The sequence below is a fragment of the Strongylocentrotus purpuratus genome, unplaced genomic scaffold (assembly GCF_000002235.5).
Source record: "Strongylocentrotus purpuratus isolate Spur 01 unplaced genomic scaffold, Spur_5.0 spur5_scaffold_18, whole genome shotgun sequence".
NCBI lineage: Eukaryota > Metazoa > Echinodermata > Echinoidea > Camarodonta > Strongylocentrotidae > Strongylocentrotus > Strongylocentrotus purpuratus.
Genome location: NW_022145603.1, coordinates 12,403,433 through 12,547,611, shown reverse-complemented (window position 1 = coordinate 12,547,611; position 144,179 = coordinate 12,403,433). Strand labels below are relative to the sequence as shown.

Below are 144,179 nucleotides of genomic sequence, written 5' to 3'. Positions count from 1 at the left end.
ACTAGTAATTCTGAGGTGTCTTACACACCTCTTTAAAAGGTTTCAAAGTTACCATAAATTTCTTGGTTATGATCACGTGGCTCAAGCTGATAACTAATCTAAGCTGTGAAAACGTGATATGTAGGTGTGAAAATTAGTAATTATTAAGTGTTTTAAAACACCTTTTTAAATGGTAGTCAAAGTTGCCATAAGTTCCGCGGTGATGATCTCGTGACTCAAACGGATTATTGATCTAAGCTTGTCATACGTGACTTTTAGGTGTGAAAAATTAGTCATTATTAGGTGTCTTCAAACACCTATTTAAATGGTTTCAAAGTTACCATAACTTTCTTGGTGATGATCACGTAGTTAAAACTGATTACTAATCTAAGCTGTGAATCCGTGATATTTAGGTGTGAAAAATTAGTCATTATTAGGTGTATTAAAACACCTATTTAAATGGAAGTCAAAGTTGCCATAAGTTCCGCGGTGATGATCTCGTGACTCAAACGGATTATTAATTAATTAATTAATTAATTATTACTGGCTCAGTCAGTAGAGCGTCCGCCTCACAACCGGGAGGTCGTGGGTTCGAACCCCGGCCGCGTCATACCAAAAGACGTTAAAAGATGGGAGTTGTTGCTACCCTGTTTGGCGTTCAACAATAAGGGATAGAGCAACGTCGATCTGGCGCTGCTCAGTGGCTGCCGGGCTCACGATCAATTGGGCAAAAAGAATTTCCGTTTCGGTTTAATAAAATTTGGAGTGGACTATTAGGCTATTATTATTATTATTATTATTATTATTATTATTATTATTATTATTATTATTAATCTAAGCTGGGCATACGTGACTTTTAGGTGTGAACAATTAGTCATGATTAGGTGTCTTAAAACACCTATTTAAATCGTAGTCAAAGTTGCCAGCAGTTCCGCGGTGATGATCGCGTGACTCAAACGGATTATTAATATAAGCTGGTTATTCCGTGTTTTCCATGTGTGAAAATGAGTTATTCTTGGGTGTCTTGATGGTTTCACAGTTACCATTTAAGTTCCGTGGTGATAATCCCGTGACTGTTGGCATATTTCTATGTTCACCAGTTGATAACTGACTGTTGGCATATTTTCATTGCACCAGTTGATAACTGGAGTGTGCATATTTCCAGTTGCACCAGTTGATGACTGAGCGTTGGCATATTTCGAGTTGACCCAGCTGACACCAATTCATTTGCATATTGAATATGGGGTGCGTGCAGATCTATGTTTTTTAAACAATTTATCTGAATTTACAGCATATTTCTTAATTACTGATGATTTAGTTATTTGCAATTCATTTCGAAAATACTACAAATATAAATTACCAGTTATTAGGACATTTCGCTACTTCGTATACATAGTTAAACATGAATAAGGGAAACATTAACTGTGAACTAAAATAATTTCAATAAAGTACAAGTATACGATTTTTTTTCGATTAATTCAATTATGTAAGTCTACTTATTACCAATGCCCTTACATTGGAAATACAGACGTACCAGTATTGAATTATTGTTGCTGTTCAACTGGTTGGAAGTTTTACCAAATGGTTCTAATGGCTCAGCTAGACCAGTTGAATTATAACTGACCTGGATCAACTGGATCATTTAGCCCATTTCAATTTCCAGGGTTACCGGTTGGCATTAAATGGTTCATCAACTGGACCAGTTGCAACTAGCTTTCTCTTCTGGGATGTTTGCACCCCCCCCCCCACCCAACCCCCTCTAATCCCAAACTGCTTCCGGCGCGCCTGGACGTTATAATGGAAGATCCAAGACACGATGTTCAGAAACGGGATGAGAACGTCATTATTTTGGTTCATTTATTGTGTAACATTTGCGTAATTATTGGGTTGAACGCGGGTTACAGTAACATACTTCCTCTTCGACGTAAATTTCACGTGAATGAAGAACATGATTCATCTCAAGTCAGCCTCGTAATATTCACGTGAATTTCACGCAGATATTTTGACTAAAACTATCATAACGCTTCACGTGTTTCTGTGACGCGATAATTTCGTGTATGAAGATGTAATTTCATAACCAAACAAACACGGAAGTATTAGGTTTACAAACCATGGTCTCCAAGGTAGGGATAATCACGTTATTATAATGGTGATATTGCAGTGACAATTGCGTGATTTAGTGTACGTGTGTTTTAAGTTACCTAATGCAAAAAACGTATAAACACATTTACGTAAATGTCCGGTGTTTGAAGAACGTAACTCTCCTCAAGTCGATACCTTGATATTGACGTGATTTTCACGTGATTTTGTTTATTGGGAATACATAAGAAATTATCAAAACAAGAGAAAACATAAGGAATAAGCTGGCTCTTCCAAATTTTGTTGGCGTATTATTATTCCAAATGGTCTAATGTATATATGTAGTGAAAATAATGCTTAAATATGAATAATATATGATTTATGGGTAAAAAAATGAGTGAATTTTTCAAAAAATTGAAATTATCATAGTATTCTATACACTTCACTTGACATGCGTGCAAATTTTCGCGGAGATCGGTGGTTTCACGGCCGAGATCTTGAGGGGGGCCATAATGCCCCCCCCCCCCGGCCGTACTAAGACCTCAAATAACCCAGCCTTTTTAGGGTTAACGTGTTTCTGGTCCATGTCTATGTAATGTTTTATATAAATTCAACTGGAACATACATAAAACATATATATACTTATAACTGGGTCGTCATAATATATTTCCCACTCATTTTGTTTAAAAGTACTTAGTACTTAAAGTAGAGTAGAAGAAAATTTACATTTAAAAATTTCTAGAATCCCTTAACTAAGAAATGAAATAAAAATATGACGAAATATTTGTAGCAATAGGTTTATGGGTGAACGTTTCCACTTTGGCATTTTCGTTATCCCTAATATGTGCTGGCAACAGGGTGTATTTGTACCTTCTGAGAGGGAGGGGAGGAGGTGTTCGATTACGCCTACTTAATGTGGCGACAAGAAATATGATTAATATTATCTACACTAAAATATGCAAATAATAAAATAAACTGAATACATGCATCAAAAAACAGAACAACAACGCCCAAAACATGTTCTCATTTGAGGACACCTACTTCCCTCAACCCTCTATCGCTAACCCTTGGATCACAGCATATGTCTCTAATAATTATGCCTCCTTTTTGTTGTACAGGTCTGGATGTACCAAAGCATGGTGAACCGGCCTACCCCCTCGAGAGCTACGGCAGCGGGTGGGAATCCAATCAAACCAACAATGGCAATGGACACCCGATCGGTGAGTTTGTCATATATTTTTCTTCAGATAGTCATTTACAAGTGATGAAATCCTTAAAGCCCTACTGCACTACTTATAGCTACTTGCTTGCACCCTCTATATAGCAAACAATGCCTAAGTGGTCCCACATGGTCCCCTTTTTTAATGTTAATTGAGAGCTATTTTGATGAGAAAAACACCTGACAGTGGCCTTGCAGGGAGGTCTAATCCCTTCTGGCTAAACTAGTGCAGATGGGCTTTAAGACTCGTTTAGATTTGGAACAGTAAGGCGTGGACTTTTTAAATAACGTGTAATTGAATGGCAACTGCGTCCCACACGTATTAAATGAGTTATGTGTTTTTATATGCAGAAGGAAATAATGATAGTAGGTATTTGTATTGCGTAATCTATAAAGAACTTCTATTCTGAGGCAAAAACGGAAAATATGACAAGAGTCCGACTATCAAAAAGTGCCATATTTCCTCATGTCGAGCATTGTTAAAAAGGTAGTTTTTTTTTACATACAGACATAATGAAGGCATTAAAATAATATTTAAAAAACACGCCATGGTTAAATTGCCGCTTGATACCTAAACTCATGGCTTTGTGATGCTTTTTCGACCATTATTTGTACTGGAGAGGTGTACGTAAGAGGTGAAGAGTAGGGGGTGTCGCATAAGTGAGTGGCCAGAACACTTGACTGGATGCCTGAAGGTCATGGTTCGAGACCCGACGTAGCACTAAAATTCATTTGTCAAGTTGAGAACTCTTAAGCCATGTGTTAATTGGACACGGTACCCTAGTATAGAGCTTGGTGTAATATTTGAGTGCCATGAACACCTCAGGCGTGTGGTGGATATGATTACCATACGTGTTTGAAATTTGTTAATCTATATCCTTGACAAAGGCTCGTATAATAATAATAATAATAATACATTTATATAGCGCAGTTTTATACAAAATATATTCAGCTGCGCTGGTTAAGAGCTCCTTTTTTTAATATTTTTTTTTACTAAATTCTACAAAATGAGATCTGTCAATTGAACAAATAAGTTTTTAAATTGGATTTGAAAACATTGAGAGATGAAAGTTTACTCATGTTCAGTATTATAACTATCGGTTTCTCTCACGTAATAACCCAAAACAAACAAACCGAAGAAGATGATCAAGGAAATGGAAATCCCAATGAGAAAGAAACGAAAAATGTTGACAACAATATCTTTATTTACCACTGTATATTAATTTTGTCCGAAATAGTGTACACCAACAAAATAGATACATCTTTTTGTTAAGAATGAGCACGTTAAACATGGTTCTCTATATACGTGTGTTCTTATCGTTTCAGGTCAACGACAAGAGTATACCAATGCGGCTTTTGAGGGCGCTGTTGCTATAAATAACCCAAGCTATACGGACAAGGAGAATGGCGAGAATGATCTTCCTCTCTAGAATGTTTGCATCGTGTCGGGGTGATGTGAATTGTTTACAAAAATAACCCAGCTACACCCCAACCAAGTCTTCCTAATTAGAATAAGATAATATGAATTAAACGGTGCTTATAAAGCGCTTTCAAGAGAAGTCTCTAAGGGGTATAACAAGCAAAATACAACGAAAAACAATTATAAATTATACAACATACACGAATCTCTGTAAATATAGACTTAGGGGAGGGGGGGGGGGGGGGGTGGAAAATTGTGTTATTACCACTATTATCTTTATCATCAAATGGATAGTTGAGTTATGTTTTTAGATCGCAAATGCCTTCAAAGTGCATGGTTATTGCTCTCATTCTTATCTATGACATTTCTAGTGCCCTTTTAGTCCTGAAATTGCTATGAAGGTAATTTTAGACACCCAAAATATGTGAAATTTAGCCAATACGATTATACCAATTCAGCTCCACTTAAAATAAAATATGGTGACCATTAATTAATGAATGAATGAATAATAACAATACATTGGCCGGCTGGTTGTGCGTAATATAACCAACACGAAAAATCCAACAAATAAGCCAACTTCGGCGTTGACTGAAATTCAACGTAAAAGGCGCTATTTTGTTTTTCCAACGGCTTTCGACGGCTGGTTCAAATTATTTAATATTTGTGGTGGTACACAAGTATTAGAAATCGTTATATTTATGGATATTTCAGCCGTCTCTGAACCAATTTTGATCAAACAAAGATGATTCTGTCATTTAAACTGTATGTTCTCTCAAATTTGACAGTCAGTTTTTCATTATCTAACAACAAAAAAATATTTTGTGTAGCGCCCTCTGCAACAGAACTCAACTATCCCTTTAATGATATTATTGTGATTGTTGTTATCTTTAATACCATTATTACGTTATTATCATTATCATTATCTTATTATCATTGTATTTGTTATTGTCATTGTCATTATCGCCGTCGTCGTCATCATTAATGTCATCATCATTACCATCATTGTTTGCATTATTATATCTAATGCTATAATGTTTACCTTGCAAAAATAGAACACGTACGTGTATTAATAAGCTTTTTGTACTATGATTTTGTATTTTGTATATACTTATAGATAAAAGCATGTGCCAGGGACCTGATTTGCGCCTCTTATTTCAATGCAGTATAGCGACGATATCTTTGAGGACATGTTTAAAAAAGAACTTTGAGAAGTCTTGAATGAATCGACGCCTAAAAGGTCGTGCTAATTCACGAATAATAGTAATAATAGTCATATTTTTAAGGCGCTTAATACTATTTTCTAAGCGCTAAACGTTATAATTATTGTGACCTCAGTCATTGGAGTCAATTGCTAAGCCGCACATGATAGTGTACACGCTCCACACCCCGGGAAGTATTCCTGACAGTTGCCATTTTACATGCGTCGACGCCCCCACAAATAAAAAGAAAAAAAGAAAATGCAATAAATTTTCAATAATTCATTGCACTTTCCCCCAGTCTCCAACAGGAAATATTCCTTTGTAGGGCCGTGCATTTTGGTTCAAGGTATGCCCACATAGAAGATTTGTTTATGTTGGGGGTCGGGCAAAATGCAATAAATTATTGAAAATTTATTGCATTTTTTTTTTGTGGGGGCGTCGATGTACCCTAGCGCCCGCTGCGTACAGTAATGATTCATTGGCTAAGCAATGACCTCGTTACTGTGAGCCCCCAGGATCAAAACCGTGTCGATATGCTATATTAGTGCCCTTTTATGAGGTGTTAATCCCCATTACTGTCAGTTATGACTTAAGGACGTAGGTCCCCTAGTTGATTAGCATTGTGGCACACACATGCTTTAGCAGTCACGCAAAACACACACTCCCCAATCGTCATTCAATAAAATCTGAGAATGTATACTATTATCTAGATCTATTAGGAATAAATCATTGTCAAAATCATTCAATAAATTGGGGTAAAAAATAAAATGGTTGCAAAAGGGACATAGTATCTTTAATGTCTTGGCACAGGACATTAGTGCCGATGGGACTCGAACCGTGAATCATGTTATCCACAGTCCGGTGACATATCCACTAGACCACGATACCTTAACGATATCGGTTGAACATTCTGTCCTGGGTTCATATTATTTTTTTCATTTGTCAATATTCCATTTCAGGCTATTTGAAAGAGATGATACGTTTGTAAAAATTGGTATTTTCGTTTACCAAATGTAATGATGGTTATTCATACCTTAATGTTTACGATTCGGTTCATTTGTAACATATATTTTTCGATGGGGGGGGGGGGGGGGATTATTTTAAGAATCTATTGATGGTGTTTTACATGTCGTATTAATCTGTATTCTCTTTGTTGTTTTGTCGTATTAATCTGTATTCTCTTTGTTGTTTAAGTTTAAAAACTTATCATGTTATTACAATAGCGCTGAATATTTTAGTGTATTGATTACAAACAAAATCGAAGAAGTAAAATGTAAATTAACTATTTGTGTCTGCTGCATAATGAATAAAACGTTTTCGTTATCGATCTTTCAACTCCCTTTTTTCAATTATGATTCTTTCTCACTATTGTCTTGCAACCTTCAGATTCGACATCTGCTCTTTTTCTTCTGTATTGAAACAATTTAAAAACAAAGACCATACATCTTTTCTGTAACACACACACACACAAACATGCACATCCTCTGTCTTCCCCTCTCTCAGATTGTCTGATAAAAACTGCTACAGTAAAACCTGTCTATAGCGACCACTCAAGGGAGGCACAAATGCTGGTCGTTGTAGACAGGTAGCCGCTAACACAGGTTCGACTGTATTTGTTCTATCGTTCTACTTCTTTCCCATAATCAATCTCGCACATGTTGCTCCGGTTGTCTCATTTTCGCTCGCTGGACGTATATAGCAGACGACAATCGGCGGATTAGACGACACTTGGTAGTAAATTTGTATGTGAGATTGCTTCGCTAAATATAAAATACAAGAACATTTTCCATATCTTTAAACTATCATTGATATCTGATAATTAAACAGTTAGTAAAATAAACCTACCAAACTACATAATACAATGAAATACTTGACTTAAAGTAGGGGAGTTTGATGTGGTGCACAATTGCACCCCTCTGTAAATAATCGAATAGTCCATGGCGATCATGAATATTCATGTTTTTGCTTACCTCGGCAAAATGCTTGCCTTATACTAAATGGAAAAATTACGGTGGGGGGTTGGTTGAAATGGACATAATAAACCGATCAGAACTGATCTATTATAATTCATACTTCTTATCCTTCATGTGCTTGACCTAAAACCTTACATTCGCTTTGCAAACTGAGTCCAAAGTTCGACTTGTTTTACATGTGTTATAAAGGCAATTGCGAGCTTGCAACCTATTTTGATCAAATTATGGTGGGTGAACTTTCAAAAGTCAATGAGACATGAGGGCTCCAATGAAAGAGCTAGTGATAACGTACGTCGGGTGGATGTGCTTTTCGTTTAAACAAAAAATGAAATTTTAACGATTTTGGGGGGTAAAATTCCATAGGGTAACATGTTAGGCTGCTGACTCTGACGATAGGGGGCGTTCTCAAATGAGACTAAACGGATCGAGCTATATGGTCTAATTCTTCAATGGTAAGCTGTACATGTTAGTTCACTGTACCATCTGTTCTCTATACCAGTAGTAGAGAAGGGTAGTAGTAGTAGTAGTGGGAGTTGAAGTAGCAGTGGTGGTCGTGGTGATGGTAATACTGTTAGCCATGGGACGTTTTTTTATAAAGTTCTGCCGGATACGTTACATTTATTCATTAAATGCTTGTTTTGTTTTTATTCATGACGTTTTTCGAATGAATTGGAATTAATATTGGAGAAACTGAAACAAGACAATACTACAAAAAGCAAGTATCAGAATTATTTTCACCACATGTCATAGGATTGTGTACTCGTCTCTATTGTATACTTTTCTTCCGATAGCCTTTTTTTTATCTTGGTATTTTTTTTAAATACATCTTCTTTTGAAATTTATCTTCCCATTATTGCTCAATACACCAAAAACCTTAAAACTTCATAGAGTTGCCTTTTTATAAATGAATGAAATAAGAATGAGATATTGTTAAGAAATACAGAAGAGTACGATCAAAGACGAAATAAAAAAGAGAGATTGTTTATATGAGTTAAAACAATTTAATATGAATAAGATGTGCTTCTTAATAACAGGAAAAAACGAAACTTGGCAGAAAAATGCAAGGCACGAATCCTCTAAAAAAACAAGCTTAACAGATCATTGCAAATGAGAATCACAATTAAAATTACTTATAAAAAATTATGAACTATTACGGTCAGGAAGGAGAATACGTTCATTGAAATGTCGGACAGGCCGATATTTGGGGTCGTATGTTCCATTTGATCGTACAAACGAACGGAGTGAGGAGCATGTGGGCCTTCCTTCCTTCCTTCACACTGATGTTCTATCCTTTTCATCATTTTCAATGTGTAATACTAGAATATACGAATAATTCCTCTTCTATCTTGTCTATATTTTACTTTGATAGTTCTTTTATAATTATAAACACAACGATATACTTATATATATATATATATATATATATTACGTATTTGTACAATGTGTGACCAAAACAAAGTTCTATATATTCTTGTGAATTTGGATGAATAAAAAGAATTGAATTGAATTGAATTCTTATACTATGATACAAGTATTGAAAACAGTTGGGGCTGCATGAAAATCCATACTAAATAATAATTTATAATTATTTCATCATCAATGTGTGTGTCTGTTTAAAATTGATGAATTTTGTATAAAAACCATTTAATATGAATAGGATGTGCTTCTTACACTATGATAAAATAATGAAAAAGAATGGGGTTACATGAAAATCGATAGTTGGAAACAATTAATGAATATTTAATCATATATATATATATATATATATTCGTTTATTTATTCGTAGCAACCAAAGGGTTGGATTGATATAATACATACATTTTTACCATGATTATGACCATTATTCAATTGAGTACAATGAAATTGAATTTATGTGCATTTATGAGATAAAGATACTGTGAGATTTAAAAACAAAACGGAATTTATATGAGAAAGTTATGGCAGTTTTAGATTTTTAGGGGTCAATTTTTCAAGAATTTGAGAGATTTTTGACGGAGTCGGTTTCGGATTTGAATTTTGAGTACGAAGATGGCATTTTGAAGGTCAGGTTATACATCGCAGATGAAAGAACATCTCTTAGACTATCTAGAGGAATTTGTTTGAAGTTTGTAGGATCTACGATAGTGGAGATAGGAAGGAAGAAAGGCCTTAAAATGGACCAGAAACGGAAAAAATGGCGCATGGACGGTTATGCATGAGTGATTTCGAAAATTGAGGAATGTAGTGACCTTGATGAGATGTTAAAGACTAAGCCTATGAAATTTGAATGGAAATGGACTTGAGGAAAGCCCCTAACTAGGAATAACAAGCACTATGTGGAAAACGAATGCGATTTTCTGACGAAAACACTAAGGAGACGAAGAAGAAGAATATTAATGGGGCAGAATGTGAACAAAAACAAGGCGATGACGATTTCGTCATTAACATGAGCAATGAAAATATTTGTATAACACATCATATACAAATTAATAATATGTACAAAGCGCAAAGGTAACATTTCTGCCTCTTTCATAAATACATGAATATACAGTATGTAATTCACTGCATCTTTTTCGTAGTTCAAATTCTTGTAAAATATTATTTCATGATTATTATGTATTTAAGCAAACATTTGTGAACACTTACTAAAGCAACATGTCGTAACTCCCTTTATATTAAAATGATATGAAAATAAGTAAAACTGCTTTGAGGGTGTTGTAATTTGCGTCTTTCTCAAAGGGAAAAAAGCTGAGAAGCTGTGTGTGATAAGATACAACATGTGAAATGCGGTGCTCGTTCTTTCGAAACCCCGCGATGAACCGGCCCCTTCTTATCACAAGCCTTTTTAATTTACGTCGGGCGAAGCTTCATCTCCGTCTTCTTAAGGTATCCATAATCGAGCCAGGAACGCCAGACCACACCCGCGGATTGTTTCGCCAGTGCGATTGGACCTTTCATGTAAACGCCGTTGAGGTTAGCACGAAGGCAATCATTATACCCGTCAGTGTACCACCAGGCCCCTTTCCTACGAATGGCGCAGAGTAACCATACCTCACTATAAGGATTGCGGTCCTGTGTACTGAACGGAAAATCCGCATGATACGACATACTGTCACCTGCATAAGAATGAGAAATTGACTTATTGTATTGATACTCATGATATATACTATTTCAATATACGTTCTTTCCGTACCCGACTTGACGCTGTGTGTATGTATTGAACCGTCCGTCCGTCTTTTGTAACAGATGCGTTTGGAAGCATGCATTGGTCCTCTTCTCACCCCTCCCTTCCGCACTTGCTATCCTTTTACGGGTTAAAGAAAACAAACAAACAAACAAGCAACAACCCCCCCCCCCCCCAAAAAAAAAAAAAAAAAAAAAAAACGCTCTTGTTTACCGCGTCATATCTAAGATAGCCTCTTGTCGATGGCCCTCGCGTTTTTGGAGTCCGTAAATTCTGGCGAGCGAAGCAAGTCAGAGAAACAGAGCGCCATAATAACGATTTATAGTATTACCCTATGACACTACTAACCCTAAAAAGACTGGGCTATTTTAACCTTTAAACAAATTTCATGTGAAGTCATGAAAGACACCTTTACTTCTTAATGATGGAGTGCTGGTTTATTTGTCTTTTGTATAGTTTGTAATTTGATATAAATGATGCTTACATTGTTTTAATTAATCATTCTAACTAGTACTTATATAATTTGTTATATTTATTATTTTTCAACTGACATAATCATATACACATGAAATAACTGTTAGGAGGTTTTGACATTATCCAGTGACATACACTCGGCTTAAACCTGGTCATAACAAATGATATAGGAAACTTGAAACATTTATGCCATAAACACACATAGGAACTGCAAAGGGTTGTGTTCATTGAAAATTAAGTCATATACCATTAGCATATGTCATGCATTTCCTTAGATCAGTAATCAATTAATTTTCACTTCTCACTCTCACTGAAACTTTCATTAAAATTGATTTAGTTTTTCTGTTTTCTATGTTTTTCCTTGATTTTCTTTGCATTATTCTTGATATATTGTACTGCTTTATGTAAATGAGAATGCGATAAGTTTTTCACCATGCCAAATGGGAATACTAACAGTAAATGTGAAAAATGGGTATAAAACTTAAAAGTTGCATCTAAAAACTCTGTTTGTTATATATGGAAGATTTTTTTTTAAGAAAAAAGAAGAAGAGTTTTTAGTGATACACGATCGTAAAATGTTACAAAACACCCGGACCATTGGTCCGGTGTGCGCAAATTTGGTATCACAAGATGCGCAAGACTTTACGGAAAAAGTCATGAAGTGTCATCGTACAACATTTAAAGGTAATACAAAGTTTTGGGATGGGGTCAAGAATTTGGTTCACATGAACATATTGGAAGCATATGCGGTCATACAATATTCAGTGATCATTGTTGCGGTTGAAATCGAGTCTACAGTTATGAAATTGTAAATAATAAATTCTTTATGTTATATAGCTCCCTATCAAGGTCAAGATATTAATTAAGTTATAAAACAATTTTTCTTGACTAAGATCGACAAATTAGCTATTCCCGTTTGAAAATTATATATTACAACTACATATTCTGAGATTTTCATGGTCACAACCACCATTGTACGGCCGTAGGCGCTATTTGAAATTTATCAAAATTTACCGGGAGCACCGGTAAATTTTTATATTCAATTTTTCTCGAAAGGAGAAGTGTTTTAGGGGCTAATTTTTCTTGTGCTTATAATACATCTACAGGGGCATCCAAATATATCAAAATTGTAAAGAATCACTTTCCACCTAATTTTCAAATTTCCCAAAACTGTGTATTACCTTTAAGCATTACGAAGTAATCACGAAAATAGAGGAGGGGGGGGGGGGTAAATCATCACCCAGTCGTTTTAGGCTTAACGTATAACCGTTTTACCTTATTAACCTATAACTGTATGATCGTATTACCGTAGGGCCTTTTACCGTATTACAATGAACCATATGACTGAATGACGGTATTACAGGAAATCACGTGTTACTGTATGTTAGCCTATTAGTAACATATTACCGTATTACTGTTCCGGTGTAGTTCCATATTACCGTACCTACTGGAAAATTCCGTAAATTGAAATGTGTCCAATACGGCCATCCCCACCTCCCTCTCTCTTCCTTCCTCTATTTTTTCATGTTTAAAAAAAAAACCTTTATTGATTTGATTATTTCATAATGTAGTGATACCACGAGGAACCATATTTGGATGAAATAAAATAATAAATATCGTGTACAGGACACATTGCATTGGATCCCCCTATTAGGTCCTACATACCTGCGTCTCCGGAGTAGCTGCCAAGGGCCATGGTGTAATTTGCGACCTCGTCCGCAATACTGAAATTGCTGTAGGTGGCAAAGCGTGTATGTCCTTCGAAGTCTTCGAGATCGATCCGGAGCTCGTAGGTCTTCTGACGGGATAGACGGTGGATGTTGTCGTTACCTAGCCAGTGCTCGAAGGAAACGTTTCCAAAGCCGTGTTTGTAGTTGGACCAGAAAAGAAAGAAGTCAACAGAACCATCCTGTCTACGCTGGAAGACCTACACAGATAGAGAGAGAGAGCGGAAGACGAAGAGGGAGAGGGAGAGAGAGAGAGAGAGAGAGAGGCAGACGGACAAACAGAGAAAAGGAGAGAAAGACAGATGAAAGAGAGAGAGAGAGTGTGTGAGGGTGTGTGTTTATTGAGAATTATTTCAGAACATAATAACAGCCATGGTGCATGGCAGCTGAGATGAGATGCATAACTTTCATGTTTAACACTTAAGAGAGGGAGGATGGCAAATGCAATGTCTGTCATCAAATTTAGATGAATTTCCTTTTGAACAGTGTAGTAACACGAAAAAGAGTAGCTGTTATCACATTTCGCTCCATTCAAAAGGATACGCAGTCTAGATTGTGGGCTAAGAATGCGTGGGTAACGACTTTAACAAAATAAACAAAATCACTTTCAATGACCATGCTGCATTTACAATTCTGTTCTTCATGAGGGCCTCTCAATTTACACCAGCAATTACCAGGTACCCATTTACACCTGGATGGTGAGTGGAAAATGTGCATGAATAAAATGAGATATATGGCATATTACACCTGAGTTGATTCTTAACCCGATCCATTTTTCGAAAAATCAACTTAAGGGCAATTTTAGAACCCTATGTCCCATAGAATATTTTTTTGGATTACGTAATACTTCATTGTAATTTTTGCAAATATCATTGGGTGAGGCACAACACAAGGTTCTTTTTTCGAAGATAGTTGCTACCGTGTTTCTTGAAAATCTTTGCGATCATGTTCCAAGCGGATAGGGTTAATAGAGATGAAATTCTAGCTATCATCATTTCTCACCGTCCAGCGGCCACCGTCCGTTTCCATGTCACAGTAAACGAAGAGAGGGTCATCTCCAGCTCCATCGGGATAGATGGGATACACTCCACTGAGATGGGATAGGCCACCAGTCTGAATCTCTGCACAGTCACGTGGGAGGCTAGGAACTGATAAGAAATGCAAAGGTGTCTTTATTGAGGGACTTGAATTTCAGAGAACCGGCCTCTCATAGGAACAGGTCCCGGATTCGATCCTTACTTGGTACTTACATCCTTGGACAAGGTTTACTTCCGGCACAGGGAGATATATGTGTTTTGCCTGTTAAATTGGCCAAATATTCTACAAGGTGTAATCGATGGGCAACTGACTGGTTCTTTAAGGATCGACCTTCTTGAATGTAGTGTGATCCGAAATCGATAGCCTAGCGAATATAAATAATATCTTAAGTAATATCAAAGATCTTTGAGCACCCTTCGTGGTGGATGAAAGACCTACACAAGGATCCAATATCAGTGTTCGATGTAGTATAGGGATGGTGTCATACTAAAAAGACAGTGTAAAGGCTAGTCCAGAATCTGCACGGTCCTTTATAATTTCCCTACACACTTGATTCAAGTCGTCGAAGATGGCGTTATCAACAAACTCATAATTATGCTCACTAGCCCAGCCGGTCTTCCTAATTTAATGATCACGCCATCATCGGCTGGTTTCAAGTAAATAGGGAGAGGTAGCGTTGGTGTGGTGGAGATCAAAATTGAATAGGCTAGATTTTGGACTATGTAAAGGCCGGCTCACATAGTAGCGGCAGGACCCCCAAAAAGGCGACGGACGTAAAAATTACAACATATTGGCGGCAAAGCTACGGCAAAAGGGGAAAACCAAGATTTGCTGATGGATGGGAACGACCTTTAGCGACAACACAACGGCGATGGACGAATGGCCGCGGCATGGAACGGAGTCTAGCGACCAAAATCGGACGTTGTCTGGGCGGCGAGTGACGATATCTCGCTGGCCCCCGGCAACAAAGAACAAGGTCAGACGGCTGGCAGTGGATTAGCTGGAGGCAAGGAAGGGCGGCTGACGGTGGGTTGCGGGGACGATGACATGACTCAGCGGACAACATCAAAGTGTGTGTGTGTGCGGGTGGTATACAGAGTCGACTTTGGCGGTCCCACTCTTCACAGCGTTCTGGTCATCCACTCAGACATACGCAGTGTTTTGCTTGAGAAGAATCTACTAACTTTTACATTTTTACTTTGGATTGTACCATTTCAGTTTAAAATCGTGGACCACCGTTGCAAAATCGTAACCCATCGCAGACCATCGTTGCAGTGCCGCAGGTACTCGCAGACGACCCGCCATCAACAGTCATCACCCGTCACCCTCCGGCCGAAATTCGCAATCCATTGTCGTACCAAGGTCGTTACAATTTTGTTACTTGCCGCAATGTGTCGTCAGGGTTCGATAATTATGTAATGAGATTTCACGACCTCGAAACGATTATAGACGGAATCGCACGGCATGGGAACGTAAAGGAAATGAGGGTTGCGGTCTCCAGCGAAATCTGAACGGAATCACAACGAATTTGTTTGCCCATACAAAATTGACAACATGCTGAAAATTTTCCGACGATCGCGACTGATAATTTCGGCCGTCTGCGGTCGCTAGCGGATTTGTCATCGACAATTGAAGGCAACGCACGATGATTGGCGGGAAATTCAAGGTTGCATTTCGCAGCTTAACATAGATTGCGGTACCCCCTATCCGTCATAGTGTGAGCCGGCCTTAAAGCTATAGAAAACTTAATATAGAAAATGTCAAGTTGACAAGTAACAGGAGGAGTGATCATACCAAAATGTGGATTAAGCGGTTAAACAAAATGTTTACTTTGCATCAAGTCGCTTTTGATCCTGAATGATTAAATATATTATATGTCATTGAGAGCAGAAAAAAACATTTAGACTAAAATGGCCTGATATCTACAATATAATATTAAGATAAAAATTTCCTGCTATATAGCGCAACAAAAGATAAGGACTACAGAGTGTGAGTCAGTAATTCCAAGGCCCCTTTTACTGTTCATATTTTATTCATTTTGTTGATAATTCCTGAATGTCAATCTCCTACGGTGCTTTAAACACCGCACAAATCACTGATGCAGCCGATTGCGATTCGTTTGCAAGGAGCATAAAATGCTTATAACGCCGGAAGTTGAGTACGAGGTGTAATTCGCTTGACGTATGGCTGCGTTAAAGATACTATGTCCCTTTTGCAGCCAACATCAACTTCTGTAGAACTTTGCAGGAATTATGAATATGTCATGTATGTCCTATCTGTGAAATTTAAACGTTATAGTAGTGTCCTTATATTCAAATTATGCAAGGAAACCCCTTTACTTGCTACACTTCACTATCAGACAATATTGAGTGACTGACTGGCTTGTTTTCTTCTTTGTTAATTAAACATGATGGATGATCCATAAAATGAGCTGTAAAGGGAGCATGAGCATTTGTCTACATCAATAACCCACTTCTTGTAATGGCCAAATTAAATTGATTACATCTTTGCGCAGCATAAAATGTACGACCATTCGGTACAATGGTCTGAAAATCAGACTATTACTTACTGGCTCTATAGCTCCTAAGTCGATTTGACAACTAATAGTCCTTATTTTCCCACTTGAAGACTTTTTCAAGTCCCCCTTTTTAAGGGAAGTTTTGAATTAGTATTATCTTTCAAATGCAGTTGGAATTTAACCTTTTTAATTTTTTGGCCTGCAAAGGGGACATAGTACCTTTAACGACCTGCGTGCGTCGTATGAGGGTGACACCGTATAGCCATCATGGATTTGATTAAAAATAGCACAGTCCTACGTCAGTAAAATGAAAACCTCATGTGCAACGGGAATAATATTTTGTTCTTGGTAGGTTTCCTCCAAAAGACGCCGTAAAGTTGTTTAAAATGGAAGTGATATGATATGCTCACCGGCCGTGGCGGTGACTTGCGTCAATTCGGCCGGTATGATCGTAGACATGTCCGTGAAGTCAGTCATAAGTGATGGTGCTTCTGTTAAGACACAAGATTTATAGAAATCATTGAATAATAATAATGATGATCATAATGATCATCATAAAACAAAAATCATCATCATAATAATAAGATTAAGAAGGAGAACAAGAAAAAACAGAACGCGAAGAACAAGGAGAACGAAAACAACCAATTATGGCTTTTTGGTGTGGGGGTACTGCGGGGACCTAGGGGCACCGATCGTAGGCTTATGAAATGTGAATTTAAAAGGCCGCCCTGTTGGCAGTGATTATTCTGAAATGAACATAGTGCGATTTCTCCATGTGTAAATATATATGTATGTATTCGGGCTTATTAGATAACCGTGTAATTCCAAAATGGTCTACAGGCCTAACAAATAAACCCACAAGGAGTTACATGAGATCCACCGTTTTAATACAAACATTGTTCCGCCCCTTTGCATTTCAGCTCTCAGAATTATGGAAAGACAATATCGAAACTTTTCTAATGCTGGTACATTTTTAGGGCGGTATACCCCTCCCCCCAAAATTTACTCGAATACTATTTACAATGATCTCTACATCCCCCCCCCCCCGAATTCGAAAGATTAAGGCCCACTTGGAATGTTTTGCTTTCCTTATCGCATTACATATATTTCAAAATGACTGGATCAGCCCCCTCAGGATGTTTTGCTCATAATGCCTAGTCCCCTTGCCGACAAAAAAAAATACAAATATACGTTTATATTTGTATCCGTCGGCAAGGATACTGGAGATCAAACCCTTTGCATCCCTATCTTCCTCTCTCTCTCTCCCTCTGCCTCTTTTCCCTGTGTAACTGAAGATAACTCAACAACAAAGAACGGCTTTAAAAATATTCCTTTGCAAATACGGTTTTAGCCGAATGATAAACAAGAAGCATCCTGACATTTTCACAAATTACGCTCGTTACGATTTGATTAAGCGATAATAATGGAAAGAAAATAGTTGGGAAATATGTGTAGTACTGATGCAAACATTTGGGGCTCCTTCTATCTCTCTTCCACTCTCTTACTCTGCCCCTTTTCCCTGTGTGACTGAAAATCACTTAACAACCAAAAACGGATTAACACAAAAAATCAATCATTCCTTTGCAAATACAGTTTTAGCAGAATTATGTATTATTAACGAGTAGCATCGTGACATTTTCAAAAATTACGCTTGTTATGATTTGATTAAGCGATTATAATGGGAAAAAAAATAGTTTGGGAAACATGTGTATTACTGATGGAAACCTTTCGGGCCTCCCTCTTTCTCTCTTCCACTCTCTCACTCTGCCCCTTTTCCCTGTGTGACTGAAAATCACTTAACAACCAAAAACGGATTAACACAAAAAATCAATTATTCCTTTGCAAATACAGTTTTAGCAGAATTATGTATTATTAACGAGTAGCATCGTGACATTTTCAAAAATTACGCTTGTTTTGATTTGGTTAAGCGATTATAATGAAGAAAACAAAAAGTTTGGGAAATATGTGTAGTACTAATTGAAAGCTTTAGGGCGTGGAATCGTCGAAAAGATAGAAATAATGATAAAAGAAATAATAGGAATAACAATAATAGTAGTAATCTTCCGAACCAGGGCTCTTTCTTTTCTTCTCAAGATACCTTAATTCTTCTACTTTCTGCACATTCAAACTCTCTGAACGATAAATCATCGCTACTATTTAGTCTACTGCTATGATATTCTTCTAACTCACATGACATTAAAAGAATTGAAAAGGTCACAAAATAATCTTGTTTAAAAAAAAAACCTTATCAGAACCCAAATTCTTTGATATATTGTTCTCACGCTCATTACAATGTTTCCCTTGAAATCCAGGTAAACAGTGGCATAGATAACTCTCCATGGTCTCCTCACACCAGCCGTTTTCACAGAGCTTCTTGTCACAATCTATTAAAGATAAAGGATGTTAACTAAGTTCGTGTGTGTGTGTATATATACAGTGCGTCCCAGACAAAAATGAAACGAAGAAGTATCGTTTTTTATCATAAATTAATCAAAATTATAATTTATTAATGACACATATTTGTAAAGTTTAGATCCTCCTCCTAAAAATTTGATTCAACTCATACGATATGCATATTTCACGCTTGAGTGATTATCAAAACAATCTTAAAAGAGGAACCAAAAGAGTCATTTGGCGGGCGGTATCCGAATATCAAAATGAAAATCACATTTCTAGAAAGTTCAATTTCTGCCGTTTCATATGACACCTCAATCAAAAAAATTAGCAAGGACTAACAACGTTTTGTTTGTTTAAGGTAATGCTTGCATTTCCATAATTTTGGTTTAACGAGTTCATTTTTAATGGTTGCCTGCCGTAGCAACAAATAGAGTTGATAAATGACTTAACTCCGCGTTGTTGACGATCAGCCATGCACAAAGAGGTCGCAAGACTTGATGCATGTCTGATCGTCAACGAAATTTTCTCTTTGAAATTCAGATGCCGTGTGTGTGTGTGTGTATGTGTGTGTATGTATTGGCAATAGCTACAACAAATATAAAGGCTTTTATACTAATTTTCCACCGAGTGCAATTCGGTTCAATAAAAGGGGCAATCATTCAGTGTTTTATAACGTACTTTGTACCATAAAAGCATTTTGCCACGTAACGAGAGAAAAACACCAACCCTAAACGTGAGGTTTGCAAGGTAACGGGTTAATTCAATTAATTGTGAAGATGGTGTTTACGGTTACGGCAATGATCTACATCTGAGTAGTATATTTTATGGACATGGTGTAACACGAGTTGTTTAGACCTCTATGTAGGTCAAAGGTCTAAACAACTCGTGTTACATCATGTCCATAAAATATACTACTCAGATGTAGATAATTATATTACTAATAATTTTACTCGTGTCTCAAATATCCATGGATACGATACAAGAAATAGTCATTTTAATTTTGTTTTACCCAAGCGAAAAGGACAAATTGGAAACTCTTTTTATTTTAATGGTATCCAATTTTGGAATTCTCTCCCAAAACATGTCAAAATAGTTAAGAATTTTTCACACTTTAAAAGTGTATTAAAACAATACCTAAAGCATGAATCCCTTCAAGAACAGTAATATCAGTTATCTTAAATCACAGTTCATTATGTGTAGCGCATGTTTTTAAGTTTAATCTTGCATAATATACCGTAGATCATTGTTTGCTTTTGTTGTTGTTTATGTTATATTATTTATTCGTAAAGGTCGTAGTAGTTATTAGTTGTGATATTTTATTCTCATGCCGTATTGTACACGTACTTTATAGGATCCCGTTGGAAATAAGCCTTTTTCGGCTTTCATGGGTTATCCTGTCAATTGTATCTTCTCGTTTCTTTTTGCTTTATGTATGCATTCATTGTACTATACTTGACGAATAAAATCAATCAATCAATCAATGAAGTTATGACTACGTAAACCAGCGCTTCTTAATTTTTTTCTTAAACTCAAGGCCCACCAGTTGCTCTGTACTATAACAAAAAAGAACAGATAATTTATATTTCCCTCAAGATAATTTTCAATCAACTTTCTTATGCTTAATCGGAAATTGCTGAAATTTTCACTGACCGGTTCCTTTCAGTTTTGTGTTTCCATCAAAACCAACTAGATACTGGGATGGATTTCCCTCTTTAAATTCGATGGGTAAATACATGCAGATGGAGAAAGGTGCATGTTTATTTTCTATATGAGATTTACTTTATTGAGCGCGGGGGCTTAGCGGAGAAATCCACCCCCCCCCATTGAACATGACGTTTTCCCCAAGCTTCGTAATTACGGAAATGCATGGGTTTATATTATCGAATGTTCATCAATCCTTATATTCGATAGAACGGCTTGGAAAACTATAATGTTCTCGGGGTTATGAAACTTCCATATTATGAACCCTATTCAAATTTCGGAATTATGAAACCTTACAGCATTTTCGAAATTATGGACCGTTTGAAGAACGAGCCATAGGAGTGAACAGCCCAAATGTTTGGGAGTTGTATACCCTATATCATTTTTGGCATAATAAACCACCGGGCCAGGAATTTGAAATTTGTATTCCGGAATTATGAACCTTCATAGAATTAAACTGCGGAAAATGAGTGCCCTCATAATTATCGCCTCATTTTGTGTCACAAAAAACAGAGTGGGGGGGGGGGGGATTAAATGATTACCAGGAAATCTGCATGCTCTGTATCCGGGAGGAACTCCGAACTTTCCATTCCGTCTGGGACAACCGTTAGTCGCTGTCGAAACAGGGATGAGCTTCGGAATCATCTGTACCATACTGCCGTTGGTGTGTTGCTTCGGCAGACACTCGTTGAACATTGGTAAGGTGTAGTTGAGTCCAAACAAATTCTTGTGGCAGGTTTGTATCCTTTCCATTGCATCTAATGGCGCGGGTAAGGCTGTGTGTCAGAATGATGATGGTGATAATGATGTTGATAATGATAGCGATGTGATGATAGTGTTATTGGCGATGGTGGTGGTGACGTCGATGGTGATGATGATTATGATAAAACGCCACCACCAACAACAACAAAGTCATAATAATGATAATGATTATGATAACAATAATAAAAAGACTGCTAATGATAATGATAATAATAAAATGATAATAATAATAAAAATAATAATAATAATAATAACAAGGCAATGACGATATTCGTCATTGCAATAATAATAATATATTAATGATAACAATAACAATACGAAGAAGAAGAAAAACAAACAACAAAACAAAAGTGTGGATTTTTAAATGGGGGTCTTAAGGTGGGGAAGGGCACTAACGGCAGTGGCGGATCAAGGGGGAGGGGCGGGTGCCCGGGCCCCTCTCCTTGAAAAAAAAACAGGTAAAATTACGTTAATTTTACCTTTATTTGGAGACGGCCCCCTCTCCTTGTGCTCAAAGGGAGGGGGCTATTTTTTCATCTAGAATCTTATTTATCAACGCCGCCAGGGATTACTTAAAGTATAAAAAAACAAAACATCTTTAATGATGATTTTAAACCTACACAACGCACTTTTATAAACAAAGTGTATGGTGTATTCGAGGTGCTAAGTCGGAGACAAATAAACAAAAAGTAGGCAAAACGATTTCTGAATACAAAGGAAAATTAAATTCCGTTTAAATGAGAATAATAATGAAAAATATGATATATAAGTATATATAAAGAATCGGGAAAAATATAGATAACAATAATTTAAATAGGGTAGCAATAGGGTTTGGAATTTCAAGTTTGAGGAGAAGGGTACATACCGACATACAGGATGATTACTGTGCCATATATGCACTTCCAATGAAGCTTTAGTTCACTGGTCTATAATGAGAAACAGGTTTTAATAACAAATTATCACGATTTTAGATACTCAAAATGACCACTATTTCTAAAGCCTTGAGCAGAGCCTGGTACTACCTGTCTCTGGCTGTGTCAAATAAGGAGTAGCATATGTAATATGTCGTCAGATTAGTATCAGAGTGCAGACACTGTTAGGCACAGTGGCAGACAAGACGCCGGGTAATCGTGACATCTAGGCTACAATCATTTTTTCGCCAAGATGGAAACTACTTCAATACAATACAATACAATAAAGTCATTTCTATAGCGCTCTTACAAACTAACTGTTGTTTCACAGCGCTTTACATAAAAGTTATCAAAGAATCTATAATGGTTGATCATGGTCAAAGATGAGAGTTTTGAGACATTTTCGGAAGACATCCAGCGAAGGTGCTAATCGGATAAAACGTGGAAGCTCATTCCAGATTCGAGGAGCACATGCATGGAAAGCATTGTCGCCAGCTTTGGTGAATGTTCGAGGAACGTGTAGCAGGGTGCTGTCAGTACACGAGCGAAGGCCAGGACGAGCAGACTGGTAGGATACGATGAGAGAATTTAGATACACTGGAGCTTTGTTTTGGATGCACTTGTAGACAAAAATATAATGAACATAACTTTTGGTTTTAGAATCATCATTATGATTATTAGGCCATGATTTACATTTTCTTTTTCTGCCGTAAGTTCTTACCATTTTTGTGAATCCTAAGTCATGAAGTCCTTCACGTACGGATGATGATGCGCAATGGAACACTGTTTTCCCAAGTGTGACTATTCTCACATTTGGATTCAGTACAGAAGCTACCTATAGGATGCGAACACAAAGCAACGTTCGCATTACGTTTTGCGTCGCGTATACCTGCACCCCTTCTAGTCAAAGAAAGATGGGAAGGCAGGAGAAAGTTAGTCTGCAAGCACAGACCCTAATTTGACACTTCATCACAAATTAATTGTGCCTTGAGAGAAGCCTAGCCCAGCTACCTACTGCAAACTAGGAGAAAGTTATGACCACCTTTACCTCTCCATTTTGCCGCCCCCTCCCCCCTCCCTGACGATGACCTGAATTACAAGTTCTCTCACATTTCAGTGTATAAAGACGAGGTTTCAACTCCCATCCACCACCACAGTGCCACGTAAATTCCTGGGCCCACGCTACGTCATTGCAGTGTTGCATAGCAAGTACACATGTGGGGCTAGTGGGGCGGGTTGGGCGGGAGGAGGAATTGAAAGGAAAGAAATGTATGCAACCCTTTTCTGAGTTTGGTATTGGCTTCATGGATTCGAAAGTATTATAACCTAGACTCAGCTATATGTAAACAGATTTTTTTTACAATTCGAAATGTGGTATCAGTACTTCAAATAAAAGTGAATGATTATTGCTTCCAAATTATAACATTCTTAATTCAATGCTTACAAGTAGAAGGCGCCGCTCTTTAAATTTCAACATAAAGTTGCAGTAAACTAAAGCCGTCATTGTAAAGAGCACATAAAGAGCATTTCCAATTATTTGCTCCCCATAATTTCTTGCCTTAGCCATAGCCGCAATAGCTAATATATAGGCCATATAGCCCATTTTCGTAATGTGATCAAATTAAATGCATGAGTCATTGGTGGCTTCAGTACAATTTATATTATGCACCTGTGATGAATAATTGTATTTCAATATTCAGAATGCGAATTCCATACATTTCGTGTTGTTAATTAGGTAAGGCAAGCCTTACTGTTTGTCCCACCTAGCAACATCGAATGTATGTAATTTGCGTTCTGAATATTAAAATACATTTATTCGTGACAGGTGAATGAATAAATCCGTAATGAAATACTTAACAAGGACTTATACCTGATTCAAATGATTTTATTTCTCATGCAAAAAACATAATACAAGAATAATTATATCATAACAAATATATGAAACGACAATTATAATGGAATAAGCACGAGAAAAGAGGAATTATCTTGAAGCAGAGCTTGTTGAAGTGTTAGTTCCTCAGATGCTATTCTACAATAAAATACGAACAAAGTATGCTTCAAAATCAATAAATAGACAAATATGTAGCTAAGAAATTCTAAATTGGGGGGGGGGGGGGTGGGGGAGGGGGGGGGGGAATACAAAAAGAAAAGAGGGAAAATGGAAGAAAATAATAGAGGGCAAAAAGAAAGGAAGATACAAAAAAAGGGAAAATGAATGATTGCAAAAGCTCTAGGAAATGGCCTATTCGAGTATTCGACTCAGTGACCTATAATAATAATAATAACAACATTTATAATGCGCACATATCCACCCCAAGAGATGCTCAAGGCGCCTAACAAGGTAAGTACATTGAACAAAAATAATTTAACATAATTAAATATAATTCAACAACGGTAATTACATCATATTGTGAAATACATTACGTCTTAACTAAGGAATTCGGACATTAGATAGGTTTTCAGTTGTTTTTGGAACACATTTTGATTGGCTGACATTTTGATTGAATGGGGTAGGGAGTTCCATAACCGGGGTGCAGCAGCTGTAAAAGCTCTGTCTCCCCAACTCCTCTTTGTTCTTAATTGTGTTAAATTTGTTGAATTAGAGGAACGAAGACCTGTACGAGAACTTAAAGAGATATTAAGAAGAGAGGAAATATATTCAGGGACTGATCCATTAAGTGAACGGTAGGTAAGTAGTAGAATTTTATATTTGATACGCTGTTCTATTGGAAGCCAGTGAAGGTTCTTGAGTATTTGAGTAGTATGGGTCGAACGTTTAGATTTAGTGATAAGGCGGGCAGCTGAGTTTTGAACCTTTTGTAGTCTGTGAATTTGGTATTTAGGAAGTCCATAAAGGAGAGAGTTACAGTTATCGAGATGAGATGTTACAAAAGCATGAATCAATTGTTGAGTGGTTTGGGGGGTTAAAAATTTCCTTATAGCGCGAAGATTACGAAGATGATAATTGGCAGCTTTCACACATTTTGAAATATGTGCATCAAGAGACATGCTTGTATCGAAAATGACACCAAGATTTCTTGCCTTATCTGAAGGAGCAATGTGCACAGAACCAACACGTATATGAGTTATAACAATCTTGGAAAGTTGTTGTCTGGAGCCTAACAAGAGAAATTCTGTTTTATCGTCATTTAGTTTGAGATAGCAATCATTCATCCATTTTCGTACATCATGAATACAACTTTCAAGATCTTCAACACATTTTTCTACCTGTTCCTGAATGGGAAGACACGACAAATATAATTGTACATCGTCTGCATACATATGATAGCTTATATTGTGTTTACTGATTATCTCATGAAGTGGTAAGGTATATACATTAAACAGATGGGGACCTAAAACAGATCCTTGGGGCACAGAAAACAGAAGATTAACAACCGATGAAGTTGTATCATGAAGGTCAACCGCTTGAGATCGATTTGAAAGGTAGGAACGAAACCAATGAAGACATGTTCCACCAATGCCAATCTTTTTTAGTCTGTCGATTAAGATATTGTGGTCAACAGTATCGAAGGCGCAGCTGAGATCTAACAGAACTAATGCAGTAACTTTCCCCTTATCCATATTTATTAAAATGTCATTTTGTACTTTCAACAGTGCCGTCTCCACACCAAGGAATATGTAATGGACTACAGTGCTAAATAAATTGAACACAATGACATTTCAAATCATTCTTAGTTCTTTAAAATCAATGATATGTTTAAAGATGTTTTTAAATATGCTTTTAATGGAGCAAATTTATAATACCCCACCACAGAAGTTTACAAGATGTCCATTGCTTGACGCACGCTTCACAAATGAGCTATAAATACATGCAGTTTTTCAAATCTTTGCTGATTTCAACTCTAACCCTAACCCTATATAGACTTTACCTTAAATCTCAACATATGCTTTGATTGCGCACCATACATAAACCCTATTTGTGGGCTATCGTAAGTTAAGCCGAATTTCTTTTCTTCTGTCATAGGGCCAAATGGCTTTTTAAGTCAGAAAATAGAAACTTTGTACAGGCTGATATGGTATTCTGGAATCAATTTTCATTTTATGATATTTATCATTACCTTACTGTATATTTCATAGGTTGACAATGTTTAACATATGTTAAAAAAGTATGTGCAAATTTCTCTTTACGTTTTTTTCTTTCTTTTGAATTTTATTTTCTTCATTACCCTCCTTTTTTAATAAGGGGGGGGGGGGGGGAGGGGAGGCGCAAAACTCTTTACATTCTTATACTTTCTTGACCGTCTTCTAAGGGTAAGAAGGCTATTCTCTCACTCTCTGACCTCTAATATGGGATTCCCCCCTCCCCGTCCCCTTTCCCTACCTCTCTGATCTTCTCTCCTCCAACTAGCCCCCCTCCCATTTTGATATCTGTACTACTTAATGGGTATTGAATAGCGCTTACATCTGTTAGAATTAACACTCCTGGCGCTCTGCAATTAGTAACCCTGCTTATTTTAGCATGGCAGCCGGTATTGCGCTCCAGCATTTCAACGAAAAAATGGGGTTTTCGATGGTTTAGTTAAACCTGACTGCCAAGAAGGCATGGGTATGATTGCAAGTAGGTAACCAGGGGCCGACGACTTTAAGTCCTATCCGAAGGATTTGGCAATGGATATTAATGCCTTACGAAAGGGCACTAGCGCATCGAATTGGTTTCGAACCCAGTACCTCCCGGTTACGAGACCACTGCTTTACCACCGAGCCATCGCGTCTCCTCCTAAGTACCAATTTGAATTACGTCATCTGGGTTTAATAAGTGTGGCAATTGTCTCTCTACTCGTTACTTCTCGTTCTTATTCTTGGCTGGCGCTTGACTTGAACGATCTGTCATACACCCCACACACACATACACACCACACACACCCACACACACAAAAACACACACGTTGATGGTGTAAATCTATCGAGAACTTATAAAATACATCAATATGTACATATTCGATAACACGCAATTTTGTAAAAATACAACATACCGAGGACGGTCTGGAAATTTACTGCATATTTTGTTCTGTGCAAATAGAGCCCCTAAATTAACAATTCCCTATTTTAAAGGGCCTCAAATTTAAACAATTGACACGATTGTTAAACAGAGGACGTCCTTGTTTTGCGAGTACCCACCCACCAATCTACCCACACACCCACACACACACACGCACACACACATACATACACGCCTATTATGTCCGAGGACCATGGTAAACTACCTTCTTTTGAGGACAGGTGTTATCTAGCTCTAATGGACATAATGGTGAAAAGACTCCCTAAAAAAGAGAATGCTTTAAAGGACGCTCACAACATTGAATGCGTTTTTTTAAGTTTAAACATTTATCATAGACCTATACATCAGAGGACATGATTCTTGTTTTGGTATACGTCTGAGGTGGCTTTCTCTAATGTTAAAATGTCATATTTCAGCATTCGACAGAGGTCAACCACGCACACTTATCAAGATTGCGTGAACTTACGAGGACATTGTATTGAATAGGTAACACAGCTCAAGTTTGCATAAATGTACGAGGACAACATGTGTTGCAAATGAAACACAGTCTTTGTTTGTATAAACTTATGAGGACATATAAACTTTATCTGTTTATTTTGCACAGGTATTTCACACAGATCAAGATTGCGTAAACTTATGAGGACATTGTATTGAATAGGTAACACAGCTCAAGTTTGCATAAATGTACGAGGACAACATGTGTTGCAAATGAAACACAGTCTTTGTTTGTATAAACTTATGAGGACATATAAACTTTATCTGTTTATTTTGCACAGGTATTTCACACAGATCAAGATTGCGTAAACTTACGAGGACATTGTATAGAATAGGTAACACAGCTCAAGTTTACATAAATGTACGAGGACAACATGCGTTACAAATGTAACACAGTCTTTGTTTGTATAAACTTATGAGGACATATCAACACAGATAAAGTTTCTGTAAACTTATGAGGACATCACACAAATCAAGTTTGCAGCAACACACGAGGACTTATTGCACAGGTATTTCACACATACCAAGTTTGCGCAATCTTATGAGGACATTGTATTGAATAGGTAACACAGCTCAAGTTTGCATAAATGTACGAGGACAACATGTGTTGCAAATGAAACACAGTCTTTGTTTGTATAAACTTATGAGGACATATAAACTTTATCTGTTTATTTTGCACAGGTATTTCACACAGATCAAGATTGCGTAAACTTATGAGGACATTGTATTGAATAGGTAACACAGCTCAAGTTTGCATAAATGTACGAGGACAACATGTGTTGGAAATGAAACACAGTCTTTGTTTGTATAAACTTATGAGGACATATAAACTTTATCTGTTTATTTTGCACAGGTATTTATCTCTTTTAGCGATCATGAGGAGTTTATCTCAACAAGGTTCCACTTTACATCATTCAGATACAAGCAAATTTAAACACTTCAAGTACACATGTAGATCATTTTCAAAGATTTGTTTTTAATAAAACTCAACACTGACAACAGGAACTTGACATACATGCAGTTAGTCATTCATAATGCATAAATAACTTTTCTCTTACATGTACAAAATCTCAGAAATCACCTCTTCATTTTTCTTAAATGATAATCTACACAAAGTCTGATCATTGTGATCATTTATCGATCATTAAACACAGAATTTTCAAAATGAATATAATCACTAAGATTGTAAAAAATCCTTAAATTAGCAGCATGTTTCTGCATTTGTTAATGTGATATTGAAAGATTTGGTTGTGGTCGATTGTGCAGACATTCAGTAATAAAAAGAAACGTCAATTTTAAGCATTTTCTGGAGGTAACCCCCCCCCCCCACACACACACACATTTGCTTCGTATGACCATGATTACATGGTATTTTGCCATAAGGTTTTTTTTTTTTTTTACTTTTTTTTTTAACTTTAACAAAATATTTTCCTTCTCCAGTTTTAGGACATGGACCTGTGACAAATAAACCCTTTTCAAAGGGAGATTTCCTCCTGGAATATCGTGGAAATATGGAATATTTATTTTGATCTCTTACACATAACTTGGGATAGAAATCAAATAGGTCAGGAAAAAATATTAATTTCAAGTAATGCACAGTACAGCTATAAAATGTGGATGGAGTATTCTGCACATGTGCACACTTTCCACCTTTATACACTTTGCTTATAAAAGAAATGCTGACACACACGCATATTCTCTTTGTTATAATACATTGCAGTCCATGCTGTACGATGCAGATTGAATGTCAATCACATCCATATTTCTTATAAAGGAATGTTTATGTTTGTTTTATTTCAGCAATGAATTTATTGTATCGTTTTTTTTCTTCTCAAGTGCAATTTCCGATTGTGTGTAGAAAGTTTGTTCATGGTTTGACAATTCAACAGCAGTTATACAAATTACCATTCTTGCAGCTATAACTTTTATCAAGGTGATCCATATTAATTACAAACCTTTTTGCTTTGTATTATCTGACATTTATATAAATTATTTGAATGTTTGCATAGTATACAATTGAATTATTATCATTTTATTCATTTATTTGTTTTTGCTTGTGATTGAATCAAACCTCATGATTTGCATGGAGTGCAATAAATCATATTTATATACATACATGTGTGTGTGTACACTTTTCTTCATTGAGGTAAGATGGATTCAATAGGATTTTAGTTTGTTTTGTTTAATAATGTTATAAACCCTGTATTTAATCTTAGTCCAGGGTAGTGTTGCAAGTTCAGGATACTTATTTCTACATTCCTCACATTCTTCTTTCCCTGGAATTCGGAATGTCCTGTAATTTCTTTTGAAAATGTGTCTACAGCATGGTGTTGTGCTGCTGTCCAGGTAATGCGTTCCGCTGTAAATGAAAAGAGATTTTATAGGAGAGTGAAAAGGAAGCATGTGCATATTTGATAACCTAAGGACAACTTCATGTGATGCAAAAAGTCATCTAAATCAAGAAATTTTCACAATTCCTTCTAAAGTACATTGTCACATATCAAACATGTACATGCAATTAACCCTAATCCCATTGGGATATTTCGATCACTTCAGTCCATGGGGGGGGGGGGGGGGGTTATTGGGTCCCCCCTTCTGATCTCGGCCGTTGATCGCGCAATCGCGCCGAAATTCGGCATGCACATAGCTTGTGATGTTAACTCTTAGATTGCGTAGTTACATTATATTCTACTTGCATGCAGATTTTTGCAGTGATCGTGCAACCAGTAGCCAAGATCTGAAGATGGGAGGGGGGGGGGGGGGAGTTAAATCAACCTCTGGCAAAAGAAGACCCCCAAAACCCGGCTAAATTAGGGTTTAAATAGGACTACAAGCAAAGTTTGAACTACATGCTATTATTACCTTTTGACCTTTTTGCAACAGGATGGCTACTTTTTGGCTCCATAGACCCAGGAGGTCCATCCCTCTCATTTGAGAGCTCTGGAGAGAGAGAGAGAGAGAGAGAGAGAGAACAACATTATTTTCTGGATTAACTAGATGAATCCTCGACCGCACGCAGTCGGAATTTATGCCTCCGCCATCACGTGATCAGAATTATCTTTCCCATTTATATCACGCAATCAGAAATAAATATTTAACTGAATAAGATTAACACATGACTTCCTTTATACTGCATACTAATAATAGCAAGAACATGAATTGAACATTCATGTTTTCAATGACATATGTGACCGATGGCCTCATAAATCTAAAATCTAATCAGACCCTTGTCCTTCCCATATCCTCGCATGATAAAAGTTATTTGTCAAACAAATTATGAGCTATTGCGAGAAAAGGCCATTTCCGTGTATAAAATGACCTATGTGACCTTTGACCTCATGGCCTATGGATAATTGTACTTCCCATCTGCATAAAAGACCAAGGTTTCAAGTTGATAAGCTAAACCATGGTCTGTTTTCCTGTATTCAATGACCCCTGTGACCTTTTACCTAATAGATCCATAAATCTTATCAGATCATTATCCCTCCTATATGAATACATGACCAATGTTTCAAGTTCATACGTTAAACGTATTATAAGTTTTAGCGAGAACAGACTATTTTCATGTATAAAATGACCGCTGTGACCTTTGACCTTATGACTCCAAAATTTGCTTGCATCAGTGTGCTTTTCATTTGCACACACGACCAAGGTTTCAAGCTGATATGTCAAACTGCTCTTAAGTTATCCCTAGAAAAAGCCATTTTTATGTATTTCATGACTTCTATGACCTTTGACCTTTGACCTCATGACCCTAAAAATTTGCATGGATCATTGGGCTTCCCATCTGCATACATGACCAAGGTTTAAAGTTGATATGTGGAATCGTTCTTGAATTATCACAAGACAAGTGCATTTTCATGTATTCAATGACCTCTGTGACCTTTGACCTTTGACCTCATGACTCCAAAATCTAATCAGATCATTGTCCCTTCCATAAGCATACATGACAAAAGTTTCAAGTTGATACCTTTATTGGTTCTAAAGTTATCGCGAGAACGAAAACGGGACGGACGGACAACCCGAAAACATAATGCCTCCGGCACCACCTTCGGTGGGCGGAGGCATACAAATATACCAAAGTAAAGATGATTATAATACCCCATCCTCCATGTGTGTACTGAATCTCCTGACCATTGCTCAATATGAGGAAGTAATTTGATCTGCAATATTTCTATTTGATTTATTGCCATGTGCTGTAACCATGGCATCATAGTTTCTGGCACATGAAAACAGGGCGTTTTACATTCACAAGACCTATATGTGTGTGAAATATTAAAAGCATCTCTAAAAAACAAGAAGTGCTTTGATCAGCAAAATTTTAAACAGATGGACCAACGGACCAAGTGGCCGACCTATACAACTTTTGTTTTGCGGTGGTGTTAAAATAAAAAAAAATCACATAATATAAACTAGCAAAAGCAGAACGCACCTAGCAGTCTGGCTTGCATCATGCAATGCATTGCAGCATTCTTTGTGACATGGGAATATCAGATAATTTTTAAATATCCCTTTCAATCTCCCTATAATTTTCATTGAATTTACATAAAAATGGCACACTATGTCTCGTTCTGCTATTCAGAGAGAAAGAAATTGTGTTTTTAATGCAGTATAGGGCTTGATTGAACAGCTTTGTGAGGACATTAATCTGTGAATGTAACATAACTTGTTTCCATAAATGTGTCAGGACAATTGCAGTGCAAAAAAGTTCTTGTTTGGACTAATATTACATGAGACATAAAACTAATATGCATAAATGTCTGAGGACATTACACGGAAATGTAACACGGAACTTGTTTCCATAAAGGAATAAAGACATCGTGCAACAAATTCTGGCACAGAAATATGTAACGACTTTGTATATAAATGTGGACATTCCATTGTCCAATTTATAACTTCTCTTTCATTCTTCTTTTCTGTCTCAATTGTATTATTTTCTTTTTTGCACTCCTTTCAATAGCCAATTAGAAATCGTGTATCCTCTCCCAGAAACTAAGTGGACTATTTGTCCATGTACTTCATTGTAGTATTGCAAATTATGCACATTATCAAGTTTCTAATACATTTTCTCTGCTTTTAACTTTTTTAAAGTTGAAATAGGAGATTCAGGATAGTATGGTCTTTTCCTTTTCCAGACTGGGCTACAATACATGAGAGAAAGACATGAAACATTTCATCATTGCAATTTTTTTGTTTACCCCTTTTCTTTCCATTTATTTTCTTGTATTTTTAAAACTTTCCTTTTCTTTTCTTTTCCCTTTTTATATTTCAACTTGTCCCCATTTTAGTTCCTTTTCTTTTCTATTCTGCCCGAATACGCAAGTGCAAATAAGGCATCTACAGGTATCATAAACATTGTAATAATTTGATAGTAACACTTGTTTGCATAAATCTGTTAGATTACACTGCAATGCAACAATGAACTTGTTTCCATAAGTGTTTGAGAACATTACATGTACACTGCAAATTTGACATAGAAATTGTTTACATATTCAAGAGAGGACATGCATGTTTTAATACTAAGCAATTTCAACACACTAATTGAGGATCTCTATACTTACCAAAGATAGTATGGTCTTTTCCTTTTCCAGACTGGGCTACAATACATGAGAGAAAGACATGAAACATTTCATCATTGCCATCTTTTTTTGTTTACCCCTTTTCTTTCCATTTATTTTCTTGTATTTTTAAAACTTTTACTTTTCTTTTCTTTTCCCTTTTTATATTTCAACTTGTCCCCATTTTAAATTTAATTTTAAAGGCCATTTCCGTGTATAAAATGACCTATGTGACCTTTGACCTCATGGCCTATGGATAATTGTACTTCCCATCTGCATAAAGGACCAAGGTTTCAAGTTGATAAGCTAAACCATGGTCTGTTTTCCTGTATTCAATGACCCCTGTGACCTTTTACCTAATAGATCCATAAATCTTATCAGATCATTATCCCTCCTATATGAATACATGACCAATGTTTCAAGTTCATACGTTAAACGTATTATAAGTTTTAGCGAGAACAGACTATTTTCATGTATAAAATGACCGCTGTGACCTTTGACCTTATGACTCCAAAATTTGCTTGCATCAGTGTGCTTTTCATTTGCACACACGACCAAGGTTTCAAGCTGATATGTCAAACTGCTCTTAAGTTATCCCTAGAAAAAGCCATTTTTATGTATTTCATGACTTCTATGACCTTTGACCTTTGACCTCATGACCCTAAAAATTTGCATGGATCATTGGGCTTCCCATCTGCATACATGACCAAGGTTTAAAGTTGATATGTGGAATCGTTCTTGAATTATCACAAGACAAGTGCATTTTCATGTATTCAATGACCTCTGTGACCTTTGACCTTTGACCTCATGACTCCAAAATCTAATCAGATCATTGTCCCTTCCATAAGCATACATGACAAAAGTTTCAAGTTGATACCTTTATTGGTTCTAAAGTTATCGCGAGAACGAAAACGGGACGGACGGACAACCCGAAAACATAATGCCTCCGGCACCACCTTCGGTGGGCGGAGGCATACAAATATACCAAAGTAAAGATGATTATAATACCCCATCCTCCATGTGTGTACTGAATCTCCTGACCATTGCTCAATATGAGGAAGTAATTTGATCTGCAATATTTCTATTTGATTTATTGCCATGTGCTGTAACCATGGCATCATAGTTTCTGGCACATGAAAACAGGGCGTTTTACATTCACAAGACCTATATGTGTGTGAAATATTAAAAGCATCTCTAAAAAACAAGAAGTGCTTTGATCAGCAAAATTTTAAACAGATGGACCAACGGACCAAGTGGCCGACCTATACAACTTTTGTTTTGCGGTGGTGTTAAAATAAAAAAAAATCACATAATATAAACTAGCAAAAGCAGAACGCACCTAGCAGTCTGGCTTGCATCATGCAATGCATTGCAGCATTCTTTGTGACATGGGAATATCAGATAATTTTTAAATATCCCTTTCAATCTCCCTATAATTTTCATTGAATTTACATAAAAATGGCACACTATGTCTCGTTCTGCTATTCAGAGAGAAAGAAATTGTGTTTTTAATGCAGTATAGGGCTTGATTGAACAGCTTTGTGAGGACATTAATCTGTGAATGTAACATAACTTGTTTCCATAAATGTGTCAGGACAATTGCAGTGCAAAAAAGTTCTTGTTTGGACTAATATTACATGAGACATAAAACTAATATGCATAAATGTCTGAGGACATTACACGGAAATGTAACACGGAACTTGTTTCCATAAAGGAATAAAGACATCGTGCAACAAATTCTGGCACAGAAATATGTAACGACTTTGTATATAAATGTGGACATTCCATTGTCCAATTTATAACTTCTCTTTCATTCTTCTTTTCTGTCTCAATTGTATTATTTTCTTTTTTGCACTCCTTTCAATAGCCAATTAGAAATCGTGTATCCTCTCCCAGAAACTAAGTGGACTATTTGTCCATGTACTTCATTGTAGTATTGCAAATTATGCACATTATCAAGTTTCTAATACATTTTCTCTGCTTTTAACTTTTTTAAAGTTGAAATAGGAGATTCAGGATAGTATGGTCTTTTCCTTTTCCAGACTGGGCTACAATACATGAGAGAAAGACATGAAACATTTCATCATTGCAATCTTTTTTTGTTTACCCCTTTTCTTTCCATTTATTTTCTTGTATTTTTAAAACTTTCCTTTTCTTTTCTTTTCCCTTTTTATATTTCAACTTGTCCCCATTTTAGTTCCTTTTCTTTTCTATTCTGCCCGAATACGCAAGTGCAAATAAGGCATCTACAGGTATCATAAACATTGTAATAATTTGATAGTAACACTTGTTTGCATAAATCTGTTAGATTACACTGCAATGCAACAATGAACTTGTTTCCATAAGTGTTTGAGAACATTACATGTACACTGCAAATTTGACATAGAAATTGTTTACATATTCAAGAGAGGACATGCATGTTTTAATACTAAGCAATTTCAACACACTAATTGAGGATCTCTATACTTACCAAAGATAGTATGGTCTTTTCCTTTTCCAGACTGGGCTACAATACATGAGAGAAAGACATGAAACATTTCATCATTGCCATCTTTTTTTGTTTACCCCTTTTCTTTCCATTTATTTTCTTGTATTTTTAAAACTTTTACTTTTCTTTTCTTTTCCCTTTTTATATTTCAACTTGTCCCCATTTTTGTTCCTTTTCTTTTCTATTCTGCCCGAATACGCAAGTGCAAATAAGGCATCTACAGGTATCATAAACATTGTAACAATTCGGTAGTAACACTTGCTTGCATAAATCTGTTAGATTACACTGCAATGCAACAATGAACTTGTTTCCATAAGTGTTTGAGAACATTACATGTACACTGCATATTTGACATAGAAATTGTTCACATATTCAGGAGAGGACATGCATGTTTTAATACTAAGCAATTTCAACACACTAATTGAGGATCTCTATACTTACCGAAGATGGTATGTTCTTTTCCTTTTCCAGACTGGGCTACAATACATGAGAGAAAGACATGAAACATTTCATCATTGTCATATTTTTTTTTTTTTACCCCTTTTCTTTCCATTTATTTTCTTGTATTTTTAAAACTTTCTTTTTCTTTCCTTTTCCCTTTTTATATTTCACTTTGTCCGCATTTTCGTTTCTTTTCTTTTCTGTTCTGCCCGAATACGAGAAGGCAAATAAGGCATCTACAGGTATCATAAACATTGTAACAATTCGGTAGTAACACTTGTTTGCATAAATCTGTTAGATTACACTGCAATGCAACAATGAACTTGTTTCCATAAGTGTTTGAGAACATTACATGTACACTGATTATTTGACATAGAAATTGTTCACATATTCAAGAGAGGACATGCATGTTTTAATACTAAGCAATTTCAACACACTAATTGAGGATCTCTATACTTACCGAAGATGGTATGTTCTTTTCCTTTTCCAGACTGGGCTACAATACATGAGAGAAAGACATGAAACATTTCATCATTGCCATATTTTTTGTTTACCCCTTTTCTTTCCATTTATTTTCTTGTATTTTTAAAACTTTTTTTTTCTTTTTTTCCCCCTTTTTATATTTCACCTTGTCCCCATTTTTATTCCTTTTCTTTTATGTTCTGGCCGAATACGGAAGTGCAAATAAGGCATCTACAGGTATGGTATTATACATGTATGTATCATAAACATAGTAACGACTCCATAGTAAAGATGATTATTACGCTCACCATTGCCATCAATTTTTTTTTTGAGGGGGGGGGGGACCAATTTGAGGATAAAAGGTATCAGAACCATGTTTGGCAAACATTTTTTTGTCCTTCTTTTATTTTCTTACCTAACAAGGCACTTCAAATTACTTTTTAATTTGAAAACAATTAATAAATCATCATTAACAGAAAATTTTCCTGAAAGTTTTTGTTTTTTCTGAGGGTTTATTCTGAAATGTGGATCTGTCTTTCAATGTGAGGTCTAATTATATAGCAAAATTTAGTCATTTACAAAAATTGAGGTACACTTCTTTCTTTTATCACATTATAATTATCTTGAATGTCAAAGGTCTAATAGCATTAGGTTACTTCATAAGCAAGCTTCCCATTAAGATTCACCTTTTACCAAGTGCATACATTAGAATATCAGCAAACAAGAACATGTTCCATTTACCTGCCGCCAAGGTAAATTCTTTACTCCATAGTCGTATGTTAGTTCCACACCTTCTTTAAGGTCCACCAAAGCAAACAAGCACAAATGTGGGGAGTTATTATCAAATGCAACCTTTTTCATGATGCTATTTGGATGCACATGATCATCGTTGACCCACCTAGCGAGGCAAGAATTGCTATCTGATGCATCAATCCTGGAGAGAATGAACAAACCAAGAATAAGATCTATAGTACACAGTACTGGAAGTTCTCAACTCACTTAGGCCAAGAAAAAAAAATTGTTTGGTCGCCCAAGAATGTCATTTTTGAAAAATAGTGTCGGTCGGTCGGGCATTTTTTTAATTTTTGTTTTATTTATTTTTAGTTTTGACATCTTATATGAAAAATTGGACCAAAATCTCTGGCCTCTAACTCGCCAGGACCCTAGAAATCCCCCCAAATTAAATTATTCACCAGAAACAGATGGCTATTGCTGTCTGTTGGAAAATAATTACTGAGGGGCAAAGAAATTCCAATAGACTATTTTTAATGACTCTTTGAAAAACATATTTCATATGTATTTTTGGCCATGTGTTTTGAACTCACCACCCCAAAATGTTGGGTTTTTTTACGCTTTTTCACATTTCATTGTCTATAAATGTTAATATCTTTCCTAAAAAATAGGGTAATAGTCTTGAATTTGGTAGCATTCTAAAGCTAATTAACAGAACTATCACATCTGCAAATATAAACTCGTTCGCGCGTAAAATAACGACGCTACGTAAGATAGAATGACACATGGCAAAGTCGGGGGGGGGGGGGGGGGGGGGGAGCGGTACACAGTATATCTATGGGAGCGACATGCGAAACAGTTTAACGTAAATAACTTTGGCAAACATGGGGCTATTCAATTGATTTTGGTCTCATATTGAAGGTAATGATGCCTGCTACATTATGTATACACTTATTATTGATAAGTATTATTTTTCTTGAATTATGTGATAAAAATGTCACATTCCACCATACTAACACACACAAACTCTATGGAGACAATGCATTTTAAGGGTTTTTCGCTTTAAACGTTCATAATTTCGGTATACATGGGGCTAGACCTATGGTTTTGGTCTTGAATTAAAGGTAATTAAGTGTGCTTTTATTTGCTTATGTTTATTATTTTTATTTTGTTAGTAATCACTTTTTTGTAAATTTAACCTCCAAATTGACAATTTTGTGTGCTGAGAATTTGCGTATATTTGCATATTAATATTTCTATTATAGAATAGAGATACCCCATACAATTCGATATCATCTGAAAGGGAATTTCCTGAACAATTCAAATATGATGAGAAACTAACAGTCAGGGTAAAGGAATTGCAGATCTAGATATATTTTGAAATGTATTTTTGGAATCATCACACTTCAAATATTTTCAATCATAACATTTTACAACTCCACCCTATCCCATTTTCAATGGCATTTTTGAAATCCTCAGGGTATTTCCTTTCATAAAATGTATACTTTTGCAGGGAAAGAGTTAATATTTTTAAAGTTATTGGCATTTTTATGCTGAAAGGTGCGTGACTGTCAGCTTTAATTTTGGGGGATGGTAACACAAAAGGAGGCGAGTTCAAAACGCATGGCCATTTATGAATTTCTATGTGAATGAAAAGTTTTAAAACAAATAAAAAAAAATATAAATAATCAGGTCGGGCTAATTTCAAAGAATTGGTCGGTGGAGGGCAACCAAACAATAGATGACCTTTGACCTCAACATCTTTATCACTTCATGTCTGGTATTACCTGAGGATCATTTGTTCGAAGTGTGAACGAAATTGATCAACAAGTAGAAAAACAAGAGCGAGTTGAACAAAACCAACAGACAGGAAAAGTGATTACTACTTTTTTTGTTTTCCATTTAATACTCTATCTCAACATGGAATAACAAAATTTTTGGCTTGGGGTCCAACCAAAATCCAAAATGGCCGCCACTTTGCCCCCAGATCACACTTTCAGCTATAACTTTGTGATTTGTACGTCTTTTTGTTTGGATTTGGTGTCTTACCCTATGTTTGTAATCTGTAAGTGCATTAAAAAGTGGAAAAATCTATCAGGTACATGTCTAGTGCTAGCATCCGTTATGAACAATGGATTGGGCTAATTTGCATAAATAAGCATATTTATCGAAAAGATATCCTCAATTTCTCTAGCATTGCTGAAGACAAAATTTGGCTTTCTACTGGATAAATGACAGGTTTCCGACAAGCTCACTGGTACAATCTTCCCCTAAAATGCCCTGGATATATTCAGTCCAATGTGGTCGTTGCCATATTTCATATCCAATACGAGCACGCATAGGTGGTCCACTCGGAAAGTTTCATCCCCATTGTCGTTCAAGAAGAACACTTTTTTCCTGATCAAGTTTCTGTAAACTTACGAGCATTGATATATAGGAAACACAAATCAAGTTTGCAGCAACATATGAGGACTTTATATTGCAAAGGTATTTCACACAGATCAAGATTGCGCAAAGTTATGAGGACATTGTATTGAATAGGTAACACAGCTCAAATTTCCATAAATGGTCATTTTCAAACATAAGTGGACATTTTTTTTAATTGTCAATTGGCCGTATTTCAAAACTTATGATATTTTTGGGCAATTTTCTTTCACGTACCATGTGAATACAATATGAATTTTCATTTTTCACAAAATTTTTGGATGTCCGCCTTCTCCTTATAGGAGAAATGAAAACTGCACAAAAAATTGTACATGTGGGACTGGGCTTCACAAAATGTTAGAAAATTCTATATTTCTCCTCTCTTGCATTATTTCATCAATCAAATTTGGACCAGATAGTAAGAAATGGTTAATATCTTTCAATTTGAGGTGCTATCACTGTTGCCTATTGATGAGAAAGTATCAAAAATTTAAGTTAAAGTGGACATGTCGCGTCTCTCACGATTTGGATGTCGCGTCTCTCACAGTATTTAGGGGAGAATCATTTATCACTGAGACGAGATGATTTATTACGACTATATATTTTAGAAAGGTACACTACTAGTACACAAGTACCAGCAGTCATGGAAGTGTCGGAGGTTTAGTTGGGCACGAATAAAATTATCACTGATAGCAGTCCAAAAACCATGTCCAAAATTTGTCGTGTCTCTCACGCCCCTTTTTGTACGGTAGTCGTAATTTTTCTAAGAAATACAGAATTTAACTCAAACTGGTAGTAGAATGAGACCATCCTACAATTTACCAAATATGATAGGTATGATCCACTATTCATTTCCAAGTGGAATGATACAGGCCCTTTTGTCTCTCAAAATGTCGCGTCTCACACGTTTGAAAATGACCAAATGTACGAGGACAACATACGTTGCAAATGTAACACAGTCTTTGTTTAAACTTAATTATGAGGACATATTAACACAGGTAAAGTTTCTGTAAACTTATGAGGACATTACATGTACACATAGTGGCCCGAATTCACAAAGCAAGGTTTAGCTCAGACCAAGGTTTAAGTTTAAACCTCCTTTTGTTTCGCCAAACCTCCTTTTGTTATTTACAAACCAGGTTTATAAATAACAAAAGGAGGTTTGGCGAAACAAAAGGAGGTTTAAACTTAAACCTTGGTCTGAGCTAAACCTTGCTTTGTGAATTCGGGCCATCAGGTTTGCAGCAACACACGAGGACTTATTGCACAGTTATTTCACACTTATCAAGTTTGCGCAAACTTATGAGGACATGGTATTTGTGTAAATGTACGAAGAAAATGCCATGCAAAAGTAGCACAGTCCAGGGGTTTATAAAACATGCAATTAAACTTACGATAAATATTAATCGCAAGTCTATGGCAAATTATGTACCATATCGAGATACGATTTATTGCAAAATTAATCGTATCTCTCTATGTTACAGGCTGCAGATTTGCAAAGTCCCCATGAGTTGCTGCAAACTTGATTTGTGTTTCTTGCAACGTATATTCACTTTTCTAAGAAGTTAAGCAGGAGCCGCGGAACGTTTTGAAAGAGGGGGGGGGGGGCTGCCACAATTGGGGCTGTGTATAATACCATTTTTACACACTCCCATAGGCTTGCACGTGTTAACTGAAAAAAGTGGGTAAAAAAAAGTAGGTAACACAGCTCAAGTTTGCATAAATCTATGAGGACAACATACGTTGCAAATGAAACACAGTCTTTGTTTGTATAAACCTATGAGGACATATTAACACAGATAAAGTTTGCGCACATTTATGAGGACATTGTATTGCAAGACAGCTCAAGTTTGCATAAATGTACGAGGACAACATGCGCTGCAAAAGTAACACAGTCTAGGTTTGTATAAACGTATGAGGACATATTAACTTAGATCAAGTTTGCACAATCCTCCATTTCTCTAGCATTGCTGAAACCAAAATTTGGCTTTCTACTTGATAAATTATAGGTTTCTTTCAAGGTCATGCACTGGTACGATCTTCCCCTAAAATGCCCTGGATATATTCAGTCCCATGTGGTCGCTACAATATTTCATATCCAGTACGAGCACGCGTATACATGTCAGTGTTGTAGTCAAGGCCCAAACTCTCAAGGCCAAGGCATGACCCCCTCAAGGCAAGGCCAAGGCCAAGGCCTGAAACCCCAAGACCAAGTTCAAGGCAAAGGCATTGAAAAAACAGGCCTTAAGGCCAAGCATCAAGGCACCACAACACTGATACATGTAGGTCATGTCATCCCCATGGTCATTCATGTAGAACACTGTTGCAAGGACTATATGGAGGAAACAGTGGTAGAAGGAAAGACTGGAAATCTTGTAGGATGCCAGAGAAGCTGAGAATAGAATATTTCACTCTCCTGAACCTGTATCTTCCAAACTCAACAACCACTCGATTTTATTATGGATGAGAGAGGGGAACTAAAAGATGATATAATTGTGTTCTTCTTGAATGACAATGGGGATGAAACTTTCCAAGTAGACCACCTATGCGTGCTCGTACTGGATAAGAAATATGGCAGCGACCACATGGGACATTGTTATTATTATAAAAATTATAAATATTCTAGTTTCAGCTTCTCTGGCATCCTACAATATCTCCAGTCTTTCCTCCTACCACTTTTTCCTCCATATAGTCCTTGCAACATTATTCTACATGAATGACCATGGGGATGAAGCTCTACAAGTGGACCACCTAATGTGGGCTGGTACTGGATATGAAATATGGCAGCAACAACATTGGACTGATGACATTCATGTTACTAGAGGAAGATTGTACTAGTTATGCCCGAAAATCTAGTTTGGGGGTAAATCGGTAGCCATTTTCTATTTTCAGAGCTACAAACCTAAAAGCTTTTACGTTTGATGGGGCGGTACCAAATTGAAAAGATGCCAGTGAATGATTCTAAATAGAATGTATTTCAATATTTCAATATTCACTGGCATTTCGTGCTTGTGACTCGGATATGCAAGGTGCTCTAAATTTTTGGCTGTAATTCACAAAGGCACACCGCTCAATCTTGAGAAATTCTTGCGTCTTGCTTTCTTAATGTTAATACCAGCTAATAATAAAGAGTTATGAGAAGACGGGTGGATGGATAATGGTATTGTTGTGTTCAGATAGTAATCAACATCTAAATATTTGATACCCCCTAATTAAATGCAAAAGACAAAAATTCCGCTTTTTGGTTGGCAGGTATGGAGTTTGGCCCGGCGTACATTTTTGTCAGACCCTAAGCCAAAATATTTTGTCATTTCATGCTGTTGCAAAAAGAAAATCAAGAATCATCCATTTATAGCCCACTCCTATTACTAGGTCTCTGCCAGAACATCGTTCAGGCGAGACAAAAACTGCATTAACAGACACTTTCATGATTTTGCTGATATTTTTAAAACATAATATAATAATATTTCATAATATGCTTTATGTAGTCTTCGACTACATGTATAAAGCATGCAAATGTTAGTCAGCATAAACTGAAGAAACAGGATTTTAAAATCACTCACCGATACTCGGTACTTTTATGCGAGAAGTGGAAAACATAATCCGCATTCTCATCATCCTGATCATCAGCAATGGACAATATTCCACGATATTCCAGGAGGAAATCTCCCTTTAAAAAGGGTTTATTTGTCACAAGTCCATGTCCTAAAAGTGGAGAAGGAAAATATTTTGTTAAAGTTAAAAAAAAAGTAAAACAAAAAAAACCTTATGGCAGAGTACCATGTAATCATGGTCATACAAAGCAAAGGTGTGTGTGTGTGTGGGGGGGGGGGGGGTTACCTCCAGAAAATGCTTAAAATTGACGTTTCTTTTTATTACTGAATGTCCGCACAATCGACCACAAGTGTGGACCAAATCTTTCAATATCACATTAACAAATGCAGAAACATGCTGCTAATTTAAGGATTTTTTACAATCTTAGTGATTATATTCATTTTGAAAATTCTGTGTTTAATGATCGATAAATGATCACAATGATCAGACTTTGTGTAGATTTTTTTCTTCTCTCTTTCTGCTTGTACAATGCTGCTATCTGTGAACCATATTTTTCAGAGCCTTGAATCAAAAGGTATTGAACCAAAATACAAAAAGTCTTCCTAAAGGTTTAACTAGCCTTGATCTCATGACTTGCACATCAAAGGACTAGTTCAATACAGCCACTACTAAACTGCATAATCTATGTGTACAGTACCTATGTCATCGTTGATAATTTTTTTTTTAAATCCCTCCTGATCTTCTCCAAGGCCGCACCACCTCTCCGCTATATGGTAGGGTGAGATGCGGCGGTTACGTCTCTGACTCTGTCAAAAGAGGATCATGAAATGCTCTACATGAACATCTAGTTATACAGTGTATGTCAACTGTAAAGTAACATATCATATGTCACTCCCCCCCCTTTTTTTTTCCTCTTTAACTTAGAATTAATAAAGAACTCCAGGCCCAAATAACTGGATTCATAAAAAGGAAAAAAAAATATTCCCTACAAAATGTTACAAAAATCATGAAAAGATGGAAGTTATGATTCGGAAAACACTTCTTGACCAGTCAATATGAATATTCATTTGAGTGAAGTGATGATGTCATCAGGTCACACAAATCATAAAGATGAAATCAAGAAAAATAAAATTTTTGGCAAATGTAGTTGAAAATATAACCCTGAAATATGTCATAGTAGACATAATTTCCCATTTTGGGAGATCTATAGAGAGAAAACAGATTTACTTTATTTTGCATGAAAATGAGATTTTTCTCATTTGAGTGAGATTTTTCTCATTTTCTGTAATCGAATCGTGTAGGAAATTGTGATGGTATAACATCATCTCTTCACTAAAATGAATATTCATACAGTGCCAGTCACAATTTTTCTTCTACCTGTTAATCCATGGAGGGACAGAGCCTTTAGGAAATAAAAAAATAATCTTCAATCAATATTTAAATTGGCAACATGTATTTTTTTCCCCTCTATTAAATGATAAAAAATAAATGAATTTAGATATAATAGCATCAAAAAGAGATTTTTTTGTGAAAAAAATTGGAACAAAAACGGCCAATGCTAACGCAGAAGTAGTGATTTATAAATTTTCTTTGCAAATTACCAATTTAAGGATCGCAGTGATTTGCTACATTCAAACTGCCCTTACTCAGGAACGCAAAATCACATTGCACTGGAAAGAGGCTCAAAATACTCAGTGTATTTTTCTCTAATTATGTTGCTAAACGCTCAGCTTTCTGGAATGTGGAGATACTGCCAACAAGGTGACACTGCATGTACCTCTATGGGTTAAACCTGCAAAAGGCTTTATCACAACAGAATCACAGTAGGATCACTAAACCATATCTATTGAATTCAGCCCTTGCAGGTTAGGTATATAGAAGAATAATTGTGACTTATTGTTTTCTAAAAATATGGGAAACTAAAAAAAAATCATAAGTACCTTATTTCTTATCACATTTTCATTACTTTTTTACCCTGGAATATTTTTCTGGAACATTTTTATAAAATTCAGTTATTTTTTGGTCTGGAGTTCATTTTTAAAGAGTTCTTTCAAATGTCTGATTTATTCCAGCTGCCGGGGAGGGGGGGGGGGGTGGTTAAATTTTATGTACTGGGGCTATTTTTCCCCTGTTCACTGCAAATTAAATTCTTAAAACTATGCCCATCCATGTGTAAAAAGCTGTCACAAAATATAGATTTGGTCTAAATATTTGCATTAAAGTAAAAACACTTGATACACATGCATTGATTTTCCAAATAATTGAGCTAACAAAAATACCTAATTTTTGAAAAGGGTTTCCCCCTTTGATGGACTAATACAAAGCTTAAATTTGTTTGTAATTTAACAAAAAGCATCCATGGAACAAGATAGACTGGGTTTTTCAAAGAAACCAGATGACGTCTCAAAATACTCAAAGCGGTGAAGATCCAGTGAGGATATTAACAGCTTGTTACCAATCTTCCATAAATTGCATGTATCATTTAAACCCCAAGTATAGTTTATTTATTTATTTATGTATTTGTTTTATTTTAGTAGGGTTGCCTAATCAGTGATCAAGGCACTGTTTTTCACTGGGGCCCTACAACAAAAAATACACATACATGAAAAATACAAAGGTAAAGTATACATACATAAAATAGTAACATTAGGCTGCAAAATTAAATTAAACTAATGATCAGCATTTTGGGAATTAACTTTAACAGAATACCAAAAATGTTTAACAAATTGTGAGATGGTTTGTGAATTCTTAACAAAATTGGGTAAACTGTTCCACATAACAGAACTAGAATGAACATAACTTGATCTTCCAATTTCAGTTTTTACCGGTAAGAGTTTAACAGAATTATTTCTTGAAGAACGTGTATTATGAGAATGAATATTAGATAACTTAGAGAACAAATTACATATATATTGTGGAGCTAGGTCATTAACAGCCTGAAAAACCATCTTACATTGGTGAAATTTCCATTGGTCGAAAATGGAGACCCACTTTAGTCTATTCAAAACTTGTGAGGTTGGGGTGCACGTTGGTACACCCAAAACCAAACGACACATTATTTTATGTTGTTTTATAAGTATACTTTTTACATTTAATGGCAATATCAAAGCATATGCTAACAATTTCAAACCGACGAACGTTAAGTATTTTTTTTGATCTACCTAGTAAAGCTATCCTTTTGTACAGTTTTGGTTGCAAAGAAACTTGTTTATCAAATTTTGACTCAAAGGCCAGTTAAAATTTAAGATAGCATGATGAAAGATATTGCGTTAAAAAACCTTGTGGAACAATCTCCCATCCAAAGTCATAAATTGCTGCAATGTCAATTCCTTCAAGTCTGATCTTGAAAAAAGGCATGATCTACTAAATTTAAATATGCTACATGACCCAGATGAGGCTTTCTCTCATGTACAGCAGTGACACTCCTGCGCATGCACCATCAATCACTAGTGTGCTCAAAGAATAAATTAGAGGAACACATTTAAGAAGTTACAAAGGGGCAAATATTGTTTAACATGTACTTTATGCCCAACAAAGGCCAAAATCAATGAAGGACTTTTAAAAATTATTTTTCCGGGGAGGGGGGGGGGGGGGGGGTGTACAGACGCTTAACAAAAATAAAGTGTGAATTTGTACTTTTCATCTCTCAAAATACCCCCAAAAAATATTAAGTTAAAAATGGAAGTAGACTTATCCCCACAAATATCTGCTACCAGACAAACAGACAAAAGATGACAAACCCCATAGTATAATAGGACCCTTATAGTGTATGATAAAAATGAAGACCAAAGGAATGAGTTATTTGCACTGGGGATTTCAGTGATCTGTTCAAAATAAATACAATGAAATAGCATATGGAATCACTCACCATATTATTTTGGAATATGAGTACATGCAGGGAGAAAATCCCGATACCATATGCGTGGTGATGATAAGAAATAGATGAACAATGATACAACAGCAACAAGAATACCAGAAGTTACAAGCAAAATATCACAAAAAATACAATCAATACCACAATCAACATGGAGAGGATGAACAAAATATACAACTGAACATCAACTCGAAGAGATGGAGAACACAGGGAGGTGCGAGATGGTGAAGACATATGAAACATAGAACAGGTATGAGAAGAGGGTGGGGAAGGAGGAGAATGAAGGGGAATATTAAATGATAAAGAATCTGATGTAGATGGAGATGATGCAGATAACGAAGAAGTAGAAAAAGAAGCCAAGGATTCTGAAGGAGAAGATGGTGGAGATGGAGGAAAAACAACAAGGGAAAGATTAAATGACAAGGAATCTGATGTAGATGGAGGTGATAGAGATAAAGATGAAGAAAAAGAGGATTCTGGAGTGGGTGGAGGTGCTGGAATATTTGACCAGGAGTCCAGATGGGAAGTCTATTGGGAGAAAAGCAGATAGAAGCCACAATCAAAATGAAAAAGCCATAGATCTGATTGGATATACAGCCCTCAAAAAAGTTTGTGGAATGATTACTGATCTATGAATGGTAAAACTTGTATTATTGGAATGCTTCATTATTGTTCGTTACAATGGTGTGCAATCTGTTCTCATTATGTAATCATGGACTGCACAGTAGACCTTAATATATATCTAGCAAAATCCATTGTTTTCTATTAAAAAAGTCTGGTCTTTTCTCCTTTTGGTTATTGTTGTTGTTTCCTTGTATTCATGCCATGATTACTTCATTAATGTTTTAAATGAATGATTTGTGATGTTGACGGGACATGTTCCCATTATGTGCATACATGTATGAGTTATCTGAAACATAAAGAATGACATATTACTGCATTATTTAGGGTTTGAAGTGGAAAGTTTTTTAAAAGTAAATTTAAAACTATACCAATATCTCAAACTTGTCCAAAACATAAGACCGTTTTAATGACGGAGTTCAACATTTTTCCGCACACATTCAGTCCATTTTGCAAATAAATATACACAGTGTGTGGACTTTCCTGCATCAGCATCAACATCATTCAAACTCAGTCCATCCTATGCAATTGCCAACAAAGTCCCTCAAACCAAGAAAAAAATTGAAACTTTTGTCAGAAAACAATATTTAGCATTTTAATTTTTACATTCCCTATATTATATATATCTAGGGGTTCTGCATAATCCGTGATTCCACAATCAGAACAGATGGCATATCATTATCAAAAGGAAATGAATCTTTCCATATATACCACTAAACAGTTTCCGTAACAAAAAAGATATCCCCTCAAAGTCGAGTTACGGAACTTTTTGGAAGGGTTCAAAATGAACCCTCTCTATGTAAACAAAATCTGATGAAAAATATATTAACAATACGTGTGTAGAACTTAATTAGCAATAGCAGATGATATCATGCAGCAAAATTAATGCCTAAATAATTGTTCTTTAATTCATACTTTTAGGTGTACAATTTCTTTACCCGGAATGGCTGAAATACTTCTATAGAAAAGTATTTGTTCTTTTTTTTGTTCTTGTTTTTGTTGTTTTGTTGTCTTTATTTTGTATATTATGTCACTGGGTGTCATTGGGTGTCCGGACGGGTTGGATATCCGGACAAAACGGCAATTTCAAGAAATTTGGAAGCAAGATTTCATAATTTGTTTGAATGTAATGTAAGACAATATTATAAATCACAAATGCTCATGATTATTTTTGTTATTTGATCCATAGTTTTTGTGAAATTCAAAGGCAGAAGGAGGCGATTTTATTTGTGTTAAGTCTCCGGACACCGCACCCCCATCTTTATACATGTACATAAAAAATACTCTAGTTTTCATTATCAATATAATTTGATTTGATTTCAATGGGGGGGGGGGGAACACACCCCAGCCCTCCCCCAAATGTTCCGCCGCCACTGTTTAATACATTTCTCATGCAAATATTCATAAAAATCTTTGAATTTTTGCATGGCTCAACATTTCCCATGCATGGTCAGTACACCTCAAGGCTCCACACTTTGTTAATGCATACATGCATACACATTGCAAACTATAAGTTCAGTGCACTAGTACATCTCCACACCAGAGTCCCCAGAAAAAGATGTGTGAATCAGAAATAGACTAGGTCTAACTTTACTCACCTTGGCACCAAATAACATCTGGCCTCGAGCCTTCCCAAACACTGAATTCAATGAACTGGTTTAATTTCTCCAAATCAACCAGACGATCAACAAATATAAAAAAGACCTGTCCCAATCTTCTAGTTCTGATTAAATGATTGAACTGAAAACTAAAGATTAAAATAAAATTATAATTAAATAAACTGGCCGTAATTATCACCCCTTTTGGTCCATAAAGTGATACCGGCATCGTTCCAATAAGGGCCAAATCGTGAAATAAGCCACCGTTCTAGTCCCGCGCGCACGATCGGTCATCGACGACACGGTCGAGTCTCGCGCTTCTAATACAACGCGCCAGCTAGCTGCGCTGCATTTTTGCAAGCTCGCGCGCGCTAGCTCACAACGATCGATCCCGAGGATCTGTGTGTCCGCAGGGGGCGCTCTTAACATTTCAAGACACACACGACGATATACCAACGGGAGTGTTAAGTGTGTCGATTCTTTTCTTTTCGAACATCCGAGGACAGGCCTTATTTAAGGTCAGATGCACCCTCGGACGTAGAATATCCTTTTGCACGTATATTACTCCCGAGGACAGCATGTTACGTCCTCGGAAGTAAATTTCGTCCTCGGACAAAAGGTGTGTTTTCTTGCAGTTGGTCTCGGACGATCGATAATGCGCACGCACACGCGCGTACACACACAGCACCAACCTACAAACACGCACAACATCCACCCACATAACGGACAGCCCTACCAATACACACGCACATCACTCATCCACAAACATGCACAGCACTCACACACAAACACACACAACACCAACCATACACACGCCCAACACCCATCCATACACACGCACAGCACTCACCCACAAACATGCACAACACCCATCCACACACACTCAAAATACCATCTATGCACACGCACATCACTCACCGCCAAACATGCACAACACCCACCCATACGCACGTCACCCACCCAAGCATACACACATCACCATCCTACAAACACGCACAACACCAACCATACACACGCCCAACACCCATCCATACACACGCACAGCACTCACCCACAAACATGCACAATACCCACCCATACGCACGTCACCCACCCAAGCATACACACATCACCATCCTACAAACACGCACAACACCCACCCATACAACGTACACCCCCACCCATACACACGCACGACACCCACCCACAAACATGCACAACACTCAATCACAAACATGCATATCACCCACCCATACACACGCCCAACACCAACCCATACACACGCACAGCACTCACCCACACACATGCACAACACCAACCCATACATATGCACGGCACCCACCTCAAACAGGCACAACACCCACCCATACCACACTCACCCACAAACATATATACACACAGCACCTACCCACAACCATGCACAACACTCACACACAAACACGCACAACACCCACCCATGCACACACATAGCATCCACCCACAAACGCGCAACACCTATGCACCCATACAACACACAGAACCCATCGACAAAACACGCATAATACTCAGCCATACACATACACAGCACCCACCCGAACTTATGTCAAAAGAAAAGGGCTTGAAATGTCTTTTGTGGGAAAAAGGGCACCTTCAAAGGGAAATCTTAAGGCGAAAATATACAATTTTGTAGACATTGGTATATACCCCTATATATTGTGATTACATTATCCCCGATAATGTAATCACAATATATACATCATGTAACATATTGCTTAAGCATCGTACTTTGCAGTTGGGTGTGATGGTCTGAAAATTCATTTGCGAGCGAGGAAAATTACATCTAATATAAAGAGGAAAAACCAAATCTTGATAGGGGAAATGGGCATTTGTCGACGGAAAAGAGGAACTCATCAGATATTGATAAGGGCTTTTATAAGAAGTGAAAAGGGGCATTTATGAAAAAGGGACATGTTCCTTATCAGAAACGAAGAAGGGGCACATATCATTGTTAAAAGGGTAATTATCAGAGGTGAAAAGGGGTACTTATCGCATCTGAAAAGGGGCATTAATCATAAATGAAAAGAGGCACTTATGAGAATAAAAAAGGTACACTAATGATAAAGGGAAATGTGCATTATTTTGTTGAAAGAAAAGGGGCACCGATCAGATTTTAATAGGGGCAATTATCAAAGATGTATAGGGGTAATTATGAGAAGGGGAAGGGGGCACTTATAAGAAGGAACAAGAGCATTTATAAGGAAGGAAAAGGGGGACGTGTCAAAATAATGGGGCGTCTATAAGAGATGAAAAGAGCACTTATCTGGAGGGGAAGGGGCACTTTTTAAATAAGGGCACTTATCATAAGGAAAGGAAAAGGAAAGGGGGCACATGTGAATATAATTAAAAAGAGATAGTTATCAAAAGGGGAAGGGGCACTTTTTACAAAGGAAAGGGGAACTTGTCAAAGCAAAAGGGGAACCTCCCAGATTTGAATAGGGCAATTATCAGAGGTGAAGGGGGCGCTTATCAAAAGTGAAAAGGGGCGCTTCTCGTACCTGAACAGGGGAACTAACTAGAAATTAAGAAGGCACTTATGAGGATGGAAATATCGATACTTATTGCAAAGGAAATGTTAGCTTGTCAAAGGAAAAAAGGGTACGTATCAAAATAAAAGGGGCACTTATCAGAAGTGGAAAGAGGAAGGGACGCTTTAGAAAAATAATAGGGGCACTTGTCAAAGTAAAAGGGGCACTTTTCCTATGTAAAAAAGGGCACTTTTCCTATGCAAAAAGGGGCACTTTTAGGGTACTTGAAAAAGTGGGAGGACACTGTGCCCCTCCCCCTGTCCCCTCCCCCCCCCCCGGAGCGCCGCCTCTGTTCAGAAGCTTTCGTCTTGTTCGTGCCATGGTAAATACCTCATTATTAGAAATTCTTTGTGTCCATGAAATTTGCTCGCCTCTTGCATCGTCTGTAATTGTAGTCCCGATGTAATTAACAGAGGTGGCTTGCTTGGTTTGATTGTTGCTGGATCTTAAGAGAGCATGGTATCCCCTCCATCTTTGAGATTACCATTCATGTTTTGTTTTTTGTAAATTAGTGATAATCCTCTCTTTTCACTTTCTCTGACGACAACGTCTAAAAGTCGCTGTAGGTCCTTCGCTAATTCTGTGATTAATATAGTATCATCTGCATACCGCATATTTGTGATATTATGTCTTCCTATCTTCAATCCTCTTTCCTGTTCTAGGTTTCTAAGTATCAAATCACTGTAATAACTGAATAGATATTGAGACATGAAACATCCTTGCCGAACCCCCTCTTAATGTTGATGTAGTCACTTATTTATGTTTCCCCCCTAATACATGATGGTTGCTCCCAATACAGATTTTGCACCAACTTTACATACTTTGTGTCTAGGACAATCTTAGTTAACCCATTATGCCACCCCCCCCCCCCCCTCATAAGATCTCGGCCGTGAAGCGGCCGATCTCCGCGAAAATGTGCACGCATGTCAAGTGAAGTGTATAGAACACTATGATAATTTCAATTTTTTGAAAAATTCACTCATTTGCATATTAATGGTAATTTATGCAAAAAAGGTCATAACATTTTTTTTTACCCATAAATCATATATTATTCATATTTAGGCATTCTTTTTCACTACATATATTCATTAGACCATTCTGAATAATAATAGGACAAACAAATTTGGAAGAGCCAGCTTATTCGTTATGTTATCCCTTGTTTTGATAATTTCTTATGTATTTCTTTGTTTTTTTTAAAACTTATGTATTTTATTGTTTTTGTCGTTTTATTTCATTTCTAACATCAATTCAACTATTTTACTCCCAAAACAACCACCTAATTTTTAAACAAGACCCAATAACCCATGTATGATTTAGTATAATGAAATCAAGGCGCCCATGTAGTGGCGAAGCGTACCAGGTATTAGGGGCGCATGTGTCATGGGGCGGTCTTACATCGTGAATAAATGAGCATTGTGCAAGGGGGCTCTTGCTTAAAGCTTAATACCTACCTCCATTCCCCCTTTAAACAAATAAATCATTATTCGATTATGATGGGCACGTGCTCTTCATAGCTACGCGAAACGATCGTGTCTCTCATGTCGGCAGTGATAGGAGTCTCATTTTGAGCATTAATAGAGAAAGATTTATTTTCTTCTTGAGAGTGGATGGTGGCAGCTGAAATCATATGTTTTGGTCGATATTAATTTGTTGAGTGTTCAGTAATCATGGAGTAAGCATTAAATGATACATTCATAATCTTGATGGAAAACAGGTCTTAAAGCGGGATCTGCAAATCGCCGTGCGTGCTATTGATCAGTCAAATGGGGGGGGGGGGGGGGGGGATGGGGGAGATTCAGCTCCAATTGTGTTCAGTTCCAAAGCAATATTCAATATGGCGTGTCTCAAAACTGAAACAGGGCATGGATGTAAATTACAATTTGGGCTGATGCAGGTTTCTCTCTCTCTCTCTCTCTCTCATTTACTTTATCTTTATTTCACTCTTTCTATTTTCTTTCTTCCATTTATTCATTTATTTCCTGCCCCTCTTTCATTCTTTATCTTTACCTCACTCTTTCTTTCTTTCTTCTTTTTATTCATTTTCTGTATCACTTTTTTTCTTTCCTTCTTTTTCTTTATCTCACTCTTTATTTCTTTCATTCATCCATCTTCTGTCTGTCTTTCTTTCTTTTTCCATACCTGGAAGATGAAGTGCCAGGGCTTATGCCGAAAGGGTGGGTAGCGTCGCGTCGCGTTAACGCTTTTTCCGATGGTGAACTAGGCCGATCGGATCAGAAGATGTGGTTGAAAAGGGGGGATTTTGGCACATTTTAAAAACTTTTCACGGCGGTGCGCGGTGTGTTTGGAGAGGTTGACGCTTAGTATATGGGTAAAATCCATATGCCCGCTCCTTGGTCCTGCTTGTTCAGTGGTTGTCCAGGTGGTGTAGATGAGACTTGACATATGGTCGCTCGTCTGTATCGGTAGGGTTGGGGTCGGTCCGCTGTTGCACCATTATTTTGTCTCGGGGGCTTCTTCGTTGAACAATATGTATTTTGTAACGTTTCAATTTTCTACCTTTTTTCTACCTAATTTATTGTTATGGCTTTATTCTTTTTAGTGAATTTGTTTCAGATTAGGTAAATTATCTGTAAATATTGTGATTTCTTTTGATTTACAAATAAAAATAGAAATAAAAAACTTTAAAAAAACTATTTATATTAGGTGAATGAAATGATTTGTAACAAGGCACTTAACACATTTGTGCATTAAATTTGATTGCATTACGAAAATGGTCTATTGTCTTGAAACCCTTATGTGAGAATTAGGTTCAGGGGGATGTTTCACACAGATCCTAAGTCAAACTTAACTCTATGTTGGACTAACAAATTATGAATTATTTCTAGCCTTAAAAATATATATTTAAAAGCGAAATTCAATTTTTTTAGACTTTATTTAAGTTCCACATCAAGAACATGAAATCTCCTTGATATTATATGATGTGAATGATTTGAATCCAAATGTTATGCCTTTTAACCCTAAAAAGGCCGGGCTATTTGAGGTCTTAGTACGGGCGGGGGGGGGGGGGGGCATTATGCCCCCTTTAAGATCTCGGCCGTGAAAAGGCCGATCTCCGTGAAAATTTGCACGCATATCAAATGAAGTGAAGGATTTAATAATAACAAGTTTTGTTGAAAAATTCATTGTATATTTATGGTAATTTATGCAAATAAGGTCATAAATCACATTTTTACCCATAAATCATATATTATTCATATTTAAGCATTCTTTTTAACCACATGCATTAGGCCATTAGAAATAATAATACGACAAACAAATTCGGAAGAGCCAGCTTATTCTTTATGTTATCTATTGTTTTGATAATTTCTTATGTATTTTATTGTTTTTATCGTTTTATTTCATTTTTTACTACAATTCAACTATTTTTACCCCCAAAACAACCACCTAAACTTTAAACAAGACCCAATAAACAATGTTTTATCTATGTTTTTAGGAAAAATGACATTTGCATATGTTTTGTACACAAATCACAAAAATGAGCGATTTTCGGGCTGACATGCAAAGACAACAGGTCACGTGACCTCGTAACTGTACGTCCGATTTTTAATTTGTTTTTCTTTAAAGATGCGCAAGACTCGAAAGAAAAAAGTCAGCAAGCGGCGGAGCGCCATCCATATGCGTTCTCGAAAAATCAGAAAAATCGTGGAGGGGGGGGGGCATAATGCCCCCAGCCTTATTAGGGTTAAAATAACTTTTACAAATTATTGTCAAAGATGCTAACGGCTTAGAGATAGGTTCACCTTAGGATCTTTGTGAAACACCCCCCCTACTGGCTAGGTAATTATTGGAAAACGTCAAGGGCTTGGTGTTGGTAAAAAAAATGCTACCTATGATATGTTTTTAGCGTATGTCATCATCCAACTTGTTAATAAAATCACCTCATACTCATAAAGATATAACTTATCACTTAACAAAACATGGGTATTTCTCCCGCAAAATTATTTTACTTCTATTTCATTGTTCCCCCGTAATTCTCCTTTAGTTATTTGTGTGATCAGTAAATATTCATTTATAAACGAACCGAACTTCTCTTTATTCACAACAGTACAGTCTTGTTTGAGAACCCCATAACATGTAGACAAAAAAAGCACTCCAAATCAATGGTAACTAATCCGATTCATGAAATTTTTATTCCTTCACCAATGCAAACAAGTAGTACAAACGTAATAAAATTCCATAAAAATCATATTAAAGGGATAGTTAAGTTCTGTTTTCAGACCGCAAATGCCTTCAAAGTGCATGGTTATTGCTCTTATTCTTATCTATGGCATTTCTAGTGCCCTGTTAGAACCTAAAAATGCTATGAAGGTAATTTTAGACCCCAAAATGTGTGAAATTTAGCCAATACGAGCATACCAATTCAGCTCCACTTAAAACAAAAATGGTGACCGCTAATTAATTATTTAATTAAAAATAACAATACATGGGCCGGTTGGTCGTGCGTTACATAAGCAACACGAAAATGCCAACAAAAAAGCCTACATCGGCATTGGCTGAAATACAACGTAAAAGGCGTTTTTTCAATTTTTTCAAAATACCTAATATATGTGGTGGTACACAAGTATTAAAAATCGTTATATTTCAGCTGTCTCTGAACCGATTTTGATCAAACAAAGATGATTTCGTCATTTAAATATTATGTTCTTTCAAATCTGACACTCAGTTTTCATTATCTCACAAAAAATTATTTTGTGTAGCGTCCTCTGCAACAGAACTCAACTATCCCTTTAATTTTTAAAGTTATATCGCACCCTACCATTACCTTCTCCTCTCCGTGTTTTGAAAAACATAAGTAATGATTGTAAATGACACGTACATTCATGCTCTACATTGAGATTAAAAAAGGGTAAAAAACCCCCGAAAGATTGAAGATCTTGAGATCACAGTTTACCTCTTTACTACTCGAAATATGCAAAACTTGGGTTTACTCGAAACTGAAATTATACCAGTACATCACCATTTCATAACCAGAAAGATACGATAATTCAGTTATCTTGAAATTGAAGTTTGCCAGTTTACCTGTGACAACCAGAAAGGGACGTTGAAATTAACTTATACAAATTCTTAACTATCCAAGAAGAAACTGGCTGACATATTTCCATTATTAAGTATGATTCAATTTGTTTTACTGCAAGTTAGAATATTATAATTTATCACACTCTACTTATAATGTCAACCATGTGTGTTTTAACATCATAATTATAAAGAGTTTGAAATTGAAGATCGAAGAATCTTAACGTTAAAAGCAGAGACAGTTAGGTAGTAGAACACATTAAAGTAATAAGAAACAGACAAATTTCCAATATATTTATCCCTAATGAAAATAAGAAATATTTTGTTGTTGACATTTTACCTACGCTGGAGCGGAAAGCATTCTTTTATGGCGTAATGTTTATACAATATTTCAATAAAAGGGCAAGGACCTAGCTTAATACACGGTCAAATATGGTTTGGTCCCAGTTCGTATACACTGAAACATCAATCAAAACAATAATATCACTTTATATTAATCACGACAAGGCAATCCAACCCTTGAAAAAAGTTAATTGGTGTCAAAACAGAAAATCAGAGAAACAGAAAAGCGAAAGTTTGAAATTAATAGGATCAATAATAAGAAAGTTATGATTGTTTGTAATCTGAAATCACTATAGCTTTGCAAATCTCAAATTGGCAATTTTGTCAGTGGATTGTGACGTAGTGACAGATAAACTTCCCGTTTGTCGTGTATGAAATTAAAACTTTTTTCTTCTCCCAAGTGCCTTCACCGTTGTGCCACTACCGCGAATATATCATCGAGTGTATATTATTACAGGTTCTAGAAAAAGAAAAAAAAGGGAAGAATTCTGAGTCATACATTTTTGAATAAGTGAAATATATTACAGAAACGGTACCGATTAAGTCACTTTGAAAGGTCCATACCTGTAGTGACAGCAACTTACACAAACACAGAATTTTCTAATTTTTGTCCGATTTCATTCAAATTTTGACCAGTATGCGTTTATGAATTTTCTGCTTTCTTCTAGCGTAGTTTGCTGTCGAGGTTTAACTTCCCTTTAAGAGATGTTTCCAATCAGTTTCGATCTCATTGACACCGCACGATTTCCACTCTGAGCCAATTTAAAATGTTTCGAGTTTGTATGAAAATGTATCCATCACCGCAAATGAGAATTTATCCCTCACCGCAATTAATTAAAAGCCATTAAGCCCAAAGTGACTCGTTTCCCAATGTAGTAAAATCCCCATAAAGAAACTGAAGTACGAATAAAAGTATTTGTAAGAAACGTTTGTAATTCGAAAAAAACAACATTGTTTTGTTTATGCTATCTATAGTGAATCTTAATTTTAGTAAATGTTCTGTCTTATGGGGCTGAAAATTGATGTGATGTAATATTGAAGTGCTTCAAAAAGGTGAAACAACTTTGAGTGACCAGTTTTACCATACTCATTTTCCCCAATAGACTGTAGCATAAAACGGTTTTTAACATTTCAAATTCCAATCATAAATATTTTGATAATGAAACATGCAATTGGCTTGTAAAAGTCATGGGAATCATTTCTGACTTAAAGATTTATAATTATGATTGTAGCAAGAGCTAAATCCAGAACTTTGTTTAAAATCAGAGGCAAAGTTACTTAATACCTTAAAGTGAAGTGTTTGGTAAGAGATTAACGTATACTATCATTCGGTTAGTGTAGGATATTGAGGTTGAGATTAGGTTGCAGGAGCAAGTGTGACGTGGAGCAGAGGGGTTTGTTGTGGTAATGCCAGAATGACATGCTGGACACAGTATAAATAATATTCCTACTTTCCAAAAAAACGTAGGATTGCTACTGCTCTTCTAATATAAAAGATTCTTGTTTATATCATAAAGGTTTTATTTAAAAATTATTATTTCGCACATTTGGGAAAAGGACGTTTAACGTTTATTTTAAAACTTTGGGTAAAAGGCTATTAACCTGTACCTGCTCAAGCAATGCAAACTACTCCGGCATCTTCACTATGAAAACAATTGTGAACACCGAAAGGAGGGTGTGCACAGTCAAAGATAGTCTGTTCAGCTCCTGTACAGCCTACGTCATCTAGTTGAATGGGACCAGTGCCTTGTCCGAATTGAGCTGATCCTGGAGCTCCAGAAGCCCCCTGGAATCCTAGCATGCGGCAGACAACACTGGCATCGGTGATATCCCATGAGTCATCACAGATAGTTCCCCAGACTCCGTTATACTGGATTTCAACCCTTCCTTCTGCTTCGTTGCTTCCATCAACCAGACGTACGTCTGAAAAGATTAAATCAAATGCTTATACTCATAACCCTTCTCTATATTTTGAAAAATGAAACGCAATAATTATGAGCATCGCGTCAAAGGAATAATAACGACAATTCTGTGTCTATCACAACCTGCGTAAAAAGGTTGTTCAGTTGTTTTTGAACATAGTACTCAAGTTCTGTATAATTTGGGTTAGGATAAAATCCAGGACACACGATTTGAAGTTACAAATGTTCTCACCCAAGGATCTAGGAATACTATTGCCCTCTTATTATAATAATTTTTGTCTATATAAAAAAATGAATAGATGTATTAAACAAATGATATTATATATGCAATTTTGTCATGTCGGTATTGATAATCGCCCTGCTTTTTGTGAAAAATGAAAAGTCTATGTAAGAGATATGGTTTTGATTTAATTTATAAACCATTTTTGATATTTGAACTGAGTTGAAGTATAAGTAGAATTGGATCCTGATTTCGGAAAAAAGGTTATACGTGTGACATATAAGTGTTGATTATTGGAAACCCTCCTTTTCAGAACTTTGTTTTTTACGATAGTAACCCTATTTCACTTTCCGAATTACGAAACTACACAATCATGGACCATTACAGAAACGTACATTTGGCATTACGAATATAGAGTAACGAAACATAGAATTATATAAATTCGGGAAAATTTCTAACTTGTCCTGTACCTTGTGAAGCAATGCAAACTACTCCGGCATCTTCATAATGAGCACAATTGTGAACACCAAAAGCAGGGTGGGCACAGTCAAAGATAGACTGCTCAGCTCCTGTACAGCCTACGTCATCTAGTTGAATGGGACCAATGCCTTGTCCGAAATGAGCTGATCCTGGAGCTCCAGAAGCCCCCTGGAATCCTAGCATGCGGCAGACAACACTGGCATCGGTGATACCCCATGAGTCATCACAGATAGTTCCCCAGACTCCGTTATACTGGATTTCAACCCTTCCTTCTGCTTCGTTGCTTCCACCAACCAGACGTACATCTAAAAGATGAAATCAAGTGGTAATACTTATTACCTTTCTTTATATTACAAATCGAATCGTAAACATTATGAGTAACGCGTCAAAGCAATACTAACAAATATTCTGCGTTCATCACAAACTCCGAACAAAACCTTTAGTTGTTATTGAACAAAATACTTAAGTTGTGTACTAATTGGGATAAGGATAACATACTGGATACACGTTTGGAAGTTTTAAATATTCTCACCCAAGGATTTAGGATTACTAGTGCCCTCTTATCTTAAGATTGTCTTGTTTATAAAATGAAGAATAGATATATTTTACAAATGATATTAAATATGCAATTGTGTCATGTCGGTATTGATAATCGGTCTGCTTTTTGTGAAAAATGAAAAGTCTATATAAGATATATGGTTTTGATTTGATTTATAAACCATTTTTGATATTTGAACTGAGTTGAAGTATAAGAAAAATTGGATCCTGATTTCGGAAAAAAGGTTATACGTGTTACATATAAGTGTTGATTATTGGAAACCCTCCTTTTCTGAACTTTGTTTTTTACGATAGTAACCCTATTTCACTTTCCGAATTACGAAACTACACAATCATGGACCATTACAGAAAAGTACATTTGGCATTACGAATATAGAGTAACGAAACATAGAATTATATAAATTCGGGAAAATTTCTAACTTGTCCTGTACCTTGTGAAGTAATGCAAACTACTCCGGCATCTTCATAATGAGCACAATTGTGAACACCAAAAGCAGGGTGTGCACAGTCAAAGATAGTCTGCTCAGCTCCTGTACAGCCTACGTCATCTAATTGAATGGGACCAGTGCCTTGTCCGAAATGAGCTGATCCTGGAGCTCCAGAAGCCCCCTGGAATCCTAGCATGCGGCAGACAACACTGGCATCGGTGATACCCCATGAGTCATCACAGATAGTTCCCCAGACTTCGTTATACTGGATCTCAACCCTTCCCTCTGCTTCGTTGCTTCCACCAACCAGACGCACATCTAAAAGATGAAATCAAGTGGTAATACTTATTACAATTCTTTATGTTACAAATCGAAACGTAAACATTATGAGTAACGCGTCAAAGCAATACTAACAAATATTCTGCGTTCATCACAAACTCCGAACAAAATCTTTAGTTGTTATTGAACAAAATACTTAAGTGTGTACTAATTGGGATAAGGATAACATACTGGATACACGTTTGGAAGTTTTAAATGTTCTCACCTAAGGATTTAGGATTACTAGTGCCCTCTTATTATAATAATTTTTGTGTATATAAAAAAATGAATAGATGTATTAAACAAATGATATTAAATATGCAATTGTGTCATGTCGGTATTGATAATCGGTCTGCTTTTTGTGAAAAATGAAAAGTCTATGTAAGATATATGGTTTTGATTTGATTTATAAACCATTTTTGATATTTGAACTGAGTTGAAGTATAAGTAAAATTGGATCCTGATTTCGGAAAAAAGGTTATACGTGTTACATGTAAGTGTTGATTATTGGAAACCCTCCTTTTCTGAACTTTGTTTTTTACGATAGTAACCCTATTTCACTTTCCGAATTACGAAACTACACAATCATGGACCATTACAGAAACGTACATTTGGCATTACGAATATAGAGTAACGAAACATAGAATTATATAAATTCGGGAACATTTCTAACTTGTCCTGTACCTTGTGAAGTAATGCAAACTACTCCGGCATCTTCATAATGAGCACAATTGTGAACACCAAAAGCAGGGTGGGCACAGTCAAAAATAGTCTGCTCAGCTCCTGTACAGCCTACGTCATCTAGTTGAATGAGACCAGTGCCTTGTCCGAATTGAGCTGATCCTGGAGCTCCAGAAGCCCCCTGGAATCCTAGCATGCGGCAGACAACACTGGCATCGGTGATATCCCATGAGTCATCACAGATAGTTCCCCAGACTCCGTTATACTGGATTTCAACCCTTCCTTCTGCTTCGTTGCTTCCACCAACCAGACGTACATCTAAAATATGAAATCAAGTGGTAATACTTATTACCATTCTTTATATTACAAATCGAATCGTAAACATTATGATTACCGCGTCAAGGCAATACTAACAAATATTCTGCGTTCATCACAAACTCCGAACAAAACTTTTAGATGTTATTGAACAAAATACTTAAGTTGTGTACAAATTGGGATAAGGATAACATACTGGATACACGTTTGGAAGTTTTAAATATTCTCACCCAAGGATTTAGGATTACTAGTGGCCTATTATCTTAAGATTGTCTTGTTTATAAAATGAAGAATAGATAATTTTACAAATGATATTAAATATGCAATTGTGTCATGTCGGTATTGATAATCGGTCTGCTTTTTGTGAAAAATGAAAAGTCTATATAAGATATATGGTTTTGATTTGATTTATAAACCATTTTTGATATTTGAACTGAGTTGAAGTATAAGAAAAATTGGATCCTGATTTCGGAAAAAAAGGTTATACGTGTTACATATAAGTGTTGATTATTGGAAACCCTCCTTTTCTGAACTTTGTTTTTTACGATAGTAACCCTATTTCACTTTCCGAATTACGAAACTACACAATCATGGACCATTACAGAAACGTACATTTGGCATTACGAATATAGAGTAACGAAACATAGAATTATATAAATTCGGGAAAATTTCTAACTTGTCCTGTACCTTGTGAAGCAATGCAAACTACTCCGGCATCTTCATAATGAACACAATTGTGAACACCAAAAGCAGGGTGTGCACAGTCAAAGATAGTCTGCTCAGCTCCTGTACAGCCTACGTCATCTAATTGAATGGGACCAGTGCCTTGTCCGAATTGAGCTGATCCTGGAGCTCCAGAAGCCCCCTGGAATCCTAGCATGCGGCAGACAACACTGGCATCGGTGATACCCCATGAGTCATCACAGATAGTTCCCCAGACTCCGTTATACTGGATCTCAACCCTTCCCTCTGCTTCGTTGCTTCCACCAACCAGACGCACATCTAAAATATGAAATCAAGTGGTAATACTTATTACCATTCTTTATATTACAAATCGAAACGTAAACATTATGAGTACCGCGTCAAAGCAATACTAACAAATATTCTGCGTTCATCACAAACTCCGAACAAAATCTTTAGTTGTTATTGAACAAAATACTTAAGTTGTGTACAAATTGGGATAAGGATAACATACTGGATACACGTTTGGAAGTTTTAAATGTTCTCACCCAAGGATTTAGGATTACTAGTGCCCTCTTATTATAATAATTTTTGTGCATATAAAAAAAATGAATAGATGTATTAAACAAATGATATTAAATATGCAATTGTGTCATGTCGGTATTGATAATCGGTCTGCTTTTTGTGAAAAATGAAAAGTCCATGTAAGATATATGGTTTTGATTTGATTTATAAACCATTTTTGATATTTGCACTGAGTTGAAGTATAAGTACAATTGGATCCTGATTTCGGAAAAAAGGTTATTCGTGTTACATGTAAGTGTTGATTATTGGAAACCCTCCTTTTCTGAACTTTGTTTTTTACGATAGTAACCCTATTTCACTTTCCGAATTACGAAACTACACAATCATGGACTATTACAGAAACGTACATTTGGCATTACGAATATAGAGTAACGAAACATAGAATTATATAAATTCGGGAACATTTCTAACTTGTCCTGTACCTTGTGAAGCAATGCAAGCTACTCCGGCATCTTCATAATGAGCACAATTGTGAACACCAAAAGCAGGGTGGGCACAGTCAAAGATAGTCTGCTCAGCTCCTGTACAGCCTACGTCATCTAGTTGAATGACACCAGTGCCTTGTCCGAATTGAGCTGATCCTGGAGCTCCAGAAGCCCCCTGGAATCCTAGCATGCGGCAGACAACACTGGCATCGGTGATATCCCATGAGTCATCACAGATAGTTCCCCAGACTCCGTTATACTGGATTTCAACCCTTCCTTCTGCTTCGTTGCTTCCACCAACCAGACGTACATCTAAAATATGAAATCAAGTGGTAATACTTATTACCATTCTTTATATTACAAATCGAATCGTAAACATTATGAGTACCGCGTCGAAGCAATACTAACAAATATTCTGCGTTCATCACAAACTCCGAACAAAACTTTTAGATGTTATTGAACAAAATACTTAAGTTGTGTACAAATTGGGATAAGGATAACATACTGGATACACGTTTGGAAGTTTTAAATATTCTCACCCATGGATTTAGGATTACTAGTGCCCTCTTATCTTAAGATTGTCTTGTTTATAAAATGAAGAATAGATATATTTTACAAATGATATTAAATATGCAATTGTGTCATGTCGGTATTGATATTCGGTCTGCTTTTTGTGAAAAATGAAAAGTCTATATAAGATATATCGTTTTGATTTGATTTATAAACCATTTTTGATATTTGAACTGAGTTGAAGTATAAGAAAAATTGGATCCTGATTTCGGAAAAAAGGTTATACGTGTTACATATAAGTGTTGATTCTTGGAAACCCTCCTTTTCTGAACTTTGTTTTTTACGATAGTAACCCTATTTCACTTTCCGAATTACGAAACTACACAATCATGGACCATTACAGAAACGTACATTTGGCATTACGAATATAGAGTAACGAAACATAGAATTATATAAATTCGGGAAAATTTCTAACTTGTCCTGTACCTTGTGAAGCAATGCAAACTACTCCGGCATCTTCATAATGAGCACAATTGTGAACACCAAAAGCAGGGTGTGCACAGTCAAAGATAGTCTGCTCAGCTCCTGTACAGCCTACGTCATCTAATTGAATGGGACCAGTGCCTTGTCCGAATTGAGCTGATCCTGGAGCTCCAGAAGCCCCCTGGAATCCTAGCATGCGGCAGACAACACTGGCATCGGTGATACCCCATGAGTCATCACAGATAGTTCCCCAGACTCCGTTATACTGGATCTCAACCCTTCCCTCTGCTTCGTTGCTTCCACCAACCAGACGCACATCTAAAAGATGAAATCAAGTGGTAATACTTATTACCATTCTTTATATTACAAATCGAATCGTAAACATTATGAGTACCGCGTCAAAGCATTACTAACAAATATTCTGCGTTCATCACAAACTCCGAACAAAATCTTTAGTTGTTATTGAACAAAATACTTAAGTTGTGTACAAATTGGGATAAGGATAACATACTGGATACACGTTTGGAAGTTTTAAATATTCTCACTCAAGGATTTAGGATTACTAGTGCCCTTTTATTATAATAATTTTTGTGTATATAAAAAAAATGAATAGATGTATTAAACAAATTATATTAAATATGCAATTGTGTCATGTCGGTATTGATAATGGGTCTGCTTTTTGTGAAAAATGAAAAGTCCATGTAAGATATATGGTTTTGATTTGATTTATAAACCATTTTTGATATTTGCACTGAGTTGAAGTATAAGTAGAATTGGATCCTGATTTCGGAAAAAAGGTTATACGTGTGACATATAAGTGTTGATTATTGGAAACCCTCCTTTTCAGAACTTTGTTTTTTACGATAGTAACCCTATTTCACTTTCCGAATTACGAAACTACACAATCATGGACCCTTACAGAAACGTACATTTGGCATTACGAATATAGAGTAACGAAACATAGAATTATATAAATTCGGTAAAATTTCTAACTTGTCCTGTACCTTGTGAAGCAATGCAAACTACTCCGGCATCTTCATAATGAGCACAATTGTGAACACCAAAAGCAGGGTGGGCACAGTCAAAGATAGTCTGCTCAGCTCCTGTACAGCCTACGTCATCTAGTTGAATGGGACCAGTGCCTTGTCCGAAATGAGCTGATCCTGGAGCTCCAGAAGCCCCCTGGAATCCTAGCATGCGGCAGACAACACTGGCATCGGTGATACCCCATGAGTCATCACAGATAGTTCCCCAGACTCCGTTGTACTGGATCTCAACCCTTCCTTCTGCTTCGTTGCTTCCACCAACCAGACGTATGGCTCCTGTGCCGGAATTTCCGAAATCCATATAAACATACAAGTTTTAAAATCATTCATATAACTCACATTTCAAATGATAAGAAAGTGAGAAAAGGTAAAGACTAACTGTTTGAAAGCCCATTTCAGTAATATTTACAAACAAGTCCTGTTCTTCCAAGGAATCCAAAACTAGTTCCGAACCTATTGCACAGACTTTGGATGATAACGAAATATATGTTTACTTTTTAAATAATAACTGAAAGAGCGAAATTAAAATAACATATTGACAATCCTTTTATCGTCAACAAAACTTTTGAGGCGTTCCAACAACAAAAAATAGTGAATAAAAAAAGCTATGTATTTTGTTTGTTTAAATTGCATACAAATGAATAAAATCATCAAATATTCCCATATTTTCACTTGTCTTCTGCCCTAGTTTCGAAATCCTGCTAGCGTAAACAAGAAGACCCTGGCCTCGTTTACGGGTAAACACCATGCACTGCACCAGCTAGAAACCAGCAAGATTTCGACAACGTTCCCGGTTTTGAGTTTTTGGGGCGACGGTCGCTGTTTTGAGTTGGGAAAAAAGGTTTAACAAAAATTAAACATATCAGACCAATCGATCCATGATCTGGCACCTAAAGGGCACTACAACATCTTTTTTTGTTGTTTAGGCCTTATGTTTAAATTTGAACTCCGATACGTTAACCTGACATTTTCTCCTGCGACAATTGCTCTGGGTTTGGTTTTCGTTAGAGGTAGGCCTATATGTTTAGGGAAAGGGGCTGATGTAGAGAGTTGGGGCCAGGGTTGCAGAAATTGTTTCTTGCAAATCGACGCAGGACAAGTTTAGGAAGACATGTGGTACAGCGCCCCGACATATGTAGATTGAACTCGAAATAGGCTTTGTGTCATTGTTGACTACTTGGAAGCTCGACGCTAAATATCTTTCAACCGGATTCCTTACATTAGTTTTCAGCCAGTAAAAAGGAAAAATTCTGGTATGCATGAATGTATTTCAGTGGGAAAAGTGGCACTGTTTCTCGGCAATAAGCTGCTTAAACAAGTAAACATTGCCACACAAATGGAGTGATTGGAAGACGAAGGCATTTTTGTAAATGTTCGGAGATGACATTCTATTCTTAAAGTCTACAGTAATGGCACATGTATGCTGAGGCAAATGAGGCTTGTTTAAAACTTGTTGGTCTATATCTGATCTAAGGGGATTTGTAACAGTTAAACCCTAGAAGGCCGGTTTAGTTTGGTACTCTCTCAGCCGATATACAACATAATGTGCATAATATTTCCACATAAAACAAAATCATGAATATTGTGCATCCATAGCTTGGCACTGATCCACGGGTATGCAGCGGTCTCCGCCATCTTGATCCTTGACCAGTCCTTCTGGACAGAAGCATCCAGCAAAACAGAATAGAGGACATATATCATTGGGAACTAGGTTGTCACAGCTGCCCGGGCCACAACCTGAGCCGCACTCGTTAAAGGTCATACCCTCAGGGCAATGATGATCTAAAAGAAAATTAAGCCCGATGGTTAACAAATTTCTGTAGACAGACTTATGTCTACATTTGAACTCCGATACGATTACCTGACATCTCCTCATGCGAAAATACCCCTGGGTTTTGTTATCGTTAGAGGTATAGGGTAAGGGTTGAATTCGTTTTTAGTATAGGTTTAAGGTGAGGGTGAGGTAGGATGTTGAGACCAGGGTTGAATAAATGATTTGTTGGAGGAAATTGACGCAGGACAAGTGTAGGAAAAAAAGCTCTACAGCACTCCGACATAATTATGCATATCGAACTTAGAAGAGGTCTGACGGTAAACATCTTCTGACATAATTTCTTACCTCCCGGCTGGAATGCGTCGGCAACTACCTGGCAGAGTTGATTAGTGCCATTCATCCCTGTAATCTGATATATTTGAAGATTAAGTGCATATGGATCAAGACCGGGAATGTACGTCAAGGCCAGGTCTAATCCCTCCTGGACTATAGTGGAACACTGCTGGGCATCGGTCAAAACTGAGAGAATACTGTCCACAACATCAGCAGCTATATCATCAAGGCGTAATGGAATTCCTGAGTCACCACGAGTTTCACTCAAACGTTGGCACATGGCCTCTCTGCTTTCATATCCTGCCCAACGTGCAACAAAATCAGACGCATCATTCAGGTAGCCACGAATATTGAAGTCCGAACCCATTGAAAAGTTACCCGATGAAGAAGCCTCAAGTGCATCAATAATGTCATTCCAACTATTGCATATCTCTGCAGCTCTGGGTATCAGTACTTCAACAAAAGCTTCTAGGAAATCGGTGACCAGTTCCTCCAAAGTCGAGCCAGCATCCACAACGAATTGTCGAGCCCTACAGATGTTGTCAACGTCGTAAATGGACACCCCAAACTGGTCAGCAACAATGCCTTCAAGCTCACCCTCAAAATCGAAAGGTCGTAATGCAAAGATCCCTAAAGGATAGTCGGGTTCCGCGGTTGGTCCGTCTGGCTGAGGGGTAGTTGGTGCTGACATAACTGTGGTCATGAATCCTGTCAAGTTAAAAATAAGCCTGCAGTGTTCCTCAGCATCAAGCGTTGTCCCTTCCCTCAAGGACGTCAGCACAGGATCACAGTACTGTCTGAAGACATCTGCTTCAAATGCGGCTGCGTTTAGTTGGGGCATGATCCTTACACAAATTTCACCTTCAGCCTCGATCAGGTTGTTAGCCGTCCAGGCAGCTCCTGCGGCTTGGATGACATCTGTAACTGTCAGGAGAGGAAGGATCTGACCACGAACAGCAAAAGGGTTAGACTGAGGGAGCTGTGAGAGACACTCGTAAGAGGCATCCCAGTCCACGAACCATTCTCCTGTCACCGGGCAGTTTAAAGGATCACCTGTCAAAGAAAATGTTGTAATTTAATCTTACGGTTGAAAACAATGGTGATAATATTCACGAATGTATAGTACTTATTAAAATTACATTTTTAAGCACTTTACATTGGAACATTACTATTACCGCGGTTAATTCTTCCTAAGGCTAATCTTCAATTAAAAATGCGTTCTCTTTGTCTAAAAGATAGTCCCGGCCAGGCGTCATTTTGTACATGCCAATCCTACCACATTTACCTTCTCATCCTCCCGGGTACCCATGTACTACCTGGATAGAGAATGGAACACAAGATTAATGTCTTGTCAAAGGGCATTAGTGCCGCGATGGGACTCGAACCACAAACTATGTGATATATAGTCTGGTGACGTATCCACTAGACCACGTGTTTTAAAACTTTTTCCTTGACGGTCTAATTGTAATTTCAATGGAAGCTAAATGTTCCAAAACAATGGGTAAATTTAGTTTAATTACACGAAATAATTTCAAAACATAAACGTTTTTGAGCACACAAATACCAGTCTTAAAACGTACCTCAGTTCAGAAGTAAAAGTTCTGGTATGCACAAAGTATATCAGTGGGAAAGGGGGCACCGTCTCCCGTTAATAAGCTGCTTAAAGGTATTACAAAGTTTTGGTAATTTTGAAAATTGGCTGGATAGCGATTGTTTACAATTTTGATAAATTTGGATGCCGCTGTGGATGTAATATAAGCACTAACGAATGTAGCCCCTAAAACGGTTTTTACTAAATAGCGCCAACGGCCATCCAATGGTAGCTACGATCATAAAAATCTCAGAATATGCAGTTAAGTCATATAATTTCCAAACGGGAATAGCCAATCGGTTGATTTTTGTCAGGAAACATTGTTTAATAGCTAAATTGATCCTGAGAGGGAGCTATACAACTAAGGAGTTTATTATTTACAATTTCATTACTTTAGAATATATTTCAATCGCGACAACGATCTAAGTATAGTGTTGATTATTGGATACCCTCCTTTTCAGAACTTGTTTTTTACGATAGTAACCCTATTTCACTTTCTGAATTACGAAACTACACAATCATGGACAATTACAGAAACGTACATTTGGCATTACGAATATAGAGTAACGAAACATAGAATTATATAAATTCGGGAAAATTTCTAACTTGTCCTGTACCTTGTGAAGCAATGCAAACTACTCCGGCATCTTCATAATGAGCACAATTGTGAACACCAAAAGCAGGATGGGCACAGTCAAAGATAGTCTGCTCAGCTCCTGTACAGCCTACGTCATCTAGTTGAATGGGACCAGTGCCTTGTCCGAAATGAGCTGATCCTGGAGCTCCAGAAGCCCCCTGGAATCCTAGCATGCGGCAGACAACACTGGCATCGGTGATATCCCATGAGTCATCACAGATAGTTCCCCAGACTCCGTTATACTGGATTTCAACCCTTCCTTCTGCTTCGTTGCTTCCACCAACCAGACGCACATCTAAAAGATGAAATCAAGTGGTAATACTTATTACCATTCTTTATATTAAAAATCGAAACGTAAACATTATGAGTACCGCGTCAAAGCAATACTAACAAATATTCTGCGTTCATCACAAACTCCGAACAAAATCTTTAGTTGTTATTGAACAAAATACTTAAGTTGTGTACAAATTGGGATAAGGATAACATACTGGATACACGTTTGGAAGTTTTAAATGTTCTCACCCAAGGATTTAGGATTACTAGTGCCCGCTTATCTTAAGACTGTCTTGTTTATAAAATGAAGAATAGATGTATTTTACAAATGATATTAAATATGCAATTTTCTCATGTCCGTATTAATAATCGTTCTTCTTTTCTTGAAAAATAATAAATCTAAGTACCAAATACTTTTTTGTTTTAGGTAATAAACCATTTTTGAAATTTAAATTAATATGAAATATGAGTACAATTGGATCCTGATTTGGGATGAAAGGAATCTACTTTACATATAAGTGATGATACTTGGCGACGTTAATTTTTCGAACTTTGGTTTTTACGAAAGTTCATAATTCCAAAGTTGTGTACATGAGAAACAGAAATATCCCCAATCTGTGCAATCATAGTTTCGATAATGAATTAGGGTTTATCTTTCTGAACACTTGACAAGCTTTTCAGAAAGTTTGTATTTCCGAGGGTTCATAATTCGTAAAGAGAATTATGGTCCGTCAATCAGAAGGTTTGTAATTCCTAAAAACCCCAAATGGTTCGAGGTCATTTTCGGAATTACAAACTTCCGAAATTATAAACCTTCAGAAAAACGAACATTATGCATTGCGAACATACAGAGTAAACAACCTGCGGAATCATGTACATTTCGTAAAACGACATGGAACCTTTTAAAAACTTTTTGAGTGAGCCTGATAACGACTATTTACCTCCTTCTGTACCTCCTGGAGCATTGCAAACTACTCCGGCATCTTCACTATGAAAACAATTGTGAACACCGAAAGGAAGGTGAAAACAGTCAAAGATAGTCTGTTCAGCTCCTCTACAGCGAACGTCATCTAGTTGAATGGGACCAGTGCCTTGTCCGAAATGAGCTGATCCTGGAGCTCCAGAAGCCCCCTGGAATCCTAGCATGCGACAGACAACATTGGCATCGGTGATACCCCATGAGTCATCACAGATAGTTCCCCAGACTCCGTTATACTGGATCTCAACCCTTCCTTCTGCTTCGTTGCTTCCACCAACCAGACGTATGGCTCCTGTGCCAGAACCTAGAATTGTGAGATGAAGAAAACGAAACAGCCATTGTCTTCTTTCCCAAGACTTTGGATGATAACGAAATATATGTTTACTTTTTAAATAATAAGTGAAAGAGCGAAATTAAAACAACATAGTGACAATCCTTTTTTCGTCAACAAACCTGTTTAGTCGTTCCCGTCATAGCCCTATTGGCCCACGGGTAACTTCCTTTCATTGATTGACTATATTGATTGAACACGGCAGATTTAATTAAATATATAAATAAACGAGCATTGCACCGTATAGAGTTTAGTTGATATGTATGTAATTTGGAGCAAGCGCCATGATGATTGCCTGAGCTGACAGCTGTACATTGTTTGTTTTTATGAATTTCAGAAATCCATATAAACATACACGTTTTAATAACATTCATATAACGCACACTTCAAATGATATGAAAGTAAGTAAAAGTAAAAACAAACTGTTTAAATGCCCATTACAGTACCATTTTCAAAATAGTCCTGTTTTTCCATGAGGTTCTAAAGCAAACAATCATATTTATTTACATACATATCAATTTGTATTCATGGTAAATGTAGAACAACCTGTTACTATTATTATTATTGCATTTTACGTTAAAAAATAATGAAATCAGGATTTTTCTCGCTGAAAGATATATGCATACCTTGGCACTGATCCAAGGGTATGCAGCGGTCTCCGCCATCTTGATCCTTGACCAGTCCTTCTGGACAGAAGCACCCAGCACTACAGATCCGAGGACAGATATCACTGGGAAGGTTATCACAGCTGAACGGGCCACAACCTGAGCCGCATTCGTTAAAGGCCATACCCTCGGGGCATGTTGAACAGTTCACTTGGACGTCATCAACGTAAAAATCAGCGTTACATCCGCCGCAGTAGTTTGATCTGTAAAATGGAAGCAAATTTAAAGGTAAAGACCGGTTGTATTGTGAAAGAAACGTTGTGAAATCGATCAGAAAAGGTTGATCATCTATCCATATAAGTATTGGTTTGTACTGCAAGGTTCTAGAATCATCAAAATGATAAGAAATTTGGCCCAGTCTTGGTAAAGTTACAAGCACTGTACACACAAAGATCTATAGTGGACTACGCGACACGTACGCGCTTTCTATCCGGTCCGGATAGATATAATAATTTACCAAATATCGTCGGCCTTATGCCAAAAGGGCCTTAACTGCTTTTGGCCATTCCGAGATAATCGCGTTCAAAGTTTTGGCCTCTCTAATAATACGGCTTTAGTGTAGCGTATTTATGCCAAAAGGGCCGTAACCTACGCGGCGTTATGCCAAACGGGCCTTAACCTGCCGTATCGTACGCGCGCTTAGTTAGCGCCCTTCTAGCATAACGCAATTTTCTTGTTTTGCAACACCTTTGGTTTGCCAGAAAGCCCCTGCTACGGCTACTGGATCACGAAAACTGATAAAACTGATTAAATAAAATGTTAGAAAAAGTATTTTTGATATCTGAATATTTGTATTAATATAATGCAGCTTTCGGTAAAGTTATTTTTAGAGATCGTACATTTACACCTTTTTCGTTGTTTATTTTCATTACAGTCCCATACGTTGACATCTACGTATTCCAATGAGTCGGTCGCATTTAATGCATCCACATCTAACTTAAATCTCACTCAGAATTCATGATCTAAATTCATGATATATACTTTCAGTGAATATTCTAAGTACATTGCGTCTATCGTAGACGAAGCATGTTTTGTAATGGTATTTCTACTGATATTTATTGAATTAAATGGAAATTACGAAATAATCTGCCATTGGTTTCCCGGCAAAATATATATCATCACGTATTAGTCAAAACATATTCTTTCACATGATTGGTAATAAGAGCTTCCATTTCATATTTTGAGAGGGAGACGTTTCCAAAACTGGTCTTTACATTTAAAGGAAAATCCAATCTTAATGAAAACAGTTCTGTAGTCTTAAATTCATGTCTAGATTAAAGCAGAAAAATTAGAGAAGCAGACTGGATTTAGTCCGAATGACAGCGAAAAAAAAGAAAGTTATGCGATTTGAAAGTTGTAATCACTATACATCAGCACTTTAAATTGGCAGTTAACTGCGTGATATCTAAAATTATTACAGAACATACTTTAATGCGAAACAGTGTATGCTTACCGGCACTCAGCATCAGGGTAAGCTGAACACACGGAAACATCACAGGGATTTACGAGACAATTCACGATAACGTCATCGCAATAGTCTACAAAAAAATAAGCCAAATAAAAAAAAAATATTGGCAAAAACAACAACAACAAGAGCAATGAGCGGATAATGATGATCTACATAAAAATTAAGCCCGATGGCTAACCAATGTCTGTACATTTTGGTGTTAAAAAAAGCGTTGTATTGCCCTTTGCGTCCGACCCAAAAATCTACAGTCGGCTTTTCAATGAAGTATGTTTCTTTAAACCATTAAAAAAAAATAGTGAATAAAAAAAGCTATGTATTTTGTTTGTTTAAATTGCATACAAGTGAATAAAATCATCAAATATTCCCATATTTTCACTTGTCTTCTTCCCTAGTTTCGAAATCCTGCTAGCGTAAATAAGTAGACACCGGCCTCGTTTACGGGTAAACACCATGCACTACACCAGCTAGAAACAAGCAAGATTTGGACAACGTTCCCGGTTTTGAGTTTTTGGGGCGACGGTCGCTGTTTTGAGTTGGGAAAAAAAAGTTTAACAAAAAATAAACAAATCAAACCAATCGATCCATGATCTGGCACCTAAAGGGCACTACAACATCTTTTTTTGTTTAGGCCTTATGTTTAAATTTGAACTCCGATACGTTCACCTGACATTTTCTCCTGCGACAATTGCTCTGGGTTTGGTTTTCGTTAGAGGTTGGCCTATATGTTTAGGGAAAGGGGCTGATGTAGAGAGTTGGGGCCAGGGTTGCAGAAATTGTTTCTTGCAAATCGACGCAGGACAAGTTTAGGAAGACATGTGGTACAACGCCCCGACATATGTAGATTGAACTCGAAATAGGCTTTGGGTCATTGTTGACTACTTGGAAGCTCGACGCTAAATATCTTTCAACCGGATTCCTTACATTAGTTTTCAGCCAGTAAAAAGGAAAAATTCTGGTATGCATGAATGTATTTCAGTGGGAAAAGTGGCACTGTTTCTCGGCAATAAGCTGCTTAAACAAGTAAACATTGCCACACAAATGGAGAGATTGGAAGACGAAGGCATTTTTGTAAATGTTCGGAGATGACATTCTATTCTTAAAGTCTACAGTAACGGCACATGTATACTGAGGCAAATGAGGCTTGTTTAAAACTTGTTGGTCTATATCTGATCTAAGGGGATTTGTAACAGTTAAACCCTAGAAGGCCGGTTTAGTTTGGTACTCTCTCAGCCGATATACAACATAATGTGCATAATATTTCCACATAAAACAAAATCATGAATATTGTGCATCCATACCTTGGCACTGATCCACGGGTATGCAGCGGTCTCCGCCATCTTGATCCTTGACCAGTCCTTCTGGACAGAAGCATCCAACAAAACAGAATAGAGGACAGATATCTCTGGGAACTAGGTTGTCACAGCTGCCCGGGCCACAACCTGAGCCGCACTCGTTAAAGGTCATACCCTCAGGGCAATGATGATCTAAAAGAAAATTAAGCCCGATGGTTAATACATTTCTGTAGACAGACTTATGTCTACATTTGAACTCCGATACGATTACCTGACATCTCCTCATGCGAAAATACCCCTGGGTTTTGTTATCGTTAGAGGTATAGGGTAAGGGTTGAATTCGTTTTTAGTATAGGTTTAAGGTGAGGGTGAGGTAGGGTGTTGAGACCAGGGTTGAATAAATGATTTGTTGGAGGAAATTGACGCAGGACAAGTGTAGGAAAAAAGCTGTACAGCACTCCGACATAATTATGCATATCGAACTTAGAAGAGGTCTGACGGTAAACATCTTCTGACATAATTTCTTACCTCCCGGCTGGAATGCGTCGGCAACTACCTGGCAGAGTTGATTAGTGCCATTCATCCCTGTAATCTGATATATTTGAAGATTAAGTGCATATGGATCAAGACCGGGAATGTACGTCAAGGCCAGGTCTAATCCCTCCTGGACTATAGTGGAACACTGCTGGGCATCGGTCAAAACTGAGAGAATACTGTCCACAACATCAGCAGCTATATTATCAAGGAGTGCTGGAATTCCTGAGTCACCACGAGTTTCACTCAAACGTTGGCACATGGCCTCTCTGCTTTCATATCCTGCCCAACGTGCAACAAAATCAGACACATCATTCAGGTAGCCACGAATATTGAAGTCCGAACCCATTGAAAAGTTACCCGATGAAGAAGCCTCAAGTGCAACAATAATGTCATTCCAACTATTGCATATCTCTGCAGCTCTGGGTATCAGTACTTCAACAAAAGCTTCTAGGAAATCGGTGACCAGTTCCTCCAAAGTCGAGCCAGCATCCACAACGAATTGTCGAGCCCTACAGATGTTGTCAACGTCGTAAATGGACACCCCAAACTGGTCAGCAACAATGCTTTCAAGCTCACCCTCAAAATCGAAAGGTCGTAATGCAAAGATCCCTAAAGGATAATCGGGTTCCGCGGTTGGTCCGTCTGGCTGAGGGGTAGTTGGTGCTGACATAATTGTGGTCATGAATCCTGTCAAGTTCAAAATAAGCCTGCAGTGTTCCTCAGCATTAAGCGTTGTCCCTTCCCTCAAGGACGTCAGCACAGGATCACAGTACTGTCTGAAGATATCTGCTCCAAATGCGGCCGCGCCCAGTTGGGGCATGATCCTTACACATATTTCTCCTTCAGCCTCGATCAGGTTGTCAGCCGTCCAGGCAGCTCCTGCGGCTTGGATCATATCTGTAACTGTCAGGAGAGGAAGGATCTGACCAGGAACAGCAAAAGGGTTAGACTGAGGGAGCTGTGAGAGACACTCGTAAGAAGCATCCCAGTCCACGAACCATTCTCCTGTCACCGGGCAGTTTAAAGGATCACCTGTCAAAGAAAATGTTGTAATTTAATCTTACGGTTGAAAACAATGGTGATAATATTCACGAATGTATAGTACTTATTAAAATTACATTTTAAGGCACTTTACATTGGAACATTACTATTACCGCGGTTAATTCTTCCTAAGGCTAATCTTCAATTAAAATTGCGTTCTCTTTGTCTAAAAGATAGTCCCGGCCAGGCGTCATTTTGTACATGCCAATCCTACCACATTTACGTTCTCATCCTACCGGGTACCCATGTACTACCTGGATAGAGAGTGGAACACAAGATTAATATCTTGTCAAAGGGCATTATTTCCGCGATGGGACGCGAACCACGCACTATGTGATATATAGTCTGGTGACGTATCCACTAGACCAGGTGTTTTAAAACTTTTTCCTTGACGGTCTAATTGTAATTTCAATGGAAGCTAAATGTTCCAAAACAATGGGTAAATTTAGTTTAATTACACGAAATAATTTCAAAACATAAACGTTTTTGAGCACACAAATACCAGTCTTTAAACGTACCTCAGTTCAAAAGTAAAAGTTCTGGTATGCACAAAGTATATCAGTGGGAAAGGGGGCACCGTCTCCCGTTAATAAGCTGCTTAAAGGTATTACAAAGTTTTGGTAATTTTGAAAATTGGCTGGATAGTGATTGTTTACAATTTTGATAAATTTGGATGTCGCTGTGGATGTAATATAAGCACTAGAAAATGTAGCCCCTAAAACGTTTTTACTTTCGACAAAAATTAAATATACAAATTTTCCGGTGCTCCCGGTAAATTTTTATATATTTCAAATAGCGCCAACGGCCATCCAATGGTAGCTACGATCATAAAAATCTCAGAATATGCAGTAAAGTCATAAAATTTCCAAACGGAAATAGCCAATCGGTCGATTTTTGTCAGGAAACATTGTTTAATAGCTAAATTGATCTTGAGAGGGAGCTGTACAACATAAGGAGTTTATTATTTACAATTTCATTACTTTAGAATATATTTCAACCGCGACAACGATAACTGAATATTGTAAAATCACATGTGCTTCCAATATGTTCATTTGAACCAAATTCATGACCCCATACCAAAACTTTGTATTACTTTTAAAGCAGTAACGATTTCTACACATATGGAGTGATTGGAAGACGTACGCCTGAAAAGATTAAATCAAATGCTTATACTCATAACCCTTCTCTATATTTTGAAAAATGAAACGTAATAATTATGAGCATCGCGTCAAAGCAATACTAACAAATATTCTGCGTTCATCACAAACTCCGAACAAAACCTTTAGTTGTTATTGAACAAAATACTTAAGTTGTGTAAAAATTGGGATAAGGATAACATACTGGATACACGTTTGGAAGTTTTAAATGTTCTCACCCAAGGATTTAGGATTACTAGTGCCCTCTTATTATAATAATTTTTGTGTATATAAAAAAAATGAATAGATGTATTAAACAAATGATATTATATATGCAATTTTGTCATGTTGGTATTGATAATCGCCCTGCTTTTTGTGAAAAATAAAAAGTCTATGTAAGAGATATGGTTTTGATTTGATTTATAAACCATTTTTTATATTTGAACTGAGTTGAAGTATAAGTAGAATTGGATCCTGATTTCGGAAAAAAGGTTATACGTGTGACATATAAGTGTTGATTATTGGAAACCCTCCTTTTCAGAACTTTGTTTTTTACGATAGTAACCCTATTTCACTTTCCGAATTACGAAACTACACAATCATGGACCCTTACAGAAACGTACATTTGGCATTACGAATATAGAGTAACGAAACATAGAATTATATAAATTCGGGAAAATTTCTAACTTGTCCTGTACCTTGTGAAGCAATGCAAACTACTCCGGCATCTTCATAATGAGCACAATTGTGAACACCAAAAGCAGGGTGGGCACAGTCAAAGATAGTCTGCTCAGCTCCTGTACAGCCTACGTCATCTAGTTGAATGGGACCAGTGCCTTGTCCGAAATGAGCTGATCCTGGAGCTCCAGAAGCCCCCTGGAATCCTAGCATGCGGCAGACAACACTGGCATCGGTGATACCCCATGAGTCATCACAGATAGTTCCCCAGACTCCGTTATACTGGATCTCAACCCTTCCTTCTGCTTCGTTGCTTCCACCAACCAGACGCACATCTAAAAGATGAAATCAAGTGGTAATACTTATTACCATTCTTTATATTAAAAATCGAAACGTAAACATTATGAGTACCGCGTCAAAGCAATACTAACAAATATTCTGCGTTCATCACAAACTCCGAACAAAACCTTTAGTTGTTATTGAACAAAATACTTAAGTTGTGTACAAATTGGGATAAGGATAACATACTGGATACACGTTTGGAAGTTTTAAATATTCTCACCCAAGGATTTAGGATTACTAGTGCCCGCTTATCTTAAGACTGTCTTGTTTATAAAATGAAGAATAGATGTATTTTACAAATGATATTTAATATGCAATTTTCTCATGTCCGTATTAATAATCGTTCTTCTTTTCTTGAAAAATAATAAATCTAAGTACCAAATACTTTTTTGTTTTAGGTAATAAACCATTTTTGAAATTTAAATTAATATGAAATATGAGTACAATTGGATCCTGATTTGGGATGAAAGGAATCTACTTTACATATAAGTGATGATACTTGGCGACGTTAATTTTTCGAACTTTGGTTTTTACGAAAGTTCATAATTCCAAAGTTGTGTACATGAGAAACAGAAATATCCCCAATCTGTGCAATCATAGTTTCGAAAATGAATTAGGGTTTATCTTTCTGAACACTTGACAAGCTTTTCAGAAAGTTTGTATTTCCGAGGGTTCATAATTCGTAAAGAGAATTATGGTCCGTCAATCAGAAGGTTTGTAATTCCTAAAAACCCCAAATGGTTCGAGGTCATTTTCGGAATTACAAACTTCCGAAATTATAACCCTTCAGAAAAACGAACATTATGCATTGCGAACATACAGAGTAAACAACCTGCGGAATCATGTACATTTCGTAAAACGACATGGAACCTTTTAAAAACTTTTTGAGTGAGCCTGATAACGACTATTTACCTCCTTCTGTACCTCCTGGAGCATTGCAAACTACTCCGGCATCTTCACTATGAAAACAATTGTGAACACCGAAAGGAAGGTGAAAACAGTCAAAGATAGTCTGTTCAGCTCCTCTACAGCGAACATCATCTAGTTGAATGGGACCAGTGCCTTGTCCGAAATGAGCTGATCCTGGAGCTCCAGAAGCCCCCTGGAATCCTAGCATGCGACAGACAACACTGGCATCGGTGATACCCCATGAGTCATCACAGATAGTTCCCCAGACTCCGTTATAATGGATCTCAACCCTTCCTTCTGCTTCGTTGCTTCCACCAACCAGACGTATGGCTCCTGTGCCGGAACCTAGAATTGTGAGATGAAGAAAACGAAACAGCCATTGTCTTCTTTCCCAAGACTTTGGATGATAACGAAATATATGTTTACTTTTTAAATAATAAGTGAAAGAGCGAAATTAAAACAACATAGTGACAATCCTTTTTTCGTCAACAAACCTGTTTAGTCGTTCCCGTCATAGCCCTATTGGCCCACGGGTAACTTCCTTTCATTGATTGACTATATTGATTGAACACGGCAGATTTAATTAAATATATAAATAAACGAGCAATGCACCGTATAGAGTTTAGTTGATATGTATGTAGTTCGGAGCAAGCACCATGATGATTGCCTGAGCTGACAGCTGTACATTGTTTGTTTTTATGAATTTCAGAAATCCATATAAACATACACGTTTTAATAACATTCATATAACGCACACTTCAAATGATATGAAAGTAAGTAAAAGTAAAAACAAACTGTTTAAATGCCCATTACAGTACCATTTTCAAAATAGTCCTGTTTTTCCATGAGGTTCTAAAGCAAACAATCATATTTATTTACATACATATCAATTTGTATTCATGGTAAATGTCGAACAACCTGTTGCTATTATTATTATTGTATTTTACGTTAGAAAATAATGAAATCAGGATTTTTCTCGCTGAAAGATATATGCATACCTTGGCACTGATCCAAGGGTATGCAGCGGTCTCCGCCATCTTGATCCTTGACCAGTCCTTCTGGACAGAAGCACCCAGCACGACAGATCCGAGGACACATATACCTAGGAAGGTTATCACAGCTGAACGGGCCACAACCTGAGCCGCACTCGTCATAAGCCATACCATCAGGGCAATGACGATCTAAAAGAAAATCAAACCCGATGGTTAACCAATGTCTTTAAACTTTGGCGTATACAAAAGTATGTTGTATTGCCATTTGCGACCGACCCCTAAATTGTAAAAATCTACGGTCACCTTTTCAATACATGTTTTTTTAAATACCATTAACAAAATGTTTAGTGAATACAAAAATATGTATTTTGTTTGAATAAATTGCATACAAATGGATAAAATCATCAGGGCAATACATTATCTTAATTTTTGTTAAAGGTAAAGACCAGTATTGGAAACGCCCCAATTTCAAAAAATGAAATGGAAGCTCTCATTACCAATCATGTGAAAGAATATGTTTTGACTAATACATGATGATAACAAATTTGCCGGGAATCCGCCTACTAATTCATATATTTGGTAAATTTGTTTCTCTCATGGTCTGTGAGAGATATAGGGTAGTCCCATATACATCTTTCTGTGTATAGTGCTTGTAACTTTACGAAGAATGGGCCAAATTTTGTATCATTTTGATGATTCCAGAACCTTGCAGATGCTAAATGCTAGATGATCAACCTTTTCTGATCGATTCCACAACGTTTCTTTCACAATGCAATCGCATGACCATAACTGGTTTTTACCTTTAAGGCCTTATTAGGTGGTCTGTCGTTTTCGACAGATCACCTATTGTTTTCGTCAGAATTTTCTTTCTTTATTTATTTATTTATTTATTTATTATTCTTTATTTTTATTTCTTCCCGTTTTTTGTTTATCGGTTAACTCAAGATCGGTTGGGTTAATTTCTTTCAATTTTGACACAGTCATAGGTCATTGTCATGAGACGTGACAGGAACATTTCCAAGGTCATCAGATTATCGTGACGTCATCCAGGCGCCATTTTGTAAAATCACGTTATCCATCATATCTCCATGATGCATAAGCAAAGGTCATTCATATTTATATCACATATACTTAAGGTTAAGGGTCAACAGGTCATGTCATCAAAGGTCACATAAAGGTCATGACGCGCGCGTACGCGTGCGTCAAAATTTAAAAATGCTCAAAATCACTTAACTATTAAACGAGAATACGAATCAGGTCATTTTAAGCATTTCAAAATTTTCCGTCCGTAAGTGTCCCCGCGCGCGTTGCGCGCGCTCACAACGCGCGTAAAAGGTCAAATTCAATTTGTTTACATGATTTAGATTCCTCTTACCGTAAATGACAATTTACATTAATTTCAGTCACTCTTGACCTTTCATAAGACCGTGAGCGCGCGTCAAAGTTCAAAATCCGCGCGTGCTGCTATGGGCAATATAATGCAAATTTGATCAAAAACATCCAATATTAAAAATCAAAATAGCTCTTCAGATAGTCCATTGACCCCAATTTTTATATCATGGTTCGAAAAAACATGAGTTGGAGATATGATTTCATGTGTCATTTGACCCTCAATTAACTCATGACGTCATCATAATGGCCTCCGAACTCAAAATATCAATTTGCATATTATGACGTCAGCATATTTTTGTAAAATTGATTGTATCTCTGTTAATATTGATTAATTTTCTTCCAAATTTTGATATGTTCTACCTGAGAATATTGTCTACAAATGCAGTCACCACGATAATTCATTTTGACAATGGTATCATTGCGTATTTTTGCGATTAAAGGAGGCATGTCAATTTTTCTCATTTTGCGTGTATTCTCTATGGGACATGACTTTTTCTCAAAACTGGATTCTACATTCTCGTCTTTCGCGAGCAATATCTCCGTCGTTTTATCTTTGTTTACGCTGAGCTTTGAGTAGGTTGTAGCTGAGACAATAAGCTATCAAAAGTGTACCCTTTATTTTTCGATCAGATGCCGGGATCATGCTCATATTTCACTTGGAATGTGGGATTTGAGGATTCCATTTTCCGTTTACGTGTAATCTCTATGGGAAATGTTTTGGTATATCGGTAACGCACTTGACTTTCGACCTCGAGGTCCCTGGATCGAGTCCGGGCGTCTCCAACAATTTTTTTTCTTCAATTTTTTTTACTTTTTGACTTGTCAATGATCATGAAAATTGAACACAGACTACCTAAATCGTCCCCATGACGAATTAAATTTCTAGTATTTTAATTGAATTTGTACAAAAACACAATTCAATTAAAATAAATTTGTGACCACTTTTTTGTGTGCACGATTACTCAAAATTGAACCGTCCAATTTCTTTCAAATTCAACACAGTTATAGGTCATCATCTTAAGACGTGACAGGAACATTTTCAAGTTCATCAAAATATCATGACGTCATCTAGGCGCCATTTTGTGAAGTGCTCTGAGAATCAACTAATGATCATATCTTCACAACCGTAAATCATTTTTCATTCATATTTATAACGATTATGGTCAATATCCGTCCGGTCAACTTAGGTCAATAAACGCGCGCGTACGCGTCCGTCCGCGCGTCGGTGCGCGCAAAAACAAAAAATGCTCATTATCACTTTTTGATCAAATTAGAGTACGTTTTAGGCCATTTCAAGCATTTCGAGAATTTTGCGTGCGCACACCTTTCCGCGCGCAAAAATTTGCGCGCACGTTTTTGTTCGTAATGGTCGAACGCAACCTTAAATAGTCATTTTTTGTCTATCATAGTATTTCCCATTTTTTCCGATCAATTCGATACCATGTTTATCTCTTTATGACCATTAATAAGGAAATGAGCGTCCGTTTAACTTAAATGTCTGTGCGTGCGAGCTCTTGTAATACATAGCATATATGGTCAAAAACATGCCTATACAAAATACATTATAGCTCTTTATGATGCAAGTTTACCCCACAATTTTTTGCGTGTCAAACTCGTGAGAAATAATCGAGCCAGTTGTAAATAACATCGCGCACCAGCTGCTGGTAACAATGACAATGTATATTACGCGTATAACAAAATGCGCACCATAGATGAACTCTATTGTGACGTCACAATCAGACCCATGTCTCCGTCCTTTTATCTTTGTTTACGCTGAGCTTTGAGTATGTTGTACCTGAGAAAATAAGCTATCACAAGTGTGCCCTTTATTTTTCGATCAGATGCCGGGATCATGCTCATATTTCACTTACAAAGTGGGATTTGATAATTCCATTTTCCGTTTACGTGTAATCTCTAAGGGAAATGTTTTGGTATATCGGTAACTCACTTGACTTCCGACCTCGAGGTCCCTGGTTCGAGTCCGGGCGTCTCCAACAATTTTTTTTCTTCACTTTTTTTTCTTTTTGACCTTTCACTCTACCATCTCCTTTGAATATTAAAACACGTACAATCGCAAATAATGTAATAAACAACCATATTTACTTTATTATTACCCTATTATCACTACATCCATTACTTTTTGCGTGCAATCCTTATGGAAGATGACTTTTTCTCAAATCTTGATTCTACATTCTTGTCTTTTGCGAGCAATATCGCCGTTATTTCGGCTTGATTTTTGTTGATTTTTGAGTATGTTGTAGCTGAGATTATATACTATCTGAATGTTCTCTCATGTTTTTCAGTCTGTCATCGTAGTCTGTTGATGATAATCATCAACATCATCATGATCATCATGATCATCATCATCGTCATCACCATTACTACCAAGATCATCATCATCATGATCATCATGATGATCATCATTGTTTACATGTCTATATAACTTTTCCCTTTCTCATTATAGTAAATATTATAATCTATCATAAGACTTGAAGACAGACCACCTAATTCGTCCCCATGACGAATTAAATTTCTAGTGTTTAAATTTGAACTCTGATACGTTAACGTGATATATTCTCCAGTGACATTGGTCTGGGCTTGGTTTTTCGTTAGAGGTAGGCCTATATCTTTAGGGGAAGGGGCTGTGGTAGAGTGTTGGGGCCAGGGTTGCAGAAATTGTTTCTTGTAGGAAATTGTCGCAGGACAAGTTTAGGAAAAAAGCTATGCAACACTCCGACATTATGTACTCATTGTTGACTACTTGGAAGTGCGACGCTAAATATCTATCGACCGGATTCCTTACCTTAACTTTAAAAGTAAAACCAGTCAAAAGGGAAAGTTCTGGTACGCATGAATGTATTTCAGTGGGGAAAATGGCACGGTTTCTCGGCAATAAGCTGCTTAAACCAGTAAACATTGCCACACAAATGTAGTGATTGGAAGACGATAACGTTTGTGAAAATGTTCGAAAATAACATTCTATTCTTAAAGGTATTACAAAGTTTTGGTATGGGGTCATGAATTTGGTTCAAATTAATATATTGGAAGCGTATGCGTTCCTTCATTATTCATTGATCGTTGTCGCGGTTGAAATCGAGTCTAAAATTATGAAATTATGAATAATAAACTTCTTATGTCGTATAGCTCCCTCTCAAGGTCAAGATATCAATTAAGCTATAAAACAATATAATAACTAAAATCGACCGATTAGCTATTCCCATTTGGAAGTTATATATCACAACTACATATTCTGAGATTTTCATGGTCGCAGCTACCATTGTACGGCCATAGGCGCTATTTGAAATTTATCAAAATTTACCGGGAGCACCGGTTAATGTTTATATTCAATTTTCTCGAAAACAGAAGTGTTTCAGGGGCTAATCTTTTTAGTGCTTATAATATATCCACAGGGGCATCCAAATATATAAAAATTGTAAAGATTCACTATCCACCCAATTTTCTAAATTTCCCAAAACTTTGTATTACCTTTAAAGTCTACAGCAATGGTACATGTATACTGAGGCAAATGAGGCTTGTTTGAAACTTGTTGGTCTTTATCTGATCTAAGGGGAATAGTTTAATCCTAGAAAGGTCGGGTTAGTTTGGTCTCTTTCAGCCGAAGGGAAGGAAAGGGGGGGGGGGGGGTGTGGTATTCCTTTGGAAAACTCCGTTATCATTAATATGTTTGCATTTCATATATAACAAAATAATGAACATAGGATTTTTACAAGAACAAAATCATGAGCATTGTGCATCCATACCTTGGCAATGATCCAAGGGTATGCAGCGGTCTCCGCCATCTTGATCCTTGACCAGTCCTTCTGGACAGAAGCACCCAGCACGACAGATCCGGGGACAAATATCTCTGGGAAGGTTTTCACAGCTGGACGGGCCACAACCTGAGCCGCACTCGTCATAAGCCATACCATCAGGGCAATGACGATCTAAAAGAAAATTAAGCCCGATGGTTAACCAATGTCTTTAAACTTTGGCGTATACAAAAGTATGTTGTATTGCCATTTGCGACCGACCCCTAAATTGTAAAAATCTACGGTCACCTTTTCAATACATGTTGAATACCATTAACCATTAACAAAATGTTTAGTGAATACAAAAATATGTATTTTGTTTGAATAAATTGCATGCAAATGGATAAAATCATCAAATTATTCCAACATTTTCGCTCGTCATATGCCTTAGTTTCGAAATCCTGCCAGCGTAAACAGGTAGACACCGGCCTTGTTTACGAGAATATTCCATGCACTGCACCAGCTAGAAACCAGCAAGATTTGAGCAACGTTCCCGGTTTTGAGTATTTGGGGCGACGGTCGCTGTTTTGAGGTGGAAAAAGTATTTTTTGTTTGTTTTTAAATCCACCTAACCGACCCATGATCTGGCACCTAAAGGGCAATACATTATCTTAATTTTTGTTAAAGGTAAAGACCAGTATTGGAAACGCCCCAATTTCAAAAAATGAAATGGAAGCTCTCATTACCAATCATGTGAAAGAATATGTTTTGACTAATACATGATGATAACAAATTTGCCGGGAATCCGCCTACTAATTCATATATTTGGTAAATTTGTTTCTCTCATGGTCTGTGAGAGATATAGGGTAGTCCCATATACATCTTTCTGTGTATAGTGCTTGTAACTTTACGAAGAATGGGCCAAATTTTGTATCATTTTGATGATTCCAGAACCTTGCAGATGCTAAATGCTAGATGATCAACCTTTTCTGATCGATTCCACAACGTTTCTTTCACAATGCAATCGCATGACCATAACTGGTTTTTACCTTTAAGGCCTTATGTTTAAATTTGAACTCTGATACGTTAACGTGATATATTCTCCAGTGACATTGGTCTGGGCTTGGTTTTTCGTTAGAGGTAGGCCTATATCTTTAGGGGAAGGGGCTGTGGTAGAGTGTTGGGGCCAGGGTTGCAGAAATTGTTTCTTGTAGGAAATTGTCGCAGGACAAGTTTAGGAAAAAAGCTATGCAACACTCCGACATTATGTACTCATTGTTGACTACTTGGAAGTGCGACGCTGAATATCTATCGACCGGATTCCTTACCTTAACTTTAAAAGTAAAACCAGTCAAAAGGGAAAGTTCTGGTACGCATGAATGTATTTCAGTGGGGAAAATGGCACGGTTTCTCGGCAATAAGCTGCTTAAACCAGTAAACATTGCCACACAAATGTAGTGATTGGAAGACGATGACGTTTGTGAAAATGTTCGAAAATAACATTCTATTCTTAAAGGTTGATTGATCGTTGTCGCGGTTGAAATCGAGTCTAAAATTATGAAATTATGAATAATAAACTTCTTATGTCGTATAGCTCCTTCTCAAGGTCAAGATATCAATTAAGCTATAAAACAATATAATAACTAAAATCGACCGATTAGCTATTCCCATTTGGAAGTTATATATCACAACTACATATTCTGAGATTTTCATGGTCGCAGCTACCATTGTACGGCCATAGGCGCTATTTGAAATTTATCAAAATTTACCGGGAGCACCGGTTAATGTTTATATTCAATTTTCTCGAAAACAGAAGTGTTTCAGGGGCTAATCTTTTTAGTGCTTATAATATATCCACAGGGGCATCCAAATATATAAAAATTGTAAAGATTCACTATCCACCCAATATTCAAAATTTCCCAAAACTTTGTATTACCTTTAAAGTCTACAGCAATGGCACATGTATACTGAGGCAAATGAGGCTTGTTTGAAACTTGTTGGTCTTTATCTGATCTACGGGGAATAGTTTAATCCTAGAAAGGTCGGGTTAGTTTGGTCTCTTTCAGCCGAAGGGAAGGAAAGGGGGGGGGGGGGGTGCGGTATTCCTTTGGAAAACTCCGTTATCATTAATATGTTTGCATTTCATATATAACAAAATAATGAACATAGGATTTTTACAAGAACAAAATCATGAGCATTGTGCATCCATACCTTGGCAATGATCCAAGGGTATGCAGCGGTCTCCGCCATCTTGATCCTTGACCAGTCCTTCTGGACAGAAGCACCCAGCACGACAGATCCGGGGACAAATATCTCTGGGAAGGTTTTCACAGCTGGACGGGCCACAACCTGAGCCGCACTCGTTAAAGGTCATACCCTCAGGGCAATGATGATCTAAAAGAAAATTAAACCCGATGTTAAACCAATGTCTTTACACTTTGGCGTATAAAAAAATATGTTGTATTGCCCTTTGCGACCGACCCCCAAATTGTAAAATCTACGGTCGGCTTTTCAAAACATTTTGTTTTAACCATTAAAAATATGTTTAATAAATACAAAAATGTCGATTTTGTTTGTATAAATTGCATACAAATGGATAAAATCATGAAATTATTTCCACATTTTCACTCGTCATATGCCCTAGTTTCGAAATTCGCCAGCGTAAACAGGTAGATCCCGGTCTCGTTTACGAGTATATACCATGCACTTCACAAGCTAGAAACCAGCAAGATTTGGGCAACATTCCCGGCTTTGAGTATTTTGGGCGACGGTCGCTGTTTCTAAGTGGAAAAAATAATTTTTTGTTTTTAAATCCAACCGACCCATGATCTGGCACCTAAAGGGCAATACATTATCTTAATTTTTGTTAAGGCCTTATGTTTCAATTTGAACTCTGATACGTTAACGGGATATTTTCTCCAGCGACAATTGCTCCGGCCTTTTTCACATCAAGTGGTATAGGTTTAAGGGTTGCCATTTAGTTTCAGGTTAGGTTAATAGGTGTAGGACAGAATAATATATATAGCTCAAATTTTTATCGTGCCCTATTGAAGGGATAAAAGCGTATGAAAATTTATTTTATAAATTGTTGTGGGGTAATAGAGCGAAAATGAAAAATAAAAAACATGATAAACACTCTCCAAAATGGAGGCATGAATATGATTGACATTTGTACCCAATTCATGTCGTTAAGATTAAAATGGTTGTTTACTTTCCTGAATTTTAAAGAACTCCATGAAAAAAAAGGAAATAGGCTTTCATCTTTGAGTATTGGATTAAAAAATAGATTTTGTTTTTACTTCATACGGGGTCTACATTAAAGCAAGTAAAACAAAATATACAACTTACTCATGAAAGTGCTACGAAAGAAATGCTTTATTTAGGCTAAACGAGAAATATCAAGTTCCAACTATTGCCAGCGTTTTGCAATGTCCAGTATGCGGAATGCAAGCTATGATTTTGCTTAATCGTAAGTTTAACATTGGGTATTGCACATTCCAATATCAGCTAAAGAACCTGTGATGTTTTCTTTCTTTTTTCTTTTGCATTGGAGAAAACTCCTTTTCTTCCCTACTTTTTTCCGCAGAAAGAAATGGCCTAAAACTATGGAGGCGAAATATGGGTCTTATCATGTTAGGGGAAAACATTCCTAATGTGTTCCAATCTTTCTCTGACATGCCACACAAAAATAGGCCATCACTTTTATCTCGTGTGTTGTTAGGTCCAAAATCGTGAAACAAGTAAGATTAAAGGTAAAAGTAAAACAAAGTTTTGGGAAATTTTGAAAATTGGGTGGATAGTGATTCTTTACGATTTTGTTATATTTGGATGCCCCTGAGGATGTATTATATTAAAGCACTCGAAAAATTAGCCCATAAAACACTTCTGCTTTTGAGAAAATGGAATATAACAATTTACCGGACTTGCTCCCGGTACATTTTAATAAATTTCAAATAGCGCCTACGGCCGTACAAGGGTAGCTGCGACCATGACAATCTCTACATGAATATGTAGTTGTGATATATAATTTCCAAACGGGAATAGCTAATCGGTCGATTTTAGTCAAGAAACATTGGTGTATAGCTTAGTTAATATCTTGACTTTGAGAGGGAGCTATGCAACATAACATAACATACGACGATCACTGAATTTTTGTAGGATCGCGTATGCTTCTAATATGTTCATTTGAACCAAGTTCATGACCCCCATGTCAAAACTTGTAATACCTTTAAGGGTCGGTTTTTATTAACATTTTCGAGAGGATTTTATAAAACATTACACAAAGGAAGCGAGCTAAAATGATCACCCACTGTATAAATGTTCATTTCTATTCCGCCCTTTTCCTTCATTTTTAAGCGCATAGGGACTTTCTTTGTGTGAGTGATATGCGCTATACAAATAACGTTCATTATTATTATTATTTATTATAACTCTCAATCGTGAGGGGGGGGGGGGGTCCATTGTTCGCTTGTATATCCTCATAATTACCTGTCACAATGAAGAGTGTGACTAGAAGAAAAGAGACATTTATTCATGAATATTGCTACTTGCCATGTAAAAGGGCCGCACACACACAAACATGCGCACCCCAATGCAAATTCAAATTATAATCTACATAAATCATTGAAGTATAATTCTGACATTGCAGGATTGTCATAAAACAGAACACACAAAGCAAAACAAACGAATTGGCAGTATTTAAGCTATAAACCCAACCTCAAAGGCAAATTGTATCTAAACGTAGTGTAAAGATGGATTACACATGACAAACAATTGTATCGCTATTACTATAAACAAACAAAATACACAATAAAAGCATATTAACTCGACGCACAACCTCGAAAAGGCATAGGCAAATTATATCAACAGGAAATTGTAAAAGTCATGTTGGATTGTACTCGAAAGAAAATACGGTTTCTAATTTAAATCATAAACACGTAATGAGATTAACAATTACGGTTGAATGGCTCTAAATTTGTTTTAGGGAATCCTCATCAAGTTTATATAACTGAGCAAATCTGTTCAAAACTAAATAAGACATGGACATGTAATCTACCGTATGCGATTGAAACAGCACAACCTGCAGCCACAAAAGCGAGCAGGGAAGCGTTCATAAACAAAACATCATCAGAACATAACTAAGCTAATCTGATCAAAAACCTAAATGAAGCAGACAACAATTTGTTCATGCATGAGTATTTCCTTGTCTAATATGTCTTAATACAGGCGTAATAGGGATCATTATGTGTCTTACCGCCTTCGGGTGAAGTAGCACAACCTGAGGCTACAAGAGCCACCAGGAGGGCACTCAAAAGAGGGTTCGCCATGGCCTTTCTTATCTTCAAAACCAACTCCAAAAAGATCTAGCAGATGATGTTGTAATGTCGGAGCTATTTGTTTGTAACTGGTCCTAACTTGGCAGCGAGCAAAGCCGGAATGCTCAAACGCAAAACTTCATTTCAGGATATACTTCTAAGTTCTGTCCCTGTATAATTCGCAAAGCATCGTGCAAGGTCGTGACAATGGTCAAATCAAGTCAATTCTAGATATAGAGCGTGTTCCTATTGGATAATGCACTAGCCAATCATATTGCTTTCTTCGTCTAGACAGTGCTCAGACAGAAAAATACCATGTTTATTAACCTATTGTCTACGTGAAACGGGTGGTTCGTGTATTAAGCCTATGGGAGCGAGACGACCGAGTTGTGAATGGGATGTTTATATTTTTACGAGGTCAGTCTTACATGGATGGTGCCGGGTGCAAAAATGCAGTTCTTTTCAATAGATACGAAAAATGTAAATTAGACAAATATATTTTTGTAAAAGAGCCTAATTCTTTAAACAACTGACGGGAGATGAGTCTGGTAGCCCTAAATAAAGAAGGAAATATTTTTTTTTAAATTGGCATTCCCAGAAGACAAATGGTAGTCAATTAGAAATAGATATTCATGATTTAAAAAAATTGCCATGCGCTCCTATATAACAATAATTATGGTAGCTTGTATACAAGACGCTGTCGGTGCCACAAAAGGGTACCTCCATTTTTATCAAAGTGTATTATTCCTATTATTATTGTTATTATCATTATCACTATAATTTCTCTTATTCTTATTATTACTTTTACCTTTTCTCTAACTATTATTATTACTTTTTGTATTTTCATTATTAATATTATTACTAATAATATCACCATCAAAATCATAATTTCTGCTGTACGTGATTTTCACGTGTTGTAATACCTTTGACCCATTTTTCTATTTCTATGCATCCCCTCACGTATGCCTACCTGCATTTTTTAGCCGGAAAATTGAAAGACTGTTGAACCTTGATCATGTTCGTTACTGCATCCTACAGAGAAGGATATGAAGCCACTCATATTCTAAAAAATGGTCTTAATTGGTTTCATCTTTCCAATCGAGTGTTCAGATGATCGGCTCTTGTCAGCAGATCAGATTGGATAAGGGTCTTGTTGTTGGCGACAGCTTGGTGTCGCGTCCTGATGATTTCATTTAGTTAGGTTTAAAATAATAAACAAAATTGTTTTATTTCGCGTAATAGGTTAACAGCCTGAAAATCTGTCTTTTGTAAGATGAATTATTATTTTTTTCCTAATTTTCACTAATTCGTTATGTTGATTTTTGGTTCTTTTTTTATCAGGTCAACTTTTTCTTTTAAATTAAGACTTATTTCCCCCGTTAACTAGATAGGCTGGCAATATATGTGTTTGTTTCTCTCATTTAAAGTAAAAACAAACAAGGAAACTAACAAACACAAATTCTGAAGAAAACATAAATTGTTAAACATGATTTAGAAAATGAGAGAAAAAAGGGCGAAAGTTGTAAAGAAAATTGATAGAAATGACAAAATCACACTAAGAATTTAAGAAATAATGGAGAGCAAAACATGGGGGAGGGAGGGGGGGGGGGGGTTGGGTGGGAACGACGAGTTTAAAATTCGATAACTTGTGTTCATCAAATTGTTCGAATGGGGTAACGTATGGGAAAAGAGATTTGCATTAGAAGTTCACTAACAAAGTGAGGAAAATAAATAACAATTCTTAATGTCTGAATGACCCAATTTTAAGATATCAAAAATAATGCGATACGTATTTGGGTTCTAGGACAACTATCCCCTGGGCAATCACCCCCCGGAAAATTACCCCCCGGAAAACTACCCCCAAAGGACAATTACCCCCTGGAATATTACCCCCCGGAGAATCACCCCCCGAGGACAACTACCCCCCAAGGACAATTACCCCCCGGAAAATTACCCCCCGGAGAATTACCCCCCGAGGACAATTACCCCCCGAGGACAACTACCCCCCGAGGACAATTACCCCCTAGGACAATTACCCCCCGAGGACAATTACCCCCCGAGGACAACTACCAACCGAGGACAATTACCCCCTAGGACAATTACCCCCGTGGACAATTACCCCCCGAGGTTAACTGCCCCCCGATGATAATTACCCCCGAGGACAATTACCCCCCGATGACAACTACTCCCGTGGACAATCAGGATTCAATAGCAAAAGACGATCTGACACATTCAAATACTCTAGCACGTTGTCTTTCTCATTACTACACATTTCCCTTTTATTATAATTTATGCAACGCCAGCGCGGTTGCTAATTTCCACGAAGGATGTAAGTTTTAGGTAATTGTCCAGCACTTTTCTAAATGCATAAAATTACATTTCTCTGGAGCAGCGTTATTTTAGCTTTTTGTTAGTCACGGTACCCTCTTAAGAAATGAAAAGTTTCTCCCAAATCCCAAAGTCTTTACAGACTATTAATTTTGCATGACTCTGGCTCTCGTCAAGTACTATGACACACGTATGGGCACATTTAGGAATAAAACTGGTAAAAAAATAGTTTGTAATCCACACACTAGAAACTATTTAAAGTACTGCATGCGGGCACCTTGCCGCACTGGCGTACTGGTGGGGGGGGGGGGGGGGCTTGGGGGCGCCAGCCCCCTCCCCCCTCCAAATAAAATAGAACCATGACTTATTTTCAATTCCATATACAAGTGATGTATAAATGTTCGTGATATCACATGATTTTCAACAAAATGTGCGTTTCTCCATTTCTGTTGCAAACTGACACATTCCCAAATGGCCAGGAAGAGCATATGTGTTTTTTTATAGTCACTAAGGGGCCGTGGCCACTAACAGTAACACTAGTAAAAAAATCCTTTCCAGAAGCAACTGTGACAAGCACTGCCGGGCGTTCCATACTTACATCATGTAACACTGCACATATGTACAGTTAAGGGGGCCCAGTGGGAAAATTGAATTCAGACAAGATTAAGAGTAGTAAAAGGTACAACGAATCGTTTTCCTTCTTTAATAATTTAATGAAGTGTCAAAGCTCCCGCGCTTTGCGCGAGATGGGCGAAAATGAATTGAGACAAGGATTAAGAGTCGGAACCGGTACAATGAATCGTCTTCTTTCTCTAATAAGTTAATGAAGTGTCAAAGCTTCCGTGCTTCGCGCGGGAGGGGGGGGGGGGAACTGAATTCAGACAAGAACACGATACAACGAATCGTCTTCTTTCTCTAATAATTTAATGAAACGTGAAAGCTTCCGCGCTTCGCGCGGGATGGGCGAAAATGAATTCCGACAAGGATTAAGAGTAATAATTTAATGAAACGTCAGAGTTTCCGCGCTTCACGCGAGATGGGCGAAAATGAATTCAGACAAGGATTAAGAGTCGGAACTGGTACAATGAATCGTCTTCTTTCTCTAATAATTTAATGAAACGTGAAAGCTTCCGCGTCTCGCGCGGGATGGGGGAGAATGAATTCAGACAAGGATTAAGAGTAATAATTTATTGAAACGTCAAAACTGCTTCGCGCGGGAGGGGGGGGGGGGGGACTGGATCCAAACAAGAAATAAGAGTCGAGAACGGTACAATGGATCGTCTTCTTTCTCTAATAATTGAATGAAGTGTCAAAGTTTCCGCGCTTCGCGCGGGAGGGGGGAGACTGAAAAATAACTTAGTTCCTGGCCCCAGGTTTAGAGGGTTAAATTTGTAGACATTTGGACATTGGCATCAATATATTTGTCGGTAATTGGTTGCTCCTTTTGTCTGTAATCGGTGGCCTCTACACCCTCCCCACTCCCCCACTGACAAAGATCTAGCGACGCCCCTGATAACGACACAGTTTATACACTCGAGAATTTTTTTGCAAGTACTACTGATAAAGTACCGGACCACCGTCTTTGTGCATTGTGCGGCATCAAAGCATATACAACGTCTCAAGACGTGACAGATCACTTTTCTCTAACTTCTAACCAATAAGAAGGCCTCGTTTTTTCCAGGAAGTGCCGGTGGACATTAATGCGCCAAATGTGGTTCTCAAATTGCTAAAGATCCCTACTCTTGGAAGGGGTAGGAGAAAGCAATTTTACGTCATATTACTCCAGGAAGTGCCTAAAAATGCATCTAATTTGGTTCTAAAATTTCAAATGCTTCTTACTCTGGGAGGGGGCCAGAATCCACTCCCAAACCAACCCCCGCTTGGTCGCTCCGCTCCCTCGCCGCTAAAGCCTCGTTCTGTCGCTTCATCGTTTTACATATATTTAACCCCATGCCATTTGGTCCCCCCCCCGGTAAGAAATTCCTGGATCCGCCACTGATGCCCATACCCCTTGAGCTTCGGGGGCTCCGCCCCTTGACCCCCGCCGGGGCTTTGCCCCTAGACCCCACTTTGCGAAACGTTCAGCGGGGCCTGCATGTTAGAGTGGGGTGCTGCGGATTTTTTTGGTCAGCCCCCCCCCCCCCCCCAAAACGTTTTTGCTCATTACGCCACTGCCGCCGAATGTACATACAAAAAGTGATATATTCGGTCATGACCTTGATACACTAATATGAGGATATTCGGGCCTCTAGTTGCCCTCATTTGCCTTGCTGTCAACAAATTGTCAGCGAGCGAGGAAGGAAGACACTTTAGTATCTTCCAAATTTTATTTTCTCTTGTAATTACATATTTTAACCGTTTCTGGTATTTGATTTTTTTTACAAAATCAACGTTTTACAAATCATTCTCTTGCGGCACCCCGGTTGAAAAACGCTGCGCTAGAGTAACAAAATCAAATGAGATGAATTACCAGAGAGCGGATATTTATTTTCTTTTGACAGGGCACTGTACATACAACTTGAAGGCAATTTAACGTACACGAAAACATATTATACTTGTCCTCGGGGGTTGTTATCCTCGAGGGTAATAACAATAATAATAATTATAATAACGTTTTATTTACCCAGGGTAGCCACTTCAGTTATGAAACTGCTCTTCCAGCAGGCCCTGCATAACATAACATAATTATTACTACCCTTCTCCAATCTAATATGCTGAGCGCCTAGCTAGAAGGCAAAAGGTCCCATTGTTATAAGTCTTTGGTATGACTCGGCCGGGGTTCGAACCCACGACCTTCCGTACATGAGACGGGCGCTCTAACCTCTGAGCCACCAGGCCCAGTAGTGTCCATGGGGGTAATTGTCCTCGGGGGTAGTTGTCCTCGGGGGGTAATTGTCCTCGGGGGTAGTTGTCCTCGGGGGGTAGTTGTCCTCGGGGGGTAGTTGTCCTCGGGGGGTAATTGTCCCCGGGGGGTAGTTGTCCTCGGGGGGTAGTTGTCCTCGGGGGGTAATTGTCCCCGGGGGGTAGTTGTCCTCGGGGGGGTAATTCTCCGGGGGGTAATTTTCCGGGGGGTAATTGTCCTTGGGGGGTAATTGTCCTCGGGGGGTAATTCTCCGGGGGGTAATTTTCCGGGGGTAATCGTCCTACGGGGGTAGTTTTCCGGGGGGTAATTTTCCGGGGGGTGATTGCCCAGGGGGTAATTGTCCTGATACGACGTATTTGTATTGGATCTCGCTACAGAGCTCACAGTGCCCTTTGTTTTTTAAATTGAATACTCTCAAATGGAAACCTCACTCCAATAAATAACTTTAGTTATTCTGAGAGATGCATTTATATTTGCCCATTAATCTACAACATTCCCCACCAAAGTGTATAAGAGTAAGAATAATGTAGAGTTTCTCAGCACGACAATTCGATCGAAATGTTCTCGATAACATGCCGAAACAATAGTCTTGATCAGACGATGACAATTTTGGTCGGCGTAAAGGTCGTGTTAAGAGCTATGTTGGCGTAAATATGGTGAGGTCGGCGTAAAGGTCGGAGTAGTGACCCTCTAGCTCAATGGGGGCCATGCGGCCCTCGAGCTCTTCTGGTGCTGCCCGCGGAGCTTTGAAAAAGTAATTATAAAAATAGCTCACACCGGGCCGCATAACAGCGATGAAATAGGGTAAACATTTACACACAGCTATCTCTATTTCCATAATTTGTTTTCATCATTCGCAACATATTGACTCGTTACTTGGTTGATACAATACTCCTCAAACTCCCTCTCATTACATTACATTAACGACATTAACATCACTCGCCGTGTTGATTTCAGTTTGTAATTTCCGCACGCAGTAAATGTACAAATGTTGTGAATCCAGAAATATGTTTATAATGCCATACCTGTCTTGAAACTTTCAAACCTTTTCTCCCGCCATTGAATTTTCTCATGAAATCTTAATCGTAAACTGGATAGTTCCCTTCTCTTTACACCGCGTTCAATGAGATGAACAGTTTACAACTAATATAATTAGGATATTTTTACTGCTGTGTCCTTGATTTTGTTTGAAATAACAACGAACATGGCATCGACTTCGAGACCTGCGAAGAAAAGGAAAGTTTCTGATGAAGGCAGAAAATTTAAATCAGATTGATCTCTGAAGTATCTCTTCATAGAAGAGTAAGTAAATCACTTTGCCTCGTCACCAGAACAACATAGCAATACATTGTGACACGCAGGTGGCGCAGCATCTAGCAAATTATGGAGAGTTACAGGGTGAGGCTAGCCAACAAAGACTTGATAAATTATAGTGACCTGTCTGACTTGCTGAAACTTGTCCATCAAATGCAGCCCCAGAAATCACACTAAAAAGTAAGCCTGATTTTGTCCTCGCTGATTTTGTTGTTACTTTGCTTGTTTCTTCAAGTTGTGCAAAATTGCAGGTGTGTATAAAACGTATTGCATGAGTGTGTGTGTGTGTGTGTGTGTATGTGTGTGTGTATGTGGGGGGGGGGGGGGCTACCTACGGTCCACCAAGTTATGCCAATCGTTAGTTGTGGCCCGCGAGCTTTAAAATGTTGGCCACCCGTGGTCTAGCTGGACGATCGATAGTCGTAGCTACGCCTACCTTTATTATGCCGGCCGATTTACTCCTGGATTTATCCAGGAGTAACGCGCTAACACGAATAGAGGGTAGCGTAAGTTAACCGTGTGCATGGATGCTTTAACTTTTCACTCGGAGTATCTGTGACCTTTCACGAGGGCTGTTTGTTTACAATCGGACTGAACATTAGATTTCGCAAGGTTTAGATGCGGAATGTGGGTTTAATGTCAACTAGTGCGGGTGCCACCACTTCCAGGGGCGGATTTATAATGTTCAATTTTCCTATTAAAGCTTCGCGTTTTGCGCTCCCAATTTCGTACATTTAACGCCCCCCCCCCCTCGTAATTTGTAAAATCCTGGATTTGCCACTAACCTATGGAAGTTACGCTGAGTAAGACTGGGTCAGTAGAAAATCGTGTTAACTTAATCGTGGCAAGTTGGTCCAAGTAAGACTATGTGGACAACTAATGGTTTAAGTCAAATATTTACGAGACATTTACTGCTGCAGAGATTAACTTAAACGCCGGCTAGAAATACCTCATCTGAACATGGCTAATGTGTAGTTCTTTGTCAAATAAATGTATTCAAATTAACGGATGCTTCTTTCCCAGGTGCTGGTGATGAAGCATTTAATTCACCTGCAATTATTGTTTATACTACAATTACACTACAATTACCAGAACGCTAATTGTAAATTGGTGCTTCTCTGGCGTGACGGTTTCTCTTAAATGAAATGGATTTTTCAACTGCTATATTTTAAAATTTTCAAATTAATTAGTTACAATTGTTCCCTTGTTGTATATTTTTTAAACCTCTTTCTAGCTATGATTCTTAATCATTGAAAAGTAAAGGTTTTTTGTATTGATTTAAACGTCTTTCCAACTGAAGGTTGGTGAGTGATACAAAGACAACTTTACCTGGTACATCAAGTTTTCAAGGAACTGGCTGCGCCCATGTCATGATAAAAGGAAGTCAAATAAATTTCTTTCTTCCTCCACTAACGTTCCGTCAGAAAGTTAATTTATATTCTATATCTACCTTAATACAAAATAAATGACAAGTTTGAAACAGGACATTGGTGAACAGATTGGTACGGAGCAGTACTGGCTCTGGCTCTTCTTTATTTTTGTGTACACTTCTTCTTTTTGCAAATTCTTCTTTCAATTTGATGGAAAATAACACGACGTGTAATATAGACAGTAAACATGAGACACGTTTGAATATGTACTTTTAAGTGACATTCTTTTTATAAAAAAAACCCAGGTAAGCTGTATTTAGGCGCCTACAGAAAGCATTACATGCGCACGAAATATATACATCGATTTTGTTAGGTTGGAAGCTAATCGTGCGATTTATCTATATTTATTTATTTATTTAAGGATAAACCTAGCGAAAATGGAAAACAAGGCGTCCAGTGCCTAGCTAGTGTTGGGCACTAGTTTACGGAGGCCACGAACAACCCCCAATGTATTTGTTATTTTTTGGAGGAAACGTGGTTGCGACCAAGGGAACTGGACGAGGGCGCACTCCCTGTTCCTTGTTTAAAAAACAAACAAACAGTAATATGACAACATTTATGAAAAGCCGTGCACCTACAAGCAGGCGTGGATCCAGGATTTTTTAGGGGAGGGGGCCCAACTTTATTTTTTTTTTTGCTCCCGAAAATTTGAAAATCGCGCCGGCCGAAAAGTTGCTCAGTGGGGGGGGGGGGGGGGGGGGGGGGGGGGGGGGGGGGGGGGGGGGGGGGGGTAGTGAGCACATTTTTTTTTTTGATCCTCAAACAAATTTCAATTTGCACCCCCCCCCCTTGAGCGCCAGGGGGGGGGGGGGTGCCCAACCCCGCGAAAAGGTAAAAATCACGTGATTTTACATGATTTTTTTTTCTCAAGGGGGGGGGGGGGGGGGCCGGGCCCCCGGGCCCCCCCCTGGATCCGCCACTGCCTACAAGTATTTTGGATACGAGTTTGGAGGTGTCCTGGAAACATACATGTAAAATAGTGAAATAGTTGGCAGTATACTACGAATATAATTGCTAGATAGTCAAATATGACCGATAGTGATTCAAATTCCGAGGCTCTGTGAAGGTATGAGGTCAGACTTGGCGTCGGGTTGTAAATAAGCGTTCCTGGCCTTTGTCGACTTCCATCGTCCGTGCCTTAAAATCAGAAAAGGTGAGACATTGGCGTTTAAGGCCGCAGTTGCCCCTCCTGACCTCATGCTGTGGAGACCGTAAGCTGAGATGTCGGTTACAAATGGCTTGATGGCGTCTAGCACTATTTCACGTGTACGGGTATAGCTGAGAGGATGAACGGTAGGAGTTAAACCTTTGGTAGATGAGCATAGCCTACGAAGGACAGGTAGAAGCGAGCCCGGAGGATCGCGGAGGGCTGCAAGATATCTCTCAGCTACGCGAACTGGACATGATTGCTTGAATGATCTAGCGATAACGACATCAGACCCCTGTCTAAATTGGTCTGTTTTTGAGCTTGCGAGATGAATGACGAGACGATCAGTTGTGAATGTGAGGTCGTTATTGGAAATATTTTTCAGATCATCAAATCTCAAGAAACCAGCATAAGAAATGAAGCACACAAACAAAACCCGTAGATCTGCTAGAGAAGCATGGTCATGCCCGTATTTCTCGTAGATCTTCGTTAGAATATCTGGGGTGATCGGATGCTTTCTTAGCGTCGGTGAAGATGTGGCGCGTTTGAAACCTTGCAGGGCGAGCTTGACCATTGGGTTATCGGTAGGAGAATGCAGACCTGCTAAGATCCACTTTATAGCTGCTGTCGCAGAGTCGGCAAGCGACTTCATGCCGGTTGGATCCAAATGTGATATGTACAGAGATAAATGGAAGGGTTGCACCGGGAAAACCGACAGACCTTTTTTAGACGTGGCCCAATCCTCCCATCTTTTCCAAGAATGAATATATTGCTTGGTGGTTGAAGATGCCTTGGCAGTCATCAGGAGTGAAGGAAGATCATAGACTGCCAAGGCTTGTAATGATGTGTCCTGGAGTGGCGAGGACAGCTTGCTCCATTCTTCTGCCAAATGGAAGATATATAAAAAGAAAGAAACAAAACAGCAAATCCGACAATAATAGCGTGGTCGCATAAAATGGCGACCACTTTTGACGATCGTGATCATGACACAAATAATGATCGGTGTAAATAAATGCTATGCATTTGCTTCTTTAATGAGATATATGCAATAGTTTTAAAAAGGGAAGTTATTTTGGGATGGGAGGGTAATAGAGCTCTGACTGCATAACCGAGAATGAGCGTGTAAGCTCGAATCTCGAATAACGAGAATGCATATAACAAAAGATTACGTAATGCAGCTGTTCGCGGAGGTATGCGTTCGATAACGAACATAAATTCCACATCTATCCAATCTCATAACCGCCACGGCACATAAATCAATTAAACTTAGTGGCCCGGATATAGGGAAGTCACTGCCTTTGGATCATATGAATATTCACTCCGATTTTACATTAAAAGAAGCAGTAAAAAATAATGCCACTCTCCCAATATATTGTTAATATTTGTTCATGTTTGTTTTAATATATACCGATTTTATTTTGTATGCGGAACTAAACAATAACAATTAAGTGCAGTAAAATTAATTTTTTTACCGTTCATTATTTTAATGAAAACGAAAAATATTACATTGATTTCAACTTAATGCAGCACATTTCTTATTACCCGTAGCATAAAACTATTTCAATCTGGACGGCAGAAATCCAGATTCAAACCAAAATTGATTACTTTTAAGGCTCTGGGAGGATCTCTTCTTCCGTTTTTCAAGGGTTATCTCAGGGCTTCCAACCTTTGGAAAGAGTTTGGAGTGAGACATTGCGATGGAGCGAAGCGACCAAGCCCGAGGGCGCGAAGCGCCCGAGGGGGGATGGTGTGAAAGGGGGATGTCCCCTCTTAATACACGGTAGGGAGCTTTTACAATTTTGCAATTGAAATGGTGCAATCTGGTGCATACTTTAACCCTGATTCCACAAATACATAAGGCAGGATTCAAATAGGTTAATTGATTTCATGAAGTACACTGACCTTGAAAAAATACAAACTTCCACATTTGTAAGTGCATTATTCCTAATCAACTGTCTTTATAAGCTTAGCAGTTGAACCTCAACCTATGATTATCTGTAACAAAATGGACAAATCCTCACTCAACAGGAACATGCATACTAAAAATAATAAATAGATATATAATATATAAAAATAATATAAAAATTAATAAATAGATATATAATGAATATATAAAAAAATACTACAAATAAATAAATCAATACTGCACAATTTTCATTCTTCAAAATAAGTATACCTCTCATCCAGTTAATCTTGAGATAATTTGCACTTCAGGATGACCTTACTCTCTGCTGGTCGTAGAGGGCTAAAGAGGACGTCCCAGGCCCATTATCCGATCGCAAACACTGAGCCACCCGGGCCGGGCCGGGCTGGGGGCCGGGCGCGATGTACAGTGATGACAGGCCATGGCATCGACACTCGCTTGTCGTGTCTCGCACAAAAACCCCGCTTCATAGTAAAGTGACGACGTCACTCGCACTCGCACACGCAGGATAAGCCAATCGCAATTCACTATCTTGTCTTTGCGCGGCAAACCGAAACCAATTTGCATTGATGGTTTAGCTTTGCGCATGTGTGGTTAAAAAAAATGTTGAAACTTTCGGCAGGGATATTGAATATCCGATATAATAGACATTTTTTTGTTTTAGTTTCTATTTTCGGGGTTCAGCGTGAGAATTCCTATGATTAGCGTGAGAGCGTGAGAATTGGGTGAATTGCGTGAGACTCACGCAGATTGCGTGAGAGTTGGCAGCCCTGAGTTATGTGACAGATACCACCTGACAGCATTAGTTACAAATTTATCGTTAACCATTTAAGCGATGGTTCAGCCTAATCTTTTATCATTTTGACAATTCCCAAACCTCATATTATACACCAATACTTATGTGCTACATGATGAGCTCTTTCTAATCGTTTTTTTTAAATTCACAGTTTCTGTCACAATACAATCAACTTTTAATATTAAAGAGCGAAACATGCAATATCCATAGCCTTAATTTATAAGATGTGGCTTTTTACATTTAAAAACCTAAATGAATCCTAATTAACATGTTGACAATGTTAATGATCTGTTTTCATAAGAAAACATACTCGTGTAACAATTTTGCACTAAATGTATATTGATGGGAGTGTCCCTTTATTAGAAATAGATTTCCCGAAATTTTGGATTTTGCAACTTATTACAAATGTATTCACAATTGACATTCCGTATGGTGATCCGCCTAAAAAAAAATCGAAACGTAATGAACAATCAGAGCATCCAAATACAATTGTTATTTTCAGTATTTTTGTTTGAGTATTTTCTTCTCTCTTCCATTGTATTTACATAATTACTCGTACAGAATAAGAAATACGGAATCTTATAAACGAACACTCTACGTGTCTTTTACTCACTCACTCACTCACTCACTCAATCACCCACTCTTTCCCACTATCTCTCTATCATTCTGTATGGGCCTATAGTTGCCTCCTACGTTCTCATTTCAGCGAATTTCATCGTCCCACTTGTTAATAAAATCACTTCATACTCACTAAGACAGTATTTATCACTCAGAAAACATGTGTTTTTCCTCCTCAATTTCAACAATATTATATTTCCACTATATTGTTCCCGGGTTCTTCTATCTCGGTCTCCTTTTTAAATGTTGTCTATATATGGTAAATAAATATTGATTTAGATAATGAACCGAACTTCTGTTTATACATCACATTGCAATCTTGCTTGAAAGCCCGGTAAAAAGAAAATAAAGCACTTCAAATTAATGGTAAATAATCCAAATCAAGCAAACTTTATTCTTTCACCCATGCAAAAACAAGGGTAACACACTTTCCATAAGAAAATCATTTTAATTCTTAAAGTTATATTGCACTCAACCAATATCTTTTCGCGTATGTGTTTTGAAAAAAAACCATGAGTAATGACTGTAAATGACATCTAAAATTTTGCTCTAAATTCAGATTGAAAAAAGATAAAAACTACCGACAAATTCAAGATCTTGAAATTAAAATTCACTTATTCACTAATCAAAATAAGCAAAACTTGGGTTATCTCGAAACTGAAATTATACCAGAACATTACTGTTACGTTACCCGAAATATACGATAGTTCCGTTACCTTGAAATTGAAATTTTCAACTACACTACCCAAAAGAGAAGATAATTTGGTTATTTCACATTAGCATGCACTAATTTCTTTTTTAATAAAACAGAAGGGACTCCACAAAGTATAATTACAAATTGTAAACTGCAAGTTAGAATTTTGGAATCTATCACACTCAACTTATCAAATCAAAGAATAACAACACCCGTGTGTGTTTTGACATAATATAAAGAGTTTGAAATTGTTGATCGAAGAATCTTAACGTTAATAGCAGAGAAAAATACATCGAAATAATAGGAAACAGAAAAATATAAAATATATTTTATACCTATTGAAATACGGAAAATTTAGTCGAATACATGGTCACATATTGTTTTGCTCCATTTCGTATATTCGCAAACATCTGGAAACACAATTATTTCTATATATGAACCACGAAAAGGCATTCCAACCGTTGAAATTAATTAATTTGAATGAAAACAGAAAATCACAGAAACAGAAGTGCGAAAGTTTGAAATTGATAGGACCAAAAATAAGAAAGTTGTGATTGTTTGCAATATTACATCACTACAGCTTTGCGAATTTCAAATTGGCAATTTTGTCAGTAAATTGCGACATGGTGACGAATAACTGTCCCGTTTGTCCTGTATAAAATTATTACTTTATTTTGTTCTTCTCCCAAGTGCCTTCACCCTTAGACTGCTACTGCAAAAATATTATGGAGTGTATACTCATAACAGGTTCTATAACAAGAGAAGACAATCCTGAGTCATATACATTTTTGGAATTGAAATTTTATTCCATTTGTGTCTTGTAACAAATTGGAAAGTTTTCTGCTACTATTTAACAGACGCAATACCGATTAAGTCACTTTGAAGAGCCCATACCTGTAGTGATAGTATTTTAAACAAACATGGACTTTCTCATTGGTGTTGTCCGATTTCATTCAAACTTTCCCAAGTATGCTTCCCTGATTTTGTTTTGAAGGTTCAATTTCCCTTTAAGAGATATTTTTAATTGGCTTCGGTCTAAATGACACGACGTATTTCCTACTTTTGCAAACTTGAAATATCTAAAGTTTACATGAAAATGTATCCTTCACCGCAGATGAGAATCTATCCCTCACCGCACATAATTCAAAACCATTAAACCCAAAATGACTTGTTTTCCAATGTCGTGAAATCCACTTAACAAACAGAAGTACGAATAAAACTATTATCTTGAAACGTTTGCTACTTGAAAAGGAAGAAGAACCATGGATATTTTTCGCTATCAATAATAATTGTTCTGTCTTACTCAATCTCATCACAGAGGACTTGACATTAGGGACTTTTAGATTTGCACGTCGACAGCTTTGACTGCAACGTGTGACGTCATTTTAAGGCACTGCGCATGCGTCACGTCGTCTCAGTCGGCGATCGAGAATGCGTCAACCTTGATTTTCCTAAATCTAGTACGGTACTAGTATATGCCGCGTGCGCATAAAATATACAGTTCCTCAGGTAGACAAAGGAACATCCCTTCCCTGCTATTATGTAAAAATGTGTAGAACAGGTGTCACATGCATATTCACCTGTTCTACACATTTTTACATAATAGCAGTGAAGGGATATTCTACCACAGCAATAGGCCATCTTCTTAATGTAACCAAATTTAATGCATAAAGTCTTTGTGAAGTGCCTCAATACAAATTATTTCATTCACCTGGTAAGAATAATAGTATTTCAATAGACATAATCCAAACTGCATACATTAGTAGTTGCCAGGTTGGACAAGCATTATGACTTGACCTACCTAGCAACACTTGATATATGCAGTTTGCATTCTGACTATTGAATTACTATTATTCTTATCAGGTGAATGAAATAATTTGTATTGAGGCACTACACAAAGACTTGTGCATTAAATTTGGTTACATTACGAAAATGGGTGCAATCTAACAGATTTCTAATTGTAGTCAACATGGGCAGTTGAGTACGTTGACACGCATGATCAGTCGGCGTTCGTCGTGTTCTCGTCCACTCAATCTAAAAGTCCCTATTAAATGTCATACAACATGGAACAGAGGGGTTTGCTGTGGTAATGTCAGAGTACCGTGCTGGACACAATATAAATAATTTATCTTCTTTGCAGTTGACGTAGGAATACTACTGCTCCTGAAAATATAATATTTTCTTGTTTATTTAATGAAGGTATCTTTTTCAAAATTAATATTTCGTACGTTTGGGAAAACAAAATGCGACTTTTTGTTTTTTACTTTGGGTATAAGCCTGATACCGACTATCTAGCTTAACCTGCTAAAGTAATGCAAACTACTCCGGCATCTTCACGATGATGACAAGTGTGAACACCGAGAGGAGGGTGTACACACTCGAAGATAGTTTCCTCATCTCCTGAACACCAAACATCATCTAGTTGAATGGGACCAGTGCCTTGTCCAAATTGAGCTAACCCTGGAGCCGAAGAAGCGCTCTGAAATCCTAGCATGCGGCAGACAACATTGGCATCGTTGATATCCCATCCATCGTCACAGATAGTTCCCCAGACTCCATTATACTTGACTTCAACCCTTCCCTCTGCTGCGTTGCTTCCACCAGCCAGACGTACATCTAAAAGAATAAAATCAAATGCTAATCATTATCACCATTCTGAATATTTCAAAAATGAAACATACACATTAAGATTACCGCGCCGCCAAAGCAATAAAAGCTGCAATTTTTCATCTATCGCAACCTGCAAACATAATTTGCTCTGTTGTTTCGAACAAAATGCTAGAGTTGTGTACAAATCGGGATAATAGATAGATATCTAATAAATAGATAGGTAACATACGGGACACACGAATGGAATTCATGAATATTTTCATCAAATATTTAAGGAATACTACGTGCCCTCCTAATTTAATATTATCTTGTTCATGAAATAAAGAAATATATCAACAATGATAATCAAAATGCAAATGTGTCATGTAATCATAAATTATCGGTCAACTTTTAATAAAAATTGGTACAAAAAATGTTTTTGATTGGATTGATAAACCATTTTCATCCTTCCGAAAGTGAAAAGGGGTTTATACTTCCGAACATTTGATGCGCTTTCAGTAAGTTAGTATATCCGAAGGTTCATAATTCTGAAAAATGAAGTATAGACCATTATTCCGAAGGTTCGTAATTCCTAAAGCAAAACAGGGTTTTATGTCATTGTCGGAATTATGAACTTTCAGAATTAGAGTAACCCTATGTCATTGTTCGTTAAAAAGAACCTAGAAAAATATGGACCATGAGAAAAACATACCATTGGTATTACGAACCTACAGAGTAACGGAATTTCGTACATTTAAGAAAAACGACGTGTATCTTTGTTAAACTTTGGGTATAAGCCTGCTACTGACTATTTACCTGTACCTGCTGAAGCAATGCAAACTACTCCGGCATCCTGACGATGATAACAATCGTGAGCACCGAAAGGAGGGTGTGCACAGTCAAAGATAGTCTGCTCACATCCTGAACAACCAACGTCATCTAGTTGAATGGGACCAGTACCTTGTCCGAATCGAGCTGAACCTAGAGCACCAGAAGCCCCTTGGAAACCTAGCATGCGGCAGACAACATTGGCATCATTGATATCCCACGAGTCATCACAGATAGTTCCCCAGACTCCGTTATGCTGGATTTCGATCCTTCCCTCTGCTTCGTTGCTTCCACCAACCAGACGTACATCTTTAAAAATAGATAAAATGTTAGTATTTATAACCATGCTCTATAATCAATTATTTTCATTTGTATAACATATGTAGGGTCAGAAGAATGTTAACTGTCAGATGAGGCATGCCAACATGCTATTCGCTCTCTTGTTTTAAGCCGTCTTGATAATGCCAATTCTATCTTGATTAATATAAATGTGTCGGATATCGATAGACTTCAACGAATCCATAATCGTGCAGCCTATATTGTTTCAAATGCAAGAAAATATGATCATGTGTCTCCCTTGTTTAAACAACTACACTGGTTACCTGTTTATAAGAGAATAATGTATAAAGTTTCACTATTTGTTTATAAATCCATGTATAATCTTATCCCATCCTATATTTCTAGTCTGTTTTGTCCCATCAAGCAATCAAGATATTCACTACGCTCAAGGTCAGACCCCCTTCTTCTGCAAATCCCCCGCATCAATTCGAAGAAGGGTCAACAAAATATAATTTTTCTGGTTCCACTATTTGGAATAGTCTCCCATTAAGCATTCGTTCCTGCACCTCAGTCGCATCATAAGAGAAATCTAAAAACTCATTCGTTTTCTTTGTAATTATTATTTTTAGAGTGTAATGCACTTGGAGAGCATATAATTATTCTGTTTGTTTTACTAATGTAAACCGCTTTGAGCATGTTTATGTAAAGGCGCTATATAAATATCAATATGTATGTATGTATGATATTTGTACACATTAAGACTACCTCGTTAAGGCAATAATAATTACAATTCTTCGTCTTTCGCAACCTGCGAAATAATCCACTCAGTTGTTTTTTAACAAACTATTGGAGTTATGTACAATTTAGGATACTAGACACACGAATGGAAGTTATTCATATTCTCAGCAAAGGCTTTAGAAATACTATTGCCCTTCTTATATCATATTTTCTTGTTTATAAAACAAAGGTATATTTGAAAATGAAATTAAATACGCAATTGTGTCATGTTTACATAAATAGTTGGTCTGCTTTATATGAAAATTGATAGCTCTATGTACACACATGTTTTTTTGATGGGATTGATTAACCATTTCTAAAATTAAAATTTATTTGAAGCATGAGCTCAATTTGAACCTGTTTGAGAAAGAGGGAGGACGTGTAACATCAACGCGTTGGTACTTGGACACACCCTTTTTCGAGTTTGTCTATATATATATTTTTTAAACAACAGTTCATAATTTCAAGGTTTTGTCATTCCGAAACGAAATTATCATACATTAGGGGGTTTATAATTCCTGAAATAAAATAGGGTTTATACATTTGAACATCTGATGCACTGTTCAGAAAGTTTGTAGATCCGAAAGTTGATAAATTTTAAACTAAAAAAAGTTCGTTATTCTGAAGGTTCGTATTTCCTAAAACAATACAGGGGGATATGTCATCTTCGACATTGCGAACTTTCGAAATTATAGTGGCAATTTCACTTTCGGAATTACAAACCTAAACATTAATGAAGCATTAGAGAAACAAACCTTTGCTTTGCGAACCTACATAGTAAAGGGGGTGTAGCATGACAAATACTGGTTAACGCCATCTACGATTTCTTTTGGACAACTACACGGAAACGAATGGACTTGATTAATGGTCAGCGTGCGCTAGCGTTCGCGAAACAGACCGAAGTTGTCCTCACGCTTCAGTTTCGCGTATGTTGCACGCACGTAAATACTCCGGCCGCTTCCTCCGTAGTCGTATTATACTCAATCGGTCCCGAGTCAGGCCACGTGAAAAACACGTAGTATCGTCATGCTTCATCCTCTTTAACTAGCCTTTAAACGTTTTTCAGATTTTGAAAAAACTACACTGTAACCTTGTATTTTTATTTTGGCAATAGAATGCTGATATTGGCTACTTACCTACGCCTGCTAAAGCAATGCAAACTACTATGGCATCTTCAAAATGATTACAATTGTGAACACCGAAAGCAGGGTGTGCACAGTCAAATATAGTTTCCTCATCTCCTGAACAGCCAACGTCATCTAGTTGAATGGGACCAGTGCCTTGTCCGAAATAAGCTGATCCTGCAGCTTTAAACGCCCCCTTGAAACCTAGCATGCGGCAGACAACATTGGCATCGTTGATATCCCAATCGTCATCACAGATAGTTCCCCAGACCCCGTTATACTGGATTTCAACTCTTCCCTCGGATATGTTGCTTCCATCAACCAAACGTACATCTACAATATTAAAACAAATACTTATACTTATTAACATTCTGTTTATCAAGAAAAGGAAACGTAACAATTAAGAGAAGCGTTTCAACAAAAAAAAAAACTAGAAATTTAATTCGTCATGGGGACGAATTAGGTGGTCTGTCTTCAATTCTTATGATCATGCTCATCTTCAATTCAATTACCCAATAAAATGATGTTAATGTAAAATGATGTATTGAGATATGAATTGATGAATGAAGAATAATCAAGTGATTATAGGGTAATAATAAAGTAAATATGGTTGTCTATTACATTATTTGCGATTGTACGTGTTTTAATATAGGATTTCCCGGCCAAATTCGCGTGTTTTTCATTCGAATTCATTTACTTTGCATTTAAGTAAGCGCAGATCGGCTTTGCCATGCCAATCAATTTTTCCAGTTTTGTATTTAATTTAGGATTTTGTTCGAAGGGTTTCATAGATCTGTCATTCAATTTAGAAACTGCTCAACTAGCATTCAAATTAATATAAACTGGTTGGAGCGTAATTTTAATCATTCAAATTAACACCTGTCATTCGTATTCGTAATATTTGTTATTCAAGTTAGGAATGTTATGGGGAAGAATTGCAACAAACTTTTTCAGTTTTTAAATAATGCAGTTAAAATGCATGATTTGCCATTGGGGTCTAAGCTGTTATTCCATTTATTTATTTTCAGGACAATGCAGATGGGTGCAGTCAGACATAAAGTAAAGAAGGGGCGAAATCAAGGGACATGGCATTTCTGCACGGACATGTTCATATACCCGGGAAAGGTGGGGGTACCCTCAATCGCCCCCCCCCCTTTTTTTTTTTTTTTTTTTTTTTACTTCAGACTCGGAATTTTACAAAATAATTCACGTCGTCTCTTATACCCAGCACACCCCTCTGTTTTTCTTAAAGAGTTTCATAGTTTACTTGCCCGCCATCAGATCGATGGCTAAAGACATGGCTAAATAATGAATCATGTTCAAATTGTTGACTCTCGTCCCTACCCCAGTTACAATATTGTACCCTTCTTCCATAATGAAATTATGATGAAATTATGATAAATTTATGATGAAACATAAGACAAACAACTTCCTTACATGAACATATACAAATATATGAGACCACCAGGTCCGTAGATGCAAGTCGTCGTTTTTTTCTTAACAATCAAACTTAAATGCTGATGAATATCAGATAAATCTATAAGTATAAGTGTATAAATGCAAGAAAATGAAATATGATGAAATACACGTGAAAAAACAATCTTGAAAGAAAAAGAATGAGTTATAAACAGTGTGTAATAAAAGAGAAATGTATATTGACCATCAATTTACATGTAAGTGCACAAAGTGCTAATTTGAATGTTACAAATGAATTAGAATGCTAGAAGTACACCGTCGCGTTGTCCGAAAATCGTGTTGCGCTAAATCGAATAACCAAATAGCGAAAGAAGCACATTGTTCATTAATTTGAATGAAACATACGTAGATTCTATCGAAAATTCCATAGATTTGAAAACTAGAAAAGGGAAAATAAACCCGAGATATACCTGACTGCACTAAAACCGTCGAATTTGAACGCAAGACAAATCAATTTGAATGACAAACTCGCGAATTTGGCCGGGAAATCCTATATTAAAAGGAGATGGTACAGTGAAAGGTCAAAAAGAAAAAAAGTGAAGAAGAAAAATTGTTGGAGACGCCCGCGACTCGAACCAGGGACCTCGAGGTCAGAAGTCAAGTGCGTTACCGATATACCAAAACATTTCCCATAGAGATTACACGTAAACGAAAAATGGAATTCTAAAATCCCACTTTGTAAGTGAAATATGAGCATGATCCCGGCATCTGATCGAAAAATAAAGGGCACATTTGTGATAGCTTATTGTCTCAGCTACAACATATTCAAAGCTCAGCGTAAACAAAGATAAAACAACGGAGATATTGCTCGCGAAAGACGAGAATGTAGAATCCAGTTTTGAGAAAAAGTCATGTCCCATAGAGAATGCACGCAAAATGTGAAAAATTGACATGCCTCCTTTAAGCGCGAAAATACGCCATGATACCATTGTCAAAATGAAATACCGTGAAACTGCATTTGTAAAGAATATTCTCAGATAGAACATATCAAAATTTGAAAGAAAATTGATCAATATTTACAGAGATACAATCAATTTTTTCCAAAAATCTGCTGACGTCATAATATGCAAATTGAAATTTTGAGTTCGGAGGCCATTATGATGACGTCATGAGTTAATTGAGGGTCAAATGAGACATGAAATCATATCTCCAAATCATGCTTTTTCCAACCATGATAAAAAAGTTTGGGTCAATTGACTATCTGAAGAGCTATTTTGATTTTTAAAATGGCATGTTTTTGATCAAATTTGCATTATATTTCCCATAGCAGCACGCGCGGATTTTGAACTTTGACGCGTGCTCACGGCCTTATGAAAGGTCAAGAGTGACTGAAATTAATGTAAATTGTCATTTACCGTAAGAGGAAATTAAATCATGTAACAAATTTGAATTTGACCTTTTCCGCGCGTTGTGAGCGCGCGCAACGCGCGCGGGGACACGTACGGACGGAAAATTTTGAAATGCTTAAAATGACCTGATTCATACTCTCCTTTAATAGTTAAGTGATTTTGAGCATTTTTAAATTTTGACGCACGCGTCATGACCTTTATGTGACCATTGATGACATGACTTGTTGACCCTTGACCTGAAGTATATGTGATATGAATATGAATGACCTTTGCTTATGCATCATAAAGATATGATGGATAATTAGATTTCACAAAATGGCACCTGGATGACGTCAAGATGACCTGATGACCTTGAAAATGTTCCTGTCACGTCTCATGACAAAGACCTATGACTGCAAAAACTGAATAAAATTGACGAAACCGAACTTGAGTTATCCTAGGCACAAAAAAGTGTAGGAAATAAATAAAAATAAAGAATAAAGAAAGAAAATTCTGACGAAAACAGGTGATCTGTCGAAAACGACAGGTCACCTAATAACGACAATTGTGCGATCCTGACTATTTACCTGTACCTGCTGAAGAAATGCAAACTACTCCGGCATCTTCGAAATGATTACAATTGTGAACACCGAAAGCAGGGTGTTCACAGTCAAAGATGGTCTGCTCATATCCTGAACAGAAAACGTCATCTAGTTGAATGGGACCAGTGCCTTCTCCGAATTGAGCTGATCCTGGAGCCCCAGAAGCTCCCGGGAATCCTAGCATGCGGCAGACAACATTGGCATCGGTGATACCCCATGAGTCATCACAGATAGTTCCCCAGACTCCGTTATACTGGATTTCAACTCTTCCCTCTGCTTCATTGCTTCCATCAACCAGACGTACCGCTAAAAAGGCTTAACGAAAAAAATTATTTTACATCTTTATATTTAACAAAAATCGTAAAATTAAGAGTAACACGTCGAAACAATGAGGTACTTCCTTTTTAAGCCCATCGCTAACAAATTGCTCATCCGCTTTTAAGCAGAAATTCTTAATTTATGGGCAATTCGGAATAAAAGATGACAGTGTCTGAAGTAAGCTTTTACGTATAAGAGCATGAAATTTCAGCTTCAATTGTCAACCAACACATCCATGCCACCTGCAACCCGTCCAACTTTTACAGTGTATTCGATAAAGAACAATAACCTAAGTTCAAAATTGGTTTAGTGTTTAAGAAAGGCTACAGAAAATGTGTAAATCTTTTTTTCCTTCTCCCTTCGTAGGTTTTTTTTGGAGGGGGAGCAGGAAGGGGGTAATAATCATCCAAGCAATACAAGGTCTAATTAACTTATATGGATTTATCCTGGTCGTCCTACAAGTGTTAAAAAGAAAAATATGTTTTTATACTAAAAGTAAAACAAAAACATAAACCAATCATTTTACACTTTTGGCTATTAACAACTCAAAACAACTCAAAAACTTAAAAATCGTGACAAGAATATGACGTTAGGTCTTGCTTTTCTTTGTAAAAGGCTTCATGGATCTTGGACTTTCAAATGGGAATCATGCCTCAATAAATGATAATCAAAATACTGAACTTGAAATACAGTGGTATATTATCAAAATACGTCTTTTTAGAAGCATGATGGCTCTAAATCGTATGAAGAAGCTTATGAAGCTGACGCCCTTTTTTCCAAACAGAAGTTATTTCATATTTGTAATTATTATTGCATTTCTCACTTCAAAAATTATAAATGTAGGATGTTCATAGTTTTAAAAAATCATGAAGATTGTCCATACCTTGGCAGTGATTCAAGGGTATGCAGCGGTCTCCGCCATCTTGATCCTTGACCAGTCCTTCTAGACAGAAGCACCCAGCATGACAGATCTGAGGACAGTTATCACTGGGAAGGTTATCACAGCTGAACGGGCCACAACCTGAGCCGCACTCGTTAAAGGTCATACCCTCAGGGCATGCCGAACAGTTAAATTGGACGCCTTCAACGTAAAAATCAGTATTGCACCCACCGCAGTAATTTGGTCTGTAACAAGGGAAGCCAAATTTAAAGGAAATTTCAAACATTTTAGCTATTAAACACATAAACTTAGTACAAAGGTTGGATTGCCCTAACGGGGTTTCACATACACTCCGGGGCCCGTACGGCGAGTAAAAACAGACATTTTGGGAATTTTCGGCCGGTGTCCGGCCGGTCGCCGTAAAGTTCCGTAAGTTCCTTACGGGTCACGTGCGGGCTCCGGACGGTGCCTGGACGGGACCCGTATGATTTTGGGGGTCAATTTTCAAGAAAAATCTTTACGGGCGCCTTGCGGTGCTCAAGGGTTCCATACGTGTACCCTACGGCTCCCTCACGGGCCCCTCAAGAGCCCCGGGTGATATGCACAACAACAGGCGTCCGGGGGCCATTTATAATATTGCCCGTGCGGGTCCCTAACGGCGGCATCTCGAAATGTACAACGCAGCTTTAAATACAGGAGTTGCGGATGCCAGAGGACATATACAGAGTGAGTCAGAAACAAAAAATCTCCCACTTTTTAAAAGTTGTATTGTTTGAAGTATGAATATTTAATCATGAGTTTCATGATATGTCTTGAAAGAGTTATCCTCCAGTACATTTAGGTACCATTTTCATTTGAATCTCTGCATGCATGACTGAACATCAGACAATCTTTACAAGACTGCCAGATCTCACTTGCGCCAAGTTGCTAGGTGAGGAATAAAATAATGTTTCCGGGAGCCTTAGGTGCACCTGCTCATCGGACGGAGCCCGTAAGTTTACCAGCCGGCACCCTGCCGGCACCCTTACGGGCGCCTTGCATTTCACTCGACCAATTTTCTCCGGGCACCTCCCGGGCGCCGCAGAATATGTGACCACACATGCCGTAGAAATGAAAATCGGAAGGTTCCCGTACGGTCTCTAAATCCACGGCAAGCAGTAGGAAAAATCGGACGAGGCCCGGTTTATATGTGACCTAGGCATTAATGGGGCTTTAACATGTACACTCCGGGGCCCGTACGGCGAGTAAAATCAGACATTTTGGGAATTTTCGGCCGGTGTCCGGCCGGCTGCCGTAAGGTTCCTACGGGCGCCGGGGCAGTTTTTTAAGCCGTACGGGCGCCATGGTGCTGAGTTGCCTGCTCCCAATTCTCCAGACGTTTTTATCTGACCGTTAGGCCGTAGAAAGCCCTTAAAGGGCCCGAAGGGCACCTTCCGGGTTCCGTGCCGTCTCCAGACGGTGCCCGGACGGGCCCCTCACGATTCTGTTGGGTAAATTCTCATGAAAAATCTTTACGGGCGCCTTGCGGTGCTCAAGGTTGCCGTACGTGTACCCTACGGCTCCCTCACGGCCGCTCAAGAGCCCCTGTTATATGCACAACACCGGGCGTCTGCCGTACGGGGGCCATTTGAAATGAATATTGCCCGTGCGGGCTCCTCACGGCGGCATCTCGTAATGTACAACGCAGCTTTAAAGATAAAGACCAGTTATGGTCATGCGATTGCATTGTGAAAGAAACGTTGTGGAATCGATCAGAAAAGGTTGATCATCTAGCATATAAGTAGCGGTGTGTACTGCAAGATTATGGAATCATCAAAATGATAAGAAATTTGGCCCAGTCTTCGTAAAGTTACAAGCACTGTACACAGAAAGATGTATATGGGACTACGCACACGTGCGTGACACGTGCGTTTATCTCTCACAGTCCAATAGATAAACTTATTTATCAAATATATCAATTAGTAGTCGGTTTCCCAGCAAAATTTGTATCATCATATATTAGTCAAAACATATTCTTTCACATGATTGGTAATAAGAGCTTCCATTTCATTTTTTGAAATTGGGGCGTTTCCAATACTGGTCTTTACCTTTAAATACAGGAGGCGCAGATGTCAGAGAACACATAGTTCATTGCACCGCACAGCACCCGCCGGGGTGCCTTAAGGACCCAGGCCGGGCCCCGACAGGGCACCTTCCGGTAGTCATGGGTGCACCTGCTCATCGGACAGAGCCCATAAGCTTACCGGACGGCACCCTGCCGGCACCCTTACGGGCGCCTTGCATTTCACTCGACCAATTTCACCGGGCACCTCCCGGGCACCGCAAAATATGTGACCACACATGCCATAGAAATGAAAATCGGAAGGTTCCCGTACGGTCTCTAAATCCACGGCAAGCCGCCGGGTAGGGAATATCGTACGGGGCCCGGTTTATATGTGACCTAGGCATAATATCTGGAAATGCCACTGTAATCATTAAAAATTACAATTAAATATATTCGCTTTTATTGTGTATCTCGCCTTGGACAGATTAAGAGCTATATTTTCCTGATTATTCTCAAATTCGCTCCTGCCGAAGTATAGAATGAAATGGATGGAAAACCCAAGTTCGGTTTATATGCCATTATCTGCAATTGAGACATTATACAAACATACAGAAAGTCAAAATTATCGTTAAGATTTTATCGTAATTTATCTCCACCATAAGCTTTAATCATGCATGATTCCTGTCTGACTTTTATTTTGAAAAGCAAACAAATCTACCAGTAGTAAATGGCATTGAGACGTTACTTAACACAGGTTACATTTTTTTTAAAGCGTATTTGTACACATTCGACCGGTTTCTTAAAATATCTCGGTGTCATCCAGAACGAAGATTTTATCGCATCGCCATGGAACGACTTGCCTACATAAATGTGCGTTTATCCGCAGTTAAGGAAAACAAGTTTTTAAACGATCGGTCGTCACAACCCTGTCGTTACGCCTCTCTGCGTCTGCTCTCCGATGGTCTTCAAAGAAAATCTTGTCTTCGAACGCACGGGTCTGCCCCTTTTTTCAAAGGCAAACAGAAGTACCTTTTTTTTAAAGTATCCATATATCTGGTTGTGGCTACTAATTTTATCATTTTATGTTGTTTAATGAATACTCGCAAAACATGCTGGCGTTCTTTGGCGTTATCTCTTGTGTGAGCATCAAACGGGCTACTTATGGTAGTCTACACAGCCTCATGGCGCAGTACACAGCAATACAGAGGTGAAACACTTCGCTCGGCACTATTAAGACACCTTCACTGGGTTGTGAGTTCACCGCAAGGATTGTTGCTGGTAAGAAGAGAGGGGGTGTTGGTGAGGAGGTTGTAAGGAGGCCTTTTGCCTTTGACCCGACTGCAGCTGCGCACACGGAAGTGAAAAAAAAATGCACGGTGAGTTGTGACAATTGCATCATGGGACCCTTTGTGGTTGCAGGAAGCCAGTAATATCCTTGGATGTTAAACCCGCACCAGTATACTATACACCATCTCCACTCCAAGGATCAAGTCTACCATAATATACCGTTAATGGGCATGTTTGCAGGATCAACTACTATCATGATATCTGGGGATTCAAATGTTTCTCTTTAACGTCGTTTATATATGGTTGTATGAACATTGGAACTCAAACCGCGGTGGGTACTTATTCTCCATGATGACGTTAAGTGTAGTAAGCTTCATAATACTAAACCACAGAGCCCATTGTATACATAAATGACCTTACTGCGAGTATTTACGTTCAGTTACACATATTAAAACCGTGGTGGGTTTTTTGCGGCGGTTTACCTTTGTGAAATCTGAACTAAACCTTACAGAGCATACTGCAATTCGAGATAGTGTATGCTTACCGGCACTCAGCATGAGGATTAGCGGAACACACGGCATTTTCGCAGGGATTGAGGACACAGTTCACGACATTGCAACTATCTAAAAAAAGAAATGAAGGGAAAATTAATAGCAATGGTTATAACAACAACAAAAACACGAATGATCTGAAAATGATGATCTTACAAGAAAATATTATATTATTTTAACTCCGATACGATAACCTGACATTTGCTACTACAACAATTGCTGCGGGCTTTATTTCGTCAGTGGTATAGGTTTATGGTTGCGATTCAGTATTACCCAATTTTGGGTTGGAATGTCGTCTGGATTAGACTTTATAGTCTTAATCCCCGACCTCTATCTTCTTTTTGTTGGGGGGGGGGGGGGTCTGGACATTGATTTCAGGGGCCCACGTATCCCTAGCCTTTTGACATCGCCTCGTGAATCTGGCTGAGCGGCTGAGATGAGTCTGGATACCAGGGGTGAACGCGCGAGCGCCATGGAAGGGCTTCTCGCTCTGTCGTTCATTCGGGTTTTCGTGATTAGTCTCTTTTTAGTCGCTCGGCGTCTATCAGGATGCGATTGAAGTAGCACAACCTGCAGCCACAAAGGCCTGCAGGATAGCGTTCAAAACAAATCATCATCAAAACATAACTAAGCAAACCTGATCAAAAACCTAAATGGAGCAGATATAAAATTGTACGTTTATTAGTATTTGCTTGTCAAATAATTATGTCTCAAAGGGGCACGTTCCCGCCATTGTAGTTATCGCTGCTCTAGTCATCGCCATCTTGGTTCCGAAGATCGACTTCAAATTTGCATACAACTGTCAATCAAAGTACGCGCGGCCTGGCCTGCCTTCGTCAAGCCAGCTGATCGCTGCCGATCCTGACGTCACGAAAGTGGGCGGAAACAGCAGCCGAATCTTAGAACCGAACTGCAATTGGTATTACTTCGGCACATGTATGCGATAATCGGCATTGTGCGGGCATTCGAAACATGCCATCTGCGTAAGAGCCGTATTATGTTGGTGTCAATAGGCAGCTAGCACCGTCCGCCAGTGGGGAAGTATTTTGAACGCCCTCTGGAACACGGGGAACATGCCACTTTAATACATGCGTAATGGGGATAGTTATGTAACTTACCGCCTTCGGGTGAAGTAGCACAGCCTGATGCTACGAGAGCCACCAGGAGGGCGCTCAAGAGAGGGAGCACCATGTCCTTTCTTGTCTGCAAAACCAACTACAAAAAGATCTACAGCAGATGAAGTTGTAATATCGGAGCTATTTGTTTGTAACTGGTCCTAACTTGGCAGCGAGCAAAGCCGGAATGCTCAAACGCAAAACTTCATTTCAGGATATACTTCTAAGTTCTGTCCCAGTATAATTCGCAAAGCATCATGCAAGGTCGTGACAAAGGTCAAATCAAGTCAATTCTAGATATAGGGCGTGTTCCTATTGGATAATGCACTAGCCAATCATATTGCTTTCCTCGTCTAGTCAATACTCAGACAGGAAAATACCATGATATTAACACATTGTCTACGTGCATGAAACGGGTGGTTCGTGTATTAAGCCTATGGGAGCGAGACGACCGAGTTGTGAATGGGATGTTTATATTTTTACGAGGTCAGTCTTACATGGATGGTGCCGGGTGCAAAAATGCAGTTCTTTACTTAATAGATACGACAAATGTAAATTAGACAAATATATTTCTGCAAAAAAGCCTAGTTATCTAAACAACTGACGGGAGATGCAAAAGTCTGGTAGCCCTAAATAAAGTAAGAAATACATAACAAATTGGCATTCCCAGAACAAAAATGGTGGTCAATTAGAAATTGATATCCATGATTTTAAAAATTGCCATGCGCTCCCATCTTACAGTAACCATAGTAGCTTATATACAACACGCTTTCGGTGCTATAAAAGGCTACCTCCATGTTCATCAAAGTGTATTATTCCTATTATTATTTTTGTTATTATCATTATCACTATAATTACTCTTATTCATATTATTACTTTTACCTTTTCTCTAACTATTATTATTACTATTTGTATTTTCATTATTAATATTGTTACTAATAATATCACCATCAAAATCATAATTTCTGCTGTACGTGATTTTCACGTGTTGTAATACCTTTGACCCATTTTTCTATTTCTATGCATCCCCTCACGTATGCCTACCTGCATTTTTTAGCCGGAAAATTGAAAGACTGTTGAACCTTGATCATGTTCGTTACTGCATCCTACAGAGAAGGATATGAAGCCACTCATATTCTAAAAAATGGTCTTAATTGGTTTCATCTTTCCAATCGAGTGTTCAGATGATCGGCTCTTGTCAGCAGATCAGATTGGATAAGGGTCTTGTTGTTGGCGACAGCTTGGTGTCGCGTCCTGATGATTTCATTTAGTTAGGTTTAAAATAATAAACAAAATTGTTTTATTTCGCGTAATATGTTAACAGCCTGAAAATCCGTCTTTTGTAAGATGAATTATTATTTTTTCCTAATTTTCACTAATTCGTTATATTGATTTTTGGTTCTTTTTTTTATCAGGTCAACTTTTTCTTTTAAATTAAGACTTATTTCCCCCGTTAACTAGATAGGCTGGCAATGTATGTGTTTGTTTCTCTCATTTAAAGTAAAAACAAACAAGGAAACTAACAAACACAAATTCTGAAGAAAACATAAATTGTTAAACATGATTTAGAAAATGAGAGAAAAAAGGGCGAAAGTTGTAAAGAAAATTGATAGAAATGGGGGAGGGAGGGGGGGGGGGTTGGGTGGGAACGACGAGTTCAAAATTCGATAACTTGTGTTCATCAAATTGTTCGAATGGGGTAACGTATGGGAAAAGAGATTTGCATTAGAAGTTCACTAACAAAGTGAGGAAAATAAATAAAAATTCTTAATGTCTAAATGACCCAATTTTAAGATATCAAAAATAATGCGATACGTATTTGTATTGGATCTCGCTACAGAGCTCACAGTGCCCTTTGTTTTTTAAATTGAATACCCTCAAATGGAAACCTCACTCCAATAAATAACTTTAGTTATTCTGAGAGATGCATTAATATTTGCCCATTAATCTACAACATTCCCCACCAAAGTGTATAAGAGTAAGAATAATGTAGAGTTTCTCAGCACGACAATTCGATCGAAATGTTCTCGATAACATGCCGAAACAATAGTCTTGATCAGACGATGACAATTTTGGTCGGCGTAAAGGTCGTGTTAAGAGCTATGTTGGCGTAAATATGGTGAGGTCGGCGTAAAGGTCGGAGTAGTGACCCTCTAGCTCAATGGGGGCCATGCGGCCCTCGAGCTCTTCTGGTGCGGCCCGCGGAGCTTTGAAAAAGTAATTATAAAAATGGCTCACACTGGGCCGCATAACAGCGATGAAATAGGGTAAACATCTACACACAGCTATCTCTATTTCCATAATTTCTTTTCATCATTCGCAACATATTGACTCGTTACTTGGTTGATACAATACTCCTCAAACTCCCTCTCATTACATTACATTAACGACATTAACATCACTCGCCGTGTTGATTTCAGTTTGTAATTTCCGCACGCAGTAAATGTACAAATGTTGTGAATCGAGAAATATGTTTATAATGCCATACCTGTCTTGAAACTTCCAAACTTTTTCTCCCGCGATTGAATTTTCTCATGAAATCTTAATCGTAAACTGGATAGCCCCCTTCTCTTTACACCGCGTTCAATGAGATGAACAGTTTACAACTAATACAATTAGGATATTTTTACTGCTGTGTCCTTGATTTTGTTTGAAATAACAACCAAAATGGCATCGACTTCGAGACCTGCGAAGATAAGGAAAGTTTCTGATGAAGGCAGAAAATTTAAATCAGATTGATCTCTGAAGTATTTCTGCATAGAAGAGTAAGTAAATCACTTTGCCTCGTCACCAGAACAACATAGCAATACATTGTGACACGCAGGTGGCGCAGCATCTAGGCTAGCCAACAAAGACTTGATAAATTATAGTGACCTGTCTGACTTGGTGAAACTTGTCCATCAAATGCAGCCCCAGAAATCACACTAAAAAGTAAGCCTCATTTTGTCCTCGCTGATTGTGTTGTTACTTTGCTTGTTTCTTCAAGTTTTGCAAAATTGCAGGTGTGTATAAAACGTATTGCATGAGTGTGTGTGTGTGTGTGTGGGGGGGGGGGGGGCTACCTACGGTCCACCAAGTTATGCCAATCGTTAGTTGTGGCCCGCGAGCTTTAAAATGTTGACCACCCGTGGTTAGCTGGACGATAGTCGTAGCTACGCCTACCTTTATTATGCCGGCCGATTTACTCCTGGATTTACATGTATCCAGGAGTGAGCGGTAGGGATCTTTTACAATTTTGCAATTGAAATGGTGCAATCTGGTGCATACTTTAACCCTGATTCCACAAATACATAAGGCAGGATTCAAATAGGTTAATTGATTTCATGAAGTACACTGACCTTGAAAAAATACAAACTTCCAGATTTGTAAGTGCATTATTCCAAATCAACTGTCTTTATAAGCTTAGCAGTTGAACCTCAACCTATGATTATTTGTAACAAAATGGACAAATCCTCACTCAACAGGAACATGCATACTAAAAATAATAAATATATATATAATATATAAAAATAATATAAAAATTAATAAATAGATATATAATGAATATATAAAAAAATACTAGAAATAAATAAATCAATACTGCACAATTTTCATTCTTCAAAATAAGTATACCTCTCATCCAGTTAATCTTGAGATAATTTGCACTTCAGGATGACCTTACTCCTGCTGGTCGTAGAGGGCTAAAGAGGACGGCCCAGGCCCATTATCCGATCGCAAACACTGAGCCACCCGGGCCGCGAACCTTTTTTCCTACGAACTTTTATACCTGGCGCATGCTCACATACGAACTGTTATATTTGACGCATGCAAAGAGGTCACAAATAATTAGACTTTGATTATTTATTGCTTTGCCTCACTATTTATAAAGGTAAAAAAACTAAATAAACTGCGATTTGAACCCTCATGGCAACTCCAAGATTCTATTAATAACACGTTGTCCTTACCGATTGAGCTAACGATGAGTTGGTGAAAGATTGCTTTGTATAATTACTACCACCTGACAGCATTAGTTACAAATTTATCGTTAACCATTTAAGCGATGGTTCAGCCTACCTAATCTTTTATCATTTTGACAATTCCCAAACCTCATATTATACACCAATACTTATGTGCTACATGATGAGCTCTTTCTAATCGTTTTTTTTTTAAATTCACAGTTTCTGTCACAATACAATCAACTTTTAATATTAAAGAGTGAAACATGCAATATCCATAGCCTTAATTTATAAGATGTGGCTTTTTACATTTAAAAACCTAAATGAATCCTAATTAACATGTTGACAATGTTAATGATCTGTTTTCATAAGAAAACATACTCGTGTAACAATTTTGCACTGAGTGTATATTGATGGGAGTGTCCCTTTATTAGAAATAGATTTCCCGAAATTTTGGATTTTGCAACATATTACAAATATATTCACAATTGACATTCCGTATGGTGATCCGCCTAAAAAAATCGAAACGTAATGAAAAATCGGAGCATCCAAATGCAATTGTTATTTTCAGTATTTTTGTTTGAGTATTTTTTCTCTCTTCCATTGTATTTACATGATAACTCGTACAGAATAAGAAATACGGAATCTTATAAACAAACACTCTACGTGTCTTTTACTCACCCACTCACTCACCCACTCTTTCACACTATCTCTCTATCATTCTGTATAAGGCCTTAGTTGCCTCCTACGTTCTCATTTCAGCGTATTTCATCGTCCCACTTTTTAATAAAATCACTTCATACTCACTAAGACAGTATTTATCACTCAGAAAACATGTGTTTTTCCTCCTCAATTTCAACAATATTATATTTCCACTCTATTGATCCCGGGTTCTTCTATCTTGGTCTCCTTCTTAAATGTTGTCTATGGTAAATAAATATTGATTTAGAAATGAACCGAACTTCTCGTTACACATAACAGTACAGTCTTGCTGGAGAACCCACTAAAATGAATACAATAACGCATTTTAAACCAATGGTAAATAATCCGATTCATTAATATTTTATTCCTTCACCCATGCAAACAAGTATTATATGAATTTATTATATTTCATACAAATCATCTTAATTCTTAAAGATATATTGCACCAACAGCTACCTTCTCCTCTCCTTTTTTGAAAACCATAAGTAATGACTGTAAATGACGTAAAACTATGCTCTTAATTGAGAATTTAAAAAGGGTAAAAAATACCCGAAAGATTCAAGATATTGAGATTAAGATTTTCCTCTTCACTACTCGATACAAACAAAACTTGGGTTATTTCGAAACTGAAATTATTCCAATACATCGCCATGACAATACCAGACAGATATAAAAATTCGGTTATCTTGAAATAGAAATTTACCAGAACCCTACCCGAAAGAGACAAGAATACATATTTTGGTGCATTAAAATTAACCTATCACAATTCTTAAATGACGAAGAAGGGACTGACTGAGACATTTACCCAAAATGCCATTAGATGTTGTATACTGCAAGTTAGAATATTGGAATCTATCATACTCTACTTATAATATTAAAGATTAACAACACCCATGTATGTCTTGCCATCGTCATAAATAGTTTGAAATTGTAGATCGAAAAATCTTAAAGTTAATAACAGAGGCATATAGGTACTAGGATAAATTGAATTAATAAGAAACAGAAAATATCCAAAAGATGTAATACCTATTGCAATAATGAATATTTTGTGTTTGAAATGTTACCCACATTCGATAGAAAATCATTATTTTGATGTCAATTTTATAATGCAATATTTCCAGTAAAAGGGCTCTAGTCAAATACATGGGGACATATGGTTTGGCCTAATTTCGTATATTTGCAAACATCTACAAACACAATTATTAATTTATATCAACTACGAAAGGGCAATCCAACCCTTGCAATTAATTAATTCAAATAAAAGCAGAAAATTAGAGAAACAGAAGTCGGAAAGTTTGAAATGAATAGAATCAATAATAAGAAAGTTATGATTGTTTGCGAAACGATATAACTACAGCTTTGCGGATTTCAAATTGGCAAATTAGCCAGTGGATTGTGACTTAGTGACGGATTACTCTCCTGTTTGTCGTGTATACAATTATTACTTTATTTTGTTCATCTTACAGGTGCCTTCACTCTGTGGCTGCTGCTGCAAATATATTATGGACTGTATTACAGGCTCTTTAAAAAGAAAAGATAATCATACATTTTCGAAGAATTTAAATATGAGTCATCTTGTGTGTTGGAACAAATAGGAAGGTTGTCCGCCATTATATGACTTAACCCTAAAAAGGCCGGGCTATTTGAGGTCTTAGTACGGCCGGGGGGGGGGGCATTATGGGCCCCCCATAAGATCTCGGCCGTGAAACGGCCGATCTCCTCGAAAATTTGCACGCATGTCAAGTGAAGTGTATAGAATACTATGGTAATTTCAATTTTTTTAAAATTCACTTGTTTGCATATTTATGGTAATTTATGCAAATAAAGTCATACAAATCACATTTTTACCCATAAATCATATATTATTCATATTAAAGCATTCTTTTTCACTATATATATTCATTAGACCATTCGGAATAATAATACGACAACAAAATTTGGAAGAGCCAGCTTATTCCTTCTGTTATCTCTTGTTTTGATAATTTCCTATGTATTTCATTGTTTTGTTTATTTATGTATTCATGATTGTTTTGTTTACTTATGTATTTCATTGTTTTTGTTGTTTTATTTCATTTCTAACTACAATTCAACTATTTTGACTCCCAAAACAACCACCTAAACTTTAAACAAGACCCAGTAACCCATGTTTGATCTATTTTTAGGAAAAATGACTTTTCCCTATGTTTTGTACACAAATCACGAAAATGAGCGATTTTTGGGCTGACATGCATAGACAAAAGGTCACTTGACCTTGTAACCGTAGGTCCGGTTTTCAATTTTTTTTTTTAAAGATGCGCAAGACTCTAAAGAAAAAGGTCAAAAGCTCTAAAGCGAGCGGCGGGGCGCCATCCATTTGCGTTACCGAACAATCAGAAAAATCTTGAAGTGGGGGGGGGGGGGGTGGGGGGGCATGATGCCCCCGGCCTTATTAGGGTTAACACGACACCGATATAGTCACTTTGAAGAGTCTATACCTGTAGTGATAGCATTTAAAATATTTTTGTCTGATTTCGTTCAAACTTTCACCAGTATGCTTCCTGATTATTCTGCCTTCTTCTATAGTAGTTTGCCATGGATGTATGATTTCCCTTTCAGAGATATTTGTTATCACTTTCGATCTAAATGAGGTCGCACATTTCATACCCGTAGCCAACTAAATATTTTTAAAGTTTACATGAAAATTAATCCCTCACCGCACATGAGAATTCATCTCTAACCGCGCATAATTGAAAACCATTAAACCCGAATGTTTTTTTTCCAAAGATGTAAAAGCCCTTTAACATACCAAAGTACGAATAAACCTATTATAATGAAACGTTTGCTACTTTAACATAAAAAAGAACCATTGGTATATTTATGCCATCAATAATGTGTTTCAATGTTAGTAATTGTTCTGTTTTACTCAATCTCGTCAAAGGGGACTTGAAACTGTTACTTATGGGTAAAGACGGGACGGTAAATGGAGGCCCCGATTAGAGAAGCTTTGTTATTCCAAGCACAAATTACACAAATCAGAGGGGTCATAATTAATGAAAAAATGGGTTTACCATTCCTATGACGATACAGGGTACTATGCCATTTTCTGAATTACGAACGTTCTAAATTATGATTACCCTATTGCACTCTCAGAATTACAAACCTACAGAATGGGGATCGATCAGAGAAATAAAACGTTAGCACTACGAACCTACAGAGTAAGGAACCTCCGGAATTATGTATTTTGGGAAAACAACATGTAACCCTTTTTTACTTTCGGAATTCCGCCGAAACTGACTATTTAACCGCTTAAGCAATGCAAATAACGCCAGCATCTTCATAATGACCACAATTGTGAACACCGAAAGCAGGGTATGCACAATCAAAGATAGTCTGCTCATCTCCTGAACATCCAACGTCATCTAGTTGAATGGGACCAGTGCCTTGTCCGAATTGAGCTGATCCTGGAGCTCCAGAAGCCCCCTGGAAACCTAGCATGCGGCAGACAACACTGGCATCGTTGATATCCCAATCGTCATCACAGATAGTTCCCCAGACTCCGTTATACTGGATTTCAACTCTTCCCTCTGCTTCGTTGCTTCCACCAACCAGACGCACAGCTAAAAGATTAAATCAAATACTTATATTATTACCATTTTCCATAATTAAATATGGTAAGTAAAAATTAGGAGTACCGCGTCAAAGCAGTTATACGATAATTCTTTGTCTCTCACACTCTGCGTAATAATTTGCTCAGTTTTTTTCAAACAAAAGACTTAAGTTCCGTACAATTTGGGATGATAGCTAATATACTGGATACACGACTAGACGTTTTACATATTCTCAACAAAGGATTTAGGAATACTATTGCCATCTACTTATAACTGTTCTTATATATGAAATAAAGATATATTTAAAAAATGATAATAAATATGCAATTTTTTCAAGTAATGATAAATAATTGATCTGCCTTTTCATTAAAATTATCAGTCAATGTACAGAATACGTTTTCGATTCGATCGATAAACCATTTTTGAATTCTAAATTGATTTAAAGTATGAGTAAGATTATATCCTGATTTGTGGGAAAGGGAGAACGTGTTATATATACGTGATGATACTTGTGGCACTCCTTATCCGAAGTGTAATTTTTACGAAAGTTCATAATTCCGAAGGTTTGTCATTTCAAAATACAAATATTCCAAATCAGAGGATTCATGATTCTGAAAATAAAATAGGTTTATACTTTTTAGCAGTTGATGCACTTTTCAGAAAGTTTGTACATATCCAAGGGTTTATAATTCTGAAAATTCAATATAGTCAGTTATTCCGCAGGTTCGTATCCCTAAGGCGATACAGGTTTCTATGTCATTTTCGGAATTACGAACTTGTGAAATAATAGTGGCCCTATTTAAATTTAGGGATTATTCGCCTACAAAATTATTAAACATCAGAGAAACGAACTTTTAGGATTACGAATCTACAAAGTAACGTACCTTTGGAATTATGTACATTTTCGAAAATGACATGTAACCTTTAAACAAATTTGTGTATAAAGTCTGATATTAAACGACCATTAAGCTCCTTCTGTACCTGATGTATCAACGCAAACTACCCCGGCATCCTCATAATGAGTACAATCGTGAACACCGAAAGCATGGTGTGCACAGTCAAATATAGTCTGCTCATCTCCTGAACAGCTAACCTCATCTAGTTGAATAGGACCAGTGCCTTGTCCAAATCGAGCTAAACCTGGAGCCGAAGAAGCGCTCTGAAATCCTAGCATGTGGCAGACAACATCGGCATCCTCGATACCCCATGAGTCATCACAGATAGTTCCCCAGACTCCGTTATGCTGAATTTCAACCGTTCCTTCTGCTTCGTTGCTTCCACCAACCAGACGTACATCTAAAAGATGAAATCGAATGGTAATACTTATTACCATTCTCTATATGCAAATACGATACGGAAACAACAAGACTACCGGATCGAAACAATACTAACGAAAACTCTTCGTCTGTCGCATCCTGCGAAAAAATTTGCTCAGTTATTTTTTAACAAAATGTTGAGGTTATGTACACTTTACGATAATAAATCACATACAGGAATGAAAGTTACACATATTCTCAGCAAAGGCTTTATCAATACGAGTGCACTCCTAATAAAATATTTTCTTGTTTATAGAATACAGATACAGGTGTATAGTTCAAAATAGATATTTCATATGCAATTTCACCATGTTTGCATAAAGAACCTGCTTTTCATGCAAAAGGACAAGTCTATGTACAATATATATTTTGATATTTAAGTTTATTTGAAGTATCAGTACAATTCGAACCTGATTTGGGGAAGGGAGTACATTTTACATATAAGTTTTGAACGTCATGCAACCTCCTTTTCCGAAGTTTGGTTTTTACGAAAGTTGATAATTCGAAAGGCTTGTCAATTCGAAACATAAATATGATAATCCCAAATCAGCAGGTTCATAATTTTGAAAATGAAATGCGGTTTATACATGTACTTCCGAACATTTGATGCGCTTTTTTTTTTTTTTTAGAAATGTCGTATATCCGAAGGTTTATAATTCCGAAAATGAGATATAGTCCGGTATTACGAAGGTTTGTAATCTAAATAGCAAAACAGGGTTTCGTGTCATTTTCGGAATTACGAACTTTCGAAATTAGGGACAATTAGAGAATTGAACCAGAGTAACGGTCCTTCGGAATCGTTTACATTTGGGAAAACGACACGTGACCTTGTTTATTCCTTTCAGTACAAAGCTGATATTTACCTGTACCTGCTGAAGCAATGCAAACTACTCCGGCATCTTCATAATGACCACAATTGTGAGCACCAAAACCAGGGTGTTCACAGTCAAAGATAGTTTCCTCATCTCCTGAACAGCCAACGTTATCTAGTTGAATGGGACCAGTGCCTTGTCCGAATTGAGCTGATCCTGGAGCACCAGAAGTCCCCTGGAATCCTAGCATGCGGCAGACAACATTGGCATCGGTGATATCCCAATCGTCATCACAGATAGTTCCCCAGACTCCGTTATAATTGATTTCGACCCTTCCCTCTGCTTCGTTGTTTCCACCAACAAGACGTACGGCTGAAGTGCCGGCACCTAGAATTACGAGATGAAGAAAACGAAAGAGCAGTTGTCTTTTTTTTTTTAAGCTCCAAACTTTAGATAATAATAAAATATATGGTTATTATTTAACTTATATATTAAAGACTGAAATTGAAAAGCCATCTGAGCAATCCTTTTTTTTTGTCAACAAAACTGTTGAGGTGTAACCATCACAACCCTATTAGCCCATGGGGTACTTCAATTATTTTACTTACTAAATTACCATGATATCAATTTACGTCTATGATACTCTGTCTATATTATTTGCAAGTTGTCGAAAGGAGGTTGGGATAGAATTTTTTTTGTAGATTATGAATATGAATATATATTGTAGTTCAACATCCATGTGGTATTCTTTTAAGAGGACTACTTTTGATAACTGGATATTTCAGTTTCGGTAATACATATCATAATCGCAGATATGGAATGGTAAAGTCCTTACCATTTGGGATACAAGAGATTCCGATGTCCTCTATATGTGTGCAGTCATGATTGAATGGTCCAGCGTTACCGCAAGACGCGATGCTATCTTCCTCTCCAGTACAGTCAACGTCATCAAGGATGATTAGACCGTCACCTTCGCCGTACTCTGCGCAACAGGAGAAGCTTTCGCCACCCTGAAAGCCAAGAGAACGACATGCAACATCCGTATTGTGCGCATTCCAAAAGTCATCACAGACTGTTCCCCAATGGCCTTGATAGAAGACTTCGAGACGTCCCTCGTTCTCTGTGCTGCCACCAACCAGTCGGGTGAGAAGGAACCCATTGTCTGTCGAAGAGGGCGTTGTCCAAGGTTGTGATGGAGGAGATGGTTGTGGTGTCACTGATGGTGAATGAGGCAACAAGTGGTGTTGGACGTGATACAATTTAACACAAATAATTAACGTTAATCTTACATTATTCATCACAATTACGAGATTTAAACAAATTTCAAATGATCGTGTTTGTTTTTAAAAAGACTATTACTTTTTAGCAACCCAACTTATTTGTAAATAGTGACGAAGAAGTGTAGTGAAGAGCGGATGTAGAAGGAAAACTGGCTCATGCGATAAGGATTCGACAGATGAGATTCATGAGACACTTGATCCGAAAAGGCGGTTCGGATAATCTGGCATTTAAATGAACGATAACACAAAAGATGAGTAGCGAAATAAGCAGAAGAATGGTATGTTCCCGGTGGTTGGATACTCTGCAGAAATGACTTGACGAGAGAGGAGAGAAAGACCGGGGAAAAGAGCCTTTCGTGAAGCAGAGACTTGTCGAATGGCATGATCTCCAACGTCGACAGATGTGGCAACTAGGCTGAAACAGAGAGATAGAGAGAGAGAGAGACAAGTTGAACACAAAATTGCGTAAATCAACTAATGACAATGATATGATGAACTGTACCTTCAATGCTGCAGGTCACACTGACATCCTCATTGTGATCGCAATTATGGACGGTAATCCCAGCATTTGGGCATTGTCCGATGTTAGACTCGACCCCCAGGCACCCGACATCGTCCAGAAGGATTTCACCTGTACCAGGTCTCTGGTTACCAAGACTAACGGCTTCACCACGGTAACCCAGTTGCCGACACACCACTTTGGCGTCATCATTGTCGAATCCATCGTCACAGACAGTTCCCCATTCGCCTGCGTACTGCACTTCGACTCGACCTTCGTTCGGGGTCTCTCCACCAACAAGCCGGACCTGAAGTGGAGGATCTTTAAAGGGTATTGAAAAGAAAAAAACATCATTTCCTATTATGAACCCTAATGCAAGTTCAATAGTTTTGACCATCACCTATTGAAATATGCGAACAAAAAAACTACGCAGTGAAAAAATACGAACATGATTTCTTTGAGATATACAATAGGATATTGAAATTGACCTTGTGACGAGAAAGTATTTTCGATCGTATTATTTGTTCTCTCAGAATTCCGATTTTTTGGATGAATATGCAGAGAGCATGTATTTTGCCCATGGCGTATATGACAGCCCGAGATAGAAAATATGTATTATGCACATTCTTATTAAATTTTCTTAGAGAAACTAGTCAATGTATCGTACTTTAAATCATCACCTTGGGTAAATCTCTTGTAAAAGCTCCATGTGTTCGCCATAGAATGAAATGATAACAGTTCTTATGGGTCATCATCTATTCGTCAATATTCATTAAACGTGGATCATTTTAACAATTGAGATATTCTTAAAACCATCATCTGACACATCCTCCTGCAATAATTGGTTCGCAGTAATTTACCAAGCTAACCGAATTCCTACTTCCTGCCAATGACCTATCAACATAGCTCAGCCTAACACTCAGCCTAACCTAAAACCCATTTGCCAGTCTAACCATAATCTATAAGGCCCAGAGCTATTGTCGGACCACCTCCCAAAATGTCCCCTTTCTAAATGGACAATGTAATTTTAAGAGTATCGTTTAAAGTGGACTTACATCTAGGACCGAAAGATGTCTCTAAGTACTGGCAAATCTCTTGTACATCATCGAATCCCGTGTAAAATGGAATGGAATACTGTTCTAAATCATCGAGAGTAATCTCATCTGAAGTATCAGTGATAACAGTCAGAGTACTGTCGATTAGAGAAACGCATTTTTCCTGAGTCGTCAGAACATTCACTATACTTTCAACCAATGATCTTGCGGAAGCATACACGGCGTCTTCACCGAGTAGAGTCGCAGTGCGGATAGAAAGACAAAGCGTTTCCCTGTCGGGATAGTCAGTCAAAAGCGCAATGAGGGCAGGTATTTCGTCCACCATGACTCCAACATCGAAGCTGTAGAAGTAGCTGCTGGACTCTGAAAGAATGGTTTCGACAATGTCGTCCCAATTTGTGCAGATCTCATTAGCTACTGGGTAGAGGTCTGCCAATAGTTCGGCCATGAAATCTATGGCAATATCACGTGGTGCGTATTCTCTGCTAGTCAGGTGACCCACAGCTGAGCATACAGTGTCCTCGTCGTATGAGGTAATGTTCAGCACGTTTTCGACAGCTTGGGTCAGGAGAGTGACGATGTCTAAGTTTTGAAAGGCATCGACACCTAAAGGAGGGCTTTCTGAAAAGGATAGGTACTCAATGGGAAATATGCAAATGAATGGAGCGATGGATGAAAAAGAGATCGGATAATCAGTGGACAATCCTCCAGGTGTCCGAGGAGTTTCGGTGCTTGGTGTATAGGGAGTGCTGGTATCAGGTGTGTAGGGAGCTCCGGTGTAAGGTCTGGGCATTGCAAATGAGTAGACGAATCTACATATTTGCTCGCCGTCTAGGTCAGTTCCATCGGACAAAGCTGTCAGCACAGGGTCGCACACACCACGGAAGACACCAGGGCCTGGTGCCGGCTGCCGTGGCGCTACCAATCGGCAGAAGTAGCCCATGCCTTGGACCAGGCTGTCAGAATCCCATACGGCTCCGACAGCATCCATGAGGTTTGCTATAGTGAGGAAAGGAGAGACCTCCCCAGGAACCCGAGGGTTGTTTATATTCATGAATAGTTGGTAGTAAGGGTTTATACATTGATACGCAGCGTCCCAATCAATGGTTGGTCCAACCGGGAGAGGGCAAGGTGTGAGTTCTCCTGTAAAAATAAAGAACAGATAAACAATCAATTGAAATTTAATTTGGTCAAGTATTATGAGCTTCCATGTACGCAAGAATTTGGGTAGATATGTATCTTTAACACAAAATATTTAAACACTGAACAAAAACAATTCATCATGAACATTGCAAGAAAGTCAGTCCATCGACGGCGACCGTTTATTTGGTTTAATTTCAGTATTTAAGCGACATTACCTCTCTCCATGCACCCAGGTTCTTAATTGGTATCCAGTAAATTTCAAAAAGTCAGTGTGATTGCATTAGCATGCGTTCGTTCGCAAGAAGTGGTTTAGGTGTCACTGAGCACTCGGGCATTACGGAGTTAAGTCTATGTTTCACTAGCCATTGACTTCAATGGGGTGTTGGTGGAATTAAGTATTTGTGTTTCCTGGAAAGCCCGCATTTTCTGAACATTTTTATATGAAATACTCATTTTAGCAAAATATGGAGTTACGTCTTTGTATCTCTAAACCCTCTACACTTACTTCTGCATACGACGCCAGCGTGACTGTAGCTCCGGCAGTTACCATAGCCTGCCTCAGTATGCGGGCACGACAAGAGATTGTCCTCCGACCCGGTGCACTCGACTTGGTTGAGGATCCCTGGGAGATCGGTGTATCCATACTGTGAACAACACCGGGATGCAATCGCTGCATCAAACCCTAGCTGTCGGCAAACCACGTCGGCTTCTTCAATACCGAAGATATAATCGCAAACTGCAAACCATGAGCCATTGTAGGAGATCTCTACACGACCTTCCAGTTCTGTTGGTCCATCAGCCAGACGTACGTTGCCATCAGCGACTGGCGGTTGGGAGACATCTTCCAAATTGAACGTTGGTATCGCTGTAAAAGAGAGATCAGTATCGTATACTAGTAATCAGTGTAAATATAACGCAAGTATTGCTAATTATGACCAATGTTGACCAATTTCTTAGAATAAGTTCCAATTAAATTATATTACGTTATAAAATATAAACAAGACTATACCAATGTTATAACTTCCGGAGCCTATGACATGCATGCGTTGCTTTCTCTTTAGGCTCCATCATATTTCTCCCTATATTTAACTTAGTCGTATATATTATTCTCTTCGTTTGTATGAATATTTGTTTAACCAAACATGTATGACATGTCAAATGTAATAATGTATTGAAATATGAAAAAAAGCTTAAAGTGAACTAAACTAAACGGAATGTTTCACCCTTTATCTATCGCTCTCTCTCTCTCTCTCTCCCGTTCTGCGGAAAAGGCTCTTTGGTTACCATATTTTTTGCGGCATGTCCGAGGGGAGGGGAGTAGTTGTCCGGGGGTAGTTGTCCGGGAGTAGTTGTCCTAGGGGGTAGTTGTCCTAGGGGATAGTCATCCTGGAGGGTGGTCGCTCTAGGGGGTAGTTGTCCTAGGGGGTGGTTTTCATAGTGGGTATTTGACTGGGGGGTGGTTATCCGGGGTTGGATGTTCAGGGGGGTTGGTGTCCGTATACGTTGGCTTAGAGATATTCTACGGCTGGTAGAAAGATGATTTTGGAATGCAGATGTAATGGTTGATATAGTCTATAATGTATAATTTAGTTTTGTGGGACATATATTGATATTTTTACTAATACTTTTTGGCAATCTCATCCATCTCGTATACCGCTCTACACATTCGTCATCATGTTCATTACTCAACACACTGTGAATCGGTGTTTATTTACGTCGGTAAAGGACAATTTCTTAACCAATTGCAATAAAAACAACCCGACGCAAGATTCATTCATTTGAATAAAGATGCGGTACCTGTTAATACAAGGGATTAGAACCAACACTAGCTATTAGGCGAAAGCTCGGTAGTCTAGTGGATAGGACAACTGTCTAGAGATCAGGAGGTCGTAAGTTCGAATGGTAAGGACTCGTAAATTTACTCGTAACTATGCGTAACAACACGTAAACAGCTCGTAACAAACACGTTAGTTCCTCGTAGTTATACGTGACAGCTCGTAACAAATCGTGGACTGTTGCCGTAAATACATCGTAATAACTCGTAATAATCCGTAATAAACCGCAAACAGCTCGTAATAACTCTTAAACCGGTCGTGAAAGTGGCCAAGTGGTAAGGATCCGTGAAAGATACGTGAATTTCTGCAATCCGTTAGGACTCGTAAGAAAAATCCGTGTATATGAAGGGGGTATAATTTGAATAATACGGGTAACATGAATATTAACTTCAAGAAATTCATTTCATTCTTTTAAATTATTAAAGTTCTAAATTATTTTCAATACTTGATAATATTAATATTTCGTATGCCTAAATATTTATTTATATAACTATAAACAAAAAATGTTGATTGGAAATATACTTCTTTTTTTTTTTTTTTTTAAATATGTGTATGTTATGATATGTGTTATCTTATAATTGTAAATGTAATGTTATTGTACACGGACTTGCGGAAGAACAGCCGTTGGCTGAAGTGGGTGCCGTGCAAAAATGAAATAAACTTAATTTAACTGAATGAATCATGTGCCCACAACTGATAAAAGCAAATTATGTTGTATGTAGCCTAAACGAGCAAAGGTAGGGGAGGGGGGGGGGGGGGATAAATCCAATTTAAGAAGATATTTCAAGAAAAGAATTGTTTAAAGGTATCGACCATTTTTGGAAACGCCCCCCTCTAAAAAAAATGAAATGGAAGCTTGTATTACCAATCATGTGAAAGAATATGTTTTGACTTATACGTGATAATACAAATTTTGCCGGGAAATCGCATACTAATTCATTTTCATATTCAAATTCATATTTATTTCATTTCCAACAGAAAGGTAAACAAAGATATTACATTTTTTCCATATATAATTCTTATTTTTCTGGAAACTATACGAAATACACTTTGCACATAATGAAATTATTGCAATAAATTCTTAATTTCTGAGGAAATGGGGGATCAACTAAAAAAAAAAAGGGGGAAAAAGGAAGAAGGAAAAGGGAAAGGGGGAAAAGAAAGAAGGAAAAGGGAATGAAGAAAAAGGAAGAAGGAAAAGGGAAAGGGGGAAAAAGGAAGAAGGAAAAGGGAAAGGGGGAAAAAGGAAGAAGGAAAAGGGAAAGGGGAAAAAGGAAGAAGGAAAAGGGAATGAAGAAAAAGGAAAAAGGAAAAGGAAAAGGGGGGAAAAGGAAGAAGGAAAAGGGAAAGGGGAAAAAGGAAGAAGGAAAAGGGAAAGGGGGAAAAAGGAAGAAGGAAAAGGGAAAGGAGAAAAAGGAAGAAGGAAAAGGGAAAGGGGGAAAAAGGAAGAAGGAAAAGGGAAAGGGGGAAAAAGGAAGAAGGAAAAGGGAAAGGGGGAAAAAGGAAAAAGGAAAAGGGAAAGGAGAAAAAGGAAGAAGGAAAAGGGAAAGGGGGAAAAGGAAGAAGGAAAAGGGAAAGGGGGAAAAAGGAAGAAGGAAAAGGGAAAGGGGGAAAAAGGAAAAAGGAAAAGGGAAAGGAGAAAAAGGAAGAAGGAAGAAGGAAAAGGGAAAGGGGAAAAAGGAAGAAGGAAAAGGGAAAGGGGGAAAAAGGAAGAAGGAAAAGGGAAAGGGGGAAAAAGGAGGAAGGAAAAGGGAAAGGGGAAAAAGGAAGAAGGAAAAGGGAAAGGGGGAAGAAGGAAAAGGGAATGGAGAAAAAGGAAGAAGGAAAAGGGAAAGGGGGAAAAGGAAGAAGGAAAAAGCAGGACAAATCATGACCGAACAAAAGGTAGTTATAATGGTAATTTTAGGAAGGTAAGATCATAAGACCAACAAAAATATTAAATTAATCGAGCAGATGATAAAGACCTGAATGAAAAATTAAGATGATTACCAACTGTTATCAGATTATTCTTGTATATTACTATACGATTTGAGACAACAATATTTAAAGATTTTTCTTGAAAGAATTTACGGATGGACTATTTTAATACCTTCACTTAGAGAACTCCAAAATCTAGGACCATCATACATAAAAGACTTCTTTGCTAATAAAGTTTTATATCTGATTTGTTATTGGATAAGTTCATTGCTTTTTTAAAGATCTTCCATGTGTTTTGAATCTCGTTCTTATATAAGGTTAACTGGTTCGTAAAGTAACGTTTTTTGCTAATCGTATCGTTTTAGTTAAAATATTTGTATAACTGGTGTATCTAGCTTTTGCCTGTTCAGTACCTTTCATTTGACATTTATTGTATAATTTTTTTTCCTGTTAAATACAGGTAAAAGGGATTTAGAATTCATGAAAGTCTCCGTGATTTTGTGTAGGTATTGACAATTGATATATTTGATAAATTATTATATCTATCCGGACAGGATAGATATCGCGCACGTGTCGCCTAGTCACATATACATCATTCTGTGTACAGTACTTGTATCTTTACCAAGACTGGGCCAAATTTCTTATCATTTTGATGATTTCAGAACTTTGCAGTACACACCAATACTTTTATGCTAGATGATCAACCTTTTCTCATCGATTCCACGACGTTCCTTTCACAATGCAATCGCATGACCAGAACTGGTCTCTACCTTTAGCACACAAGTTTTTGAAAGTGATTTAGATGACCTATTTTTTTAAATTTAAATTTAATTTTTTTTGGAGCGGTGGGGGGGGGGGGGGGGGGAGATAAATCAAGGCGATTGAAGTCGCGCAAACCCTAATTGCTACTCTGTAAATTTACATGTGTATATAGCAGTTTTCATTTTTCATTTTCAAAATTTGTCCGGTCAGTAAATATTCCAGACCAAGGAAACGATGTGTGGAAATAATTTTGCATTTATTGATACTTTTTTTTTTTTAAAGAAGACCAGAGTCATTAAAGCTAATAACTTTGATGAAAAGCCTCAATTATAATTTTGTTATTGTCTTGTGATATGCATTTACACTCGTGATTCAAATTCTTTTTCCCACGATTTTGTTGCAAGTTTGATTAAAACACGCATATCAGCAATACAAAACTACTTTTGTCCTTACCCGAGTATTTTGCAAGGGCTGCTTAATATTCATGTTGGCTTAGCATGTGCCTAATTCAACGTATATCCACCTTTTTTAACACCTCAAATTTACTGCACGTTTATCACGGTACTTTTGCTCAAAGCATAAGATATGACTATTGTCCGGTTGCCTTAAAACATATTATTTACAATTGGCTGTTGTTGTTTTCTTTATTTCCATCTTCAAACACTTCGACGAGCAGTTAACATAGTCCAAAATCATAGTCCGAAAATGTATTTAGGCTATAAGAGAATATCAAGTTGCCCCTATTGCCATCACTTTGAAATGTCCGGTATGCGGAATGCAAGCTGTGATTTTTCATATGCGTAAGTTTAAAATATAGTGATACACACTCCAACATCAGCCTACATTGGAAAAGACTCATTTTCTTCCTTACCCTTATTTTTTTTAACTCGGCTGCAGAAAAGAATATTGATAAAAACTGCAGAGACGATATTAGATCTTTTCACGTGGAGGGAAAATTTCCTATTGTTTTCCAGTTTCATTTCTAACAAGTCACAGCAGAAAAGGGGATCATCACTTTTGTTTTGTCCAAAATCGTGTTACAAGCAAGATTAAGGGTCGGTTTTGGGTAATTTTTCTAGGGGATTTAATCAAATACCATCGATTAGAAATGATGGCCTACTGTATAAATCTAATAAGGAGGGGTAGGTACCCCGTCCGCATGGATTTTCCAACATATCTGTCACAATGAAATGTGTGACTAAACGAACTGATACATCTATTCATGACTATTGCAAAGCGACCCAACTTGCCAAGTCAAAAGGCAGCTCGAATCTACGTAATGTATTGAAGTATAATTCCGACATTGCAGGATTTTCATAAAACAAAAACACACAAAGCAAAACAAATTAAATAAATAGTAGTATACGTAACCGTCCAAATGGATTTACATAGGACAGAAAACAACATTGATACAAGCAAAACAAAAACGCAATACAAGATGTTAACTATACATAAATCCTAGAAAAGGCAAAGGCAAACTATATCAAAAACAAAATTGTACAATTCATATCGAATTATACTCGTCAAAAAATTAATTTTCCAATTAAAATCATAAAAACATAATGGGATTATTGATTGAATGGCAGTAAAAAGTAAAAAGAGAGCATAAAAAAGTGAAAAACAAAACCGTACAAAGATATCGTCGAGCACATCTTTCCAAAACTAAATTAGCGCATATATTGATACATGCATAATTCAACTTTATAATTGTTTTCTTCTCCTACATGGAAATGTCTGTTACCGTATGCCGCTGGAGTAGCACAACATTGTGGCTACAACATCCAACGAATAGCGATAACGAAAAGAAAAAAACATCATCAAATCATAAATAAACGAATCTAATCAAAGACCGACATGGAGCAGAAATAACTTTGTACATGCATGCTTATGTCCATGTCTAACATGTCTTAATCCATGCGTAATGGGGATAGTTATGTGTCTTACCGCCTTCGGGTGAAGAAGCCCAACATGAGGCTACAAGAGCCACCAGGAGGGCGCTCAAAAGAGGGACCATCATGGTCTATCTGGTCCGCAAAACCAACTTCAAAAAGATCGACAGCAAATAAAGTTGTAATATCGGAGCTATTTCTTGGTCCCTGGTCCTTACTTGGCAGAGAGCAAAGCCGGAATGATCTAACGCGAATTTTTTTTTGAGGATATACTTCTAAATTTGGTACCAGTATTATTTGCCAAGCATCATGCATGGTGCGTCTTCCTATTGGATAACTCACTAGCCAATCATATTACTTTCCTCGTCTAGACAATACTCAGACAGGGAAAGACCATGATATTAACACATTGTCTATAGGAAACGGGTGAGTCGTATATTAAGCCTATGGGAGCGAGAGAACTGAGTTGTCAATGGAATGATAATATGAGAAGGTATTTTTTACAAGGGCAGTCTTACATGGATTGGTGCCGGGTGCTCAAATGCAGGTCCTCACTCAATAGATACCATAGATTTAAATTACACAAGTATATTTCTGTAAAAGAGCATAGCGGTTTGAACAACTGACGGGAGATGGGATACTCTGATAGCCCTAAATAAAGTAAGCCATAAATACAAAATTGCCATTCTGTGCCCAGAAAAAAGGTGGTCAGTTAAAAATGGATATCCATGATTAAAAAAAATTGCCATACGCTCGCATAATACCATATTTATGGTAATTTATATAAAAGACACTTTCGGCTCCACAAAAGGCTACCTCCACTTTCATCAAAATGTATTATTATTTGTATTATCATATTATCACTATAAACATTTTTTTCATTAGTAGTTTTACTGTCAATATTATTATTATTATTGTTGTTGATATAGGTATTGCTATTATCATTATTATTACTATCATTATCATTATTGTTATAATGAATTGATTTCTGCAAAACATACAAATCAAATTATTTTTTCAACGATACAACAAATACAAAATATTACAATTAAGAAAAATGGAAACACAACATAATAATAATAATAGAAATGTTGACATTAAATCGAAATGTAATATCCAGAATAATTAATTAACAAATCTGAATAAGATGAGGGGCGATCACAATAAGCGTTTGCTTGATAGCTTGATTACTATTGCTCTTAGTAGTCCTTTCATTATTATTATTATTATTACTATTAATATGATCATCATAATCATCATTATAATTACCGATGTTATGTTGAAACTTACAGTAGGTACACATGCGGTAATCCATTCGGCCCATTTTCCCCTTCACAAACATTCCCTCACGTATACATACCCGCATTTTCTCGCCGGAAAATTGAAAGACTTCTTAACCTTGATCAAGTTTGTTATTGTATCCTACGGAGCAGAATATTAAACCACTCCCATTCTCAAAAAGGGTGTTAATTGGTTTCATTTTCCCACCAAGTGTTCAGATGATCAGCTCTTGGCTGAAGATCGGGTGGGATAAGGGTCTAGTGATGGCCATCAATTTGGTGTCGCTTTCTTATTGTTTTGTGCATTCAGGTCAAGTCCGGATACGGTATAGTAAAACTTTTAGAGTTCAAATTTACTTGAACCTCTCTATAATAAGAGGTTGAAACAATATTATAGCAAAAAATAATAGACCGGGAGTATTGGGGTCGAGGGGTTTAAGGCGCTTGACTGGAGATGCGAAGGTCGAGGGTTCAAATCCCGACACAGCACTATAATAATAATAATAATAATAAATTATATTTCTATAGCGCATTATACAAGGTATGTCTCTATGCGCTTTACATTATATTACAAGCTTAATTAATTACATACATCTACCATTGAACTATCCTCAAACAAAAATTCTGACAAGATCTTAACTAAAATAGTATAACAGTAACTAGATAGTTAGTTAATATCGTTTGGCAAAATATTTACCTGCACTTGCTACTCTCCACCCAGGTGTTAAATCGGTCCCCGGTTGGGTGCGGCCGTCATGGTTGGTCAAACAGTTCAAGTAATGCCTGGCTAGAATGCTCCCCAGGGAGTGGAGATTGTGCACACAGTGGGTGCGGGCAAGTATTGAATCCAATGACCGGGATAATAGTATATCAGCTATATTAAAGCTGAATTACAATAATAATAATTATTATTATTATTGTTTGGCTTCTGTAGGCGTATAAAGCCTCGTTTATTTTGTTGATATAATAATAATAATAATAATAATAATAGCCTAATAAGTCCACTCCAAATTTTATTAAACCGAAACGGAAATTCTTTTTGCCCAATTGATCGTGAGCCCGGCAGCCACTGAGCAGCGCCAGATCGACGTTGCTCTATCCCATATTGTTGAACGCCAAACCAGGTAGCAACAACTCCGCTTTATTTGTCTGTTTCTTATCACACAGAGCTAAGCAATACACGTATGACCTTGATTGCGTGCAGTTGACTAACAATGGAAATATGAAACCAAGAACAGATGAGAAAATCGATCGTCCCCCACAACAACAATTGGCCCTTCGAACGCCCTCATTTTCGAAATAACAGAAGTAAGAGCTAATTATTGTTAACCACACTATCGTGTACTCATCTAAGTTATTCATCCCCTTATCAAGTTTTGTAATTGTTTATGCGAAAAGTTGATTTGTCCACATTTATGTTCCTTGAAAATGTGGCATATGAAATCTTACATCTAAAAGTGTTGAACAAAGGCGCTCACTCAACCAGTGCACCTTATATTCATGAGTTACACAAGACACAAAAAACATCAAACTTAAAACAAAGAGAATGAGGAATTCAGTTGTTTGATGTATATGTACAGTGCATATGCGGCTCTAAGCAAAAATAAGCCAGTGTCTTAAAATTGTGATGATTCCGAGACCTCACAGTTTACACCAATACCTTTGTGCCACGTGATCAAACTTTCAAATCGCTTCATTACAGTTTATTTCACATTGCACGCATTAACATGACCAGAACTCAACTTCATCTTTGAACAAACTGGAATTTACTTTTCCGGTTTGTATCTCATGAGGTTTATCATCATTTGATTTGATTCGAACTGTTCAAAAATTGATTTCAAAATATTTCCAAAATAGCAGCCAAAGGTTTAAACAAATTGAATTTACGACAGATTACAAATGACATTAAGAATACAATGCATTACAAATTTGTTAGACGAAATGTAATCTAATAGCTTTAAAAGAAACATTTTCATCCATATAAAAAAATTATAGTTAGGAGTCTTGACAGGGTTTGAGACT

General features: G+C 37.4%; 6 protein-coding genes and 2 long non-coding RNA genes across 22 annotated transcripts in view; 2 read left to right on the top strand and 6 right to left on the bottom strand.

Annotated features, from left to right (window-relative positions):
• LOC576657 (putative ammonium transporter 1) overlaps positions 1–4,941 on the top strand; it is a 20,406-nt gene extending 15,465 nt beyond the window's left edge. Inside the window, exons 11-12 of the mRNA XM_030989216.1 lie at positions 3,177–3,278; positions 4,604–4,941. Of these exons, the coding sequence (XP_030845076.1) occupies positions 3,177–3,278; positions 4,604–4,707 (206 nt within the window). The 3' untranslated portion in view covers positions 4,708–4,941. The remainder of the gene's footprint in view (positions 1–3,176; positions 3,279–4,603) is intronic.
• A 5,119-nt stretch (positions 4,942–10,060) lies between these two features.
• On the bottom strand, positions 10,061–23,356 carry LOC576588 (ficolin-2). Its single transcript, XM_030989610.1, has 8 exons — positions 23,282–23,356; positions 22,515–22,575; positions 21,430–21,663; positions 19,072–19,173; positions 17,200–17,280; positions 14,236–14,381; positions 13,172–13,433; positions 10,061–10,964 (listed from the first exon to the last, which is right to left on the bottom strand). The coding sequence occupies exons 1-8, from the start codon at positions 23,282–23,284 to the stop codon at positions 10,699–10,701; spliced, it is 1,155 nt and encodes a 384-aa protein (XP_030845470.1). The 5' UTR covers positions 23,285–23,356; the 3' UTR covers positions 10,061–10,698.
• A 4,376-nt stretch (positions 23,357–27,732) lies between these two features.
• On the top strand, positions 27,733–29,153 carry LOC115925430. The gene is made up of 2 exons (XR_004064714.1): positions 27,733–28,756; positions 28,929–29,153. It is a non-coding gene; the product is annotated as an uncharacterized LOC115925430 (long non-coding RNA).
• On the bottom strand, positions 29,032–45,206 carry LOC115925429. Of its 3 annotated transcripts, none has more exons than XR_004064711.1 (6): positions 44,433–45,206; positions 43,744–43,885; positions 37,766–37,958; positions 37,023–37,058; positions 30,938–31,015; positions 29,032–30,434 (listed from the first exon to the last, which is right to left on the bottom strand). It is a non-coding gene; the product is annotated as an uncharacterized LOC115925429 (long non-coding RNA). The 3 variants fall into 3 exon arrangements; XR_004064712.1 differs by lacking the exon at positions 37,023–37,058 and adding an exon at positions 36,104–36,139; XR_004064713.1 differs by lacking the exon at positions 37,023–37,058.
• An 11,297-nt stretch (positions 45,207–56,503) lies between these two features.
• LOC373433 (scavenger receptor cysteine-rich protein) lies at positions 56,504–91,975 on the bottom strand. 12 transcript variants are annotated; one of them, XM_030988778.1, is made up of 22 exons: positions 91,773–91,975; positions 88,730–88,912; positions 86,531–86,713; positions 81,384–81,566; positions 80,389–80,730; positions 79,155–79,469; positions 76,271–77,311; positions 75,749–75,934; positions 74,436–74,520; positions 72,944–73,185; positions 71,949–72,290; positions 70,715–71,029; positions 68,519–69,559; positions 67,998–68,181; positions 66,358–66,677; positions 65,357–65,671; positions 64,358–64,672; positions 63,357–63,671; positions 62,358–62,672; positions 61,359–61,673; positions 60,360–60,674; positions 56,504–59,670 (listed from the first exon to the last, which is right to left on the bottom strand). In XM_030988778.1, exons 1-22 carry the CDS (start codon positions 91,843–91,845, stop codon positions 59,360–59,362), a joined length of 7,236 nt encoding a protein of 2,411 aa, XP_030844638.1. In that variant the 5' UTR covers positions 91,846–91,975; the 3' UTR covers positions 56,504–59,359.
• Positions 91,976–100,811: 8,836 nt separating this feature from the next.
• Positions 100,812–101,567, bottom strand: LOC115925535. The gene has a single exon (XM_030989609.1). The coding sequence runs from the start codon at positions 101,565–101,567 to the stop codon at positions 100,812–100,814; it is 756 nt and encodes a 251-aa protein (XP_030845469.1).
• A 5,245-nt stretch (positions 101,568–106,812) lies between these two features.
• Positions 106,813–120,213, bottom strand: LOC373211 (scavenger receptor cysteine-rich protein). Its single transcript, NM_214482.2, is given in 7 exon segments — positions 106,813–107,563; positions 108,353–108,673; positions 110,557–110,562; positions 113,942–114,265; positions 115,152–115,393; positions 119,024–119,102; positions 120,149–120,213. Coding segments are annotated over 5 exon segments (1,134 nt in total). The 5' UTR covers positions 115,315–115,393; positions 119,024–119,102; positions 120,149–120,213; the 3' UTR covers positions 106,813–107,243.
• A 6,958-nt stretch (positions 120,214–127,171) lies between these two features.
• On the bottom strand, positions 127,172–141,096 carry LOC105447538 (deleted in malignant brain tumors 1 protein). 2 transcript variants are annotated; one of them, XM_030989213.1, is made up of 8 exons: positions 140,933–141,096; positions 134,980–135,339; positions 133,332–134,474; positions 132,280–132,597; positions 131,333–131,713; positions 130,549–130,884; positions 129,351–129,665; positions 127,172–128,378 (listed from the first exon to the last, which is right to left on the bottom strand). In XM_030989213.1, the coding sequence occupies exons 1-8, from the start codon at positions 141,003–141,005 to the stop codon at positions 128,068–128,070; spliced, it is 3,237 nt and encodes a 1,078-aa protein (XP_030845073.1). In that variant the 5' UTR covers positions 141,006–141,096; the 3' UTR covers positions 127,172–128,067. The 2 variants fall into 2 exon arrangements, with proteins under 2 accessions (XP_030845073.1, XP_030845075.1); XM_030989215.1 differs by having other exon boundaries at positions 130,555–130,884.
• Positions 141,097–144,179: the final 3,083 nt, after the last annotated feature.

What these genes read in the sequence shown, in the direction of transcription:
- LOC576588 (XM_030989610.1), bottom strand. An exon ending in CGGACGGTGGCCGCTGGACG is followed by an intron (nt 13,434 to 14,235) that starts GTGAGAAATGAT and finishes CTATCTGTGTAG; the next exon opens with GTCTTCCAGCGTAGACAGGA. An exon ending in CAGCTACTCCGGAGACGCAG is followed by an intron (nt 10,965 to 13,171) that starts GTATGTAGGACC and finishes ATTCTTATGCAG; the next exon opens with GTGACAGTATGTCGTATCAT.
- LOC373433 (XM_030988778.1), bottom strand. Translation starts at nt 91,845, where the DNA reads ATGGCGAACCCTCTTTTGAGTGCCCTCCTGGTGGCTCTTGTAGCCTCA. An exon ending in TACCCTGATGCTGAGTGCCG is followed by an intron (nt 73,186 to 74,435) that starts GTAAGCATACAC and finishes TCCATTTTACAG; the next exon opens with ATCAAACTACTGCGGCGGAT. An exon ending in AGTTTGCATTGCTTCACAAG is followed by an intron (nt 65,672 to 66,357) that starts GTACAGGACAAG and finishes TTCATCTTTTAG; the next exon opens with ATGTGCGTCTGGTTGGTGGA.
- LOC115925535 (XM_030989609.1), bottom strand. Translation starts at nt 101,567, where the DNA reads ATGAAGTCGCTTGCCGACTCTGCGACAGCAGCTATAAAGTGGATCTTA.
- LOC105447538 (XM_030989213.1), bottom strand. Translation starts at nt 141,005, where the DNA reads ATGATGGTCCCTCTTTTGAGCGCCCTCCTGGTGGCTCTTGTAGCCTCA. An exon ending in GGCTTCTTCACCCGAAGGCG is followed by an intron (nt 135,340 to 140,932) that starts GTAAGACACATA and finishes TCTCTTTTACAG; the next exon opens with CGATACCAACGTTCAATTTG. An exon ending in CATTGCTTCAGCAGGTACAG is followed by an intron (nt 129,666 to 130,548) that starts GTAAATATCAGC and finishes TTCATCTTTTAG; the next exon opens with ATGTACGTCTGGTTGGTGGA.